The sequence below is a fragment of the Corapipo altera genome, unplaced genomic scaffold (genome assembly GCF_003945725.1).
Source record: "Corapipo altera isolate COAL_440 unplaced genomic scaffold, ASM394572v1 56, whole genome shotgun sequence".
Lineage (NCBI taxonomy): Eukaryota > Metazoa > Chordata > Aves > Passeriformes > Pipridae > Corapipo > Corapipo altera.
This window is the reverse complement of record NW_020884896.1, coordinates 8,872,744-8,990,883: the sequence shown is the minus strand read 5'-3', so window position 1 is coordinate 8,990,883 and position 118,140 is coordinate 8,872,744. Positions and strand designations below refer to the sequence as shown.

Genomic DNA, 118,140 nt, shown 5'->3' with positions numbered 1-118,140 from the left:
GGCGCGGGGGGGGGCGGCCGCGGGGCCGGGCCGGGCTGGGACCGGCGTGGGGGGAGCGGAGGGTCGCCCCGCAGCAGCCCCGGGATGTCCTGCAGCCCCGCAGCCCGGAGCGACCCACTGGAAAGGGGCGCCGGCGGAGGTGGCCCCGCGCCCCCGGGTATCACTGGCGGTGTCGGTGTAGCCGGGGAGGTGGGAGGGTCCGGCTGCGCCCGCACCCGGGACACAGAGGCACAGCCAGGCCTGTTGTCACCCCGTCTCACCTCCCGCCACTGCCTGAGGGTCTGTCCCTGCTGGGGAACCCAGGGTGACAGCCTATGCTGAACCCAGCCCTGGGGGCGATGGGGCCAGCACTGCAGGCACAGCCCCGAACTTCAAAGGGGCTCCTCAGCATGAAGCACAAGCGGTTTAATGTCAAACTACTCCTCCTCTATTGAGCAGTGCCCCCCAGAAAGCCCTGTCTGGGTTCAGACTCCAAAAGCAACTATTTTTTTTTTTTCCAAAGCAAATCAAAGGCAGAGAGCAGGCAACGAATGCACCAGCCTAGCCCTTACCCTCATGTCCATCCTTGCGGACCTGGAGTCAGGGCTGAGCACACTGTGTTTGGGGCATATCCTTGTTTTCCCCTTGTTTTGCAGTCAGGCAGGTGAGAAAGAACATGTGCATCCTGGGGAGAGAGCACATGACCTCACACAGGCCAAGGAGGAGGGCAAGGATTTGCTTTTCCACAAGTCATTTGCCATCTCAGGTCCATGAATTTTGAGGGAGTAGGAGTGGACCACACTGTCACCAGGCCGTCAGCAACCTCCGCCACCCTCCTGGCTCCCCTTCCATCACCCGAGCCACGGAGCTATGTTGGCAGCAGGAAATCCCGCTCCTGCCTGGCCGGTCGGGTTGGTCTGGATCCATTGAGGAGCCCTGTGGGAGCGGCCAGGGTGAAGCATCGCCCCAGAGATGTGCTGGGGTGTGGGGACATGCTCGAGCCTGGCTGTCATGGGGTTCCATGGGCCTCACCGGGCTCGCCGGCCTCCTAGAGATCAGCACTGGAGGGAAGGAGAGAAGAGAGGTCGTGGTGGCATCTAAAAATGCCGTATTGCTAAGTGTTAATTGGTACCTGGAGCCCGCAGTGTCACGGGGAACTGAATCATCTAAGAGGGAACGATGCCCCAGACTGCACCGCGTGCAATGAAGTCCCTCTGGCTCTCAATTGCTGGGGGCCAGCAGGCTATTTTTGGGAAGCATGGCTGCAGGATTTCATCAGTCACATACCCTTCCCACAGCACGTGCCGGGGCTGGGCCAACTCTCCGTGCAGCTCAACCCAGCCTCTCTCATGGCCATATGGCACCTCCATGCCGGCAGCACCGCATGGCTGCTGCCACATCAACAATGCCAAAGTCCCATCACTGCTTTTGGCAGCCTGAAATGGGCTGATGGGTCTGGGGAAGGGCAGGAAACATCAGCTGGATTTAGTTGTGGCCTGAAGAAGAGTGGAGAGAAGGCAGAGCCTGGTGTACTGGGAGTGGAGCGGGACAGCACTCTGCTGCTGGGCTGGGGTGTGCTCAGCACAGGAGACTGGCCATCCAGAAGAGGGATTTAACCTGGAAAAGCAAAGGCTGATCAGAGCAGGGGTGGAGGTGACAGCCAGGTTGAGCCATAAGCTACATCCAGGCAAGTGAAGGATTAAAATAGTACTTGGTTTTTATTAACTTCACTAACAAGCTGAGATAAGACACAATTCCTGCTTTACAAGCATGCACTCCTATTAAAACATCAGTCAGAAAGTCTTTGGCTTTCTGATTGTGCAGGGACCAAGAAAGGGGTGAGATTCTGCTCTAACCAGTCCTGGTTGCATCCACTGGAAACCTGGGCACAAGCAGTTGTCCAGCTCAGCATAGCACTGAGGGTACCTCTCTGCCTGCTCACCATCAGGGAAAAGGCTTTCCGTGACCTTCGTTTAAGAGTATGAGAGGTCATGACTAAAAGCACACCAAAGGCAGCAGAAGCAAACAGCATCAGATTGCCTAAAAATCAGATTATTTAAAAATCACAGCCTCTTTCCCAAATGAGGATGTGTATGTCCATCCAGAGTCCATACTGTAGATCCCATGCCTAATGGCAGCATCCTTTGTTACTTACTGCATTTCTTGGTCCTCCTCGTGCACCTGCACAACACTTCTGTAGGGATTTCTGGAATACTTTGTATGAATTGGTGGTGATTCAGCCATCAGTAGCAGGTACTGCTTTTCCCAGTGTGACATCCCAGGTTCGAAGCCAGAATAATTATAATTTTTATTCCCTTTGCTTCTAGCTTAGTTCCAGGATAATTTCTCTTTAAAGGTATTCCACAGATAAGAGCACTCTGAATTATAAGTCTCCCCAAACAGCTTGCCCTGAAAAGGTTTGAGCAGCCCTACCACGGCTGGCCAGGCTGCAGGATGTCCCAGATGCCCCAAGAACCTTGGTGGATCTGGTCCACCTTTGAGCCCCAGTTACCAGCCCTAGAGTCCCTGTCTGGGGGGACCTGTGCCCTGGACCCCTTGATGCTCTGTTTCTTTTAACCTTTTTTTTCTCTGGGTGTCCATCCGTGGCCACCACCTCCAGGGCACTGAACTGTCCTGGCTGTCCTCGTGCTTTGCAGCCCCAAATCGTATTTCCCATCTGAATCCTTGGAGTCCATACATAGTTGGGTCCTTGGGGAAGTGTTGGAGGCTGCACCTGGGTACCTCCAGGTATGTTCTTTGTCCAGCGTGGTTTGTACTCAGACATAGGTCGGGGCAAGGCACAGCTCAGCTCTCACCCATTGGTGATGCCAGGAGGTGCAAGAACACTTGCCTGTGCTGTCTGCTCCTGGGATTGCAGAGGGTTATGACATTTGTTAGGGAATGGGGTAGGGAGATACGAGCACTTCCAAGGGAATGGTCCAAGGGCAGAAATTCCAAGGGAAGTGGCTCAAGAGAAATGTTTTTTTTAGGGTATATGGACTGTGGAGTACAAAAAAAAAGGGGTGGGCAGGGGAAAGCACACAAATTGTAGAGGCAACACAGAAGGAATGATAAGGGAGGAGGTTTTGCAGCTCCACACGTGCAGCAGCCATGGTCCAGCACTCTCATTCACCACAGCCTTCTAAATACAAGCCAATTAAGGGCATGCTCTCTTTATTTGCCTTCTCTTTTACTTCGTTCAACCTTTGAGCTTACCCTGAAGTCTCACTGTCAGTTTTTTCTCTGGAAGATGATGGTGGCTCTGCTTCTTGGACAAAAGTGGAGGGACCAAGTGGAATTCCAGGGGTCCATGGAAATGGAGTGGGAGGAGGTGAGCTGCTGGCACAGCCCCACCACTCACACCTTCAGCATGGCCTCTGCTTCCCAGGCACATGGCCAAAGAATCACTCACCATGTGGCAGATCCCTGGAACTTTTATCAGCAGCCTGTGGCCATGTGCTGCCTTTGGTACAGCATGGCACAGTGAGGGTAGCGTGGCCCAGAGGAGCAGAGGTTGGGTGCCCACAGTGCTGTTGACAAATTCACACTCATGGAAGTGGGAAAAATATCCATGCTATCATTTGGGGATTGGGCCAGGTAAAATTGCTGGAGTGCTTTCATTTTGCAGTGCTCCATAACACAGCAAGGTGCAAAGCTGCCCAGTGGTTGCCATGAGAAACCATGGGTTAGAGAGTGAGCATCCCTTCTCCTCTGTGGTGGAAATCATGTTGTGTGTGTGTGGTGCCCTTGTTGGGAAACAGAACTACTACTCTGAGCACAAATTTTAAGTCCCCTTTGTTGGTTGTATTTTGACCTTGGTCTGGTGGTATCACACACAGCAGCTGTTTCCCCACATTGCAGGTGTTGTCTGTTCAGTTTGTTCCAGTGGCAGCACCAGTGTAAATCACCTCCTGGACAGACCTGGAAAGGTTCACAGAAGTCGAGGCCAGGACAACCCTGGGTTTTGGTCTGCAAAGGCTCGTGGAAGCACCTGCTCTCCCTCTGCTCTCCCTCCCATTTTAATCCTTTTATAAAATTTAATCTGCCTTTAAATGCTACTGCTGCCCTTTTGGAAGGATGAACCCATTTTCCAAGTGATAGTTGCACTGCCTGTCTGCCAAGGGCAGGCATTTCTCACTGCACAAGAGTGACATCAAGATATTAAAAAATTGTTTGGAGGGATATCACGTATCTTTTTTTTTTTTTTTTAAGGAAACAGTTGTTGTGGTAGTGATGGGCTAGAGCTGGTCTGGAGCAGCTGTACCCTGGAGGAGGAGCAGATCTATGATGGATCCTGGGTGACTCCTAAAGGCTTGATTTTGTTGTTGGACCCGGGAAGTTTATGAGCTCAAGCCCCAGCCAAGAAGCTGCTACTGCAACCAGGATGGTTCTAGTAGGCACTGTTAGCCCTTGCAGCCCTTTTGGGTGCCCAAGTGGGTTGCCCAGCAGTGCCCCAACAACTGCTGTGTGTAGATTTTCCTGTGCCACTGCATTCAGTAGGACACGCTGTAGGTTGCAGCAGAGAAGCAGAAAGCCTCCAGTCCTGCTAAGAAGCATTGCTACAAGGAAGAGCATTTTCTTCTTCAGTAATTGTTTTCCTGCTCTGATATCAGCCTTTTCACTTCCAAGTATCCAGGTGCTTGTTTTTTCATTGCAACATGGTTTGCAAAAAAAAATCAGTCCTTGGACTTGGAACTCCGCGGTGTCTCAGGCCGCAGGGGCTTGTTTAGCAGGTGAGCTCCATATCAGATGTGTTACTGGCATCACTCTTTGTGATCAGCCAAGTGGCCCAGCCCACTGGTGAGCACAGGTATTGCCCTGCTCCTCACCCAGGCACAATTTGATTGGGGTATAGAAATCTGCCCGCGCAGAGAGATGCACAGAGGTCAGTGAAATCTTGCATTTCATCTTTCACTAGTCAATAACTAGTACATGTAGCTCTCCCCAGCACTGGCTACAGCCTCTCCTGCCAGGCCATCAGCTGTCACTTGCTATTACTACCTCTTGTTCCTGGTCCTGAGGTGGGACATGGAACCATGATTTGCAGCAGAGCCACACGTCCTTCTGTAGGGCAGGTAGATGTTTGCAGCCAAGGGTTGTGTCTCCTTAGGAATGCTGTCAGATCCTGACTCTCACTTGGCCAGACCCAGAGTGGGGAGATGCATCCAGCCCTGTTACAAAGCCATCATTAGGAAGATCTTTCACTTCCCCAGTTAGTCCTCAAATTAAACGAGAGATCAGAGTAACTTAGAGAACAGCCCTTGTCAGTGTTTTGGGTGCCTGCTCCAGCTCTCAAACACATGGGGTGGATCCTCAGGCTCTTGAGCAGACCTGATGGCTCTTTGCTGGGGCTCGGGGAAGTGCTGTGATTTCACTGAGTGTCTCCAGCTGCCCACGGGTACATCACCTCTGAGATCTGTCATTTGATGCTCTTTTTTGGTGTGTGCTAGAAATAACTAAACTAGAAAGAGTGTTGATGTTCCTCTTGCCTGCTCCTGCCTTGCCCAGCCATACCCGCTTATCTCAGATCCATTTATGCTGCTGTTATTTACTGTTTCATCCTACCTCTAAAGCTTCTACTACATTTCCTTTGAAATCTCTCCTTGCAAGCTCCATCTGTGGTGCCCCCTGATCTCTTTCGCATTCATTAGGCAAAGCTGAGCTATGACCTCTGCATATACAATGACCATTTTTTATTTCCCCCTCCAACCTCCTAACTGCCCTCCCCACTTTCCATCTTCGCAATTGTAGGTTTTCTATGTTGGAGACTGGGAGCTTGCACAAGCTCTTCTCAGCTCCTACTAGTTCTTCACTGTTCATGCTTGGCCTTTTACAGTACTTACCATGCAGTACTGATATAAAAATAATAAAGATTTTTTCTTGCCCACTCTTAAGGGAAAGCAGACATATGGTCTGAAGTTGCCTTGTGCCAGCACAAAAAAGCACATCTCCGGGTGGGTGGATTCACTGCTGAATATTCCTGGTGGGTCTAGGTGGCTCTGTAAGGGGTGGATGGGACCTGATGAGGTGGGTGGGAAGATGTAAGTGGTGAAAGGCTCAAGAGCACATCCCTGGTGGAAAAGGCCAAGTGAAGGATCTAGTTCTCCATCTGTTCAGCTGAAAACTTTACACCACTCCTAGGAATACACTGATTGATCCTTGAGTCTGGGCTGGGCTGGCAGATCAAGAGAAGGTCATTTGACATTGCTCCAGGCAGAAGGATCTTGTAATATTCTCAGTGTGCAATTTTGCATGCTCTGGCTTTGGGTTTTTGTGTTAAACTCGGTGTCTGTGACATCCGACACATTGCTGGGATTTGTGCTTTCTGGGCCAGGGCCAAGGGGTCGTTAGGACAAGCCCAGCAGGATGCACTGGGGGAAGAGCAGGGAAAGAGAATTCCACACCTCCCAGTGGATGGTAGTTTGAGCCTCTTCTCACTTTTGAATACCTTGTGTCCCTCCATCCAGCTGGCCTTTTAACCAATTTCACAGCAAACAACCTCCCGATCCCCCTGTGTTTTGATACATTAGTTCAGGATGGCCTTCCTGAGGTGCTGATGGCTGAAATCAGGCATCTCTGGGGCCATGCACAAATTGGACCTGCTCAGGTGCCTCATTTTTCCCTTTCACCCCCCTGAGCCTGATGTCTTGGCAAGCCAGCTGCAGAAAATAAAGCCTAGAGGAAAAGAAAGGCAGCAGCTTTATGAGGACAAGTGTCCTGGGAGGATTCCAGTCACTCTCCTACAAGATGATGGAGCACACAGGAATGATGCCCAGGGGTTTGGAGGGGTGGGGGCTCAGTTTTGGCCTCCCCAGACTGTCCCTTCAGCAACACCTTATTTCTGCTTTGCCAAAGCTTTAGGAGCTAGAACTCATCACACAGTCTCTACAGAGGAGATCTGGGTGTTTGCAGAATCAATTTAGTTTCCTTGGATTTCATTGCTAACTTGGGCCAGCTGGGGCTGGTGTTAAGGTGGGGAAATCCATCAGGGTACAGCTGATACTTGACTCTAGCATGGCAGCAACAAAATAATAGTGAAGATCTACATTCTTCCCTTCAAAGGAGCTTGCTGGTTACTCTGAATAAAAGGCTGGATAAAGGTTTAATTGTGAAAATTTGTTAAATTTTGAAAAAAATATCATGTGCTCAAGGGATTATACCCAGACCTGGAGTTACTGCTCACCTGCAGTCAGTAGAAGGGGTCAGTGCCCAGGGAAAGACTGCAGGAGCCCGATGGGCACAGGCTGCTGGGGTGGATTTGGAGGCCAGTGGGGCACAAGGACTCTGGCCTTGGCCCTAATACCATGCCACAGTGGGCAGGGGAAAGCAGAAAGTGGCCCCCAGCTGTGGTGCCAGCAGTGATGGACGCCAGCTGGCCAAGGGAGTGCATAGCTTGACGGGGATAGTGCTTCCTGGGAGTAGCTCTGCTTCAGGAGGAACCTTGGGAGCAGCCAGTGCCACGAGCCACCAGCTCTGCTGGTTCAGTGTGGTTGCAATGCATTGAGAGGTAACTCACAAGTCTCACAGTGTAATTACAGTTGCCTAATGATTTCCTTCATTTCTCACAAGCATCTCCCTCTAACACCTCTGTGTCCTGCAGCATGGCTCACATCGCCTCTGTGGGCCACTGGCAGGCAGGTTTTGACTGCAGAAGCTGATGCAGGAGGGTTTCCTAGTACATCCCAAGAACAGAAAAAACACAGCAGTGTTTGGGTGCAGTTTTGCTCATCTTTACTTGTTTGACAGCCTAATATTCAAATATGAAGATCGGCGCCACTGCTACTCCAAGCACGTGGTGTCATAAGGGGAGGGCGAAACCAGAGGGGATCTGCTGGGTCATTTAGTCCAACTATTCTGAGCAGCCACGTCATATAATCCCCTCCACAAATTTCCCAGTCTCCCAGCAGCCCCCACCAGTTAATACCCATTTGTTCGTGTGCCAACATTATCTGTGGTTTAAAAGCTATTTTCTCTCCCCAGTATTTCCCTACAGTTTCCTCCTCATCTTCCTCTGTCTCCTCTATTCTAACTAAGGAGAAGGATCATGCACCCTCTCAGGCTGATCCTGCCCGGCATCCTCTGCCTTCATCCCAGCCATGGATGATTGTTGCACCAGCACCATGGGCAAGTCTCAGCATCCATCCTGCCCCTGGTTTGCTGCCCACAGCCACGCCAAGTGGATGGCTTTTCATTCCTTTCCAATCGACTGGGATCCTCATGTCTTATGCCAACCGTAGGCCAATGTATGTCACAGCAAAACCCACTGATGCTTGTCCTGACTCTCCTTTCGTGCAGATCTCAACTCTGCTGAGTGGGGGTTACACCCCCAAGCCTTTTGCTCCTCTTGGCCAGCACATTACTCAGTTTGCAGCTAATTTATCAATCCTCACCTGCTCTGGTTCCACTGATGATGACTCTCACAGTGTGGTCAGATACCTGTCTGAAAAAGACATTTGATCTGTTGCATTACCTGGCCTAGAAAAATCTCTGGTTGTAAAGAGAAATTTGCATTTTTAACCCTGTGTCCTTCCTCTCCAGGACTGTGACTGTTGTTTCCTTCAGGACTTCAGATGCTATAGGATACCCCAAATAACAAACAGCTTCCAGAATAAAGCCAAATAAAATGCCCCCAAACCAATGTGCAGAGCAGGAGAGAGTGACTGTGGGTTCCTGATAGGGCCAACCTGGCAGAACACTCTTGCTTAAATCAGCAGCTGATTGTGGGCAGTGGCTTTGGCAGTAACATGTTTGCTCCATGTTACTGATGTGCTGCCCTGCCACGGGTATTCGCTTTCCTGGGAACCCCTCGGGCACTCTTTGTTCAGGGTTCACAAAACCCTCTCTGGTCCTTTGAGTGTTGACTCTCAGAAAGCTGGTGCCAGAGAGGAGCACAAATTATCTGCTCTGCATTTCAGACGGCTGAACTCAGTGGCAGATGACTGTCCACACAGTCAATTTAAATCCTTGGCTGCGATGAGACTCCAATGCTGATTTTTGAATCGCCTGCTCCAGCTGCTTCGCTATGAGAGCATCACTTCAATGATGCTTAAAGATACTCTTTGCAAAGGTACCCCTCTAAATCTACCAAGAAATGCTTTCAGCACCTGCGGGAAGCTGATCCTAGAGACCCTTGTTCAAACCTACTCCCTTTTTTTGTATAACAGTGAGAAAACACTCTAGCCTGCAGCAAGATAGCCCCATCCCTTAGAGTGCTAACAGCATCTGGGGGAAAAAATGATTTATTGGGGTGCCCAGGACTAGCAACAGGATTCATGGTCTTCAAAACACTTGATATGATTCAGCATTGGAGGCTGAGGGCTGGAGATGTGAATGTGCTGTGGATCATGGCAGGTGAAGCAGGATGACAGCAAATCTCACCTGGGACAGTGCAGGAGGCTGCTGGTGGGGTGGCACTGACAAAAGCTCAGTGCCAGGAGCTCAGGCACAAAGGCACTGAAGAAGATGACGTAGAAAACTGGGGTTGATTTGATGGGCATCTGAGCTGAAGCACTAAGTCCTACAAGGGACATACAGGATGTGACCACCCAGCTCTGCTGCCAAAGAGAACATCTGGAAAGCAGCCAGAGAAAGGCTGTGCAGGGCAAGAGCAGAGTCCTGTGACTGCTGGTGAGCTGACCCGGCACCATACAGGATGGGCATCGCCAGCCACTTGGACTCAAATCAAACCAGTGAAAACTTACTGGATCGAGGCGTCAACCCTCCCTGGTCCCTGCCAAATCCTGCCCTGCACAGGTTTCACCCAGCCGGGCAGCCAGACACGGCAGAGGGTAGAGCAAAGACATAAATAAAAAGGTTAATGTTTTCCACCCGTCACTCCCAGCTGCCATGCAGATTGCAGCTGTTTCTCCCCAGTCACGCTGGCCACAATACTCGTTGGGTTGGTATTTAATTGCCTCTCCCTAACGACGCATTAGGCAGGGTGTAATTTGCCGGCGCTGGTCAAACAATACAGATAAACCCGGTTTGCACACAAAGGCAGCGGAGCAGGGAAACTCCGCTGTCTGATTCTGCTCCCCTTTGGAGCTGGTGGCTCCAGACATGGGCGGGATGTGAAGCAACAGACGTCTTGGCCTTCGGGAGGAGGAAGGAAAATGTCAAATAACAGGAGACACCCTCTTGCGCTGTGGTGAGCTGGGGTGAAGCTCTGAGTGCCCACAACGTCACCAGGGTTGGGCTGTCATGTGCCAGCGCAGGGGCTGCCAATGTGTTGTTGCAGCTCAGCACATCCCTTTTCCTGGGTTTCCTTTTCTTCTTCCTGAATTTCAGGTGTCAAGATATTTTAAGACTTCTCTCTGTGCTATTTTTTATCCTTAGTGGTGTGAGCACATATATGGGAGATGACAACTTCACTCCTGTGTGGGAATCACCCAGCTGGATATTAAAAACACAAGAGCTTTTTAACTTAGGAGGGAGAAGAGCTGCCGTAACACTTATGGTGGCTCTCAGTGTTTCTCTTTGGTTTCAGCAGAAGTAGGTAAAAAAGGAACAAAAAAGGGAAAGCTTTGCCCCTCACTGACATCTTACCCTGGCTCTGCAGTACCACGATGCTCAGAGCATCCTTGCCCTTCCCAGCCCCCCTTGCACCCCAGCAAAGAGAGATTTCACCTAGATGCTATGAATGAGAAGGAGAGAGTTAAAAATTAGCTTGTCCTTGCAATGCAAGTGCTGAAAAAGCAAAACACGCCCTTCCTTGTGCTGGCCCAGGGCACAGACCTGTTTATGAGCACATCTAATACAGTCATGTATTAGAAAATAGATAAATGAGTAACCCCCAATATTGATATAGAGAGAAGGGCAGTTATATAGATCATGGGTGGATATTAGTGTTCCTTAAATATTTACCCAAAATACACTGTTAGTCAGAGTTGCTGTTAGAGGACTGCAAATTGCTAGCAAGCAGTGAGCCTTAACATGCTCGGAAATGAAGTATCCCCATTAAAATTACTTGGGGAATCACTTTTTTTTGGGCACTCCAGTATTTTTAGGAGAGTGGGGATGTGATCCTGCCTGGGCAGCAGGTACTCCTGTGGATCACCCACTTCGTGCTTGGATTAGCAGGAGCCCAACTGCCCTGCCTCACCCTGCAGAGGGTAGTCTTGTTTGGGATGGCACCAGCCTCCCTCATCCCATCCCTGGACTGCTCAGCATCCACATGCCACACACGCAATAGAACCAGCTGCTTCGTCACCGAGTTGCACATTAACGCCCACACCTACAGTGTGGGATAATTTATGAGGAGCTGTCAGATAACCCTGTCCCAGTGCCCGACGTCCTGGCACCTGGTACCTGACATGTGCCGAGGCACAGGCGCCACCACCATCGCCTTCTTGGACACAAGCTGGGAGGAAGCAAACAAACAGCAGAAAAAGAGGCTGTTTGTTTGAAGGTCTCTGGAACAGGAGGAAATCGAGGGCGCGTCAAAATGGAAAAGCACAAAGACAGCAGGGAAATGGGGTTTATTTATAAACTTTGGGAAGACGGCTGTGAACAATGGGGTACCACCCACCCAGAGATGGAAGAGGAGTCTGGGTCTCTCAGCCACCGGCACAGCAGGATGGGCTTGCTGGAGAGACCTGGCTGAGCACTCAGCCTGTGGAATCGGGGGTTCTCCAGAATGTGGCTCTACCACCTGTGCAGAGCCCTGTCCTTTTCAGGCAGGCACGGAATGCTTCCTGGCTTCCTCCAAAGGTCCACTGCACCAAAATGTCTGTGTTGGCAATGGCAAAGGGCTGCACAACACCCATGGTGCATGTTTCCCTGTGGGGTAGTTGGGAGACCCCATCAGCGGGCAGGTTTGGGGGTAGGTCCTGTTCGTGTGCGGCAGCGGCTCTGAGCATGTTTTGGAGCAGGTGATGCAACAGCAAATCTCTCTCCTGCTTGTTGGCTGTCCAGTTTGTCCAGGCTGCCCAGGAGCAGTTTGTCACTTACTGCACAGCCTCATTTCTAATGATTTTTCTCTTGTCTACAGGGAGGGTCCAGGTGAGCCATGGCCAGTGGCAAGTCATACCTTGTTGTTGTTTTCCAAACACGGAGCTGGAGAGAGGAGTGGGCAGAGGTTTGGCAGGGCCACTGGAGCAGCTCTCATTCACTACACTCCCAGCCAAGAGGCCCTTCACCTCCCTGCACATCCTGTGTGATATTTTAAAACAATCCCAGGAGAGGCAGCCAGCCTGGGTTGCGGCATGCTCTCCTGTGCAGAGTTTAAGCTGTGGTGGGTGGTATATTGGAGATCACTCCATCAAACCCCAGCAGATGAATTTGATGATCATCTCAGACCTGACTTATCCTTTCCTTCCTGGTGAGACAGAGCATCGGTATCTTTTTCAATCAAAATATTTTTGGAGAGGCACTCTCCTGAACTGTTTAAGCTGGGATTGTCCCTCCCTATTCCCCTCACTGCTGCTTAGCCCTTGGCCCAGAGCCAAAGCAGGCACTGAAACTGAGCCCTGTGCCCTGGGCTCCTGGGGACACAGTCCTGGCAGTGCCAGGCCTGGATCTGGTCAAGAGTTCAAGAGCTCCACTGCCTTTGCTTTAGGGGCAGGAAGGTCACAGCAGGAACCCAGTAAATCCACTACACAGATATTTAAGGCCATGTGGGTAGTCGAGTGCATGGATAAGAGCCCTGCAGAATGAGGCCCAAACTAAGAAATTTGTCACTACAGTTCCTTGTTGTCCAGGGCACTTTCATACACATATAAAGTTAAATCTATGCAACAGAAAAATTATCCTATGGACTCTTCTTGCTTTTCAAATGTTTTTTGTTTTGTTTTTTTTAAAGTGATGATTGCACAAACCTTTTTTCCTCAGCAGAGGTGGCTGAGGAAGGCAGCAGTCCTGGAAAAGATTACATGAACATGGAAACAACAAAGATGTTTTCACTGAGAACTTCAGAAGTTTCAATGCATACACACAGGGATCTGCACATCTGTGTGTATACCCACCTGCCCCCATAACCACACGCTCCCATTTTCCCTTGCGATGTTAAATGCTCTCTCTGACAACTGCAGCTGGATGAAGTGGAGTGGTACACAGCACTAATGAGACTGGCAAGGTAACTCACAGAGACAGGAACCAGACACTGCACCAAAAGGAGAGTAATAGGATGAAGGGAACCATCAGTAACTTGACATTATCCCTGCTGCCCAGCAAGTGCAGCACTGAGCATCACTGGTTCTCCAACAGCCACCAGAGGAAGCTGAAGCAGGGGAATGGCCATCTTAGTCTCTAGCCACAGCACTTCAGTTAACACAGGAGCTAAGAGGTGTTGTCATTCCTTTAGGACTGGGGGAATTGTGTTGTATAATCCTAAAATCAATCTATAACTGCATATATCAAGTTAGAGGCAGCTGCCAAAAATGGCACACACACATAGGCACTCATGTTCCTCAAAAAGACTGTCTGGCTTTGTGCAGGAAAAGCTATTTAATCCATATGCTGGGCACAGGCTGACATGCCAGACCTTCTCTTATTATGGGAATATGCGCCTTTCAATCTGAATTTTCCAGACATTAAGACATTTGTGGGGTACAGAGACAGGGGCATTAAGGCAGACAGAGCTGCATTAGTGGTTCATCTGGCAGGGGAAAATCTCATTGCTGACCCACAGATCTGAAGAATTTGCCCTTTTATAGCCTGGCTAAAACCACGTTGGTTCTGGCTGCCTCCGCCTGCCTGTGCCTCAAAGCAGCTCAGAAGGGAGGGCAGTGTGCCCAATGCTCCTCCTGCAGCAGCTCAGCTTCAGCTCCAGAGTCCATGTCAGCCAAGAGGTGATAGTGATGGGAGCTGGGCCACAGCAGTTGCTGTTCTGATGTTTCTCCAGCCATCCTGCTGCAGCCAGGGGTGTCCAGGGCTGCACCACACATGCTGTCAGGCCAGTGGGTTTGGTGCCCAGGGTGGAATTGCAGTTGCCATCCCTGACAGCTCTATTGCAGATCTCAGACTTCTGTTCAAAGTTATTTATTTATGGTAGGAACCACTTCTCCTGTCTCAAAAACTGCCAGAGCTTGGATTATCCTGCAGAGGTAATTTGCAGCCTCTCCTTCAAGCATGGATAAGAGCAGGCACAGAGAGGCTCCAGGTGAGGAGCACCAGTTTCCTGCCCAGCCAAGCAGGAGAAGGGCTCAAACTCACCTCTCACAGCATCCCCTCGTGTCATTAGGAAGAAGTCAAAGCGCTAAAGATGCTCAAGATCACAAGTTCATGTTAAAACCCCATGGCATTTCATGACCTTGCTGCTGCAAAGAGCCACATAATGCATTGGCCCAGGGAGATGAGATTGGTGCCCTTGGCATTGCATACGGATCCTGCACTGCTTTAACACCATCTGCAGGTGTCCAGGGCTCTGGTGAGGCAGGTGCTGCACTGTGTGTGGTGCAGATGGCAGCTGTACAGATGCCGAGGGAGCGTGGCACTGTGTTCCCGATCACCCAGACACCACTTTGGTTCTTTCTCGTCATATCGATTTCTCAAAGTAAACGTTTTTTCCGACTGTCCAGTAATTCAGTGGTATTGACAGCCTTGATTAGATCTAAATGACAGCAGGACTAAATGGGGGGAGCAGCACTCCTCTGCTTTAGGGGCAGCACCTGGGGTGCACCAGGATTAAAGGTCGAATCCTGATCTCGAAGGGGGCAAATGAAAAGTGCGTTCACAAAACTCACCCTGAAATGGCACTGGCAGCACACGATGAGCCTTCATGAGCTGTGCCGTGCTGATGTTCAGGGTTCAGGGAGGCTGGAAGTGCTGTCTGGAAGCCCCATCCCTCCAGGAGAACCTTTGACCGGCTCACACAAACCTTCCACGGGTTGAAAATAACCTCTCAGATGAGATTATTTTCACATAGACAACAGTGCTGGTCCCCTGCGTAAAACATAGTGATCTCTCCAGCCAAATTGCTGCCTGTGTAGCACTGTCACTGTGTTCACACCAGCACTCATGTGGGTTACACTGAAGGCAGAGGCCTATAGCAAAAGCAAAGTGTACATTGCTTTCAAACTTAAAACACCCCGTGTAAGAAAATCATCAAGAATGGAAGAATATACTGAGTTGGAAGGGACCCACAAGGATTATTGGGCCCAACTCCCTTGTCACCCCTTGTTTGCACAAAGCTCATTTTCAATTAAGGGATAGGACCCTGTTATTCCTTGAAATATTTGTGAGAGGCTCAGTAGCCCCAGTGAGTGGCTGGTACCACAGGTATCCTGGTGCTGTCAGGATGGAACAGGTAACACTGACAAAGCACCTTCACCCACACCCTGAGAAGGCATTTGGGGCATCTCTAGTATCATAAAGCAACTGGAAAAGCAGAAATCAACCCAAATGGAGTAAGTCATCAGCCCCAAACATCTGGTCATAAGAAAATCACTCCAATACCCAAATATTCTCCAATTAAACAGACAGTGGTAGAGCAAATTCTGCCCAACGTTCCTCTTTCAGGTCACTTGTGAATTTGGCCCCATTAAATAAACCCAGGAAGAACCAGCTGCTCCAGCTGAAGGTGAATGATCACATGTAGGTGACATGCCAGCACTTAAATGGATGTGGTTACTTATTAGATGTAAACACTGTTGAATAAATCTAAATAAACTCTAATTATTTATACAGCATATTCCTAATGTTAGTTGAATGTTGCCAACTTTAAAATAAAACTGGGTAAATGTTTTAATGCCTCTGTAGATATAATTAGCATGTGTAATATGTATATACAAATATACATAATATATGTAATTATAGGTATTGGTGTTTGAGAGAGCTGTCTAGCCAGATGGAAAGAGTAAGTACTGAAAACACTGTGCCACTGTGTGCTAGAGAGGGGAGAATGCTTAAACTCACTGGAATATGAAAATGGTAGTTGGTATTTGAGGAAGGGAGTTATTGCCCTATGTTCCGTGTCTACTGAGTGAATTTGACAGCCAACTTCTCCTTCTTGTCCATCCATCTAAAAAAGAATTGGGGTTGGAAGTGTCTGACATCCAAGGGCAAAGAACTGTGTATAAACCACAGCTGCTACACTGTGTTCAGAGTTTTCTGTAGGTCCTTTTTGGCACCCAGCAAAGGTGCAACTCAGGAGATGAGGCAGGTTTGGTCCTCTGGTGCACCTCTGAGGCTCCAGCACAGCACCTGCCTGGGGACATGACTGCAACTCTTGGGTGGTAAATAGAGTCCTGTGTTTGTCTTCCCTGCTCAGCTGGGCTTGTCCCACATATCCTCTGCACAGGTCACTGGTACTGCAGACCCCAGAGACACCTTCAGATAAAGTGTGCTGAGAAACTCCCCTGCTGCTTCTGCCTTCCCTTCTCCACCCCAAACACCTGGCAGGTGGTAGACAAGAAGCAGCAAGGTAGACATCCTCCACTTCATGACCCATCTGGGCTTCAGACTATAATGTGGCCATGGCAAGAACTGGTCCTTGTGGCTGGTCTTGCTGACAGAAAGGTACCACACATTTGCTTGTGCAGCACTGGTTGCAATTTCTTTTCACTCAAGTTTGATATTTGGGCTTTGGAGTCCAAGGAGCAGGGTTCCATGCCAAAGGGGCCTTCAGGTAGACAGAGGGACATGGTGATGGCCTCCAACACACAGGCCATGGTGCAACAAGTCCATCCCACCACCCCAGCTTAGAGCTAGATTTCTTTACAACAAGTATTTCACAAGCAAGGTACCTTCTCAGGCAGACACACCTTGGACTGAGTGTACACAAGTTTAATGAAGTTTTGAAAGTTTGCAGACCCTCTGTTATTGCTATTAGAACAGAGGAAAAAGGAATGAGCCACCAGCTGCTTTACCACACCACGTGGCCATCAGTGCAGGGACTCGAAGTGTCCCCAAGCTTCAGTGCCATTGTGCCAAGTGCCAGCTTGCGAGGCATGCTGAGGCAGGTCCCTGCACTGCCATTAACACTCAGACACCCTTAACATACCATGTTTATTAAGGGTCAATTAGCTGCTTGGATACAGAAAATCAGCCATCTGCAGCAACCTTCCCTTTCCCGTTTTGGTGAGGGCATGGAGGAGAGGGGAAGAGCTGGGCTGCTGGGATGTTCATTGGGAAACTCAGCCCCTGCAAGGTACTCAAGCACAACAGCCACTCAACATGCTGCTGCTGGGGCCTGCTTTTCCCCCTGCAGCTCAGGGGTTATTTGTCTCTCAATGCATCAAGCTGAGAACTGAACAAGCAACTTGCTCTTCTCCAGCTCTCCCTGGCATCGCAAACGTGCTCAGTTCCTTGAGAAAAGCCAGGCCTTTAAGTTAAGCACCTCATTTTAGGCAATGTTTGAACTTTCTGTACCTTTGGGACGAGAGGGATGAGTGCTGCATCTGGTAAGGAGGTCAGAGAGCAGCCAGCAGCTGACATGCCAAAGGTCAAATCCAGCACCAACTGGCAATGTCTGCCAGGGCTGGGAGCTCTGAGAGCTGTGCCGGGGACCACGTCATCACCCCAGAGAATTTCAGTCATTCCTTACAGAGTTTAACTACACGCTGTCCTGATAACCCAGGGCACAAATTTTGTTTTTATGACATTTGCAAATTAAAAATTTGCAAAAGCTACAGTAGCGTCCAGGGACAGGTGGCTGTACGGAGGTACCACTGCAAATGCAAAAGGAAACACGCCTGGAAATTTAAGACACTGAAAACAATCTGAATCTGCTGCATGTGAGCTCAAGCCTTTGGTTTTCTCCCTCTGAGTTTGATTCAGTGCAAACACGGATCAGGGTTTGGAAGGAGAAACTAGAAAAGTCAGGCAAGACAGGCCAAAAAGCAAGTTCTGCTAAACACATGCTCTAGGTACTTCCAGACACCTTTATGGGCTTCATTAACAGGCAGATCCCCAGTAAGAAATACTGACAACACCTTTCACTCTTTTGAAAGTAAAACAACTGAAGACAATTCAGAGCATCTGTCCCTTTGATAACACATAGGAGAGATACAATAGTATATAATAATATGCTATATTTATACATATATATTATAAATAATATATACAATATATTATGTAAAATATAACATGCATCTATCTCCATCCTCCCCCTTTCTCTGATTTTCCATGCACAACAGTTAACAGCACCAACAGCTCAGACTTTCCCTTCTCTTTGACCAATACAGAAAAACAATAGTAACAACTCAGAAGAAGGGTCCAACTTGCCCAGTAGGCTGTTTCCCACAAATATGAAGGAAAGACAGTCAGACAGAGGTGTCAAACACAGTGATGCTTTCTGAGACCTTGCCTTCAGCCTCCAGCTATGTGCAGTTCAGGGACTGGGGCTGAGACCAAGATGCCAAGTGCGGTCTGGCAAAATTTATCTGCTGCAGAGCAAGAAGACACAAGCAGGCCAGCAGTAGCAAAGCACAAAATTCCCTTTTAAAGAGACACAAAAATTTACCACAAACTGCCAAAACTGGTGTGATTAAACTTGCGAAGAAGCAGTTTTTTCTAGTACTTCCTTCACTGCAGATCCTCCTAGAGACACAGCTGCTGTGACTTCTGGTTCTCTGCTCACATATCCACACTTCACCCTAGGGAGAAGGTCAGCAAGGCTCTGCCTCAGCCCCAAGACACCTGAAGCTCTGCTGCTTCTCAGTCATCCCTGTCCCCCCTGCACACTTCCACTGGGGTCTCCTGTCACTTCTGCCCCCACCATCCAGAAACGCTCAGAGCTATCTGGTCTGTGGGTAAGGTTCCTAGAGAGAAAATACTGAACATAAGGATATTCTCCTGCTCAGTGGAGTCAGTTTGTAAGTGCAAAAAACTTAACCAACATTCTTAGCCAGTTGCAAAAGTGCAACTAGGATGGAGGGGAGCAGAGGAGTCTTGCTTCCCAGACAAAGCCTGCTCCACTGCTGGATTTTGAAATGAATCAATATAGAAAATGAGTCCGACAGCTTTCATCTCTCTCATGTCTGCTTTCATCTCGCTATGCTGGAATAAAGCCCACAAAATCTCCAAAATACCTTCTTTGAAAGCGCTTTGTTAGTGGCTTTGCAACTGCGGGGAACAAAGGCAGCAAACGTGAAAGTCTGATGCCACCTAAAGGCCGCTTGAATTTTCACCTCTCAGAGGCTGTGTTGGTGACTCAACCACAATTTCAGAGTGCTCAACAACGTACAGTGACTCAACTGGCAAGGCAGGAAAATATGGCCTGTTACAGCCCCAACCATGACATCATTCTGTCTTCTTGTGAAATCTAAAGCCTGATTCCTCATTGTGCAAATTTTGCAAAATCTTTGCTATGTAACACATCTCCAGAACCGGTGAGAGTCTGTAAAAGATGATGGCAGGTGATCACCTGTATCACAACACAGATTTTAGTACGTCTGTACATAGACAAAAGTGGGGTAGAAAGATGCACAGCTTTACAAATCCATTTTCTTTTTAATGTTCTCAGGTAGTAGCTTGAATGTAATTCTTTATAGCAACCACTGCTTCTCTATATTACTCTCTCTTGGGTTAAGTAGCCTGATGAAAATAATTATTTCCTATCAGGTCAATGACCCATTTTGAAGCTCATCTTTCTAAGGGCTCCTGCTTCTCAAGATTTAAGCCTTAATCTGTTATGCCTGTTATGAACATCTACTTTATTTCCATGCTTTGGTTTGCAGAATCTCAGATCTTTGTCACACCATAAAAGAGTAAGATTTAAGTGAAAATGAAGGGTCCGATGTGGTTTGTAGACCCTTGGGAATAAAGAGAGTTCAAAGAAGAAAACTATAGACACACTTGTCCTTACAGTGTACGCTCCTCTGTGTTGACACAGTGTCTACTTTGACGTTAGTGCAGCACTGAGCAGACTGCAGATGCTCCTGGAGACAAACGATAGTCAGAAAATTACTTAAACCTTGGATAAGATTTATTTAAAATGCTAAACCAAAATTATCCTCCCACATGGGGACGGAGTTCATGAAACTGTCACCAGACACAGAGGGCTGAATTTTGACTTGCTTGTAAACAGAAACAAAAGGCTGATTTGTGGAAGGACAGGGAAAATAAACATTTGTGCAGTCCTTAAAGACATTTCACAGAGTTGATACAGCTACAAAAACATTACACTGCAACTTCTGCAGCCTCAGAGGCTCTGACAAATACCATATGCTGGCAGGGCATGACAGATATCTACAAATAACTTCGTATTAAAAGCCTTCCCTACAGGAAAATTTTGTTTTCATTAATGAAAAAAAAAAAAAGGTAATTTCTGCAAGCTATTTCCCTCTTTTGTACTTACACAGCACTTAAACCACCCCAGCCACACATCCTGGGCCATCACATCTAAGCCCATGATGCTGCAGAGCAGAAGATGCAGCCCAAGTCACCTGGGGCTCAAAACAACTGCCTGCCAGTGCCGTGTTTTTTACCACAGGCCTGTCCTTTTTCACCTTCAGGATCTGTGACAGAGAGAACAACCGTTTAACAACAAGATTAGGTTATTTGCTTGCATAGCTTACAGGATAAGCACAAGCAAGGAGTCATCTTCAGAATAAATTCTTGAGAACCAATGTGCATAATTGGAGCATCTTCTCTACAAGGGAGAAATATAAGAGGACTGTATAAACAAAAGGCTGCCATATGAGATCCATCTATTTAAAATACTGTTTATTTGTGATTTAACATTAATTAGCATTACATCTATGAGCAATTTCAGATAACATTTATATATTTTCCACAGGACACAAGAGTTGGCTGGCTCATTCTTTATGCCAAAGCAAGTAAATAGAGGCATTAGCAAAAGGTGCAAATAGTTCACGGTTGCATTTTAAAAAATATTTATGCACATTGCATTCATTTAGATATATTTTTAAAAAAGTTATGAAAAGCGTAGTTCACAGGTTACTGTTTCTACATATGTTGTAATACAACACAAATAATGTAGAACATAAAAAACAAAGTAAGCAACTGAAAGTTTCCACTATGATTAAAAACACTGATTCCAGTATTTAGTGATAGCTAGAAAATTGTTTCCAGGATCCATTCCAACATCGCATTATCACACTTACACGGTCAAAGCTAACCAGCCCCGAACATGCTATAATCAACATTTTTGCATGCCAAACCACTCTCCAGCCATATTTAACAATTATATATGGTATAATATTTCAACCGGCAATTTGGGAATCACATGGATGTTAAAAACGTACTTCCTATTGTGATGACTGATTTACAGACATTTGACACAGCGAAGAAACCCCTATGTTAATTTCTATGTTTAGTTTGTATTTACAATACAGTAAAAGTACTAAAATGACAATACAAGTAAAAATGAGTAAGTGGCAGTACCACCCTTACCCATGGCACTAGGCTCTGATTTGCTCTGGGTTCATCCAAAGGACAACACAGATTCACAAGACCCTTTTACAATTTGAATGAAACTGAATTAAAAACCCACAGTGTTGCACTCTGTATGAATCCATACAAATTATTTAAAACATCTAATATGGAAATGTCACTCTGCTGATTTAATAAAAATATCCCGCAATCCATATCATATATTTAAAAAAAATAATCACCGCACTTTTACTTTCTTTGTCTCCTCCTATTTTCCTACTATTTCACTTTCCCTTTTAACGGTTTTGTTTCCTTCATTTGGTTATGTTAAGAGATTATTTTTCTTCATTCATTAGCAATACCATGAGAGAAAAAAAGAACAACCCATGACTAATTTTTAAACATGAATCCAGTTCAATTTTATATGCTTTTATCCTTTGATTTCTAAGTCCCTGGATTCCTGAATTATATTTAAGTATATTCTAAACCAAGCATTCTTAAATACACTCTAACTATTAAATGCTTGGTTCACATGCTTATCATACCTTTATACTGAATGGTATACAAACATTTGAACATATAAAATCTTCTTTTTGTTTTGCCAGTTAAACTAAATTATCAATGTTAAGTGTATAAAATCCCCCTTCTTGAAAAATAAGGGTTTCCCCCGCCCCAACTGATAGAATAAAAAAGAAGTCTTCAAAAATTATATTTCACTAAAATGAAATATTTGGCAAAAAAGTTATTGAATAATGGAATTCTTTAGACATTTTGTATAATTCCAAATAAACTTTCTCTTACACAGTTTTTCCCCTAATATTATGTGCCAGTGTATAATATTTCTATGTGAGCTAATCTTAAAAAAGATTTAAAGGTGTGCTGTTAATATGTACCCACTCAAACTGGGGTACAGAAACATAATATATGGTCAAAAATCACAATACAAAAATGTATGATCTGGTTTCCAAATGAGACAGCAGTTTTAAAAAGTCATATGATCACTCAACAGTAACTTTAATAAAGACTTTAACTGTACTGAAAATTTTAAGGTCTGCAAAATACTCCAAGCAGAACTTGCTGCTGCATACTGTGATGGTATTTGACCTTGCTATGATGGAAATGGAGCACCTGCCAGTGTAGTTCTACATGAAACTAATCAATGTTTCCAGCCCTCATAGCAATTTTGGACACAGTTAAGTGAGAGATGAATTAACTTTCAATTAACATGTAAAGTTTTTTTTGTCTCTTTGTTTTTTGTTTTTTAAAGCAAAACCTCTTCCAGTTTCTTTTTGTTTAGGTTAAAAGTCCAGTTACTGCACACCCCTAACACTACGCTGTTAATGGAAAACTTAAACGTTTAAAATGTGCAATGTCTCCTCACAACAGAACTGCACTTATGCTTCTGTTTTCTCCTTCTTTTTACTCTTTTTCAGGAAGGATGGGGTGCGGAATTTCTTCTTCTTCTTTGATGGGGATTTGGAAGGTGACCCTTCAGGAGACAGGGCCTCTTCTATCTTTTCAGAGCTTTTGATGGTAATCTCTACGCTCTCCACAGTACTTGTGGTTAACTGACTGACCCTCTTGGTGAGATCCTCTTCCACATCATGTGCATCTTCCTTCCCATTCACCACCACAACTGGCATCTCCACAGATATTAGGTTTGCATTCTGGGTATAGGAATCCTCATGGTTTTCTGAAAGAGCAAATGATTTTGCAATCATTTATGTACACCACTTTGCAAAAAAAAACCCAGTATAGAAGTAAATTCTGTGAGTCTGGACTCTGATCCAAAGAATGAAACCCAGAGTGCTCAGATGTGGTTTTTTTCCCCTTTATCCACACTCTTTGTTGTTGCAAGCAGAAATGTGAAAATGTCATCAAAGGAAAATGGGCCAAAAAATCTAACTTTATCTCTGCCATGTGCACATGCAGATCAAACTGTATAGAGCATGTACAAATACAGTCTACACAGCATAGATGTACACAGTCTCAAGCACACTCAAAATTACACTTTACTGCAAGAGACTAATTCCATACAGAAGTCTTTGGAGAAGTTCCCTTTCAAAATGCCTACTTAGACTTTGTTGAGAAAGTCTTAGGAACAAAATTTAATCTTAACATATTCAATAAAATAAAAGTATAATATCTATTTCCTTCATCAGATTAATATCCAAGTTTCAGCATGCCCTGTGTTGTTTTCTGTTTGCGAGAATTATGTATTAGAAAAGACTGGGAAAAATAGTTTTCTGGACAAAGTCCCTCCCAGACTTTGTAGAAGTGGGCTCTTTCTGGCTCAGTTGACTTCATGCAAGTGTAAGAATGCAGCAGAAAAGTAGATGACTTGGGTTATTGGAGCCATTGGCATTGTACAGAAATTGCATGGAATACCTTCTAATTTTTCTGGGACATTTTGCGGGGATTGAGTTTGTGACTGAATTTGTGACACAGATGAACCGTCATCTGAGAATAATTCCTGTTCAGCATCTGCAGGACAAGATTGGAGTTAGTAGCCATGCAAAAGTGAAAGTCAAGCAAGAGTGTCAGTGCTAGTGCTACAAGATTTACAGCTCTGCTATAGCATTGCCTTGCTCAGGCTGACAACTTCACAAAGTTACAATACACAGTTGAAACGCTAAAGAACTGTGGATTTAGATGTTTTATCTGCTAAAAATCATTATATATTAGTTCTTTAAAAGAAAGCATTAAAAAGCTGGCAGGGTTGCATTTTAAGTGCCATGCCTTATGGTCTTCTCTAGCCATAAGTCACAGTCTGCTGTTACAGTAAGTTACTATAGTATGTCCTGAATGTGACATATAACAAAATTGGTTTATTACACAGTATTAGTGAAGAAGAAATCACAGTGTTATTGTTAAAAAAAACATATAAAAGATCAACATTGAATTAGTAATTCTCTATGAAACAGTAGTACTGGTAGTATTGGAAAAAGATGTAAAAAGTGAAAGTAGATGAGTTGTGCACACTGAGAGAACAGAAGAAAAATTAAAGGAGCCAAGACCAAATATCCCAGTAAACTTTAGCTCAGTTGGGCACATCTAACTTTAATATCAACTCTGAGGAGGAGCCTGGACTAAGATGACCTTCATGGACTCTCCCACCTGAAGTTATTCTGTGATTCTGACAAGAAAATTCATCATGTTGAAGTGTGTTTCTGTCAATCTCATTTCTGTGCAAACCTTTCACTGCTTCAATTTTACCACTAACTAAAGTAAAAGAACAAACAACATTTAAAAAAGAAATCTACCACCTCAAAGAATGATGAGTTCTAAAGTAGCTGTATGTGTTAATAATTAACACGTATACAATTTTACAGTAGGTATTTTCCCCACTCATTATTAAAATGTAAACCCCAACAATCTAAACCACATCACCGACCTTCCAGTCCTTGCTGCTTGCGCTCAATCGTTTTCTTGTACTCTTCCAGTTCCTTTTCAGTGAGATGGCTGAACGGGTTGGGCGGTGCTGGTGGTGCATGCTCGTCATCAAATTGCATTGGCTGGAAAAGAGAAAACCACAGAATTTAACAGTTAAAAAAAAGAAGCAACAAGCAAGACGTACAGAGATAATGTCTCTTTTTTTGCCCAGAGTTTGTGACACCAGATTCACAGGGAATACAGAACTAAAACAAGGATGCATCCAGGTAAAAGTTACCCCATCTAAGAGGCATTCTCATAATAATGAATACTGATTGCTGAGCTGTAAAAAAATTACCCTTTTGCAGCAGTTAAGTAATTAGTTGGGGGTTTTTTTTAAACAAGGGGGGACAGCTCCAGAGTAGAGACCTGCCTCAAGAGTTTACACTTCAGGGCCTCTTCACAGAAGTGAAAGTCATTTCACACAGTTGATCCTAACAGGGGATCAAAAATGAGGTTTCCCTATTTTCTACAGATGCCCAAGTTCTAGGGTTTTTTTTGCAGGAAAGTAACTGTGCTCATGTTCCTGTTTAGGAATCTGAGTGGAAGGTCTCCAAGATGAATCTTACAACGACAAATTTTAAAATTATTCTCATGTTGAAAGAAAACTCATTTGCAAAATATTCTTTTTGTCTGAAATAAATAAGGAAACCCAGTGTTATCTCAAAACAATAGTTGAAACCAAAATGAGAAAATAAGACTTACTAACTCATGGACAGTTGAAAACTCCTAGATTTATAGGTTTCCAATTACAATTCATCACAGTTTGTTGGATAGCCTTATTAGGGATATCTGTGTTGTTTGGAAGTAAGTATATTCTATTCAAGAAAAGATTACTGTGGACAGGCAAGAAACTGAAAAACCTCCCTTCCAGTAAGAAGCTTGTTTTTAATGAAAGCTGTGTCTTCTACATGGTCAAATCCCACCTTTTAAACTCAGATATTTCAGGGCCTCAATCACTACTGTGGACATCAGTTCCACAAACTAATGAAGATTATTTTTGGCCCCATGCACTGCAAAGTTCATCCTCTCTCACTTAGACAGTGTCCTACTTCATTAATATTAATAGTGGCAAACTTAACGTGCATATCGCGATTTGAAACTAACATTTTAAACCTTTAAAATGAAATATGAATAAAATGTATCACACCTCTGAAATCTGGCATGAAAATAATCAGTTCTAACCAATTGCTTAAAAAGACAATGGCCCCAACTGACATTTGAAAGACAGGCAGCCAGACAACCCAAAGAGCTGTAAATTAGTGAATTATGTTGTACTCACTGAACTTGGCTTTTTATCCACAACAATCCCTGCGAGCAGCTGAGACTGTGGTCCTGCTGTCTTTAGGTCATATCGGTTTTGCTCCCTTATCTATATAGAGAAAGTAAACCTGGTTAGAAACAGATATTTCTCTTTAACAAATCCTACGGCCGTGAGCTTTCCAAAGCCACTAACACAGTGAATGGCTGGAGGATCAAACTGTATGCTGCTGCACCTAAAAACTAAGAACTCTTCTTCCACCTCTGAATATACAGTATATATTATTTAGCTCTTCAGTACTCCCAAATATCCAGCATAGTCCCAGCTCCTGCACTTCATCATGTAAGCCAATATTTAGCAATAAGCTCCAAGGAATATTCTCTGAACCTGTCCTCCCCACCTCATAAATGACACATGTTCAGCTACTAGAGAGAACTCTGTGGTCATAAAGGCTGGTAAAGGTTTTCCTTCTGTGAATAGCTTATTATTTTCCCTAAACTAACAGCCCTAACTTCAAATTGTCAGTACTTAAGAGACTGACAGATCAGATATAAATGCCAATACAGATCTTATAAAAAAATTCTAAAGCAGAAAATTAGGAATAAACTATCTATGAGACAGTGACATGCATGAATTTAAAAATCATTGCCTGGGACACGTATTATTAATCCCTAGATGATTAGAGGGTGCCTTTCCAGTTCTGAGGAAGGGATTTGTTCCTTTTAACTCTAGTCCCCAAAGATACTGATGTAGTGCTTTCCAAAAAAGAAAAAAATATGTAATCAAATTAAAAATGTCCTGAATAACTGTTAATATAGTTATGCTGAGGGTGGAGTATTTGGTCAGTCCGATAGTCAGTGTCTTATGTGCTGGAAGGGAAAAATGGTGAGATATTTCTGTTTACAGAGAGGTCCAAAAATAATCTCTCATTTTCTTTTTTTTACTGCCATTAGAAAGAGGACTGGGTCACAAAAACTCCAGCCTAATAAGCACTAGGCAAATTAAAAGAGCAGAGCAAGATCAGAGTCTGAGATTGAATCATGCTGTAGATGATGCACAGCAACTCAGTTCATGTTGACACCTAATTATCCACTAAATATTACACTAAATAACAGGGACTACCCTTTCCAATCTATAATTTCCAGAGTTAATACTCATCCTTCAGACTACTGCACTCAAAATTTAACTATATACATACTACGTATGTATCTCCAGACTTCATGTATGTCACACATTTAAATACACACTTTTGAGTGCCAAAAATCACACATAGTGTAAGAAACTTCTTAATAAAATCAAAACATCTGAAAATGTTATTTTACTGCTCTGCTGAATCATTGCTTGAACATATAATTTTACTTGGAAATGTTACAATCTTCAGTTCATCACACTTCGTTTACCTTATTTCTCTTTTCCAACACTTCACTTGGGTTTGTGTTTAGAGGGACGAATTGGTTTGGATCTTCAATTTTGATTGGCGTTCCTCCACTAGTCTTGGAAGAGTCATCAGCTTTCATCCACTTAAAGGGGAAGAAAATAAAAAAGCTAAAACCTCCAGCATGATGGAGAGGAACAATTCTTAGTGTTGTCTTACCGCTAATGAAGAGATATAAAAGAAAGGACTTTCTACCTTTATTCTCAATTCCACATGACACTCACAAAATAATTCCATCTCCTTACAGGTTTATGTGTTTGCCCAAGAGGATTTAAGTTGCCTTGAACATGTACAATTAAGATTACTTTTTTGTAAACACTGAAATACATTCCAGAAAAATGCAGTATTACGGTGTACTTATAACTCTGTATTTAGGAAGGATCACAATTCCTAGTAACTGGGACATAGATTCAGAGCCCTTGTTCATGTAATTGACTTCCACCTCTGCACATTTTGACTGCAGGTTTTTTCTCTTCATAAGCAGGGTTTCCTTCTAAACTTAAATTTAGAAACCTGCCAGCCTGCCAGCAGGAGGAGCTGATGCTTTTGCAGTTGTACTGTGCAACTGGGAGTAGTCAATAGCAAATAACACACTTTGTAGTCCCATGAAAGCCACCTCTCTGCAGGCTGGAAACTTAAGTAGAAGCATCTTGGTGAGCTGCAGGAGGGGGGAAAAAATCTTGATCATCATTAAAAGCCGTAGCATGAACAGACTCTTTGAAAGTTGTTTTCGGCAGGCTCACAAACAGGAAAGGGGCAGCTAGAGATGGATTAGAGCTTGTGTCTCCCTTGTATAAAAAAAGAGAACCACCCCTGGGTGATTTAAAACCTTACTATGTTTGTTGGTTAACTAATAGCACAAAAAGATCCGGCAGAAAATCTGTTTTCTACTTCAGGAATCAGAATAGCTAGTAACAACAGGGAAATAATTGTTAAATTTTATCATAAACTGTTACTCTTACAAACTATTAACCCCCCCTCACCAAACAGAGGGAACCCTTAGTACTAATGTCATTAAGTCTCTGAAAAGCCTATTTTAATTTGCTTGATAAACTTACTTGCTAATCCTGTTAAAGATTTTCTCATAAGAGCTGTGCATAATTTACTTTCAAATAGGGCAAAAATGAAGTGGCTGCCCAAAATCTCTACCTACCGTGATCTTAGTCCTGGGACTGGTTTCCCCATTCCAGGACTCCTCAGGCACATTAACTTTCAAGTACGTGTTTGGAGAGTTCAGCCATCTTGTCTTTTCTCTCTGTTGCTTCTGTGCAAGGAATTTCAGGGGGGAAAGTGGGACTGTATCATCTTCAAAGGAAAAGGCAGTCACAGTGGCTGGGATCTCAACATCACTCTTATGTCTGGGCTTTTCCCTGACTAATGGTTGCCTATAGGCATAGCCAGTTCTGTATCCCTACAGAGAAGTAAAAAAGAAAAATAATTAAAAACATAAATAGAAGGAATTATTTATTAAAAATCAGAAAAAGGTATCCAAAGTAGCAATGGATTTTTTGTGCTGCCCTATATGCATTAAGCAGGTCCACTGAGTTGTCTTCAGAGACCTGGTTAGTGGTGTTGTCCATCATTAATTCATACTATTTACATTCAAGAGACCTACTTACAACACAGTACAGCAGCAGTTGAACAGGACTCCACTCTCACTTCACCTTCCTCCTGCCTTTGCAAATGTATGACCACCAAATGACCCCCTGCTCAGGTTATGGTCTAGGCAGCTTCCATGAGGACATTTATGTCTTGCACAACAGCACATCCCAGCTCATGACACTCCCCCACTTCTCACTCTATTGGTATGGAGGCTGTTACAGAATTCATAGAGCAGTGAAATGGACATTTTAAAATAATAAATTATCATCTGATTTCCTAATCATAGAATGGTTTGGGTTGGAAGGGATGACCTTAAAGATCATCTAGTTCCAAGTCCCCTGCCATAGGCAGGGATGCCATTCACTAGATCAGGTTGCTCAAGTCCCCATCCAGCCTGGCCTTGAACACTTCCAGGGATGAGGCAACCACAACATCCCTGGGCAACCTGTTCCAGTGCCTCACCACCTTCACAGTAAGGAATTTCTTTCTAAAATCTAATCTAAACCTGGCAGTTTAAAACCATTGCCCCTTGTCCTGTCACTATCTGCACATATTAAAAGTCCCCCTCCCTCCTTTTTGTAAGTCCCTCTAAGGTACTGAAAGGCCTCAGTGAGTTTTCCCTGGAGCCTTTTCTTCTCCTAATACTAGAGTTAATAACAAAATATATAGAGGGAATCTGCCATGTCTGTTTACTAGGTGGTAATTACAATATATTTTTACTATTAAGCTACTATAAGGAGCAAATCATGTTTGTAAGATGGTTGGACAAAATCGAAGTCCAAAGCACTATAAATTCTTATCACGACAAAATATCACTGTCAGAAACAGTGACATATGACAAACCAAACCAAGTAGAATAGATTTTACATACACAAAGTTACTCTGTCTTCGTTTCAAAAATCACAAAGAAACCAGAAAAAATTGTTTGCTTTCCAGAAGCTAATCCTGCACTCAAAAGCTTACAGGGACTATACGGACAACACCATCCATGTGCTCTCACCAGGTTGTCCAGCATCCGCATGAGCGCTTCAAATTCTTGCTCCCCAACTTTCCATTTATGTTGCGAAGCCATATTAACTCCACCTCCTCCCATTGCTGCCACGGCGTGCGTGGAAGGCTTGAACTTCTGCAGATCCAGTAGTAGGAGATTGTCTATCCCACCTGCTCCAGCTAATGCATGAACCTGGGGACACCAATGATTATTTCATTTGTGAAAAAGCTTTTGCAGCATAAGTGTTTGGAATTAAATACAGAGAATTCTCTCTCACCTGCGTTTCACAGGCCAGCTGCACATTGAAAATATAGTGGAATGCTTCTTCCAGTGTCTCTCCTAGTGCTACCACACCATGGTTTCTCAAGACTAACACCTAGTAAATGAAGACACTAATGTTAAATGGTAGAAACTGGCACAGGACATGAAAATCGTTTATAAAGAGCATGAAGGAGGTTGAATACCTTGCAACTGGGTCCAAGAACTTTTTGAAGCTGAATTCTCTCATCCTGTTCATCAAGAGATCCCTGGTAGTTGTAATAAGCAACATCTCCCAGAATCAGAGCCTCTTGTGATATGGGAAGGATGCCGCATTTCATAGAGGAAACCTGTTTCATGAAAATGAAGTGCTGATAATTAGGAAAAAATGAAACTTAAAACTCATATCTCAACCACCCAAGCCTTAGCAGGATGTACTTTTGTATCTTGGCTACAAGAGAGACAAACTCTCCACAGTAAAAGCTTAGAATCAATCCCCCTCCACCAGACTAGTTTCCAATAGGATGACAGAGGTGCTGCTACCCAGCCTAGGAACAGATTCATTAGAGAAAAATACAAATTAACCCAACTGAGTTATTTTTTGTGAATTTTTATCCACGTTTAATTCTCAGCATAAGCTTAATTTTTTTCCTTCTTTCGCACATTTATAATTTCAAAAAGCTAGTATAAAAGAAATTATTGATCCCTTTTTTTTGTCTGTGGTCAAGGAATACATATATATTTATAGATAAATAAATTAATATTATTTTATTTCAAACCAGTTTTTTCAAGCCTCATTACATTTTTATCACTATTATGCAGACCATTTTAAATTTATGTTAACTATGACATTTTAATAGTGACGTAAATCCAAACTGAACATAACTACTAATTAAACCACCTAAAAAATGGAACTGCATAATGCAAATGGTGATCTATATAGCATAATATATTGTCTAGGATGCTATAAATGAAACTTGTGTAAACCCTATGCTTTAGAACCTCCACAACCTGACCATAACAATATCTAAGCATCACTTTATTTCTATCCCATTTCACTGCGGTGGCCCAGCCCTCTTTCTCCGGTTATTTGATAACCTCAGACTCTTCTTTGCCAGTGTAGAGCTGGGATTAAAAACAAAAATAAAATCACTGCCATGAGCAGTGATTCAGATTCAGAAACACACTTTTAAGTTCATAAGGTAAAGCTGTTTTCTTTTACTCTTTATCCGGAAGGAAGACTTACAGCCGCCGTTGCAGGGGTGTGTATGTGTATCACACATCTGACGTCGGGGCGGGTGGAGTAGATGGCCACATGTGGACTGAATCCTACACTGTCAATACTGAGAGCTGTACTTCCCTGGTCCACTACATCTCCTAGGATGTTTACTTTAACCTGAAAGAGCCAAACAAACAAATTATATTCAGAAAGTTTGTGACAATTTCAATTGTCTAGGAACTACCCTCCCTTTCTTATTTAGAACCAAATTCCCTCCTATGTATTTAGGGCTCAGAGCACAAAAAAAAGTAGGAGAGCAGACATGAATCTGTGTGTCAATAAACCATCCTGCTGTACAAGCCCCTGACAGTTGTTGGAAGTCCAGCCATGGAAGAAGTAAGGATAAGACTCTGATACAACATATATTCCACTTCAGTCTAGCTGACCTTTCCTGGTTTCTGACTTTCAAAAATTAATTTTGTTAACATTTCCTACATTTTAAATATGAAGAAAATTCAGCCTCTGAGAAATGTCCAGTAAGAACATTAAATGCATAAGGAATTTTCTGTTTTGTGGGATCATTAAAATTGTAATTCCTGTATCAACAAAAAACAACAGCAGGGTCATATCTCAAGGTGTTCTGTTTTGTTATGTAATGCTATCAATCTCTATCTGGTGCCCTTTTGACCTGGAGGTAAGTTTCCTTACAGATATCTACTGTCACAAAAAACATATGGAAGGTTCTGCACCAAAAGATGTGTGATTTAGCAGCTGCCATTGCCTAAATAACAGCCTGTAACTTCACCCAGCTCATTTATTGGGCCTAGAGAAGATATTCAACTTTATTTCCCCACTTAAAACAATAAGAGTTAATTCTACTAACACTTCTCCTATGGAGTAATTTCACACATATTATCACACTGTCAGGTTATAAAAGGTTACTGATACACTGAGGCTATTTGATGAGCTTCATCAGACAGGAAAACAAAACTTCGCTGCTCCACACTGAAGCTGAAGACAAAGCAACAGAAAGTAAAGCTAAGCCTAAGGAGAAATGCTGAGAAACAAAGGATGCTAGTATCTAAACAGTTAATCAGCTTTTCATCTGGTGGGTAAATATTAAAAAAAACAAATAACAGCATGATTATAGATTAGAAGTCCATTTTAGCAGCCACAAAAGTATTTTAGAAAACAGGTTGAGCCTCATCGGTTATTACAGCAGGTGAATCACGTACCAAATTAGAAGCTGAAGCTTCAGAAAAGGACAGACCTCTTGGAATGATTAGAATATGGTCATGTTCTTTGCTTACTCTTACCTGCAAAGGAAGAATAAAATAGATTACTGATCTAATTTACTTTATTCAGGGGAAAAATAATTTGAATGAATAAGTAGCATTCTAAATAAAAAAATTTATTCTCTAAAATACTTACTGTGATATAGGTATTTGGCAAATGTGCCCACCCAAACAAGTCAGCCAGTCTATATAAACTGGCTAACTTGCAACGAGTAAGTTTTTCTCCCTTAACAAACGAGGAGGTATCTATCCCAGGTAGGTCATTGATGGGTGTAATCATCCCATGGCCTGAGAAACAGACAAAGAAAGATGATAGCCACAATTAAATGACTTCAAGCATGATCTTCCAGATGCAGTGTATTTAAGTTGTTAGCCTAACAGTGCCAGCAATTACTAGACTGGAACTTCGCTACTGGGATTTCTAAGGTTGTTACTGAAACATCTGTTACTTTAAGACAGCAGGAACCATATCTGAATTTAAGTGTTCCTCTCTTTTCAAATCTAAGAGAGGTGAAATAAAGGTTTTCCTGAGCTCTCTCCTGAATCAATATCCTCTACAGGACTGGAAATGTGCTTTAAGACATTCGTCACTAATGAAGTATTTTTACATGTTACTTTGTTTTTTACAGGACAACACATTCCTTATGGACTTCTGACACCAATATAACTACTTTGAAGAGCTATCTCAGTACTTTAATTCAGTCCTAATGAGGAAATTAGGATTAGTGCAAGAGTTCTCAAAGGGATTAACAGAGAAATCACAAAGATCAATTCATCTCTTTGACTTGTGCCTACACAAACATACCCTTTTCCCCTTCGTGAATGCATGATATCTTTTGGACAGCTTACAACCTTTGTTTACAGGGAGAGTTACAACCTGAAGAAGTAAAAGCCATTTTGATTTTCAACAAAAAGAGTATACACTTTGAGATCAGTCACCACTGCCTCTGGGTAAATGCAGCAGAGACAACAGTCGGACACATCGTTTCAGCAACCAACCAGAGATGTGAAGATGAGACTGTTTGGGCTCTCTGCTCTTCTCTTCCACTTGTTTTGTTAAATGAACCCTGAAGCACCATTTTGGGACCAATTCTCAAAAAACTATGAATGCTGACAGCTGCCACTGTACTTCAGGGTTGTAAGCTCCTGTATGACGTCCACCCACAGAACCTAAATTGACTTGGGCGTTTCAATGCTTCATGACTTGGAAAGAAGAACTTGGGTGTTAACTGAAAGATCCCAGTGACATTTCTATAACTGGAGTGCAGACTACAAGCTGTTTTTAACTGTGGGAGCTGTTTGTATAATGACTCAATTTGCCAGGGTATTCTTCCCCCCCCCTTGGTTTTTTTTTTGGTTTGTTTTTTTTTTTTAGTAACAATTTGTATGCAAGAGTAGAAAAATAAACAATCTGAATGGCAATGTACTTCACATCTCAGTTTATGCTTATGTTAAAACTGCTAATAATAACAGGGCACAACATTTTTTTCCCTAACCCAGTTAAACTTTTATTTGCAAATTATAGAACTGAGTGTGAGGATCCCAACCATTTTGTACATCATTATACAAATCAAGGAATCTGGGAGAAAGAAGCCTAAAAAGGCAAGTTAAGGCCACCATCTGTACTACTTCACAGCTGAGGCAAGCTCTGGCAGAATTTGTATTCAAAGAAAGTGGAGATCCCAACATTGCCAGTGACAATTAAAAAAAAAAAAAGGAAAAGTGCAATTATATGTATGGTTCACTTACTGAGTGAAGCTGAAGAAAAACCTGTAAAAGTGCTCGCTGTAATGTATTCAGCAATCTGCTGTAACGCAAGCAGTCCAGTGGGGTTATTGCCCTTCTTCATCTGTTCTTGAATAAGGCATTCCAGATCTTCTCTAAAAGCCTGTAGAAACATTTGAGAATCATCAAGGAAACCTGGCTTTGATAACCATATTTCTATTATAGGTGGGGCTGGTAGTTTTGCCTCTTATTGTTACATGAAACTTCCCCTTAGACCTTGTTTTTAGCTGCTTATAACTTTGCCAGACTTTAACCATCTGACCTGAAGTCTGTATGCTGGGTATTTGCAATTTGGGGGGCAGAAAGGAGGAGTTTGGTCACAGAGGATTAACTATTTCCCAGTACAAGACAAGATAAAATGTATTTTTGTAAATGATAAAAAACATTTTTATGAATAAAGTGTTGTCCATATTTTGGAAGATGTACTTGAAATTTGACCAGGATGCACTGCTTTTAGTACTAGATATTTTTTAATAATGTAATCCCTCTGAAAATCCATCCAAATTTGATAAAGTTATAAACAACTGGAAAACTGGAGCTCATCCATGCTCAAGTAGTATCACAGACATGCAGAAACTAGAAGGAACGCCAGGATGCTATCTCCTCTCTCTTTCCTTCTCCCAAAGGGAAAACCCCTCCCTTCTTTTCCTGAATAAAATGTCTGCAAGCCCAAGAGATATAGTCTTGCAGAATATATCACGAAAAAAGTTTTCATAGTATCAAATTTAATATACTATGCATTGTGGACAAAGCCTGTTCCTTTGAGATGATAGGTAGATTATCCCCTATCCACAGCGAATGCCTGTCCTAGAACTACTGCAATCCTGACATTTCTAGACTAAGTAAATTCTGTTCCTTCAAACTTCCATTACAGGTTACATTTTCTACCCCTCTCATTATTTCTTGGCAGTATCTTCCAGCCTTTGTCCAAACTAGCAGTACCCAAAGCTGCACACAACATGAGCTGAGGTGTATTGCGAACACTCCTGCCAATTCATTCCAAAAAGACATTTGGTATCTTTACCAGCAGCTGGCTCCCATTATAACTCCAGGCTATTCCCTGCATGTAATTGCTCCTTGCAGTTTGCCTTGCTTAGTGGAGTACTTGCTCTCAATTAAAAAAAGAAAATAGTTCTGTATGACAAATGTGATTTCCTCACTGAATTTTAATTCAGGCCTTCAAAACACCCACTTTGTTGGGTAAAATTCACCAATCTCATGACAACCTGTTCATCAACAGGTTTTGACTCTGTAAGAGAGAGCGCTACTGGACTTCTAAAATCGTCCTCAAGGTTCTACTTGATATGGCCTCCTGGTTGGACAGTTGAGCCTCCACAACTGCACTTAAATGACCGAGTTTTCAGACACCCATGCTCTCCTTAGAATAATTTTTGTCAGGATTGTGTGTACCTGAGACTTGACAGATAAATAAAGCCTCTAAAGATTCCCACCGACTGACTATGCAGCGACCTGTTCCACGGATCTCTCAACACAGACCAGACCATGCTCGTGGCAGCCCTCAAATGGCTGAACAACCTCTTGGCAGCCTGAAGGTGCACAGGTAAAGTCAGATTTTTCTCTTCAGAGGCTCATGGAGGTAACATCTATGCAGCAGGAGAAAGCAGCAGATGAGAAAAAGGAAAGAAGAAACAGTGAATTGCGTGAGGAAAGGAACCTAACTGGGAGAAAAGTGGAAGTATGGGAGGTGCATCAGCAGTGAGAGCCTGTAAGGACCTGATGGGAGGCAGTTATGGGGAGGCAGCTGCCAGAAAAGCAAAGTACTTGTATAAAACAGCAAGTGGTTGGAGAAAACATCCTGACTTTCATCCTTCATCTATGAGCAGATGATGTGAAGCCCACCCCCTTCAATCTGATTCAGCTCTGAGGATGGCCATCATCCTCGTGGTCCAATGGCAATGCGGATGCCTGGACCGCTGGAAGTTAAGACAAGCAGGGGATGTGTCTTGGTCCCTGTTGCACCTAGGTAATAATCTTTAAGCACAGACACCTTGTCTTCGTGCCTCATTTGGCACACAGTGGTTCATTCTCACTAGAAAAGCAGGTCAGTATTTTTTTCTCTTCTCGTGGCTCAGCACGCAGCCCTGTGCCTTTTGTGGAGGCTGCACATACTCTGCTGAGGTAACAATTATTATTTATCTGACAAGATTTTCTGTGGGCAGATAATTACTGTAAATCCAAGTGCTTCACAAACATTAACTTACTAATTCCCAAAATATGCCTTTAAGATGCAGCAAGGCCCTCTTATTTCCACAGAATGCCAGTGAGGAGGTCAAGGTAAGGTGCTTCCACCAATTTGGGATGTTCATTCCGAGAGGCCCAGAGCCCCATCTGCAGAACACTGGGCAGTAAGTAGTTCTCACATACACAAAGCTCAACTCTCACTGAAAATTCAAGTGCAGCACTGAGTGTCTAGTGCAGTGCTGTTCCTCAGGGTATCAAGTGGGATACATGGAAAATCACAGTCTGAAAAATGGAAAACAGATGATTTGGCATCACTCATGCCTGAGATGGGTTAGTATCTGAATCTGAGCATCTCTCACCAAAGTGGTTTTGAATGAAAAACCACCAAAATGGTTTTGAATGAAAATCAGATGTGCATGATTTATACAATCCCCTGTAGAAGACAAGGGTTTTTCAAATAAATAGAAGATGCATTTTGGTGGTCAAACAGCTCAGAGGGCATAGAAAAAGGAGCCAAGGTTCAACATCCATATTTTATCAAAAGCAAAAAAAATGTTAAACAGAGGTACTTCCTTGGCTCTTGGCACATCACATCCCCCATGTTACAAAACACTTAAAACAGACGTTCGGGCACCAGCCATCCCAGTGCCAGCTCCCTCCCCTACTGATGGTTCACCATGAGATGATTGCTTTATGTGACTTCCTGCTTCTGTTCCCATGATCTATTAAGATTGCAGAGATGACCGGCCAATATATTCCATCAGGAAGCTAAACTTATTTTCAAATTCTGTCATTTCAAGATATTTAGTTACTTCTCAATTATTACTGAAAGAGGCCCCCTGCAAGAAACTACCATTTCATACTCTGCAAGGCTGAAATGTTCTTTCAGCCTTGTTTACAATATGTATATACAGAAACTGCACATTTGTAGTCTCCTGGGGGCCATGTGGAAGATGGAATTCATGATATTCATGGAAGCACTTGCCTGGGAGGAGATGGAGATAAACAGTTATCTGTATTACATTAAATCATTCCCACTTCAATTCAACGAGGACTATAAAAAAGATCTGCAAAAACATTCACAGTAAATTCTTACCAATTATATTTAGACTTTTTTTATAAGCTTTACGAGTAATATTACTTCTATAGCAGAAAGAAAGGTAGTATAATTGATAGTATTTTGGACAATTTTTGACAGAAAGACAGTTTATTTCTTATCATATTTTTAAGTCTTCTGCTTTTTGATCGTGTTGTTTTCAGTCCTCTGAGCTTAGTTTTGCTCTTTTATGCTAACAGTAGCATGTTACGCACTTGCTGAGACTACTACAAATGAGGATTTAGTGTTGTATCAACAATTTTGTTAAAGCAAACAAGTAGAATCCCTTAAAGTTAATTTTAGAAATAACAGAAGATAGGTAAGAGCCAGGAAAGTAGGAAATATGGAGGTTTGGGATGAGCTGTAAAACAGAGGTGAGAATACGGATGAAGTGCATAGAATCAAGTATGCAATTTATCCACACGCCACTGAGTAGTGATGTTTTCTAGCAGCCTTCAGCATGTCACACACGTGACTCATGCACACTCCTTCATGGACATTTAGGAATATTTCCGTACCTTTCATTCAATGCTACAGACCTTTAAAACCTAAAAAGGTCTGTATGTCCTTAAATGACTATCCCATGTGTGCTCACACAACCTTCCTCCATTTCTGATAATGGGTATGGAGCCTGGAGACCAAGTGGTTTGGTTTTGCTTTAATTCATAAGACTGTGATATGTACATATGTGACATTACACTGCAACTGCCCACAAGTGATCAAGTAAAAGTCATACTTGAGAGAGATGTTTTCAAAAAGATGACAAACACGCTGCTCTGGCACAAAGCAGATATTTTTCAAGCAGAAAGGTCACAGGTAATTTCAGATGTAGTATTTGACAAGAAAATGCTGACAAAGTAAAACTGTACTGTCAGATGAATGAAAAATTATGTTATTCAGCTGTGAGCTCAGCATTGCTCAATCAAGAGAAAGTTTCAGCTCTGGGATTTAAATAGCTCTTTGGGGTTTTTGTTTGTTTGTTTTAAACCACTAAAACCTCAGATATAAGTTACTACAGTAAGAGCAGTGACTTTTCATAGCAGGGTACCCAAAGTGAGAAGCACAGCACTTCATGGCTGTCCATGATCCCATCATCAACATAGCTGCACCACTTCTGGACTTGGACAACCTGTGTGCCCACAGCGCTGCCACAGCTGGATGACCCACCATGCCATAGCTGAGAATCGTTTCCTGTTTGCACAAGCATCCTTCTGCCTTCAGCAAGTTCATCTGCCCAGCCAAACACCTGTCCCCCCCCCTTGTTTGTGCTGAAACAGCTCCCCAAGCACCCCACTGAAAGTTTGCATAGGGAGTAGCCTGTGGTATGACAACTGGGCCCAGGACAGCTACTGGAAAAGAGGTAAAGCAACTTTTCAGACAAGATGCACAACTGGGAGGATGCTTTTATTCACCTGGTAGCAGCAGACACCCAAGCGAGCAGCCACAGGCTGCTGCTCTGCTCCCAACTCACCTTCTCAATGCCACTCCACCACCTTGATTTAAGACATGAATTTACTCACAACTCACCAGTAAAAATCAACAGGGCAGCTCAACCTGTTCCTAAAACTGTTTCTAGAACTCCACTCTTTCCAAAACTGCAGTCAGCTCTTTTAAACCAGCTTAGACAGCTTTACACAGTACTGCAGCTGGCAGAACAGACACAGCTTTTCTTGATGGAGTCATTAGTAGCATGATTAGGTCAAGGCCTTTCTAATACCATAAAATTACTTCTCCAGAAATATTTCCAATCATTTTCCAAATACACATCGTAAACTCAGGCAGTTTAGATGCAAGAATCTTACAGTTTAGATCTGCAACAGCTCTCTGAAACTTGAGAGTGAAGTTAGAAGCCATTTACTTCCACTTTCAGAAGAGTAGTCTAAGTGTGAACTGACAGTGTAAATTTGGGCTTTTAAGAATCAAAGCAACATTTGCATGTACCAGTTGACAACTGGTATTTTTCAGTCAATATATGCAGAAAAACTGGAATAACTAACTTGCTAGAATAACCTATTTTACATAGGTACGCACATATATACAGCACAGAATAATGACGCTGTTAAAAAATTTGGTATTAATCTCTTCATTTTGGTAGGCAGATCTTTGAGGATATTAAGTACACAGGCTCTTAAGTATTTTGACCATCTATGCTGTTTCTTGTTTGTTGACCACTGATTTCTCCATATATCCACTCAAAAGAAGTAGAAAAAAAATAATAAGAAAAAAAACAATGGTATATAGGTCACCTACAAATACTCCACACCATTGCAAACCTTTAAGGGGAGAAAGCATGTGCTCACATCAGGACTAATTACAGTAATGTCCAAACAGTCTCATGTCATTCCAAAGGAAAGTAGCTAAAAAAGATCTGTGAGGCCCCTATATTTCATAGAAGCGCTTAAAAGCTGCAGAACAATATGAGAAACCCCTTCACCCATTTTCACTTTTGCCCATTTTAATCAGAGTTTATATATCCAAAAGCCATTTTCAAAAAGTGTATAACTCCACTTATCTATGTTACATATAAACGTGCCCACACAGAGTCTCTAAGCTAAATCTCAACCACTGAAGAAAAGTTTCAAAACTTAACTGGTATTTTGTTCTCGAGAGTGAAGAGACGTTAATTTTAACTCCTGTGCTGCAAACACAGCTGCCCGTGGAGAGGAAGACCTTCACCCAAACAGCCGATACAGCTCATAACAGGCTGCTTGAAGACTGGAGTTTAGATACAAACAGCCGGTGCCCCAAGTGGAAAAGGGTGGAGTTGGCCACAAAAAAACCGCCACTGAGTTAAGGCTGGTGGGGAGAAGATAAGAGCCACAAAAAAGTGTTTGTTAATGCCATGGAAAAGAAAAAGGGGGAGGGGGCTTCTGTGTTAAGATAGAAAGAAATAGCCTCAGTAATAACTTAAGGGAATTAGCTAAAGTTATAATAATCTCTTCACTTGCAGTGAAGCGTGAGGGTACCTGGGCTGGATTTAGTGACTCAACTGACAGCAAGGCTGTCCCCAAACAGAGCCCAGACTGTGCCAGTTTTTCCAGCTCTTCCAACCCAGCACACACTGGCTTTCCTGCGAGCTGAAGCAGCATGTTTACTCCTGAGATAAGCAGCCTAGAGATAGCCTATGATTACAGCAAAACCCGAAGCACCGAACTCCTTTGCAAAGCCCATCTCCAGCACACCCAGCTGCCGACTTCCCAGTGCCAGCCATCCCCACACTCAGAGCTGCTGCTGTGAATGGGGGTCTGGGTCCCTCCCTCGTGTTTTCTCATGGAATAAAGCCACACTATGCGTCTTGCTGGATGGAATATAACCACTGAAATTTAAAATGCTAGAAGACATGAAATTTCAGCTCCTCAGGGGTCTCACATTTGTGAGCATAATTAAGTGATTTTCAGTAAGTGCAGGAGTAGGGATCACATGTGGTGTCAATGCACCAGGAAGGATGGTAAGCAGAGCTCTGGATGAATGTCCTCCTGCAGCCAGGGAGGAAACTCATCAGTCATAACCTTCCAGGATTTTCCAGGCACTGTTGAGAGCGTGTACTAAACCAAAGGATTATTTAACAGACAAAAATAATAATTAAAGAAAGGATTTAAAAATTAATTGAGCTAAGTAAATACTTTAATTGTTATTCTTTACTTGTACTGCAGTAGAAACCCCTCTTCCTGCTCTCATCAGACCAAGCTGATGCCTTAATTGGACAGAATCTACAAGACCAGCAAATGAAAGAAAAAGAGTGGATTTTGTTACAGTGCATTTTATATCTCCTTATTACTTACCTAGGAAAATAGATCAGATCACAGTGCTATTTGCAATTAATAACTTCAACTACACAGAGGATCATAGAAGAGTCAGCACACAAAGGAAGACAGATCTGATTGGTTGATGATTTCAATAATCTAAAGAACATGGCACCAGAAGTACAACAGAATCTGTGGACATCCCCCAAGACTACAAGAACCCAAATCTAAGCAGTTAACAACCAGCAGGAACATTAGAAACATGGATATGAGGGAAAAAAATATCGTTTTGGATACTGTTGGCATTTATATCTAATGGAAACCACAGTTCAAACTAAACGGAAAGCACCAATATGGAAATAAGAGAGGAGTAAAAGGTACCCCATTTTTAAGGTAAGGAAGCAGGGAAATAAAATAGTACTCGTGGTGCAGGACATGAGTGGGATTTGACCGTGAACCATCGCAGCTACAGAAATGGAAGTTAGCCAACGGAATTTCTTGGGTCCTCACAGACATCTAGTGGATGGCCTTGGTTTAAGACAACACCCTTAGCACAAATTCCCTCTCACTGAAATTGATGTCACGGCTCAGAGAGGATCTTTAAGGGACATTTTTTGGTATGTCTTAAATGCTGAGTTGAGCTCCTGTCTCCCAGTGACCAAAACACTGCACAGGTTGTACGACAAAAGCATGCAATTAAATAAGCTATTGCAACGAGAGGAGAGTCATGACTCCCCAGCAGGAAATTGGGAAAATGTCAGAGAAGACAAAAGACAGAAGAAGGAGCTGCAAGGCAAGAGGGCTGCCCAGTGAGGAGGCCCCCAGGTGATGTACAAGGTTGTGAGCCCTTTGTGGCCAAAGGCTTCTGAGGATCTGAAAGGCTTTTGAACTTGTGAGAAAAGAGCAGTAGAAGCCAAAACATATGAGGAACTGAAAGGACTTTGATATTTTTAAGAAAATAAACTACCTCAAAAGGGAGTGGTATTACAAAAATACTAGATGTTCACCCGATACAAATAAAGTAAGCTAAACAACTGCAAAAGCTGGGGAAAAAATAAATCAAACCATCCTTCATCTCTGAACTGATAGTTTGAAAATAACATAGCTAGAAAAAAAAAATTCAAGTGTGGGTGGGATTGCTTGTTTTTGAGGAGAAAAATCTGTCTGCATGCTGCATGCTAAGGCAGACCTCTGAAGAGATGAGTTGCTAAGCTGGATAGTTATCTCCCCACTTTCTTGGGCAAGATCGGTTAGTGTGGGAGGTAGGGGGGGGGGTGTGCATGTACAAGGCAGGAAGGAAGAGAGGCACAGGAGAGAAGGACATTTTTAACCTCAGCATAAAACCCCCCCTTATTTTGCAATCCCAGTGGATAGACCCGATCCAGGGCCTTCATGTAATGGCAGCATCAAGCCAAAATCATCCTGAACACTCTACAGAGCTGTGGTGGGTTGGTAGACACTCTCTGTATCCAACACAGAATTAAAGCAGAGCATGATGAGATCCTGCCAACGCAGTGCTCAACTTCAGAAAAAAAAACAAACCCAAGCTCCAAATAGCTGTGCAAAAATAGGAAGTGCACATTCAATGGGTCTCAACAAGCCACTCAACATTTTCATTTTGGAAAATTCAAAACATAAACTGGGCATTTAAATTCCAATCACCAGGCATTTTTATGTTTACATAAAACAGCTGTTCAACTCACAACTTCATATACAAATTTGACTACTCCAACTTCTTATGTCAGTAAAAATAATGAAGTATATCTCATATAACAGTTTATGTACAAGAATGCATCGGCTCTCATTTCCACCCTGACCTGTAGCTTTCCTTGAAATACAGTGATATAAAGGGAATGTATGGTACTCCTCAGTGCAGTTTAAGCCGTGATCCTAATTTCCTGTCAGGTTACACACACTGTCCTGTTAGCTAAAGCCTGTAGTTAGCTTTCCTGCTGGTGAGAGAGCTGTTTCACAGGGTCTCACTGCACTGGAAGCAGCGTGGCACTGCCGCCTGCCTGCAGAAACACACATCACCTTCCCTGGCTCTGGGAGGGCTGTGGGGATTTTCTCCCTTCTCTATGTTCATTCAGCTCCTCAACGCTGAACAGATTGTTCAGTCTTCACACACACCATGACTGCACAACCATTGCCTTTCCTTTTTTTTTTTTTTTGATAGTCTTTGTCTTTTAAGAGTTTCTGGTTGCTATGGTGAGGGCACCAGAGAAATGCTAGAAGGAAATGAAGGCCAGAAGGACTTGCATACCATAACTGAAATAAGGGGTCTGATGGTGCAGCAAATACATGTTTACTCTTTGAAAGACATAGTTAATCTCTATAACAAGCAACATATGACTGCTTAGCAGACAGACAAAACCGTTTTTAACTAAGTTAAGTTGGAAAATATTTTTAAAAAACCCTAAACAACCAACCCATCTTTTCAAATTTTGGATATATTATAGAGCAAGTACCTCAGACCCAAGAAGCAATAAAATCAGTCCACTGAAGAAATGAAGTACCTTTCCTTTAAAAATAACAACACACTACCTGAAGCTCCTCAAACTGAAGACATTACTAAAATAAACCTAAATGGCTTTGTCCCAAATATTGGCCAGCAGTATCTCTGGATGCTTTCAGGTTGCTCAGACCCAGTTGATATTAATTTCTTTCCACCTTTTTAACAGACACAGAACAGTAAACACGTGGGTGCTATCAGATTCTCCAGGCTGTCAGATGTTCATGGGCTACATGCAATATTAGGCAAACACATCTGAGAACTCACTGATAATGTCAGGACATTCTCTGTGGGCAACGGTCATAAAACTCCTATGATTTGTTTAAGGCTTATTATGAACAGTCTGTAAGACATTAGCAAACATCAGAGGTAATGGAAATAGCTTTTCAGTAGCTTTTAAATTATTTAATTTAGGAAAGGGAAATTGCACATCAGAGAGGAGTAGTCAGACTGCACACTAGTATGTGACCAAACAGCACATCAGAGAAATGCAGCAGTTTGATGTCTGAAGATGTCTGGTTAGGGCTGTAGCCCTCACAATAACATGCACTGAACAAAATATACTGTGGTTCCTGAAATATATTCTCTAATTTATTTTCTTGCTACAGGATTTAGATTTTCCTACTTGAAAGAAAGAAAAAAGCTTGTTAATAAAACTAGATTAAATCAATACCTAAACTTCCTGCTACATGACAGTGATTAACCCTTTAGGTTTGCACCTTTGCTCAGAGAAAGAGCATGTTCAAAGCTCACCTCAAGTCCATACATGCTTGTGTATTTTTAAAACAGTTACTATCTTTGCTGCATACACCTCATATTTACTAATACTTGCCAGAATATGAGTCAATGACTATTTCTCTGATCTGAATCCATATATCAAGACTTGGTGAAGATATGAACACATATATCTAAGACTGGGTGAAGATTTACCATCAAGCAAGCTCTTCTTTAAAATGTTTCTGATAATCTCTCTTCCTTTTCTTCTAAACACCTTCATCCTCCTTGCCAACTGGAATAATCCAGAAAAGCAACAAAGTTCTATGAAAATGTCTAATGCAATGTAATTCTGCAGCTACAGAACAAAACCAGTAAGCACAATACTCATCAATCAATCCTGAACCTGTGTTACACAGAATGATAACAAGAAAAATACTTTCTGGACATTTTGTGATGAATTTTAAATTCAGGAGATCAAGGTAATTATTTTCAGTCCTGAGTCTCAAGAACAGTATGGTCCATGGCAGCAAGAACCTTGGAAGAAATACTGCCCCTTCCATCCCCAAATCAGAAAATCAGTTGTGCAATTTGCTTGATGGACATTTGGTCACAGATACTGCAGAAAAATGCTTTTATTTCCTCACACAAGAAATCACAGCAGGGTTTGTCTAAATTTTCTATATCAAGGGAGAATAAAAGAAGATACTCGAGGGGAAATTGCAGCTCAGACAACTCCTCTTCGTGCCTGATCACACATTCAGCTCCCACGTTCCTGTTTTTCCCAGAGCCAAGCAGGCAGCAGGCCCCTGGCTTATTTGGACAACTGCTCCCTTACACAACAAAAACTTGCAACTTACTGGCAGCTCCAAACAGACACTTTCCAAAAAGTGCTGGGCTCAGCTTCTCTTGCAGCAGGACACTAACAGCAGCCCAGCAGCTCTTTGTCCCTCGACCTTCTATTAAAACAGTTACCTAAACTCAGGGGTTGCCCCTCTTCATACCCCTTCCTAAAATCTGCACCCTGACACTGTACATATTGAAAAAAACACCACAGAGGCTGCAGCAAAGGGACATTAATTACATCTGGCAGACTTGGCAAAAGGTGCCCACCAAAATGTTAATGAAATAGTTACGCTCATCAGATTCAATACTGCCATCAAAAGGACCAAAAACCAACATACATACAAATGCAAACAAGATCTCTCTAACTTATTTTTACCTCTTAGGCTAAAGATTTAGTCTTTTCTGTGAGTCCTGGCTATTCATTATGTGAATATTTTAATAGGAAGGGGGAGACTCTGATCACATTTTACAACTGAGTGTTTAACATAAAATTATTATGATTTAAGCATTATGCGATACCTCCTTAGAATATTTGCTTTATAAAGAGCCTGGCTGCAAACCCAAGCTTGCACAGATTGACTTGAAAAATAATAAATTCCTTAGTCAACAGGTTCACATTATACTCAAAGCAACACACAGATCCAAGAGACACTCCAGGACAACACTTTAGCAAACAATTCTGTTATTCATGGATGACTATAATAGAGTGATTACTAACAGCTGTTTGCAATCTTATTACATATGGAAAAGCTTCAAGAAAAGTTACAGAAGCAGCACCCCAACTTACAGAGGAACTGAAGAGAGAAGGATCTGTAAAGCTACTTAACCCCTTCTCGGTCCCCATTATTCTCATTACTCAACACCCCCAACAGGCTCACCCTCACATAGGCCTTGCTTGCTCCCTACGGCTTCAAAATACTTAAGGCAACAGTATTATTTTCCAGTGTATTCATCGAGTTAAGCCCAAAGAATACAGGCATTAAAATATAAATTAAAGCTACTATGAGTGTGGCTCAATAGATGTAATAGAATTATATGTAGCCTACACAAGTATTGAACTTACACAACCAGTAGATGAGTGCCAATATGGCCAAGTACAGGTATGATTACCCCCAAGGACATAAAAAGAACACACAGTCTACCTTTTAAATAGATTTAACCCAATCATAGATGTTAATTAAAGCATTCTTGATGCAAAGGTTAGGTTAATATTCAAACCCAGAATGCAGAACACCAAGTAATACCCTAATTTATTTCTGTTTGACCAATGACTCCTTCGCTCTCTTCCCTGTCCCTAAGTTCTAATTAAGTACCCTGCAGCCAGCCACATCTTTTTGTAATACTGCAATGGAGCATAAGAATATAAAAGCACCCGGAGAAAAACCAACACAATAAAGGCTGCTTGTTCACAGACAAAACACTGTGCAAACAAAATGCTGGATAATCTCTTTCGTGATTCTTCTTAGGAGATGGTCCAGAGATATTCTATCTAGCTGTGACACAGATTTCTTTTTCTAAGTCTCCAAAAATAACACCCTTTCCTTTTTATTCCCCCTTAATGGCACTCACAGGGCTCTGCAGTATCTGAGTGACTCTCTTCCTTTGCTCCATCATGTTGAAGTCCTGTCTCAGGTCAGGAGACATGTTTCTCTCCCGGAGATACTCTGGGTCGTTCTCATTGATGCGATCGAAGTACCGCTCTTTGTGAGGCATCGTGGCCGGGGGAGGAGTAGTGACCACCACCTGACTGGCATCAGTACTCATCCTTCAGCAGTGCAGAGGGCAGGCTTCACCTGAAACATGAAAAAGAGGGAAGAATGGTTAACAATTCAAAGCAGGAAATTGCATATAACTTCCAAGTCTGGACACAACTAATGCTCTTTTTCGTGTCCGCAGAACACCATCTGAAATGAAAGGAGAACAAGTGAACAACAGTCATAATCAGAAAACTACGGAAAAATCCTAGAAAAGTGTTTAAAACCCATTAATAAGTTTTCTGATAGCGCATAACCATCTCTATTCAAGTTAAAATGAAACCCCAACAGAACACAATTAAGAATGAAATTTGAAACGACCATTTTATGACAAACTTTCCTGTATCATTTTAGACTGCACTTATCACCCCCCAAGGTTTTTATACAGCTCTCCTTCCTGAGCTGTTCAAGCAAACACACCCAGAAAACAAGGCCTCTGTTTAATATCTGCTAAGAGCTCATCTCCCAACTTGAAGGAAGACATTCCTCAATTACAGCATTTCCAAAGCATCTCATAACTGCAGCTTCAAGACAAGGCATCAGGCCACACAAAGACCACCAGGAAATTTCTGCAGAGCTCCAGCCAGTGTCTATACTTTCAGGAGACACTCGGAGACAACTGCAGAGAAGGTTACATCTTGGGTTACACAAGATTGAGGTTACATCCACACCAAATAGCTGAGTTTTAGTTTTTCTCCTTTTATGAGCAATTGTATGCAAAGATTCTCACTGAAGCTCATCACCTTAAGAAAAAAAACACCCCAAAAACTTTCATGTCTTGGAAGAAGGCTCAAAATCTCATTAAAAAATCTGATAAGCATTTTTAAACACAAACAGAACTGAATCAAAAGCAAACAATCAAAACACACCTGTATTTTCATACAAAGGATAAGGCTCAGAAGCACATTCAGGAACACCATTCCTCAAAAGGCTGCTGAAGAGGGATGCTTTCTCAGGTTTGAGGAATAAAGAGAAGCAAGATTTGAAGGAAGAGATAGTACATTATGAAAATGCACATTTTAACATGCAAATATCTACATTCAATAATGTATGTAATACAAAAATATCTGCATGCAAATATATTTGGTATGTAGATAATTCACATCTTCAGAGGAAAAAAGCCAAAGTGTTAAGCACCATGGTTTAACATTATAGTATCAGTGGTTTACAGTGTCCTTGCTCTGTGGCACAGTTCACCCATCCCTCATTCAGGTCACTGCAAACACTGTTTGGGGTATTCTGTGAACAGTGGAGCATCTGAACTGCTTCAACCATAACCTCACATATTTTCCAGATGAAACACTAGGAAGCGCTGTCAAAACCAGCTCCAGCAGCCCAAGCCCTCCTCCTGCCTGCAGCAAGTCCTGTCGGTCCCTGTGCTGCACCCTCTGCTGCACAGCCACACCACGAACGAGGCTGGCAGGAGGATGCAAATTGGTTTTCAGCCAGTTTCCCACACTGATTCCAAAACGGCTTTGCTGACACAATGCAAGGGAGAGTGCAAGGATGAAATCCTGGGGCACTGCAGCCCTGCAACCAAGCACGAAACTCCAGACACAAAACAAGACAGATACCACCTATGGAGCTGGGAAAGCATTAGCAGCTAAGAGCCAAGACAACCACGTCTACAATTTTCTTGTAAATTTGGGATCGAGATGAAATACAACAGTTTCTACAGGTTGTAATTGGTTTTGTTCTTTCTGCCCTCTTTTTTTGTTTTGTGTTGTTTTTGAGAGAGACACACACACGTGATCTGGGATGCAATGTTATCCAGCTGCACACACATAGCTCCCAAGAGGTACCTGGCATGCTGGATGAACATACCATGTTCTGGGATGTATAATTCACATCCTGGAGACAAGCTCCATGAACTCTGATGGCTTCATTCCAGAGGCTGTGGAAACACATCGGTGAGTTTTTCATTTGCTGCTTGGGTGCAACACGAGTTCACTCAGCATTTGCTGACTGACCACCGGGAAGCCTGGTATGTGTGATCAGTTTGGGGATGCTGGGGAGAAAACAAGGGGCTTGCTTCAAGGAAGAGAGGGTTTGGGAAAAATCTAGCAGAAGTATAAAAGGAGCTTAAGTTTTTCTAAAGAATTAACTATTGTCTTTCCCAAGTGGGAGCAGTGAAGCAGAAGGACAAACCTCCTGGGTTAGTGCCTGGGACTATGATCACTGCTCAGCTTAAGAAAGATACCTTATAAATGTAACCATGTATTAGGTCTCCACTCCTTTAACCTGAGTGTACCTCTCTCTTTCTCCCCCACTCAAAGTGATGAGGTTGAAGATGAGAAAGAAAAGAAGCATCAGGAGAAAACACAAGACCTTGAGCTCTCTCACCAAATGCCACAAGGTATTTGAGAGAAGAGCTTGAGACCAAACCCATCAGTCTACACTGTTCTCCATTCTCCTTGGGCTATGAACCTTCATCTGAGCCAGAACAGACACTTTCCAGCACCTGCAGGTAACTGAAAGCAGTCTAGAAATGCAGATAGCAAAAATCTTGCTTGAATTGGTGACTAGCTGTGACTCCTGATCTTTTCTTCCTTCCCAGGAGTTGTCTTATCTGATTGTTTTTTTCCCTAAAATGCTCCTGGAGTCCCGTTACCCCCAAGTAGCAGACTTGTTCAGCTGCTGATCCACTCAGTTGACTGGATCAACTACACGCCTGTCTGAACCTCAAAACAAGTTTATTGTTATTATTATAGGTTTACAGGACATAATTAGTTCAAGTCCGTTACTTTACAATTCACTCTTACAGTGACAGAAAAGCCCATTCATCTGTAAAAATGACACAAATGTGGCTAGCAAAACCTAAAATCCACAAAAGAGATTTTTCTAATTGCTTTGGACTTTATTTTTTCCTCTTTCCTTTCAGCCTGGTTTGTTACCTCTAGCCATTAAGATTATAACATTAAAGTCCTTGTACTACAACCCCCCCTCCATTACTGAACATAATATGGGTATTGGGTCCAGTTGTTCTTATTAGGTCTGGTTCAATGCCTGCTCTGTTGGGCCCAGGCTGACTCTCATATAACCCCTACTGTATCCAGGAATTTTTTTAAACAAATCGGCCATTCTTTTTTTATTTATTTGCATCATCCTCTGATTTCTTTTTAAGAAAGAGGACATTTGTTAAAAATGCGATTGGCTTTTGGGGATCAAAAAATCAGTACCTCCCCTTCTCAGCACAGAACTGGCAATGACATAAAAGTAAGTATTTGCAGAAAACCCAGATCCCAAAATCTATGAATGGTGATAGAGGATCCTCTCCCCCTCCCCATTTCTTTTTATTTTTTTTCAAGATATTTTGCCTAGAAATAAAATCAGCTTTGCTGCAAGGTTACTTTTAGCTTTCACCCCTTCCAATGATGTATTTATGAACTGCAGAAAGTGAGGTCCCACCTTCCTAAGCAGTACTAGCTAACGCTTCTTCTGCATGCTCAAAAGTGGTTCCAGAGACTGGGGTACAAGTAGAAATGACAGACCCTATAGCAACATGACACTTTATCTAGACAGGTCAGAAAGGACAAACACAGAGAAATCAAACAAACTAGGATCTGATTCTATCCTGATGAGAGACGCCACTCTCGCTCAGCCGAGACACAATTTACCCCACATTTTGGCCTAACATGCACATGCTGACATGCTAAAAAGAGATTGAAAGCATATGGAAGAGCAAGTTCCCCACCCATGGTTCAAGTGTTCCAAAGGGGACAAGAGAAACTAAGAACAGCAAGTCAGCAGGGATAAATTTTTGTTACACAGAATCTTCAGGTCTGCTGAAAATACTTTTAGGGACCTGTGAAAGGAAGAGGTTCACAAGCTCTTGCTACAAAGTAACTTGTTAATCTAACTCTGCTTCCCCCTTCTAATTCTGCCCTCCTGGTTCATGCTGAACTCAATTCTGATACAAAAGAAAACAGGTCGTGTCCTCCTGTGCTTTGATGCCTTATATAGCTCATGGGTTTGGCCTCCGTATCCTGCTCTGTATTTTATACTCGTAACTGGGCTAGAGAGAAAGTAGAACATTCCCCCTCCCACCCCATCAGGAAACTGTGTATCTCTCTACTTAGGAGTAAGTTCTATTTAACAAAAGCTTCCAATTTATTCCAGGAACTTGGAACTGTTGATTTTAGGTTGCAACATTACATCCTGAGCATCCCTATCTGACACTTTGTATAGTCTAAGTAACATGCTGTGCTGCTTTTGTTGCAAATAACTATTTTGAATGTCAAATCACAAAACAAAAAAAAAAGATAATAATGAGGTCAGAGAAACAAGAAGTACTAAAGAAAAAAAGTGTAAGAGACCAAATGCAAGGAAAATTTATCTTGCCAAAGAACTCCCCGGAAAGAACTGACTTGATATATTTATATCTTTCATAATGTACTGAATGTATATAAAAATAAATACCACCACAAGACAGAGTAACAGAAAAGGGACCAAATCATTACATCACCTAGCAACGGAACATTAACCTACCTTTTATGCTGATTTTTTATGGCTGGTTTCAGACATCTCCATTTTCTCTATGCAGTACAATCCATCTTATTGAGAGTTTCCAGCCCTGCAAACCTGCAGTGTGTGCACTGCATCATTAACCGGAGCGACTGATCTCAGGTCTGAGCACTCGAGTGAGACTACACTGCATGTGAGCAGCTCCTTTTTAAGGAGCACATTGTGCTATTCTGCTCTCGCTATTTCTCGTCTGCTTGTTTTTAAGGAACACTCTGCTCTTTCTTCCCCCCACCCTCCAGTATCTTGTCTGCCAGGAGACTTGTTGGAAGCAAACTGGGTGTCTCTTGATCTCAGTTCCAGCCTCCCTATGAAACAGGCAGGTTCCAGTCTGAATCAAAGACTTGGCTTTAGAGAACACCTCCAGCTGTGTAAGTAAGCTGGCAGAAACACACACACTTAAAGAATATGAGAGAATGCTTAACAGGGACAGGGAAATATGCAGGAGAATATAGACTGAGAAGAGCATCACCACTGCTATTTTCTTGCATTAGAGAGTCAACTATTCATCCTTCCTCACGTAAATCTTAGTAATGATATAGAATAGAATCTCTTTCAGGGCAAAAAATGTAATTAATTTTTTTAGTCTCCTGATCAGGACATCAAATACTATAAATATCTGACAAGGAGCTGACGGATTTTTTTTTTTTAATTCTTTTTCTTTTATTTATGTCACAATGGGTTTGGGTTTCATTTATATGTCTTACTTTACACACTGTTCAGACATTAGCATTTTCTAAATGCAATTTGTGGAACTGAAAATAAATAGATAAGTAGCATTTGTTCAAAATTACATTAACTGATGTTACTACTACACGGTGATTCTGTATGCTGGCACTCAAGCCAAACTACACCCTTGAATCGACACAATATAATATTTGCATTAAAAAAATAAAGTAGTCGCACCTTCTCCCAACTTTCCCAGCCATTCCATCTTTTCTCCCTTTATCACATCTTCATATTCATGCCAGCAAAAGCTCCCAAGATCAGATGGTGGAATGGGTAGGAAAAACTACTCTATGGCTGAGTTGCAGAGGTTTTTTGCTTTTGTTGTTGTTTGTTTTTCTTGTTTGTTTGGTTTGGTCTGGGGGGTTTTTTTAATTTTTTTTAAGTGGCTTTATTTTTCAGCTGTATCAGTTCCCCTGCCAGCTAATTGCATATCTACACAAATGTTTGTTCTGAAACAAAGATAATGATGATACAGAGGTGTCTAATACCACTTCTTCCAGTAGCAATGCAGCCATAAACAATTTGTCATACAACAGCCCAAACTAGTTACTAATCAAATATTCTAATTCAGCACTGCATATTTAAGTCCTTCTGCTTTTGAACAGAGCAAGTTAATAATTTTATTCATCTCTTCAGACACCACATTAGAGAGACTATATGGCAGCAAGATATATTTTTCCTAAGAAGTAGGAACTTGTGTGTATTTGAACACAGTTTTTGTGTTGCTGTGTTAAATCTAAAGCATTATTTTTGCTCAATTCTATAGTGCCATGTTAAAGTCAACATGAATATTCAAGCTGTGCAACTCATGCTTTACTCAGTGTAAACTGGAACTGAGCCAGATACTCTCTAATGACAAGAAGTGAGAACTAAGAAATTGCTGAAAACCATCCAGAATATGAGAGCTACACCTCTACCTTTAACTGAAGATGTGACATTTCTTCCCCATTACAGAAGCCTCCTTATAATGCACCCAGACTGTAGCAGGTGCAATCTGCACCTCCACATTTGCAGGCAGGCCAGCCTGCCAACATTTTGCAGCACAAGTGGTGGGGGAAAAAATCCTCCCAAGCCTAGAATGATGGTTTGATGTATTCAATATGCTCTACCACATGGCCTCAAATGCTATTTGCATGCGTTGAGTCTCATAAGTGAACTTGCCCGCTTAACCCTGTAGCCCCAAACTACTTCACTCATTCACATTTTAGTATTCCTTCACCGCTGCGTGAGCTTTTCATGATGGAGAGAACCCTTGATGAGTGAATTATGCAGTTACCCTTTTTCTAAGAGTCTGTGTGATAAAAGACAAAACTGCTCTCAAAAGCACAGCCTCTAGAATCTAGTTCCAGGGTCCATCCTGCCTACTATGGAACCTCTTGTGCCGAGGGAAGGCTGTTTCCATCGCTGTGTGACACTTGAGCAGTCAGCAGCATAAGGGCTTCCTTGCCGCGCTCCACAAAATGTTTTCTTCTTGTTAAGGTTGTGCAGACAGTAAGAACATTTTGAGATTATGCTGTTCTGTACAGAGAACATTAAAATCAGAACAAACCCCATCACACAAGCAAACCGTTTACTGAGAAGTAGCAGAGGAGGAATCCAGAGTTAGTTGGTGAAATGATTCACACAGGTGGCTCCTGCATTGCAGCAGGAAGGGGTGGCTGAACCATAAGAAAGCACTGAAATGTCAGAGTGGTAAAAGGGGATTCGTGTCACATGCTGATAATTCACTATAAATCCTCTGTACTGCTGGACACAGTTTGCCATTCCAGTTCTCTATAACTGTATGATAGAAGCAAGTAAGAACTAATAATCTGTAACTAAAACCTCACTTTAAGAGAAGAATGTTAGTCACCCAGAAAATCACATTGGTTTGTTTTATCCCTTTCCCTAAACTTGTTCCTCGAAATTTTTTCTCTTTGATAGTTTTATTTCCTCCTTTTGTTTATTTTTTATTTTTAATAACTACCTGGTTCACTGAAATATACCAGAAACAGTTTAGAACCTGATTTATATTTTGCTCATCTGTAAATTTTATTTACTCATGTAAGTGTATGTCTTTATTTTGAAACAACATTAAGCTGCACTTTGGAGTGCTGATATTTATTTGTCACCTCTGCTTGGGAACACAGGGTGACTGGTCCTATGAAACAGTGTGGACAGAGACTATTTCTAAGGCAATTAAAAAAACCCCACATCTCCTTCAATTGAATAAAACCACCAGAACATCTAATACATTAAATTATTAAACTGTGAAATATTTTCTGTACTCACTAGACTTGAAAAGTATGTCAGTCCTACCTCACACCTACTTTTCCTCTGTTTTTCTCTCATCTTAGATATTATACTGAAGTTCATGAAAAAGCACAGCAAAAAATTAGTTCTATGATGAGAATGTAAATTTCTCCTGGCTTAAGCTATTTTCATAGAGGGGCATTAAATTAAAATTTCATGCAGAGGATATGAGATCACTCAAAATATCTGAACATTGAGCTTAAATAATCTGCTTCTATCCAAAGGCAAGACTGCTGTTTGGGAAGCGTGTCCTCACCGTAGCAGAAAGCTAAGGACATGTACTGGAGCTGCCAGGGAAAAGAAAACCTCTCCCTATAACATATGCAAAAAGCTGCTCTCACGCAAAGCACAGATGCACTAAATGACAACAATGAAAATGAAGTTACTTCCCCTCCTCTAACATTTTTCATCTCACTATGACTTTGCTCCAGGATAATAATTCATCTGCCATTCACAGAAAACCCCCTCCCCCCTCCACTGCTCCAGAGGATTTGGTAAGGACCAGAGCAGCATGAACTGCTGCAGATTTTCAAGTTGCAAGTGTTCAGAAGCTGTTCTGAATGCAGAAGACCTGTGGCAGAGGAGCCAGCCAGCACAGCGATGGCAGCAGTGCCATTGTTCTGGTCCTCCCTCAGCCAGTTCACAGGCAGCAGGAATGCTCCACCTGCAAGAACTCAACCAAGTCTCCCCTGAAAGTGGTTTCTTTCGGCGAATCCAACTGAAGATACAAGCAGTGGCCCTCTCCCAATGCCACCTCGAAGCTTAGGTACTATATGGAATAAACTATGCATCCAAATATAAACACCATGGGAAGGCCCAGGCCCTCCCAAGCTGCTCTCATCAGCACAGCCCATGTCAGAGCTGACCCATGGGGCAGAACTGGTGGGCTCTCCCAAACTGGCAGTGTATTTTGGCTCTCGCTGACCCTGCCTTGTTATCCTTCTTTTACAGAGAACACCATCTACCCGCTCACGTCAAACCCATTTGCTAATAACAAATATTATTAGCAAATATTGACATACTTCAAAGAATCCATCCGTCATCTCAGCGCTTATTGGGATTAATGTCCTGTATATACCCATTCCTGACATCAACTAGTGCAGAGCTAGTATCAGTAAGGGACACAGGCAAATTATACCTTACAAAGCAGATTATTTATTTGTGTTTGACCTTTCCTGAAGTCATGGAACCCCTCAAAATAAAGTCAGGGAGCTTTAACTCCTAATGTGTATTTCAATTTTAATAAAAAAACAGAAATGAAGACATGAGACACCTATATCAGTTTTCATGAGGAATGATTGCTTTTTCCTTTAGGTTTTAAGAATTCTGATGAAATGCAAATGCTCCAGCACCAAAGAAGCTTCAACTTTTGTTTCTCACGACCCTGTGCCTATTCATGCTCCAAGAGGACCCAGCAAATTACAAATGAGAGGGGAATAAGAAGGTAGGACAGTATTTTTGATTTCATCTAGATTCAGAGACACCTGGAACCTCAATAATGAAAAAGTATGGCAGTATTTTCCAAAATATTGCAACTTTAAGACAATAAAAAGCACTTTTTTATTTTTAAGGACTGATCTCCGCTTATCTACATAATCACTTGTGCTTAAGTCACCTAAAAATATTTCACGAGTCAGTAGACAACACAGAGCTAAATTAAAAGATTATGTTCTGATGGCACTTATCCGTATTAAGCCGTGAAAGTACGCAAACACATAACGCGCACACAGACAACGGCTGAAAAATCCCCCTGAACCTTTGGAAAAGATGAAACATGGGTTCCTCCATAGTATCAACTAAGAACTTCTCTGTAGAAAAAAACACATAACTGGAAAAGCCGATTGCAGTCAAAACCTTTCATATTTTGCAACACTTCATTTCTCTTACAAAGCCTCCAGCTTCCTCTGGTGACTCTTTTCTTGGGGTGTCCCTGAACTGCACAGATGCAGGGGAGACAATTACACTCTTTATGCAGATCTACACAGTCATGGGGTAGAAGAAGCAATTTCTTATGTAAATATTTTTTTTAAATCCCACTGACTCATACCAGCCTGGAAAGCACTACCTGGAGTAACAAGGGTTGCTCTTGGCAATCTTCAAGAGCCCTCCTCGGTCACTGGTACAACGTGTGACCTTAGAGAGCTGGGAAAACTTATCGATGCCAAGGCACATGAAAAGCCTTCGTGATTTATGGCAGTTTGATTATCCTGAGAAATGTCATGGCCAAAGCAGCTGCCTCCTGCGTTTTGCTGGAGGGTCAGAGGCTGCGATGGTGGGCAAACCAGATGATCGACACGGGGCAACTGCTGGATTGTACAAATATTTACACGAACAACCGATCTCGTGTATGGCAGCACGCAGCCAAACCTTTTTATAGCCCAAACCCCTGGAGTTCCTCTCTCTTCACATCAAATCCTGACCTTTACCATCAGCAACGGTTCTGTCTTAAACCCCATTTAAGACCACCACCGTGCACTGACCATACAGAATTGCAGCTCAACACCCTCTGTAACTCGTAAGTGAGGAATGGGAAGCCTGGCCAACAGCTAATCTCAGTAGGATATTTGTAACTGGAGGCTTGGGGAAAAGATGAAATTGTGCCAGGTCTTCGATCATAAAGTCTTCAGGACAAATTGTATCTTTATTTACATTATGCACCACACCCTGCACGATTCCCCCCAGTTCATCTTGGGACCTCTGAATCATGCTGACATAAATTTTAAATAAAGAGCAATAACACAAGTCACGTTAATACACCAATATCAGCTTGACCATGTCAAAATAAATTGGCTAGCGTCTCAGAAAGGGAATTTTAACATTTTACTGACTTATATGTCATTCTCACATTAAACAGAAAACAACAGCATTTAAAAAAAGCTGATTTATGATAGTTACAGTCAAAAACTCTGAATATTTAGATAAAACAACAATTGCATATGTTGATTTCAAATATGAACAAGAGGCTTAGTGGAAATGTAGCTGTCTTAAGGTTTTTAACTGGAATTTAAAAATAGTAATTTTAGGGATTGATACCAGCCAAGTCCAGGCCTGACTGTGCAGGAGGCACATTGCTACTGATTTGCCATGAGAAGCATGGAAAAAACCCTAGGCAACTCGAGAAAAAAGCTACACCTTTACTTTAGTAACTGCTCCAAAAAGCAAGCTCAAATTGAGGTGTAGAGGGAAAGTTCTGCTGATAGGATTTTAACAGCTTCTATCAGCCATGGGATGGCATAAGGGACAAAAAACTGTAAATCACCATACCCAAATTATTCTGAGAAGTGTCTTCTGTCACTCTATTCAAGACTTGTTTTTTTACCGCATTATCAAACTTAATTTTGCCTCAATACATGGAAAAATTTTTCCCCTCCTTGGTCCATTTACAAACATGAATGTTCACGAATGTTAAAACATAACACAAAAAAAGTTAACAAATACACAGAATTTGATTTAGGTTATGGGGGCATCCCTAATACCTACAAAATTATTATCTTCAGAGGACTTAAGTTAAACACACCTTATGCTACAGTTTTTCATGTTTTCCCAGCTGACTCAAGGCAATCCTGCCCCTAGTGTTTCAGCTCCCCACCTCTCAAAACACTATTCCCCCTCTAGCTGTGCTAGCACACCTCTCCAGGAAGCTTGAGTCTACACTGGTTACACAAAGGGATCAGGGTTAAAAATAATCTGGGCAAGAAGGGCAGGGGAAAGTGTGGAGCAGAGAAGGGCCACAAAGGCCTGGCTGCCCTCACCATAAGTTCAAAAGGCAGCTACTTTATCAGCTGTGTTCAAAGCATGTTGCTTTAATTATCCTTCCCAGGGAAATCCCTAGGATTTATGGTGGTGCAGAAACACTTTTTCTGTGTATAGTCATATGGCTAATATTGTCTTCAGCTTGCTGGAAAATAATTAAAAAAAAACCCCAACCAATTACCTAACTAGTAAATACAAAAAATTTCATTTGCTTTCAATGTTTAACCTACGTAATTACGTACATCAATCTCAACTGACTCGGCCTGAATTTGACCTGCTTCTTGTCTCTGCCACCTTTTGCTCATGGTACTCGAAAAGTAAATTGAATTTAGAGAGCCAAAGGTTTTCTACATCTTCAGGAATGGAAAGTTACTTCATTGAATCTCAAGCAAGCCTGTCTGAAGGCAGAGGGTTATTTTGGACTTAACCACAGAAGGAGACATGCCCAGAGCAGTAGCCAGCACATCCCCGAACGAGAGCGGAAGATTTACTAACAAAAGCTTTGGTAAGACGCACACTGCGGGGGTGAGTCAGCATCAGGCACAGTAGTAAGAGTAGTATTTTAAAAGTCAAAAGCAGAATATAGAAATATTTCATAATTAGGTTACTATTATTTTCCAGTGCAAGCAAGCAATTATCTACTGTTATCCCATAATTCATCTTCTCCGTCGTTACTCATAAGCACTGGAAACTTGCATAAAATAAAAGACACTCCACAGCAAACAACTCTGGTATCACCAGACCATGGATGAATCCTGGCATGCTATGCAAAATCCTGGGGACTTGCAAACATCTGTGTTGGTTGTTTCTAGAATGCAAAACCAGCTGACGCTGAACACTTGTCCTAGAGATTCACCCTCTCTTTTGTCCTAAGCAGTCCATGAAGCATATTTTTGTGTCTAAAAAGGAGAACAGAACTTCCTGGCAGCCAAGGCAGCACAAACACCATCCACCAGAGACTGCTTCAGAAGACACTTTATACTACTGCATTGGCACACAAATGAAGAAAAGCTTGTTCATGGTTTCTCCTCAAACCATGGACTTGAATGAGCTGCAGCACCAGTGGCTCAGAATCCCAGTTGCAAAGACCTCAGTTATAATTTTGAAGGCACATACAGCCTTTGATCAGTCACACATGCAGCAGGAAGGACTCTTCCTCAAGTCCTTTCCCAGTAATTCTTCCAGTTTTGTCTTCTACTGTTTTTTGTTTGTAATTCCAAGAATATTCTGAAGCCAACAGATATATTAGATGGATCCATCTCCTAGACAAAACTAAAAACATAAGAGTTGTTTTATTTGAATTTCCAAAGCTCATTTGTAAACTGGGCCTGAAAATGCTATTTGTTTGTTTGCATTCCAACTTGTTTATATTTATATTGAATGCAAGTATCAGACATGTTACCCATGGGATGGAGTTCAGAGCCTGAGTGCAGAGAGATGCAGGGGCAAATTTTTCTCTCAACTGTAACATTATGATTTAAAAGCAACAAATTTAAAAATCAATTAACAACTGTAAAAATTACATTGTTTTCTGAGCTATAGTGATGTTTATTTTTGAATATTTGAATAACTCAAGGAAACCATCCTGGGTAAGTGGAATTTCAGTTCATATCATAATTACTGATGATACAAAAAACGAGGCTAGACAGATCATATCTGTTTGAGGAGTGAAGGTAAGTAACATCTCTTCTAGGTCTTTCAGTTATTTTTTTTCACTTACGTATTGGGCATTTTGCGGATTTTTTTCTTAAACATCTGTAAAAACCTAACATTGTTCAAAGCATTAAAGATCTCCACATTAAGGCAAAAACATGCCAAAAAATACCACAAAACTTGATTAATAAAGTGCTGAATAATAGGTGATTAGATGCTTGCCAAAGGCTCACTCATGACAGCTCTCACAGACGTGCTGGAATGCTGTGGAGGACGACACCGACCCAGGGCAGCCGGAGCTCTGGATTAACCACAGTGGGGATGCGGAGGAACCACATCTTTTTTTGGAACTCACTTCTTAATCCAAAGAGGAAAAAAGGAATCTGCAGGACTAATCTGGTCTCAGGAGTCTGATCTCAAAGGTTTCTGGAAGTATTGGAGGGGTGCTGCTTTTAGAGTTGGGTAGAATTTAGATTTCTTTTTTCCCCTTCAAGATGCATTGCTCTAACTTGCTAATTTATTGCATTATTTTGGGCAGGGAGATAGCTGGATTTCAAATTTTTTCAATCTCAGTTATTGAGTGATGCTTCCAGTGTGTATCGAAACAAGCATGTCAGATGCCATTTGTGGGTTGCTAAGGGTTTTTCATTTTGTTCTTTTTAATTGCCTGGCAAATTGCTAAGGAATTTTGACTTCAGCCTGCCTCATCAGAATTGTGTTCTCTCTCTGTGATAAATTTTCAAAACTGATCAGAGTTTGTGCTGCAAAGCAGTCAGGATGAAGCGATGAAAAGCATACAAAGTTTTGTGCTATATGAACAGACTTGAGACTTCTGGCTTCAAATTCAGAAAACTGGAATTCATAATTAAAAACACTCCTACCTGGCACACAACCCCCATCCCTCACAGAGTGCAATTATACAATTATGCTATATGAAACTTGAAGAAAGGTTTTCATTACATCTATCCTGTGCTCATTTTCATGTCATATTCAATGTGTTGTTTGCAATTGTGTGATATTGGGCTGGAAGACTTGTGGTTTCTACAAGACTAACATGGACGGTTTACTTCTTTGAAGTTATTTTTATCTGTCACATTCCTGACGCACTGGATACAAGGCTTTTAATAATTACACATCTGATATCTAAGTAACAAAACATGAGATATAAGTAAACAAACAAATCCATTCCTTCCTGGCCCCTCCTGGCATGGTGCGGCAGGTCATGGGCATGCCTAGCTGTGCGCAAGTAAGTCAGCAGTATGCTGAGCTAACAGGACATTCCACCTTTTCATTCTGTATTAGAAACTATTGCCCACAACAGTAGGTGCTCCAAGTTGGCTGTTTCATCCTTGTGTGGGATATCCACAAAAAGTAATTACTAAGTGCTGCTTTGTATAACTGAGACAGCACTTTCACAAGATCAGAAACACAATTATTGCCAAGGTTACTTGCCTATATTAGATGGGAATATCTTACGCACCTAAGAGATTGTTGCACTTATTTCAGCAAAGCACGTTTTATTCTTTAAAACTGAGAATTCAAATTGTCTCGAATCTGCAAGCTTGATTACAAGTTCAATTGATTATGTACACTGAGCCTGGACTTGTTCTTTAGTCACTGCCCTATGATCAGATGGAGTGAGCAACTTGTACCTCTGTTGAACCTCAGCATCGAAATCCTACATCTTTGTCTTCTAACCAGACATCAACTTTTGTAATACACAAATGAATTACATTTTTACCTTTGTACCAAGTTTGGCTCAAAGTAACCAACAGGTTCAAAAGATAAGTGGCAGGAATGAATATATGCGTAGTGTGATCAGGTAAGATCTCATGTTCATAGAGCAGCAGGTGAACAACAAACAGGTACCTGGACCTCTCTCTGACCTGCAGCAGAAGCCCAGACATGAGATCAGCCATTTGAAATAACCTCTCATGATAATTAAGCTGAACTTGTGAACAAGTACAATTTTGCAAACTCAGATAATGCTATAAAAGAGTCAATACTTCTCTTTCTTCTTAATAAGTAGCATTTGTGCCCATGGTGGGAGTACTTCCTGAAACATGAACAAAGCAATAGGTATGCCTGGAAATTTAAATTTAAAACCAGCATGAACTCTCAAAGCATACTAAAGGCTTAAAAGTAGTGTGTTAAAACTAGTGTCTACAAATAGCACAGGTTCATATTTCTAAGACCTGAGTTAGTTCTACCTGAGCAATAAAAGCACTCAACAGAATTGAGAATTGTACTAGTAGAGGCAGAATGGGTTGATTTTTTTTTTGGTGCCCTGTTCTTCCACTGCCAATTGTACCATTATCACTAACAGAAAGATAAATCAATTCAAATAACGATATTCAAGTGATCCTATGTAAAAAAAACTAAAATAAAAAACACATTTTCATTGTTATTCTTGCAGCTCATCTGGCCTCCTCAGTACAACCACGACAAAAGCTTAGACAAGGGTGGAGTGGGAGAAAGGAGGGGGAAAAGAAGACTAAACCAAAAATCTGAACAAATTGTTTCATAGGCTCAAAGTATCAGTTAAGAAATATAGCTGCTCTGAAACACTTAAAGAGAACACAAAAGGGCCTCTACAATAGTATAACCTTTGGTTCTGTCTTCTAGCATCACAGTTTACATGGTTTCCATGGAAACCCTCCGCAAACATATGAATGTGCTTGTTGCATTAGATGTCGAACAGAAAATCCTTTGTGGCAACTCTGGAGGGCCATGGCCAGTGCCAACCTCCCAGAGGAATAATGCCCTTCACTATGCCTTGCCCAGCAGGCTCATGACACACTCACTCACATGGCACAGCTGCTGCCATCGCTTGTTTTCCCTCAACTGACGTGAAAAAAAAAAATTAAAAAAAAGGTGCACATCATAACTATTAAATATTTCTTCCCTCATGGATAGCCCATTTTATTTCTTCCCTCGTGGATAGTCCATTCTGCCCCCATCAGACTGATGGCAAAGTCTCTGGTTCTGGACTGTCAGATGCAACCCAGGAACTGCACAGTGAGGACTGACTGGGAGGCTTCCAGCAGGCTTCCAGTCAGGACATTGGGGAATATATTTGCATATTGAGTAGATAACTACCCAGGAAGGGGATGCTGCAATTCTTATTACGTGTTAGAGAAAAACACATTTAAAAAATGTACATACATTTACATACTCAGCATACGACAGGCACACCAGTCCAGAAGATAAAGGTAGTTTCATCACCTTGTTAATTCTCTAAGACCAACTGACTCTCAAATAACTCACTGGATGGGCTCCTCCTTCAGCACGGGAGGCAGGAACATTCTACCCAAGACAGATTGATGAGTCATCAGGAAGGCTGGTTTCTTTATTTGTTGTTAAGGGTATGTGTGCAAGTGAAAGCTGAGGGACTAAGAAAATGGTTTCTGCTTTACAAAACAGGAGCTACTGGCAAACATCTGAATGTTGTGTCCCTTCTGAATTTCCTCAAAATGCGTGTCCACTCTGCAGCTCTATATATTTTACCAGCATTGAAATATGAGTGCTTCTAATTAAAACGCACCTTTAAGACTAATGGCCCATAGCTGGAACATACCTTGTTCATTGATTAAAACATTCCCCTACACCCTTATTCCTCTGAAAAAACAAATTCTTAGTACATTATGTTAGATATTAGAAAAAGGTTCTTCACTCAGATGGTGGTTGGGCACTGGAACAGCTTCCCCAGGGAAGTGGTCACAGGACCAAACCTGACTGAGTTCAAGAAGTGCTTGGATAACACGACATGGTGAGATTCCTAGGGTGTCCTTCACAGGGCTAAGAGTCGGACTCAGTGATCCTTGGGGGTTGCCTCCAACTCAGAATATTCTGTGATTCTGTGACTCTGATTTCTGAGATATCAGTGGCATAATTTATCTAACTACTTGCAGATGCATACAGTGTCAGGAAGGATGACATCTCCAGAGGCTACATTCAAGACTAAATCAGGTCTCTGGACTGTGCATGGATGTGATAGCCTGCTTGTGCCATTCTGTGTAGGACTGGGGAGGCCACCACCTTTCTGCTTGTGACCAGACACTTCACCTGCGATTCAGCCATTTCCAGCCCCTTGGAGTCACAGTGACAAAAATCAGCAATGTAACAGTATTGTCATAAAAGCTGAAGAATGAAGGAAAACAGATTTCGTACCAGAAAGAAAAATCAAAGGCTTTCAGCTCTGCCAGCTCTCTGTTTCTATGTTTACTGCTCTCCTTTCCCATGGGCAGTTCTGAGGGGAAGCCCTCTGTGCTCTCTCATGGTCACCCTCACCTCACACCCACCATCAGCCCAGGCCTCCACACACTGGCTGCCAAATTAACTCTGAGGGCAGCCAATCTCTCCTCTTTTAGCCTCGCCTGCCCAACACAGTAACACGGGGGTCACTCAAAGCCTGTGTTGTTCCAATGCTCTAATAACCTATTGTTCTGCCCTTGCCTCGGCAAGATAAAACGAGAGGCAGTGTTTTCTGAGGATAAGAGAATTCCCACTGTCGGCCAAGGGCTCGGCCTCACATCAGGGCCAGCCTGTCCTGCGACTTGGTGGGAAGATGGTGGGTTTGTTTTTGTTAGCAGGAGGTGTTTGCAGGAACATCTGCTCAGGGAAGCAGTGGTGTGGCTCTTGCTATCATCGCCCGCAGGCCCTTCCCGTGGATCTGTGCAAACCCACGTTTGCTCCCTCCGCACGTGGCTCTTACTATAGAGGTGCTACACTGACATTCTCATGCCTAAAATCTGGCTCCTACCTGATGGATGTTTATTATCTGCTCCCTGCCTTAAATTGCAGAAGGATTGAAAACCTAATGGTTGCTACTGAGCTGCAGTAAATTTCCAAGGAGAGGGGAACCACAGCACAGGTTCAGAGCAGAGAGACTATAACAGTGGGGCTGAAGTACCTCTAGCATCGACCACATTACAGGTAGCAATGTTTAAGTGCTGGGATGAGAGAAAGGGCACAACAGGTAGAAGTTAATTCAATAATTTAGGAAGTTATAAGATTGAGAAGTCACTTATTTTATATTTTCACCACATCCTCTTGTCCAATAACGAAGTTCACTGAACATCATTAACATCCCGCTAATGAGACATCCAACTGCCCAGAACACAGCAATAACGAACGTGAGCTCTGTTTCCACCAAATCTACCAGAAAGATTTGTAAGGCTCTGCTTTCCCACTGACATGAACACATGACTCCCATTAGCCTTAATAAAGGAAGAGAGCATTCAGTGGGAGAGAAATTTCCCAAGGTTGCATAACTGAACTGTGGCATGCTGAAGACAGTATAGACTGCTAAGAGAAGTCAGCAGTCCCAAAACTACAGTGACAGGACAAATTCTTTCATTACTTTCCCATTAAGCTGTTCAACTTTTGCCATAGTTAGGAATTCCTTGATTTACGCCAGCGAAAGTACTCAAAACTTCTTTATGCCAAAAAAATGGAAAACCAAATTTTTTTTATGGAACAGCACATCAGGTAGTGGGAAGTTTAGATCCTATTTTTAGGATGAAAAAAACAACTTCAGATATGCACTTTCTTTATCTTAATACATTGTCCCTACATACTATTCTTGACTCCACGGTATATAAATTCTTACTTCTGTAACAATGCAAATTTTTTGACAGGATGACAGGTTAAAGTTTATCTTTCAGGCTGCTTCCCTTGCCCCAGTCACAAAATTCTAGTTATGTCAATTTATGTCCCTTTCAGTGCTCAGTGAGGCGAGGAAATGATGTGGAGTGCCAGAATGTGGAAACAATGCAAAAAAACTAATGCCAGAACTGAGTATCTGCCTCCTAGGCTAAGCTCTGTACACCCTCACAAAGCTTTGGGATTAATATTACATATCTCAAAACTGTGTTTAAGAGAAACCTTAATTCCAGATGTTGAAAGTATGATTAATCTACTGAAAGTCAGAAGCTTTTTCTTCATCTTTTCTCCCCAGTTCAAGTTTATAAGTTTATGTATTTTAAAAGTACTTGAGTGCTTTGCCTTGTTGTTTGGTTTTTTTTGTTTGTTTGTTTGTTTTTTTGGTTTGGGTTGGGTTTTTTTTTGTTTGGTTGGTTTGGTTTTTCGTTTTTGGTTTTTTTGAGAGGTGGTGGAGGGGAAGGTGGGAGTGGGGTAGTTTTGGACATTAGAAAATTAAATTTTATGGACAATTTAAAAATTGTTGGTCATGTTTATCATAAGAATCTCTTTGACATAATCCAAGACATTCAATGCTATTACAGTATACATTAATGAAGGCTGCCTTATGCACTCTGCTAAAGCTTTAAATGAGAACAGACTTATCCATTATCTATCACACTGCAAGGACTTATACAGGAGAATATCTAGTCTGCTGCTAATCACCCATACTCACAGAAGTTGAACTACTTTGACACAATAAGCAGAGGTGAAAAACTACAGTGCAACAACTGGTGTAACTGTGTGACCAGTATGTGCTGTGTTCTAGAACCATGTGTTAAAACGTATCTTACAAACTAAATCAAGATACCTATTTGTACTCAGCTTTAAAAAAAAAAACCAAACAAAACCACCAACAACAAAACAAACCCCAAAGCCAAACTCAACCACAAAACAAAACCAAACATATTTGATTTATTTTATTTCACAGACTTAAAATTAAAACCTCAAAGGTCACTACAGCAAACCACGGTACTGCACCACAGTAGAATCAGCCCTGTGCCCCATGTGGTTGTGCACAATTTAGCTGCCAACATATACTCAAAACTCTGAGCCCAGTCCTAATGAGGTTGGTGTTCTGGACTTCAGAAGAAGCAAAATCCGATAACATTCCCTTAAAAACAAAACAAAAAACCCAAAACCAAACAAAACAAACAAACAAAAACCCAAAACCAAAAACAAACAAACAAAAAACACACACACACAAAAAAACCCCACACAACCCAAACCACCCCATAATATGCAGAACAACCAATGTTAAAGGAGTAACTGATTCATGGATATATAGACACTAAGTACAGTGGAAAATTTCATTCAAACACAGAAATTGTAACTCACCAGCCATGTCATGACCCTGAAGACAGAAATCATGCAGGTCTCAAAATACACTCAAAATACAAGACAATTTTCTGCAGCATCCATCCCCAACCCTTCTGTCAAATACACAACTGCAATAGCACAAAGCATCTTTATGACAGGAATAAAAGGCTCTTTAAATGCTCCTTTTATTTTTTATTGAATGAACCCACTCTTACACAAAGTTCGCTCAACGATGTCTCGAGCTTTAGTACTGCCAGATCCTGTATTTCATTAGTCAACTACGACTTGTAAGTCACATACAGAACAATCTGAAATATTTATTAATTGCATTCAGTTTCTTCATGTAGCAGTCAGGTGGTTGATTAGGACACTGAACTTATTACTATATTGCTATATGTAGTTGTCAAGAAGATTAAAATCTTTTTGGTGTTTCACCATAACTGACCAAACACTTCTCTGCTCCAAGTCACTGGCAAAACCCAAAGGGAGTTTAGAACCAAAGCCACAGACTCCTCCCAGCTGCAATGTTAGTTTCAGCATTTTGTGTGGTTGACTCTTCTCACAGAATCAGTAATCTTTACTAACAGATTAGTAATCTTTCCTCCCTCCAAGGAAGCACATTGCACCACACCTCCCAATTGTTTTAGAAGTACACATATACAAAGACCACAGTTGAAAAAGATATCATCAGATGTGGTGAGTCCAGAGAAATCTTGTCCTAAATATTTTTCAAGTTTATTCATGAGAAAAGGGTGGAGGAAGAAACCACAGCTGAAAGATTCACAAACATGAACTCATTTACAGGTTTGCAAAGCAAATCATGCCACCAACCTCTCACGTAACCCAGAAGAAAGCACAGTGCAGACTCTGGATCAAGATATTCACTGCTGGATGAAATTAAATTGCCCTGCTACTATACGAGTTTCTTAAAACTGGCTGGGTTTTTTGTCTCTCTTAATCTCTCAGTCAGACAGGCACTGGATTAAAGGGAAGGCAGAGCAGAGAACAACCAGTTTCCAAATTTTAACAACTTCTTGCAATGCAGGGCAGCTAAGAGCACTGTTCTCATACACTGTTTAGTGCTTTGAAATGAACACGGTTACTGGCCATAAAAGCAACTGCAACTTTATAATTTCTTAAATATTTACTAATAAGATACACCAGAGTACAAACCCCAGAACTGTATTCCTGATACTCAGATCTTTCTGTCAAAACACAAATAGACAAAAAGACCTTCTGGCAAAACCACTCCAGAATGCTTTTACGTTTTGGTTTTGAAGTACATATCTGCCTTTTTTCCCCTCCCTATAACACCACCCACTCTTCCAAACAAATAAGTATTCCAGCATTGCACAGGAATTTTAATTGTTTCCATAACTTCTGTTTGTTACCTGCCAAAAAAGTACTTTATATGACAGATATGGGACAGGGTGCCTATGATACATGCATATTTATCAATACATATAATACATATATGTTTTATCAAAACATATAAATACAGACATATATGCATACATATAACATACGACTTATGTAACAGTTAACTTTTATATAGCTATAAAAACTAGAAGCCTTTCAAAGGGGAAGTCTTCATTCTTTGAAGTAACAGCCACGATTCAGATACACTGACTCTCTGGCTCAGATTTACAATTGAATTACTACAGCTGAACTTCCTGCATACCACGTGAGCCAGACTTGGTTGGTGTCCCCTGGTGTGCTATTAGCTGTGACAGACGCATGGTTGCAGCAGATATCCCTTGCATGGAAGGCTGAAAAACTAGGATACACTACTTTGTACTGGCTGCAAGTACAGTCCCACAGATCCCTGCAGCAGCCTCTGCAAGAGTTTGGCTGATGTGGGTGCTGGGACTGAAAGTCTGGCTCCTTTCAAGAGTTGTGTAATTTTTATTTATTTATTAAGATTTTGGTCTGTCAACCCTTCCTCACCCTGCACAGTATTTACCACAAATAATGGCCCTGGTTTCAGTGGGACCTTTGAAATACTCGTCTTGTGGTAACAAGGCACTGCACAACACAAGCTGGTGGGGACATTTTCAGCGTATTTGTACAACTTCATTTATTTAGTTACTAGGACCAGGCCTTAAAACAACAAAGCCTTTTTCTAGCATTTGTTTAAAGAATCCATTCTGTGTATAAGACTATTTATAAATACACATCGTGCAAATACTGTGTACTAGTGAAATACCTAAGAGAGTTGTAATTATTTTGGCAAAAGAGCTTATAGATCTTCCCCTGAGTAAACTGCATGGCAGCATAAGCCTGCTGGAAGGGGAGGCTTAACAATTCTGTAAAACAAAAGCACATTAAAACAGTTCAATAAACAAGGCAAAAAATATCTGTGAGACTTACAGGGTGGAAGCTCACAAAATATTATCTTCAACAATAGGTACCACACATTTTTCCACTGATTTTACAACTAAATCCAACAAGCTGCAGCTTCTGACAGCATTAGTGCTCAGAACCTACTTTTGACAGCATTTTTTGATTTGTGATGGGCTGTTTGTTTTTGCATTATTATGGGCTGGGTGAAGCCTCGAGGCAGACAGGCAGCCCTGTTGATAACATATGTATTTTCCAACCCTGTGATAAATTTCCCATAACTGCTGGCCTGGAACATGACTTTCAGCAACTTGACTGTTCCACATTTGGCTAAAGCAGCCTCAGTCCATTTTGTATAATAGCTCCAAGACTGTAGATGGAAGACAACCATTTTCTTAACAGCTTGCTTTCAACACTCAACTTCAGACTCCTGTTTTCAGAAAACAATGACTATTGCGTTCAGAAACACAAACCTCCCCAAACAGAATTTTTTTTCAAGCTAGAAATCCAAAGTCAGAAATGGAAGGTGCACTTAGAATTTGAATATCAAGGTCAACACTGATGGTTGTTACAGTTTAGGAGGGCTTTTATTTTGTATGCAAATCCTAATCTGCATATATATTTCAGTGCTGTTACATCACTACCACTGAGAAGGTCTGTGCTGTTTTCAAAGCCTAAAAAACTTGCCTTTCACAGCTGCAAAGGAAATTACAAGAGAAGAAAAACACAGCCAGTGTATATCAGCAATTAATTCCATCCACAACTGCCCAGCTGTTTGCTCATGGAGGAACCAGCCTTCTTCCCCTCTGAGCTCTTGCCACTGAAAGCTGATCCGGCACTTTCAGAGCCGTGGGCTGTTGGTAACGCGTCAGGAATGTGCGAGAGATCACACGGAGCTGAGGCAGAAGAAATGAAATCCAGACCGGAGCGCTGAGTATCTGTGATATGAGGATGAAGTTATCTGGGGTAGAGGGCGGCAGAGGGGGAGGATGAGGAGCTGCCAGCAAAGCCAGGTTCAGCTTACAGGACTGACACGACTGTCACACTTGTAGAGACAGGGTGGGATGGCCTCAGAACCCCCATATCTACATCGGCTCTGCCAAGGTGGTTTTACATTGGCTGATGTCAGGTAGATTTGGGGGCACTTTAAAAAAGCTGTCACTTTTATTTGGGATCGTGCTTTCCCAACAAAGTTGCTATAGAGACATGGCTTCATCTATGCTGGAATAAGACTTTTTGGTAAGTAATTACTACTTACTGGTAATTATTGCATCCCTGAAGCTCCAGAACTTAAGGCAGATTTCAGCCCTTTCTTTTTTATGAATGAAATCACTTCATGCCACCCTTGGGATTTCAGGAAAGGCATAGAGTATATAAAAGGAGGATGCTATCAGTAACATCAACAAACTCCACCCTGCTGAGCACCTGGAAATTTCATCCCACTTAAATAAACTCACCAGGTTACACAAACAGGTTGTTTTTTCCTATAATATATTTAAAACAACAAAAATAACATGTTTTTTTTTCCTCCCTTTACCCAAGCCAACCCCATTTAAAAATCCCATACTATCCATATGGATTCCTTTTTGCTGGGTAAAGCCACACACAGAAAGACTCTTCTAATATATATTACTGGTGCTTTTTTCTTCAGTCCCAAGACCACCAGTTAAAAAGAGCTCCTTTGACTTCTTTGATCTTTAGTAGCAGCAGGTCACCTTTTCATTGGCTGGACCACTCAATCATCGCAAACTGCACAGGTATCAGGAAGAATGACACTATTAGAAAACATCTTCACTCGGCCACTTTCAGTCCCAGTCCCTGAGGTAAGAAGTAACTATCAGAGCTAATCCCTTTACAAAGAGGCAGACTGAAGTACCAGCTTGTGTGTTTTGCTGAATAAACTGAGTCTGCTCAAACTACAAGTTTGCATCCCAGTGTGTAGAAAGAAAAATATTCTACAGAACAAGACTATGATATTGTGTCCATACAGTAATGAAAAAAATGTGAGAGCAACATCCTTCTGTCAAACAAGATCGATGAAGTATTTAAACGTTACCTTTTTTAAAAAGAACCTCTACAGTGTAGAGCTATGCTTCTGGAAGATTGGTATCATCTCCACAATAGCTATACAAGCAGGCAGTGTTATCACTCAGAAAATACAAAAGCAGAGGACTTTCCGTAATTTACAGTTTCCCAAGGAAAGTAAATCCAAATCCTATGGTTGAATGGAAAGTATGAATTTGTACAAATGGCTTAAAATACCATGTCTTTTTTTCTCCCTTGGAACCAGTGACTCAATAACGGGTAAACAGAAGCAGCACAATTTTGTTAAATCAGAAGCATAGCACAATTTTGACTGCAAGCAATCTCACTATATTGCTGCATGAACAGTTCCACTGCTTCTTGAAAGCAAGAACAGCACTCATCATTCTTCCCACAATTTTACTTTTATCTGCTTAATACTGACCAAATCCATTGGGGGATGATTTCTTATATTGCTTATTGTCTGCCACAGTAAAATCTGACTTTCTCATATACTAGAAACATGCATAGAAAGTTTCTGCAGTTGACTGACCCATCACATCACATCACACTGAGCAACACCAAGACCTTCAAGGAACATAGGCCACTTCTCCAAGACTGTTAATTCTTTTCACATGAAATGCTGCAATACAAAATATTATATTACTTATCCTAAATACTGGACAACACAAGGCAAAATTATTCTTAAACAGCAGAACATAGAGAGGTTTTTAAACTAAAAGAAGGATTAAAGGCTTTATTAGACCTACTTCAAAATGGAAGATATTTCAGTAAAGTAGGGAATGGTGACAGTGCTGTTGACGTCTTAAAAAAACTACGTAGTTCAGAAATTACTCTCACCCCACCCATACTTAGTAGAATAGGTATTAGCTACTAATTTCAAAATTTTTTCTCAAGCTGTTTTCAGCAATATTTTGATAGAAGACTGTGAAAATATTGATATCGATAGATGTTAAAAGTGGTAACAGAGTAAATTTCACTGCATCAGTAAAACTCAGCTGAGCAGTACAAACAGAAATCACACAAGTGTACACATGCCAACTGTTAACTAAAGTCAACTCTTTGCTGACTAGTCTCTTCTCTGTTTGCTGTTTCTCCAGAGTAAAACTCTTTCTTGTGCAGCAAATCTATCCAGGATCTATGTATTGCTTAAAAGCATGGAAGAAGTGTCCCAGAAATAAATACCATGATTATTCTGCTCTTAAGGATTTACCATTTAAATTTAGGCATGACACTTCAAGCTAAGAGATAAATTTCAGTGACTAAGGCTGAAATTCAGATGCAGAGAGAGCTCCAAGCCTGTATACCACTTATATTCCAAAATAACACCTCACTACTACTTCCATGTGAGTCCAAGTGGCACACACTTCTCAGATTTGCTACACAGCAAAGAATTTCACACTACAAGAATGCAAAAGGGGTTTAGAAAGTCCCTAGTTTTCACATCCAGCCGCAACAAAAGGAAGTTGCTTAACTTATGCTGAACATGAACACATATCACATATGTTAGAATAATCCCTGAAATGCCTAGAAATGCTTATATTACATAATGGTTAAGGATAAACAGTGCCATCTGAACTTGCAAGAGGAGTTCATACTTTATGGTTAAATAATTTGTGAGTCACTTGGGATGACTTATGCTTTTCTCTCTCCAAAATCTGAATCAGGAACAAAGTTGCTCAATGTCTGAAAGTTCCCAGTCTGAAAGGAAAATTCCTAAGTCCTAAAGTAACAGTTTTCATTTATCATCCATATTATGTACGAACTACTGAAACTTAACACCTTCCTGTTCAACATTTGTATTTGTGAATTCATTAGGTCCTGAAGTGCGTTTTTTTCGCCTAACTTTAGATAATTACATAACATTTGAATTCACTGTCTAATTAAGCTCTCTCTTTAGGATGAGGTGCATAACATTCTAGGCTTCATTGCCTGCACCACAGGGTTACAGTGATTCCAATGGAGGCACATAATCCACAAGCAGACATCCATATTGCAGACACCTCAAGTTATGCAAGACACGTGCTGCTCTGAAACAATAACAGGCTACATGCAAGACGGAGGAAATGTGTTCGAAGAGATCACTTAACTACACTAATAACCAAGGGGAAAAAAATGAAAAATGGTAGATTTAAAAACATGAGCCTACTCTTTAAATTCTTAAAATTCACATGTAGTACACTTTTCTATGCATCCCGCTAAACAGAGGCAAAGGAGTATTTTACATTGCCCAAGTCAGCAACACATATTACAGACTAATTTGTGGCAATGGGATACAACACAGTATAAAATGAGAACCTCATGGTGCCAAGTAAATACCAAGATCTGGCAACAGTGAGTGTAGACTAAAATATGCTATGAGAAACTGTCACCAGGCACAAATAAGCTTTTGGAATACCAAGTGCAGGAGTTGCTAACATAATCATTAAGAAAAAATATGTGACCAATTCCTTAAAAAAAATAAAGAAATAAAATGTCAACATCTAGGGGATAACAAAGGAGAAAAAGTGAAGGAACGAGGAAGGGGGGAAATGTAGCAGACAAATTTTATTGGGTTTGTGATCAAAATACAAATGTACTTGTTTAGGAAAATGTTCATCCATGGGGTTAACAAAACAAACAAGCTTAACAGAAAATAGTGTTTAACAAGTTCCATAAAAGATTTTTAATTCAATAATAATGCTTGAAGCTAATGTACATCTCAAAGACTGTCTTCTGTATTTTATTATTGCTGTCAAGAAAGAAAAATGAGCCAAAAAGTTAGAAAATGCATTACACAACTCACATTTCTGTACATCAACATGGTACTAGAGTCTTTTCATTTCATGTTAGCATGACATGTAAATAAAGTACTCCTTTATACTAGAAATCATGGTGAAAGTTGGGTCAAAGCAACAATAAACCCCTTGCATTCACTAGCCCACTCTAAGCACCTTGCTACACTCATGGCAATAAAAAGTTTATTGCAGTGAAATGTATTGGATGTACTGCACTAAAATGTGTTTGGTAAAAGCTAATTTAAGCTCCTGTCCTTATATGACAGCTAGATGATCTGGGGCTTAATTAGCATGATTCATGACAAACATGCAACACTAAGTTACAGTGCTGATGAAAGGATTTTTGAATACTTTTCTAAATCATACAAGTTTATCAGTACCCACCTACAAACATATGCTTTCTTCCATATGACACAACATGTGCAAACTAACAATGGTGCAAACTTGGTGTTTTATGCTTTAAAGAGAACAGTGTAAGTTTATCTGTATATTCCCAAAGCCTGAAGAACAGATTTGGTCAAAGAAAATATTTCCATGGAAGTAACCTGACCTTCCTAGTAATCTCCACTCATTTTGTAATTCTTTGGTACAAAACTGATACAGAGCTGATGTACCAGCTGATGTACAGTTGCAAGTGAAGGCCTTTTGGCTGGTCTAGTAAATCTGCTTCACTTTAAAGCTATTTCATCATCATAAGGTATTAAACATTTCACACAAATCAGTATTAAGGTGAGGTCTTTCCCCCACAGTTACTTAGCTTTTCAAATATCCACAGGTCATCAGCAACTTTCTACACAGTTGGTGAAATGCAAGTTCTTTCTGCTTAGGATGATAAGTAGGAGAAAAAAAACCTACATGCAAAGTTAGACACCTTACAGAGGCTGTACTCATAGAACAGCTTGAAACCACTATTAGTCCAAAGAATCTTTTTTTCCTGAAGCCCAGGATCTGATGGCAAGATGACACCTTACCTTATTTATTTTGTATCTTCTTACCAAGAAGTGTGTGTTATCAGCAACGTAAAAAAAAAGTTACGCACATCCAGTCTCAGACTAAAATTCAGACTTGGTGGATTTCATAGTAATCTAGTTAATGTCCATGTCCCATTCACCACAAACTAACTTTCATTTAAATCTTGTGGACAGAACTTGACCAAAATTGAATAAACATTCACATCTAAACTAACGTATGTCAGCAGTCATAGATTTTGACTACATACAGGTCATTTAGTGTGCTTGATGCCAGACAGTTAATTTCAGTCCATCGTTTCCTACTAAATATTTATTATTTGTATTTATTATTACTATTAATATTTATTTATTATCCAGTTATTTATTGACATACATCTAATTTAACACAAAGTTACACTGCGGTATAGTATACTGTTTCTGGCTGTTAAGTGAGTATCTTTTTCACAAAGTTATATGATTATAGAACAAATTAGTGGGGTTTTTTGCATTTGACACCAACAGCAAGTTCAATTCCACAAGCTGAAGATGAGGAGAAAGAAGAGAGCTAAATAACTGCATGTCCCACCCTAAGGCTAAAGGTCATCTATTTGAAGCACACAAATATTTTCCTCAAATAATGAGATAAAGTGTATATGCCAACATGTTTACCAATTCTGTGGTCTTTGTTCCTAATGAAACACCCCAACTTGCCTGTACAAACCTGCTGGTCTGTGGTACCCTGACTATTTCTGGAATGCTTTTAATATATTGAAATTGCATTCACCTATTTTCCTGCCTCTGATCTCGCAGCCGCCTTAAGTAACAGATCACAGTTGCCAGATCAGTGTTGTCACAGGCAGTTACTATAAGATCTCTTGGACAAATGTTATCTACTCCTGGCAATTTGCTACATTTTTTTAATGTTCTAAAAGTCTTTTATACCAACATTTCAATTTGAGACCAATTCTCAAAATATCACCTACAAAGTGAAGTTCCTGCACTAAAATCTCTCAGGAAAGTCAATTTGGGTAAAAAATATTTAGCTTTTTTTCTGTGGCTTATCTTCATCATGTATTTCTTTTACACTTCAGGAATCTATCAGCTCTCCAGTCTGTCTGGCAGGATGTCCATTTCTGATGTACTTGAAATGATTCAATTTAAATGATTTATTGTAGGCTCTGGTATCTTTAGCAAATTGTTTCTCAGAATATCTTTTGGCCAGACTTATTATACTTTAAAATTTAATTTGTGAGAGGGTTTTTTTCCCCCTTTCTATTTTCTTCAGAGGAAACTTCAGCTTTAGAAAGATGGTTCCTTGTTGCTAAGAGATTCCTAAAATCTGCTTTGAAACCCTCCTTACCTCTTAAAAATAAAAAGTAGCAACAACAAAAAGTTTGAAGTCTTTGATAGATGGTATACATTTTATCCAACTTCTAATTCAGTCTTTAAAAAGACACTTTACTACTTCCAATCTTCAACTTCCTTATAACAAGCATTCTCATTTTTATGACTAGCAAAGGCAGGAGGCTGGCAGAATTGCAGGGTTCAGTGCACCAGTTCAGATGTGACCATTGAACTTTAATCATACAAATATATTATTGGGAGCCAGGTAAGAACAGCTTTGTTCTTCCAGATCCCAGTTGCCAATGCATCTAAAGCAACACTGATGCTTTCTGAAGTCACTGACTTCTACAAGCTTGAGAGTGGTATCAGTAGCCTTTGGAAACACTCACAGAATTACCTCCTTCCGTGCCTTCATGGGAGCAGGTTGTTGCTCCGAATATCAGGGTGACTTGTTCAATGTATTACAACCAGGACTGGGATTCTTGTGAGTTACAATGTTTCATAATACCATGTATTTTATAACTTTTTTTTTTTTTAAGGTACACACATTCAAAGACAAAATGGAATGCAAAGAGGCTTGTTCTGTTGCCATTAAATTGTAACATTTGGGGGCTTGACTGCTTTTAGTTTATTAGAAGAATTAACTCAATCTAAAGTTACAGTCTATGTCCAGTATAAATGGTCTATTGCCATGGAGAATAAACACATCTAATTCAGCAGTTCACTTACTGATTTGTGTAGCTGCACTACTGTTAATCCAAAAAATGTGAATAAATTGAATTTAAAATTAAGAGAATTACAGGTTACTCCAATTAGTTGTATAGACAAGCTTCCAACTGAACCACTTGACATGAAACCCCCCATATCTCTACATTAAGGGGTAGACATTGGGCAATAACAGCAACTGTTTACCACTGGTAAACAGTTCCTGAATGCAGAGCACAAAGAAATCATACTTCCATGCTTTGTTAGTGATTGTTTTACCCCATCCCCCTTCAACCAAGTCTCTCCTCAGCCTAAAGATGACACAACACAAATCACACTTCCTGGCACTCCATGCTGATAACCAGCAGAGACTGGAGTGTTGGCAAGTCTCAGTTAACAGTATAAGCCCTTCAGAAGAAGCAGAATTAAGAGGAGCATCAGCTGCAAAGAACTCGGCTGACACTGTTTTAACCTGACCCAGCAAGGTACACAACAAAGCTGAATATTAAAACTAGTTCCACATTTAACAGAGTCTTCTCTATGAAGAGTCACAGGTCATTAGCAGACAGAGAAAATCTTCATGGTACTACAACTGAACTGTTAAGTAAATCCAGCTTCAGCAGAGGAGTTTATTAAACTAACTTTCTAAATATCAATATTTGTTAAGGACCTTGTAATTTCTGAATATAGTTCAATGAGTGAAGGGGGTAAAATCCTAAAAACACAGGCTGTTGTTGCAAGTATTAAATCGTTATCGAGTGGGAGAGTTTTAAGTCTCATAACCACTTCAGAAAAAAATTCAATTTTTAAACATATATTCCTCATTCACTCTACTCAGCTTATGAATAAAGTCAAACCAGATGAAATCCAACAATCTCCATGGTAAAGACACAGTGATGAGCTAATACACATCTATCCACATTTTTTTTTATGCTCACAAAGATTCAACATTTTTAAGCCATCAGGGACAGACTTATTCCTAAGCTAAGGAGCAATTAAAAAAATTAAGTACAATGAGATAGAGATAGGGTGACACATTTAAACCCACTTCATTAATAGTTATAATGTTAGCAAAATAGAATGAGTTTACCTTTTGGAAAAAAATATCTAATTTTAAACTAGATCTGTTCTTTTGTAGTGAGAAGCTGAATCATTTAAAATATGCCAGTCTGCAATTTTGAATATTATTTTCAGCTTGAATTCCAGCATCACATAAGAAGATTTAAAAATCTGATTACCATGTCACAATCAACCGAATAATTACATCAACCCCTCTCTGTAGAGCTGTTCTTCATTAATTCATAATTAACTGGAGTTGGTAACACAATCTGTACTACTAACTTTTAACAGTCTGCTTGCATCAATGGAAAAAGGACAATTTTTTGTTTGGTGAATCCCAGAGCTCCAGTGCTTCTCTCCCATGCTCGGCAACACACACTCCCTTACAATTCCTCCTCCTGGAGGTGCCCACCAAGCTTCTCTGCCCCTGCTGCAATTAGAGACTTTACATGAATGCTGTCCTCCTCCTCTTCCTGGCTCTCATGAAACTCCTTTATCACACAGACTGAGGAATTTGACAGGGAATGAGATACAGAAACCTTGCTGCCAGCAAACTGTCTCCGTGAGAGAGGCATTGGAAAGAGAAAATGGCAAAGACCACTCCAACACTCTTCAACCCATTTCAGGCACTCATGGGAAATAAAACAAACAAACAAATAACCCCCCAAAACAGTGGGAAAAGATTAAAAAAAAGCAGCACCAACAATTTAGGATTTTAACATTATTAAAATAACACCTTCAAAAGCTATGCTGTCTGGGAAAGCCTGAATGTCTCTTTCCTCAATCCACACCAGAAGTCACAGCTACAGAAATTCTGTACAAACTCAAGGATTAGCAGCATGGCTGAGGAAGCAGGGTCTTCGCTTCAAGCACCCTATTCATGTTTTAAAAGGCTGCAGGAATTTGAATAAGCTTTCCTCACTGCTATGGATCATAGCAGGAGCAGGAATTCTGAAAGTATCCTAGGATGATGTTTTTCTGTTTTAATTATAAAACGTCCTCATCCTCAACTACTAAGCTGCTCCAGCTTTCTATCACAGTGAGACAAGCAGTGCAAGTGCTCAAGCTTAGTCTGATTATACCACAGAAACTTTGGGTTTGGCACTTTAATCATCAGCTTGATGCTGAGGTTACAGAGAACCAGGTTCTATTTTGTAACAGCAATCTATGCTGAAAAGTATGGTGTTTTTAAAATAATAATTAAAAACGCAATCAGCAGTCCCCTAGCTCTTTCACACATGCATCAAAGAATAGGAGCTACACACAAAGCAAGTGGTTTTTTTCCAGGAGAAAGGCAACAACTGTAGGAATGTTGAATAGGATCTCCTTTTGTCTTTTTTTTTATTTCCCTTTGATTACTTTAGATTGCACAATATATATCCCACAATGTATTTCATTTGTTTATGAGTATCTGGGCAGAGCTCCAGTGCTTTGATGCAAGTGGTCACAGTGAACAGCTCAGTTCAGCATGAGCACTACCACCAGCAGGGAAAGCTGGAGAAGTGGGAGAGATACAGCCTCCATACTGTCAGAAGATACAGCCATTATCCTTACTGGACAAGGCTGAGACCAGCCAAGCAAACAGGGACTGAGTTCCAGACATTTTCTTCACCTCAACAGGAAAGAAAAAGTCCAACAAATGCAGGACTCCAGAAAAATACAACCATCTTCATGATGAGCATGGTTATCTTTTTCCACTCCATAGGAGAAAAATGTAGAGTGCAGGTACAGTATGAACCAATATTACTGTTTGCTACTGCAAATATTTAGTGAGAAGATTAAGTCAAAGACTCAGACTTTTATGCATTGAAGCTTCCATGCTAGGAACAAAAAAGCTTCAAACTGATTCACTGTGGGGAATGAGGTATCAGATTACATGATTTCATGAAATGTGCATGAGCCCAACTCTGCATTTAATTTTGGTTTTGTTATCAGACTGCAAAACCAACTTCTTTTTATGAATATTTACTGGAAACAGGCATTTAAGGCATAAATACACTTGTATCATATGTTCTGCTTCATCGTTCATGCAGACAGGATTATCTACACTGACATTTGAAGAGCCTCACCTGGGGGACTTAATCAGCCCCAATTAAAAAATTGACCAAAATAAGAAGCTGACTCTAGCAATGGGGCTCAGAAAGGACAATGAAGCCACATTAAGCCAGAGGATTCCAGGCCTCTAGGATGCTGAAGTATGGTTCCGTAGGGCTAGTAGCTGACAGAAGACAGAGAAGACAATTCCTCTATGTTTGCATGAAACTCCTATATATCCAGAAGTAAACACTTATTAAACAGCTTCCCTTGCTCAAACCTAGGAAGTAGTGTGCCTAAAGGGATTTTGAGCCAATGTTCATCCCAATTCCTCCTTGCTGGACTGGGAGGGTGAGGGCTGGTAGGAACATGGAGATGGACGTGTTGAAAGACACACTGGGCAGGGGGGGGGAAAGCACTCAAGGGCTTGCTTGAAATAGTTCCACAAACAACATTTAGCCCCTCTCAAAAGTACAGCAGAATAATTAGGAACAGAGCTGCTACATCCAGTGTGCAAAACAGGTATGCCCTTACATCATACATGTGTGGGGGGGGAGGAATGGGACAGTACAGGCTGACACTTCTAGTAGGGCACAGACAAAAGTTTGGGTCAATTCTATATTGGTAACATGCATAAATACTTTGGTATAACCGTCCTGCTTTGCCCTACTTCGACCTCTTCCTCAGTATTATGAGTAAGGGGATTTTAAAAGTCTCAATTTCTAGCAAAATGAGTAATGCTACCTGGGGCTCAGAGATGTGCTTCATATCACAGAGAGGCATTAAAACTGTATTAGAAAAAAAAAATCAACTTTATAAACTTGCTAAATCTTAAGAGTTTTGCGAGATGGTTTCAGAAAACAGCCCCAATAAGTCCCTTGAATGTTTTAATAGTTCAAGGTCTGAACTTCCTCACGTAAACAATGTGGGACAGCAGAAGCTGAAGGAAGCACAGATGCCCAGGAGCCAAGAGAACACTGAATTTTATTTAGCCAGGTTAAATGGTATGCGGTAATGCAGCCACACTCTCTGTATTTCAAGGAGGGCTTGAGAGTTTTATTATTATTTTTAAAAGAAAAAAAATAATTCAGGTGATAGATTTTAAAACAGATTTAGATTAATCTTGAATCTTACTGTATTTCTGAACAATTTACTTTAGACTGTTCCTTATACAAAGCAGGACAGAAAAAGGCAATTGCTTTACCATGTTCTCCCATCATTATAATGGCATGCACCAGATTGCTGTTATTGAATAGATCAATCCCCCAGGTTACACATTCTTCTTCATCTTCAGCCTTGCCTTTCAAGTGAGCTCTATCCTTATTAAAAGGACTAGAAGCTGTCCTCAGGCATACCCTGTCTTTGAAGAAGAAGCCCCAACCACATTTTATGGAAAAGACCTCTCGGTTTGTACCTTTGCCAAACCGTGTAGCAGGTTTAAACAATTATGCAAGACAGTAGATTTCAATTCCAGGCTCCTCTTACTCAGTCTCAAGTTTTAGAAATAATATTTTTCTTTCTACTAGGGCGCTTCCAAACAATGATGATCCAAGGGCATTAAAGAAAAAAAGTTACAGCTTAAACAGTGTGACACAGATTATGAAAAAAGAAACCCTTCCCATATGGAAAAGCTTTAAAAATTTGACATTTCTTTTCAATATGTGTTAATCAGAAAGACAGTAGTGAATTCTGACTGCTTCAGACAGAAAAGAATCAAAACTCTTGGGATACGTTACACAAAAGAGCAATTGCAAAGAAGGAAGAACAATCCTATAGTTTCTTTTAAAACCGGACTCCTAACAGTGTTTTCTTAAATGGCTGGGAAAGTCAGCAGTTTGGAGCCAGCCACATGTTACTTATCAATGCTTCAAATGCAGGGTTAGTAAGAAAGGCTATGTCTGGTTCCTTTTGCTATTGGGAAAAATCTCTTTTGAACTCCTTCTGAGGGACTGACGGGGGAGAAAGTGTCAGGAAAAGGATCTGACAGGTTCTGCACAGTGAGGGGCAAGGAACGTCTAGAGTAAAATCTCTTGTCTAAAACGAGCAAAGAGACAGAAACCTCTCAGAAACCTCAGCACTGGAGACGCCAGATAAAATGTCTGACTCCCTTGTATCTTTTTTTCCAGCCACACATTAATTCCTTCTTATACTTTATGCCAGCTTCTCATCTTACCAGGAGCCTACAGGGGAGGCCAGTCCAGCACTGCAGGGAATGCAGCCACATTGGGACTCCATGTATAGCATTCTCCCAAGATCCCAGGAAAACATCTTATATTTTAGATACCCCAAGCATCACAGAAGACCTCAGTTTAAAGTTGGAACCAATCATCTGAGTGATCTTAAAGGAAAAGTCAAAGGACCAGGAAATTACTCTGTTTCTTGAAATGAAAGGCATTATGGATGAACACTGCCAATATCGCCAGTTTTGCTCAGGACAGGATTTCTCTCCTGTATTTTCAATTCTGTCCAAATTACAGACCTCAGTAGTTCTGTGTCACCTGCAATGTAAGCATAACTACCCACCAACAGGTCAAGAACTGAACATATTTCATATTTACCAGCACTGTAAGTTTCTCTGTCCTTTCTTTTCAGTTCCCACACTCTTCAAGACACCAAACAAAAACACCCGTTACTTTTTCCCTAAATCACAAAGACAAATGTTTGATATAACCAGTCTCTAAATCTGTACTAATAGTAGAAATTTGAGAAATTAATTCCATATAAACTGTACTCTCGTCTGTAGCAAACTGCTCTTGCAGGTGTGGCACATGCAACCTATACAGCTACAAATATGGAAACTTAGCGTTAACAGGACAGAAAGTGCTAGAGTTTACAGTAATAATTCGATGCACTCTTAGTGGAACAAGGCAGCTCAGCACCTCTCAATTTGTAATGCTCAGAAGTATAAAGTCAGCTTTTATTAATCAAAGCCATTGTCTTCACATTTTAATGAAATGGTAATATTTTTACTCCTTCCTTGCTTCTGCCTCACAGCATTCCATTTGCAAGGTACATGTAGCATTTCACAGGTAATATTTCACAGCAAATAAAGGAAAGAAAGTTTCTCCAACTAAAAAAAAATCCAAGTGCTAACAACAGGATTATTTTAATATAGTCTTTTTAGTTACATAACAGGCATGAAAATGCAAGTTATAACACTGTCTTATTTTAATCTAGGCCTGAGGAGCTACAGACAAAAGTGGTAGACAAAAAATACTTCAGATAAGAGATTAGGCATCCAAAACCCTAAAAGTCTGCACTGTAAGAATGCTTGCTGCCTATCATTATAAAAAATGAAGAACACAACACAATATATGCTATCTATACTACAGGAACACTTGTAAGACATAATAGCAGTGTCTGAAAAAGGTATTAAAAAATCCTCAGTTCCTCACTTGTAAGATGCAGGCTGCTGCTCAGGTTCTGCCACTTTCATACTCCTCCTTTTGCATCTTTAGGAACTGTACACATAAAAGCTAACTGGTGTACAAAGTCTGCTAACTACTGTGAAGAATGTCAAAGTTGCGAGCTTTGATGATACTTATCAACTGATCCATGCATCCCACTGTACAAATAGGGAATATCCACTTCACTGTAGCTGGAACCAGCAGGACACATCGTTATCCTTATGCATATGCAGTTCCATTACATATTTAGAGCAAATATTATGCAGTACTGTTCAGACTCTTGCACACACCCCAAAGCTGAGGTACACTTTCATCCCACTAAAGTATTCTGTGCAACATTAATGAGATTATTGTGAAAGGTTTTTTTGTCTGTACTTTCTAATAAAACCACTTTCAAAGTGCCAATTTCCGATTCAGTTCCCTCTCCCCCCTTAAAATCATTACACTAAATGATCAGCAGGAACACAGCCAAGAATTCAGACAGTAAAATGTTTTAGGTACCTTGATTTTTTCCACAGCTCTCCTTCTTTCTAGTAATGTAGTTGACCTGTAAAACAGAAGAAAGAGATGACTGACTTCTGGTAGGCTTTTGAATATTACAGGAATATACTGTACACTTAAAGTATTGACACAACATTCCGTTTCTTGAACTCTTTTCAGATTTTTTCATTGAATTACATTTTGTTATCGTACAGTGCATTTTTCACATACATAAACCTCATTTAAGAGCACCTCATTGGGAATCTTGCCATTTACCAGGTTACAAATCAGAAAGTAAAATCCAGACTACCAGCCTCATTTTTAAAATAGAGCGTAACAGCCACAATCCACAATTCCTCTTCTAGCTCAGCAGAAGAACTGAACTTCAGAGCAGTCACTATGCTGCGGGGCAGGTGGGGAACCGGGACAGAGACACAATACCACCCTTTGAGGGCTGGTGTGCAAATTCATATGGAAACAACTGCCTTGCTCCAACCCTTTCCCACCACTGAGCAGCGATGGGTCTTCCTCTTGCCTTTGTCTTCTAACATGAAAGTAAATTAATAAATAAAATAGCAATTGTTTATTTCTTTCATCTTTCGTCCTCTCAGTCTTTGAGTACAAGTTGTCTTCAGTCAAACCTGAGAAATCATTTCCATCACCTCCCCTTTTCCCTGAACTGCTCCGCCAAGGAAAAACAGTTGAATTTCCTGGGGTACAGGGGCCAGACTCCTTGATTTCATACATATATACAAAACATATGCTACATTTTCTTTTTTAAGATCTATATATGGCAAATTAGACATTTTATGCATTGTGAAAACACTGAGCTCAGCCAACCATCAGGCATGGCTGGTACTTTTCACCAACCTGTTAACCCATTTTTATTCATTAGGTTGTAACAGTCTCTTTCAACTGTCTCCAGCTTTTCCTTTTTACTCTTTCATGACTTCATTGTAGTATCCTCGAACATTACTGCTTAGGTCTTCTACTATCATACTACAAATACTTCACCAGTTTAAACATTCCTGTAGGTTGGTTATTCTGTTCCCCATCATCACTAATAGCTCAATTATTCAACATTCTCTATGAGTTTCAGGAGTAAAGAACTAACTTTTGAAAAAAACAGGGTACACAAAAATAATGCAAGTAGAATTATGCAAAATTACTGTAAGAGATTATTGCCACAAGATTGTCCAAAGCAAAAAACAAACTTCCAAGAGAAGTTAAAATGTTAGTGCACATGTGCTCAAATTGTCTATTTTCCCTGAATTACAGTTACAGAAAGTCAATTCCTTGCTCACTTGAAAAATAAATGTTGCCATAGTACGGCATTATTTTCAGCATGTTTGCATTTAGGAATGAACAATGTACTTACATAGAGTATTAATACAGGTAAACAGCCACAAAACAATTTCACCTACTTTTAGACTTGAGAGGAATATAGATTTAGGGGACAAAACTGTCTCTATCCGGGTGCTCTGCATGGGGCTTGGGCATATTTGCTTATTTTGCTGTCCCACCAATGCTCCCTGGCAGAGCACACAAAGTGATAGCAGTGACTGGGGAAAGAAGAGGAAGTGTGTTGGCATCAAAATGCCACATTAGAGCAGGAGTACTCCACAGCATCAGGAATTTAAACACTTTAACGTGACTGTTTATTCTTGGCATGAGTACAGTTTATTTTTCATCTACTTCACACTGCTAGAGATAAGGGAATGCTATTTTTATGCAAGCTCCTGATATGTTATTTTAAGCGTAGCTGTCACCAGCAAGAAGAGACCACGTCTTGCAGGCTAGCAGCTACTGTTTCCAGAGGGCTTCTGTAGACCACTCTCAGACATGAAAATTTGATAGTCTCTCCAATTTTGCCAGCTTCAGGTCTAATAGCACTGGTTGTTAGAGCACAGAGGTGCCCATATCTGATGGTGTTTGATATGCTTTAGCCTCCCTAGAGTTGCAGAGCACTGCTCACACTCCCATGGGGGCCAGTGGAGCATGTGCATCTTGCTCAGCTGCGTCCCCACCTCTGGGCACTGGGGGAGTTGGAGATCCTACAGCTCTCAATAAAAGGAGGCAGTCTGGGAAACTGCTGAATCCAGAAACTGTGACACTCCAAACATACGTGTTTTTGAGCAAATTTTTTTCTGCCCTTTGTCACAAGCTCTTTGCTACAATCCCTTTCTTCTTCTCCCTCTTTGTGACCCTTCTCCCTATTACCACTAAATGCACTTTCACAAGCTCTTCCTCCCATCCCAATTCAAAATTCTCATTATTAAAACAACAACAAAAACACTTGACAACTGTGGAACTACTATGCTGTTTGGTGCCATGACCTTATTCACTCCACTTAATCCACTGGGGTCTTTTCACCCCGCTCTACACATCCCTGGAGTATGGGAAAGAAACTCTTTGACGTAGGCACTGGCCAGGAGTTGTCTTCACTCTGCTTGTTTAGGCTGTATTCTCATCTTTTTTTCATCAAAATGCCTCTATGGCCAAAATAAAATTATACAATCAGTAACAAGGGATGCAGATCATATCAAGAACTGGAAAAAGAAAATCTGGAAAGGAGTAACAGTCACACACTAAAGAACAAACTCAAAGTCAGCTCTCAGATCAGGGAAAATAATAACTGAAATGCATTCTTGGATGAATAAATTAGGAAGAGAGATGGACATTAACTCAAGATATGACAGCAGCAAGACAAATACTGAACATGAGCGGCTTCAAAAAAATTTGCAATACATCTGAGTAACTGTGTATGCCAGAAATCAGACATATTACACAAATCTTAACAGGATATTGAAAATGCAAGTACAAATTAAATGTTACATGAGGGTTTCAGCCTGTAGGACAAAACGATTTGTGTGTCAGAGATACCATTTATCTTCCTGAGAATTAAAGTGCAAAAGCCACTTGGTTACTTGAGAGCTACCACTCCCTCTGTCAGAGAAGCAACATTTTAGAGTTGCATCCAGAAAGTATGAGTAATCATAATGACAGATAGTTCAGGAACTGATGGGATATCCCAAAGAAACATGTCCTGGAATGAAATTATAATCTTCCTCAGCTACTCACATTATAATGGCTGATCAGTGTGCAATAGGAAAATACGCTTCTGGTTTGAATCCAAATCTTGAGTATAAAAGCAAAGCTCTAGTAAATATTTAAGAGAATTTTGAGTTCCAAACTGAAGGGCCAGCAACTAAGTTCTTTTTAACAAACAAAACCATCAAAAGATTGTGCAACTCTAAGAGCCCTTAAGGAAACAATTGGGAATTTTTCATAACATGGTATTTCCTTATACCACTGGCCACAGGAATGCAAACAGTTCCACCAAACAGAGATTTGTTCATTGGAAACAACTGACAAGCTAACCATGTTTCCATCTTTTCCACTCTCAGCACTCAGCATACAAAACAGATGATATAATAGAATACAGAACTATCATACCAGGGCCACAAGACATCTTTAACTCAGCACCTGAGACTTAGCAAGAACATATTTCTCCTGAGGTTTAGAGAGAGAACTTATGTCTAATTATCTAGCATCTTTATCTAAACAAAATTTATTTTTCTACTGTAATTTCTACTTATTTGTCAGATTTCCCCTAAATAATGCTACATCCCTTTTAACCAGAAACAGATCCCTAGCCCCAACCACAAATCAGCACATCAGTAACAAGACTCACTCCCACAGCATTCCCTGACAGCAAGTAAGGCAGGTGAGGCTCGGGAGAAGCACTGGCACGAAAACGTGGGTTGGTGCTCAACTTGGTTAGTGAAAGCAAAAGCAATGCTACTGGTAGTACACCCTTTGAATCTTATACAGTATCCTCTGTGTAATTCCAACGAATAGATTTCCACACCACCTTCTCCATTTGGGATTATTATTTGAGCGATTCCAACTGACACTGTGAATCCCTCCAAAGGAAGCTGGAAATGTTTGCGTATATGTACAGGCAATGGTACCCTTAGTGCTCACAATCTACCAGTCTTCAGACCTTACATGAGGAGACAAAGTATCAGAGACACTTCAAGGGAAAGGCAAGACAAGACTGACAAAGGGACTTAATTTTCTTGACAGCTAATTAACAAGTCACTATCACAGAGAAAGCAATTTACACTCTGTGCTGAGCTTCATGCTGTGAAGAGGGAAAAAGAGAATAAATGAATATAAGCAACTGTAAAAACAGAGAGTATTGTCAGAATCCAGGAGGGCACCTGGAATGCCAGAAGGTGCTACATCAGCATCCTGACCAATATCTCTCATTGCAAATTTGCAACTCAATTAAGGCAAGATTTTAATCAGAGCTACAACTGGACTTAATTCTCTCCATTCAAGCTGAAGGAAGGAGAAGAAGTCATAAAAACAGAACAAAACTGAAATGTGCTACAAAGAGACCAAATTGTTTTCAAAAGAAAAAAACCAAAACAAACAAAGCCCATGAAAGACACAGCTTTATGGAATTAGTTTGCCAAACAAGTCAAAAATTTTGGATAGTAGAAAAGACAGACAAATGTCTTAACCTGAGATAGAGATGTAAAAAGACTTTGCTTGTGTGGAAGTGTTTACAATCCATGGCAGAGAGAATATTTCTCTTGTAGTCAAGGAAACCACTCCTAAAATTACAAGATTTCAAATTTTGAATTTCCCCTTTTAGGAGGGAACATGGGAAAATCCTCCATGCTCTTCAAAAAGGAAAATGAGATATGGCTCTGGTGTCCCATGTGTAGACAAAAAGGGCCAAAAGGATCTGACAACAAACTCGTCCCAATGGCACCACGGAGGAAGAAACATGCCCATACTTCAATCTTCTGAGATAATCAATGATAAAATACTCATTGCAAGTCTCCCATAATATTTTCACATACAAAACCATTTACCAGAAGTTACTAAAAAGGAAGCTAAAAATTTCAAGCCAGGCTTTATTTTAAGTGTTGCATCTCTTAATCTTTTCTTTCTATAGGAGATGCACACTGAACTCTTGAACACTGACCTTTCGTCACAGCACATTCATGATTCCGGAGAATTCGACTTTTTTGAAGTCACAAACACGTGAACTCTCCCTTCCTTTTTAGATGATTCTGAAGATCTAAACATAAGTCATGCAAAGAAGCAGCTTGGTTTAATTATAATAGTAGAGCAAAAATTATTTTTCCAGTTATCTTGACTAGATAACCAAAGCGTGTTACACAACCTTGACTAGTGCCAAAGTGTGCTGAGATTTAGAACACTACTCAAAAGCTATCTTTTATTTTTATTACTGTCAGCGTCCTAGAAAAAAAAAAACCATGTACCAAAAACTTTTCAATTTAATCTCACTGGTGATGATATAGAGAACTACCCAAACTCTGCAGACCGTAAGGTAAAGGCAGTAGAACACATCACAGATTTCCATAATTAGAACATAGTAATACCAAGCTATGCAAGAAATTATTTGCTGTTTTTCATTAAAATGCCCAGTCCATTTTTATTTTTTCCTACAGTCACTGCAGCAAGATGCATGTTCAGAACGACAAGAAACTACTGGGCAAAGTCTATGTAACACTCATACTCAGGCTGAATTAGTACTACCATCATTTGGAGAACTGATTTTATAAAGGTGATAAAAATCCAAGCTATTGAAGAATATCTGAAAAGCTTTCATTGTGTCTTCTGGCTGAAATAAATACATGTGAAAATGAAGGTGCTAATTCACACTCATCTTATGGGTTATAGTTTACGATAATACTTGTTATTTCATTTTACCTCTGTCATCTGATAAATCCCACTAATAAAAGCCCAGTGCTCAACAATTTGGTGTTGCACAGAATAGAGCTGCTGTCTGGTAGCTACCTTAACAATTTTCTCAGGAAGACTGTAAAATTAGTTTCAGGGGAGGTATTTTAAGTACTGCATTATTAAATTTCACATAAATACAGACCAAGCAATAGGAAATGGCACTGTCAGAAATCATCCAAATGGCCTTAAGATCCAGATGCCGGGTACAGTTCTGCAGCAGGCCTCCTAAGTGGCCTCAGAAAAATAATTTCTACATTATATATTTCTACTCCCCTTGTTCCCTTAAAATGAGGTGAAGTGCCTACTGAGATTGGCATGAGCAAAGGTGTGTGTTAATAAATTGCATCTCTTTCAGTAACATGTACTTCAAACCAGACAAAACACAAGTGCCAAGTGCAGCTTTGAAAAGGCCTGTCAAGGGGAGGTGGACAGTGCTCCTTCAGCCTTCATTATGAAAAACAAAAAAGCACAGATTAAAGCGACATGAAAGGTACAAGCATCAAAGCTTCAAGAAAGGAATAGGCACTTCAAGGAGCAAGACCTCTGCTGCCTTGGGATCCATCTCTCACAGAAGGAAACAAGACCGACTTCCCAACTCGCTCGGGTATGTGCACTTGAGACACCATTCTCTTAGACTTGCATGTAAAATATATACTTACACACCTGCAGTTACAGTAGTGGTCAGCCCAAGGATATAAAGCAAGGCAAGACTCATAGGGACTCTTTCCAAGTCTTCATATTAAATAACAATAAGACCTGGCAGATTCTTACGCTACACTTCATTTCACAGCAATTTTTTTTGCAAACTGCCTTTGCCACTTCAGCTCTAAAAAATGTCTGTTTGGGATGTTTTTACTAGGAAGTGATTTTTGCTAACTTGATGCTTCGACCACCTGAGAAGCCACTGATTCTTTTCTAATCTCACCTTTTCCTTTAATACTATTTTGGTTTTATTACTGAACCATTGAATCCACAGCACCTCTACACCTCCACTCACACACAGTTTTGTCTTTCAGCTCTGAACCTCTGATTCTACTACAGCAATATTACTTCTGAGCATTTCCAGCAGGGTTTACTGGCATTCTGCGGCTCATTCTGAGACTGTTGAAACTTGGCTCATACTGTGCCTGCAAACAAGAAGAGAATAGTGGAAATCAAAGTGAAGGCCTGCAGCTGAAGTTTCAAGGGGCTGGAGAGGATTTTCCCTGTGCTCCCAATAGTGATTGGGACACTTAGTCCAGTCACATCAAGGCATGACACAACCTCTCAAGAGGAATCTGTCTGACAACAGACAACCAGAAGATCTTTCACAACATAAACTTCAAAAGTATGGAATTATTTTCTTTCAGTATTAACTTACGGATAAAGCCGTAGCTGGATTCATGACACCACCATTGCTGCAAAACTAATAATGTTCAGTGTACATACAGATCTTAAAATATTTTTCTCAGCTACAAAGTACCAAACCCCTTATTTATTGGAACAAGCTGTATTTGGAAGTTAAGATTATGATTTGTTTACAAACTGACCAACTTCTGACCAACTGGTAAAACAAAAACACACTTTCATCAGTATTCTTCCTAATTAATTCTGACATTGTGAACAGAAATGCTGCCTCTTTATATTCTTCTATTTAATCATGCTCCTGAAATGGTCAATCCAGGCCCCAAAGCTTAGAAAGGATAGAAACCAACTACACTTTTTTTCCTTTTTTTAAACTCTTTATCTCACTTGTTCACTTTTGACTTCTACACAGCTTAATTCAGCCAACCTCCACCCTAACCCCTGGGAGCATCTTGTACTTTCCAGCCATCTGGACTGTATTTACATTACTAAGAAGTAAGTCAAACTTGTTCATGAACAAAGAAAAACCTCCTTACTATCTTTTTGTCTTGTCTGTGCAGTTATTTTCTAAGTTCTTATTTTCTCAAAAAAAAAATATTGTTCTCTATGAAGAGCTCACACCGTCTTCCTCGTGAGCTCTATTGATGTCATATAACTTCTTTGCTTACCATTTTCTAGTGCTGCCTTAATGAAAAAAAATTTTAAAAATAGAAATTACTATTTTTCCCCTCAGTTTTCACCTTCTCGTCACAAAAGTCCTTACGAACAGCATGAAAGTTCACGTATGATGGTTTAGGATAGAAGAAATTGTACAAAACTGTTTATTTAGAGAGTTTTGCAAATAAAGTGAATTATTGCCAAACTAAGATCAGAGGCAAACTTTAAAAGGAACAGAGACAAACATTTACTTTTGAACTTGTACCCATTTTGATGGTATCCCTCCCCCTGGCAGCAACTGCTGCATCTCAGCTCCTCCAGAAAAGAGGAACGTGTCATTTTTTTAAATGATATTTTCATCAAAATATCTGTGCTGTGACCCTTCTCCCAAAACAGTGGATCACATGTGCTGAGGAACACTTGCAGAGAAAAAGCATAAACTGCAGAAGACAAGCAACTGCCTCAAACTGGTTTTACTTCTAACCACATGTTCTTAAACCCCACCTACTTTTATCTGTTTTTATCTGAGCTGCCGTATAAGTCTGCCTTTAAGTGCATTTTATAACCCTATTTTTCAAGGTACACTATCTCTTTCGATCAAAGGTAGTCAACTACAGATTATCATTAAAAGCTATTTTGCAGACTACTCTGCTCCACTTGATACGCACCAGAAATCTGCATCAAGTTTAAATGAAAGCCAGATTGGTGATTTTGTTACAGGGAAAATTAATGAAAGCAATGAGCAATACTTGACATTCAGCTAACTTTTTAACCAGGAATTGAAGGTTCCTAATGCTTTGCAATGCTTGATCGAAACATCTGATTAATTTCAAATACTAATTCAGTCTAATGAGCTAATTTAATACCTGCATAAGGGAAAAATGCCACTGTAGAACTATAGTGTAACACAAATTAGAAAACACATACTAGGAAGAAAAATATCTCTCTAGAGGGGTGATTGCTTAGCTGCTGTTTATTTTGAAGTTGAACCTCTGAATTTTATTCAACAAAGTGAGCTTTCAGAAGCATAAAGACTTGTAATGATCATGTTAAGTATCTTCTAGTCCCTTGAGCAACTCTTCTGGAATACCAAGGAGTACAAGTTCAATTTCAGATGTGTAGGAGGCTGCATACCGCCAGCACAGTAAATTCATTAGAGCAGGAAATGCACAGTAGAGAGGTAACAATGAATTAAAAATGTAATGAATAGGTCCATGTGAAAAAATAACTACTGAAATAACTCAGCCAAACACTACCACATATAAAATAACACAAAAGCTCTGGACACAAATGCTTGAACCAGCATAATTAAGGGTACAAAGCTGGGGCAGAAACACTTCCCCTGCCAACATTTACCTCTTCCACATCTGTGAAAAGCGGACTTAATGCAATATTAACAGAACCAAACATTCTACTTCCTTGCATTCATAGATGCCAGCTTCTAGACTGATTCAACACTGTCCTTTCCCATTTTTTACCTCCTCATCTCCAAAATCTAAAAAAGACCATCAGTATGAATAAACACAGTTTGTCATTAAAAGTAGCTGAAGATGCAACATTATTTCTGCTTTAGGGAAGCACTGCCAAATTACTCACCAGAAAAAAACCCAAAAACAGGACATCTGTTATCAGCTGAGTGATACCTCTACTAAAAAGAACTTCCCCCCTCCATGTGATTTAAAGCTGTTCAAATTTTGCCCACACTTTGCAATACATTTTTCTTTTTGGAGTGAAGACATGGACAATAATCAATTAGGCCACTGAACTTCCTCTTCTTGAGACACAAGCTGAATGTTTCATGCAAGCTACTAAAAATAAGTTTTACTTCCAGCAATGACAACTCCTTGCAGCTTAATCAAAGGAATAGCAATCACAGCCTAATGGGGTCTATTCTCTAGAGCAGCCGAGTTGGAAAATGATCAGTAAGAGAAGATTCACTGCAGAGAAGAGAAGAAACTGCAAAGTGAGGACCAATATATTTGCACTTAGTCTGCATCGATTTGATTTTATATGTTTCTAACATAGAGAATGTGAAGCAACTTGATGCTCAGTCCACAGATACGTTATGAAATCAGTTTCTAAGGAAACAGAGCAGAATCTGAGGGAACAAAATTTCTGTGTTTGTGCTGCTTCTGTAGCAAACACAGCATCAGCTGCAGAAAGCACAAGAAGCAAAATTCCTCCAAACCGATTGAGGAACCTTGAGCATCCTAAACTAGCAATTTAACTGGCAGCCTCACTGGTGAGGCACATGCATCTATTTGAGGAGGGAGAGCACAGGGTGTAAGCAGGATGCACACCAGCTCACTGCCAGTACCAGCCTACTCCTCTCAACTGCAGTGCAGGAAGAGACACTAAAAATAATACTGCTGGCACTTAATATAGTCTGCTCGTTCATGCATGTAAAGGCTTCTCTGTGACTTCTAAAAAATCTGACTGCCCACGTCTCATGGTTCCTCTTTCAGAGAAAAAACAAATTTATAACTAGTGAGGCAGCAAACTTTTCTGTACAAGAACTCAAAGGGAGTCAGGTAAAAGGTGGGGATTTTCAACAGGGGTTTCCACACCATGAATGCCAAGCAGGTTTCCCTGCTGCCATAAGTACTGGACTTCAGAAAGCATCCCTCCAAGCCTGATGGCATGGGGCTGTTTCAGATGCTCTCCCCAGCTGGCAGTGTGACCCGGCATGCAGGGACTGCACTCAGGATGCAGACAGACCCAAAGGGCAGCTATACCAGGGGACTCCACATGATGAGATCCTCCAGGCCAAAATAATCAGAATTCTTTGGAGAATTTAAAACTTTAGAGGTACGTAGTGCACTTTCTAAACTTTGAAATGAAACATTCCTTCTACCAACCAGCCACATAACCCACTGCTTAGCAACAGAGCTTGCACACGTGTATGTGTCTGCAAGAGGCAGAGCAAGCTTTGTAATCCATCATTCTCACGACACAGCAAGACAGCTTCTCTCGGGGTACACACAGGGTTTTAAAAAATAAATTAAAAAAAATCTTAAATTCACATTTAAAAATAAATCCATGTCCCCTTTATGTTCAATAAAAACTAGATGGTGAATTGAAAATATAATCTTTCTAAAGCAGTTTCAATAAATGTGTTTGAGGGAGGTTAATTTCAACTCCAGACAGAACTCTCCTTGGTTTGCCTTCGTGCTCTGTTGTTTTGGACAGTGACAATTCTTTTTGCACAGCTATTTACTTCGCAATAGCAAAGCATTAATGCAACTTGAAATATCAGTGTTAAGAGTCTACTGCTAAAAGTGTCTGCATGAAGGCCAGCAGCCTGGAGATGACAGCCCAGGCCTGAAATCCCAAATACATTACCACAGGCTGGGATATTATTTCCACTGTGCTATCCCACTGCAGAATTGCACATCAATATTCATCTCTATCTATAAATCAATGGAACCTATTTTAGGCACAAAAGCTTCAAAATAAATTCTTCTGACCAACCTCTCATATTAATTACGCAAATGCTGTATGAAAGTGCACAGATAATTTTTAATTCAAATTTTTAAAACCCTGCACAGTCACTCTGAAAGGAAAATAAAGCAAATGCCTAATTATACATGTTGAATAATCCAGATAATGGTCTGTCACATGCGTCGTTCTGAATGCAAATCAGAACAATGGTTTTAGCTGTAAACACAACGTGGAAATGTCAAATAACTTTGATCTTGTGTCTAGCAAGAACACGCTTCTTTAAGATACCATTCTGCATTCAATGGGATATATGCATATATAGCATTTTTTCCTGTTGAGTCTCAAAGCCTTTCCTTACAAAATATACCTTATGCGATATTCCAGTAGAGATGAATAATCATATTTCCCCAAGTAGAAGGATGCTGCCGCTCACTGCCCTGCACTAGAAGCAACAACACTTTGTTTACTTCATTACCTCTGTTCAAGCAAAGTGTGATTGTTTCTGTATCCAAAATGCCCAGAAAGGAAGGCTGTGCTCAAAAGTTCCTGTGCTGAGGGACACTTACCACTTCAGAGAGAGGAAGCAAGGCATACCCACAGCAAGCAACTAAATTGTTAACACCTGTTGTGGAAATGAGTCCTAACATGCACTATAGGCACGTTTAGCAGGTAGGATTTTCTTCATTTCAGTCTATATCTTTCTTACTCAGCAAGAAAACCAAGCAGAAGTCAAGAGGCATATGAAAGGAAGGGTTAAAACTGAATAGATGAGAATGCCCAGGTTACACATGCCAAGGAGGCAGCAGGAACCACTGGTGTCCTCTTCACGCCTGGTACTAGGGAAGTTTCTTGTACCACTGCCTGACAAATTCAGCATGTGTTCAAATTCATTTCAAGACAGTATTATTAAGGGGAGATTGGGCTCTTAATGAGAAGTTCCACAACTCAAGAAATTTAGGTTAGCAATTGGAAAAGAACAAGAATTTCAGTGGTGACATGATGACAGTGGCTATTTCAGGTGTAAATGCAACAAGAATGTCTATCTTCTGTATGGTGAAGCAGCCTTTGCTTCCCACCAAGGCTTTGCTTCCTAACACCTTTTTCCATTTACAGGTAAAACAAAAGATACTAAATTTCATGTTGAGATTACACTAGTCTTAAGGTATGAAGAAATTCTATGAAAATAACAATACAGGAAAATAAATGCACAATTTCTTAAGTGACAGATAACTGGAATATATTTAGGGGTCAGCCCAATGAAAATGCTGCTGCTGCACAGCTGTACCTGGTTGGATCACCGTGCAGAGACAAAAGACAGATCCTGTCAGACACTGCTGCAATAGATACTATAACGAAGTTTACTGATGCAATCCTTGTTTGTCATTCGCCACATGGATTCCTGTTTTCCAAAGGAGAAAAGAAAAAAAAACCAGGGCCATTAAAACTATACACAAGTGTTACAGTTAGTTTACCAAAGATGTAGACAAGAACGATACCCAAATTTACTTAAATTCAGAGAAAAAAATATCTCCTTTGATGAATGCCTGGACTGTGCAAAGCTTCAGAATATTGCCCAATTAGTCTAACTTGTTTTGCCACCAGAAGCAAAAGGAAATTCTCATGCCTTTACTTTGAAAGAGACTTCACTCCACAATACACAGCTCAAGCTTTCTCGAAAATAGAAGCTACCAGGATATAAGAACAGGACCAGTTAACCTTTCTTTCCCCTTCAGAAATCAAGAGGACTTTTTTCTTTTTTCCTCAGTTGAGACAAAACATCATTTGCAACTTAGTCAAAGTGACTCACTTCCACATGCTCCTCCAACACACTTCTAGCAAAGCTCTTTTGGGAGGGAATAGATTTTCCTCCTTCAAAACCTTAAGTTGAAATGATACTCAAGTGTACAGTTAGAACAGTACAAATATAAATTACTGCTATGTAAAAAGGATGCTAAGTATTTTTATACGTTCCTCCCTCAAGAATGGAAGGATGAGAACTCATTTGTTTTCAATCAAACCATTCCATCCCCCTCCTCATCTCTCAGTAGCTGTATTTCTAATAAGATCCTCAGCTTAGGCTAAAGGCATTCATTGTACACACCTTGATCCCTTCAACAAAAATTAGTTAAAAGAAGGTTAAAGAACGTGCTGATCAAATAGAATGCTACATAAAGACTGCATGAGATATATGTTGAAAGGTCAGCAGAATTAATCCAAGTCCAGGTCTAAAATAAAACAGGACACTACAAAAGTATAAGAGTCCCTGAGTATGTGCACCTCACTCAGTTCACAAAAGTCCTTACCCATCTCTGCAACTCACTTGCTTTCATTGCTAAAACTGCTAAACTTGAGAAAAAACCCAGCCACTTTCATGTGCTGCTTCTACAACGCTGTCACATTGAGAACTTGTACATCAAATTCAGTTAGGAAAGGGAACAAAACTAGGACAGACATCTTCAACTTGAATTTGTGGAATGTTTTAATGATTCAAGTCTAATCTTGAGGTTTTAGCTAAGCTTTTCTTTTTACTCTTTGTTAGAAATATTTGCCCATTCAGATAAAGTTTGGAAATGTAAACAGAGACTTGTTACCTAGTTAAACAGAAATCCTATCCAGTGTAACATTTTATTAAGTCAAGACACTACTTAGACACCATCTGTATTCTCCCCTCACTGTCTTCCTGTCCAGCTCACTCCTCATTTGCTGTTCCATTTACCACCTCTTGTTACTTGTTCCATTTCTGTTCAGCAAAATCCATAAGTTTGTATATTTCTATGGAAACAACCATAACTGCTTGACAAACACCACAGGAATTGCAAGTTGCAATATCATAACATCTTATGAGCTTTCTCCTAAGTTTGCATCAGCCTACAGGTTTACTAGCAAAGTGCAGTCATGCAAGTTTCCTGTTTTAATATTCCCCCTCCTCTTCTTTTAAGTAAGTTTATTCTCATCCTTAGGAACAGGAAGTCATTAAGTCAAAAATGTTTATACTAAATGAAAACACACATATTGCCATGACTTCTATTTAGTGACTATTGGGTGGTCTCAATCTGACTCCACTTTCTCACCAGCAAGTGTTTCCCTTGGAGAAATTATCAAAGCACAGCCTTAGACACCAAGGATTGGAAAGGTATAAACAATCAGCTATTATAATTACAGTTCAGGATTTTTTTTTTAGAAGACTTTAATATATCCAAATAGAACTCCCAAACATCTGTTTTCAGTAAGTATTTAAATAATGTTTTCCCCAAACTGTATCAGAAATTGGCTAGTGCTGTGCGTTTCTTGGGATGAGGTCAGCAATGTGCACTAGTGCAGTGCCTTTGTTGCAGAAATTACCATGTTTATTTGTGACAGTGTGTGGTTGAAGGGGGAAATCCACAGCCCACTGGCATGATCCACTGGTAACCTTCAGAATACTGTCTGCAACTGCCTGTGATCAGTGTCTCCAACATGCCAACCTCTGGTCATACTGTTCTTGTCCATAAACTCCTCATGTTTCCTCTTAAATTTGAAAAATGTTAAAAAAACCTACTTCAGTTTAGTACTTTGATAATAATACATTAATAAGTGGCCCACAAAGACTCTCCATACACAGAATATCTGACTGTAACTCTCTCCACACTAAGAAAAATCTGTCACTTGTGATTTGAGTTTACTGCCAAACTAATCCCAATATACTACGGTTTGCCTTTTGTAGACATAAATTACATCCCGGGAAAAATCAAACTTCAGTCCATCAGCACAATTTTTCACTTGATTTTTCAACAGTACTTGTCCTTATTACAGGAAAATGTACTTCCTCCCAACCTCAATATTTTAATTATTAAATAATATTTGGAAGAAATTTAAAACTCTTCTCAGAAGGGATCTGCAAAGCAGTTCCTCAGTAATCATGAGCACTTTCGGGAAACTCAAATGCTCCTGAAGCACACCCACTTGCTTCCTGTGAACCACTAGTGTTCAGAATTATCTGGAGAGGTCTTCCAAAGTGCTGAGAACATGATTTCTGAGCATTTTGATGCTCTATGAATCACCAAGAACAGAACATGAAGCCAAGAAACAGTAAAACATGCACATGCAGATGTACAAACAACAAATAAGAGCTGCTAAGACTAAAAATACCAAACTATATCCTGAACAGAGCAGGAAAAGACCAACAGGAACTTACACACTATACCACTTCCACCTGAGACTCTTTACTTTTGTTTGGACCCACAGATCAATCTGAATGTCAGGAATTAATAAAGCTAAGCAGTACAGATCAGCTCTCCAGAGACCAGGCACATCTGCTCAGCAATGCCAAGCTGCCAGCTGGATAGAGTCCCAAAAGCCTTTAAAGGGTCATCACGCACAGCAAAAGCTTGTACTTGAGTAAAAACCTTTTAGCCTAGCAACTAAAAAGGTAATAGATATTCTGTTAATTACATTAAGTAATTAAGTCATGTTTAGCTCTGTTAATTAGGATGCCTAATTTTAAAAGGTCTAATAGCCACAATATTTTATTTTCTGGTTTGTTCTGGGAACACAATAAAAGTCTATTCTAAACCCCTGCCATTTTTTTCTTACTGACTCAAAAAAAGAAGTTATGCTGTTAACAGATAAGCTAATCAGTTGAAATGGAAAGAGTCAAATAAACCATTACTTGTTGAATACTGCATATTCTAAGCAACTTTAAAGTATAAATAATCAATTAAAAAATCCAAAATTAAAGACAACCTGGATCTCACCTGAGATCATCAACCACCCAAGGATACTTCATCTGGGTACAAATTGTCAAAATGTCCTTTCCTCGTTTAGGTTTGATCAGAGCCTGTTCACAGAAGAAATAAACCCTGCAGTAGATGGATGACACTTGCCTCCCTCCCCAGTATGCCCCCCACTGACACACAGGGTCTGGCAGGGTATAAAAGCTCCCATCAAATTTTTGATACATGAAGCTCTTTCTGAAATAACTGCTGGCCTACATGGAAATTGCTCCTCCCAAATATCTCAAATTAGGCGTGCAGTACTGTGCATGCTCGGTTAAACACAGCTTCATCTACAGCTTTTTCCACAGCTCCAAGTGGCTCAACTTTCATGTTGTAAAGACAAGGCTGACACCCTTCAACACCTCAGTGGGCATGTGCTAAAGAGATCTGTTGTTTAGGATCACACCAGCCAGACCCCCACTGCTTAGCTCCCCCTGCTCTGAGGGCATCACAGCTCAATACTCTTTACTACAGGATGTTACATCTCTGCTATTTGCAAGGTATTTCCAATTCTTCTCTTTTGGTTCATTCCCAAGGGGAATCCAAAAGGTGAGTCCAGGCTCCACTACTTCACAAGACCCACAGACTGCTTGGTTTGTAAGGAAAGGAGCCACTTTCAACAGCATAGTTCAGATCAATTATCTGAAATCTGTCTGAACTATTTACGTGAGCAACTGCTATACTGTCCACTTTATTAAATCACTGCTCCCAAATTTTACTCATGGCAGTGAACACTACCAGGGGGTCATTACCAGTCCTAAAAGGCACTGTGTCTGTGAAGGTTTGTCACTACACAGTATTCCTCTTCCTGACCCCATGCGAAGCTTCAGAAGTGCTACCAGCATCACAGGGCCACTACAGGATGTGGGACACTATCCATGAAGGTACCTAGAATTATTAGCCCCCATTCAATTAGCAAATTCAGCTACTAATTTTATATCCCCTTAAGCCAAGCTTATAAACCACACAACACAGTGCCCCAGAGCAGCCATCTGGAAATGCAGATGTCATCTGCTCACCTTTGTAATCTGCTGTAAGGTCTTTCAGATGACGACGTATTTCACTGTGGTGCTATATAAATAAACAAAGTATTATAAACAATCATTTTATCTGACTGGGGTTATGTCATACGGTTTGCTTTCTCTATGAAAGAAAACACGTACATAAAGTGCAACCAGATGTTGTTGGCAGAGAATCGATTTAATATGGACTCATTTCTAAAAACATGATTGCAGATGTGGCCTATATCCTGAACCTAATATTTAGAGAAAAATTCTCTATATGTATAAGAATTTCACTCATTTTCTACATTTTCTCTAAATCTCTTAATTCACAGAAAAAAAAATGTTTCCAAGAACTAAAAAAGTTACACACCCTCCCCTTTCACACATCCACCACAAAAAATAATTGAAGCACATTCTTATCAAAGGAAAGCTCAGCATGTTACTGCGGAAACCCTACTTTGCAGCAGCTTATTGCTACAGTAGCTATGAGAAGGCAACGATGGAGGATAGAACTAAGTCTAGACTGAGCTTCTTTGCATAAAACAGTACTTAGCTAGATCTGCGCCTGACTTATAATTTGATTTTCAAAGTACAAAAACAGTTACTATAATTCTGCTTGCAGGATTGGGGAAAGTTCAGATACATACCAAAGTTTTTGATCGCTAATATCATCTTTAAAATCTCTGACCAAATTCATAGAGCTCTCAGTAAATAAGTCAAACATATGATCAAGATTTAATTGGTGTGCTCTAGGATAAAAGGTAGTTGAATTTTGATATAATCACGAGCAATCAACAAAACAATGGAAATAACACATAAGTGTCATTGAAAATCAGTAAAGTCTGAACAAGAATTTGGTTCTTTCATGCTGGCTGATTTATAAAATCCTATCAACTTACCTCAAGAAAATTGGAATAAAACTCAAACTCATTTCGAAACAGGATAGAAACAACACAGAAAGACTGATTGCATCACTCCACATCTAAACCCAAAAGATTTTCACCATATTTGATATCCAGTTATTGAAATATTTAAGAAAGTCCTCTTAACAATCACTCTCCCGAACTAGATAACACAAATTCATCGTCATATGAATAGAGAATCCAATGGTTAAGAAAAATTCTCTCTATATAGAATCATTACTCTCACTCCACATTCATGCTCATACAGAACTAAACTAGTAAAACCCCAAATATTCAACGGTTACTGAGACCATTGCCTTTATGATGTATTTATTGAAGGAACTAAAGCACTTGAAGCTAGGTTAGTTAACTACCAGGAACATCACTTAAAATCAGCAGTTGAAAAGAAAACCCTTTCCCCCAAATTATCTTTCAATTGAACCTTTAGAAAACAAAGATAAGTAACTCTTTCAGAGGACACTGCCACTTATGAGCACCTACATTTATTGATAAAGCTCAGATATTTGATTAATCTAGATTACCTTTTCCAAGCAAGGTATTATAAAGGTCATATGAAATGATGAAAAAGAGAATAAAAATCAAAGCAGAGAAAAGTCCTACTTTAACCTAAGAAATTCCACATCAGATGATGTGAATGCAGCCGCAATTTTAAAATCCTCTTACAATCAGCCAATTTCTAATCAACAGGTACCTAGCTACTTGCTTCTGGAGGCAGGAAGATGAGAAAACTGGAATGTTACACAACTATTTAAAGTGTCCCAAGCAACCTTTAACAAGAGCTTTAAATATCTGTTTTGAACATCATTTACAACAGGATTAAATATATATATATATATACATATACATATACATATACGGTTGTATAAACACAATCTCTAGTGGAGGAATCAGATTGATTTAAAGTGCAGTTAGACCTAACAGCTTGTTCAGAGAGGAAACTTTGGCAAGGATGGATAAACAAGCACTCTGAGCCCAGAGGTGAGCAAAGCACTTGTGTCTGCTCCACGAGGAAAATGTTCTTTCAGTGAGAGAGGTTGCTGAAGTGTCTGAGCTCTGAGGCTCAGCTGTGTTCTCACCCAAGTGTTTCCAGCTACTTTGGTTTGTGGGGGTGATGCGGGTGAGCAGCTCTGCCCACATGCCATCTATCTACGTGGTACCTAAAAATTACTTCCAAACTTCAACCGCTACAGTCTCACTTAAAGAGAAGAGCCCCGCTGTGTAGGTGCACTCACCTACTATTTATAACAGAAGCCTTACCAGCAAAGCATTTTCCTTAAACATAAAAGAAACCCCAATTTGAGAAGCCTACCTATGGCTGGGAGAAACAAACCAGGATATGTGCATTTGTTTATTTTCTTAAGAAAGAAGACAAATAAACTAAGAAGGCAAAACATAAACATGGTTTCCTGGACACATTAATAAATCAATGGTAAAGCTTCCATTCATTTAGTAGTTACCAACTATTTCACACGAAGGGCTTCACTATCCCAAAAAAGGGATGAACAGTAGCTGTAGCATCACTGTGGGATAAAATATCTTAAAAGGAGAAAGATAACATACTGCAGCATTTACACAGTTTATGTTAAAAAGTAAAAAAAAAAAAAAAAATCTTACAGTCCAAGTCTGTTCAGAAATTAAGCCAATACGCAGACAAAATACTTGAATATATCTGAATAATGAGCTGAGAACTAAGCAGAGAATTGTTATCTGGGTGTTATCTGCACAGAGCTGAGAGGACCCACAGATCCAGGCCTCATCGTACAAAGAATTTGGATGCAGGCATAATAACCTAAGTGTGCTATTCACTACTCTGCTAGGGCACCTTAATTAGCCAGCCAAGCCCGAGTTGCGTTTGCCTTGTTTTAAGACTTCCGGCATCCTTAGAGAGTTCTCCAAAAAGCAATTCAAAGCAGGAATGTGATTAAGGGGAGAGCCTCAGCCGGCTGTGCTGAGTGGTGTGAATACCTCCTGCCTTTCTGCTCCCTCATGGGCAGAGCCAAAGAAAGAGGCTGTGGTTCAAGAGAAAGTCTCAGTAGCTGTGGATCCGAGTCCAGTGCAGACTCCTCCCCATAAGATGCTACAAGGAAATCACTGCATCTCACAACCAAGACTGTTCTATTTGCTGCCTTTATAACCACCACCCCTCAACGTTGATCTATCAAATACACTAAAGAGAGTACGCTAATTAGAAAGCTGCACAATTGCACACTTTTGGTCATTTGTGATAGTTCAAGCTATCACAAAGAACAAATTACTAGAAGATCAGATCCTCTTACACTAAATACTGTCAGTCAGACCTCTCAGGAATCTTAATTTCACACAACTGCAAGGTAAATAAATAATCTGAAGATGTCAGCTGCAACCTTTTACGGTTTTTACACCGAGTTACACAACCTTGTAACCCTCAAAATCCACAGGCTCCTGTAAATGACTAGGATTTTACAAAGCATCCATACTCATCTTGCCTCTGGTCAGAAGTTGACATTGCAATAAATTTCGGGACAGACAAATCCTACTTTTACAAATGCTTTAATAACTTAGGCACTTCAGGGCAAACCTTTTTTCTTTCTTATGTAATGCCCATTGCTGTAATTCGCGCAAATATTTCCAAAACTTTATCCTTGGGGCAATGTGTAGTTTTACCCCTTCTGTCTTCTTTCTTTTTTTCATCAAGCAGAATCCTGTTGTATGACAGGCATATTATGGTATTAAAAGAAAAAAGACTAAAAATGCTGTGTCCATTAAATTTGACCATAATGCACAGTGCTGATGCACTGCAAGTGTTCATCTCAAATCACATACAGCTTTTTGCTCCATGAGAAATCCAGTTTTCATCTTCCAAATTGCTACATGATTAGTCACTGTAAGGACTTTCATTTTTACCAGAGAGTGCCTTCTAAGCCACTAAGGGTAGGAAAGATGTAAGAACAGAAGGTAAAGTTATGCCATTGAACCTCAATAAGAGAAAGAGCATTAGGAAAGATTCTCCTAGATTTCTATGAATAAAGAAATGGATAAGTTATACTGAAGAGCAGGTGCAGAAATAGATGGAGAGAGGAAACAGTTTTGTGTACTGGGTATGATTCAATCATTGCACCTAATTTCATCAACGTGCAAAGACGGAGAAGTTATTGAGAATAAGAAGGGAGAGGAATACTCCAAAACATCCTAAAATAGTTAAAAGGGTTTTATATAATATATAAATATGACAGCGCAGAAAGAACTGTGTCTTGCAGAATATGCCACCTAAGGAGTCCTTCTGCTGTGCCTTTTGCAATTGGACGTGTTTATCTCGTATTGGCCTCATTAGCCACCAGCGTGCTTGTAACAAATGTGGATAGAGCCCTTCCCAAATCTTCGTTCGTGAAGCCCAGCCATGATGATGATGATGATAATATATAAAGGCTTTTAAATAATTAAAAGCCATTAAAAACAATGTCTACAGTTTTGACTTCAGGAGCTTTACCATGGTATCTACTAATTTGTAAATGTCAAAACTAATATTATGGTTTTTCCTCCTCTCTCCTTTAGAAGTACCTGCAGAAAACTGCAGTACTGCACACTCTCTACCCTGAAAAACCAATATTCTGGCATAGCAGAGGCAGTGAAAAACAGATTCAGCATCATTCCCCTTCTGGCACTCAACATGAGAGAGAGAAAGCTACTGGCATACCCTGTGTTCTTGCTTCACACTGTATTTCTGGCTGAGAGGCACAGTCATCTATTTATAGAATCTCTCAAGCAAATTTGCTTGCATGCTGAGGTGCATTTTGATTATTCTATCCCTATTTTAGCATATTACAGTTAATAACATTTTATAACTGTAGTAAAAGGCAAAATATACCATGAAAATTAAGAGAGTTGCAGTAAGTCACAGGCAACAGAAACGAAGGTCAGGTACTCACTCTGCCAGAAAACAGTACTGCTTCTCACAAAGCACGAGCTCAGTGCTTGAATCAATGTTTCAGAAACCCCAGGCACAGCCAGGTTTGTTACACTGGCTTTAGTGATAGTCCTTTTGGTGACTCTGGATGTCTCCTGTTGAATTTACTGCTCTGATGGCATTTGAATCAAGGCAACTTCCTGAGTAAGCCAGAATTCAGAATAAATGCATGAGGATAGGATACAGCAATTAAAAGTACTGCCCAAATTGTCCGCTATTGGTCTTTCAGTTCCTTCAGGCACTCAAACTGCCTGAGTTTTAAACTCTGCTTAAAGTAAAATGAATTAATGCCAATAAAAAAGTTTGATGGAAAATCCAACATCAGCCAAGTCTGGCATTGTTTCTTTCAGTTATATAGAATCATTGTGTCCGGTCCTCGGATCTTCTTTATTATACCCTCATTTCCCCTGACTGAAGAAACCTCTGTAAGAGAAAACCCTCAGGAGCCGTAATTTAACAAAGACAGCATCCAAACTTGATACAACTGTATGAATGAAGCCAGTAATCTGTGTATGGTTAGAGTTTACGAAAAAAATAATTTCCAATGGACAAAATGAAAAACTACATTTGATAATAAATCTTCTTTTTATGAGTAGGCCTAATACCCTTCCTCTTAGTACAAGAATGTAATACTGTCCTCCTTGCCAAGAAACAAAAAAAGCACAGAAAACCTACACAGAACAAGAACCGTAAAAAAACGGAATAAACATCAGATACACAAAGTATTTTCAAAAAAACTGTACCTTTCTTTTGCATATGACCTATATTTCATTAACCAGACTTTTTAAGAATGTCAATGCTTTAAATAAGTCTTCAGAAAGGTAAAAGAAGTCAGAGACAAACCAGGGCTGGGACGAGATGAGACAATTACATGGGAATTACTAGCAAGCTCCTCCTCATGCTTTACTGTTACAAGAAAGCAACAGCCTACATGTGGGCAAGCACGGCAGTCACAGACTGACAGACCTTGGGCTGGAACGTACACACACCACCTTTTTCCTAAAGGAAAACCACCACAACATCAAACAGCTGAGAACCCAAAACTACTGAGCTTAGGTGAGGGTAATGTTTGCACCCAAACCCAGACACCACTGTTTTGACAATGTGAACAAGACCAAAAATGCTGCTACTCCTGTTTGTGCATTTAAAAGATGCCCACTACAACAAGCTCTCTCTCAAGCCATTTGGCTACTCATATTTACAACTTGGGGGCTCTGTTTCAGTTTATCTTACACTGAAATGCTACTAACAGAAATCAAGTTCACACCGGGGGCGATATGTGCAACAGGCAAAGTGATTTTCAGAAGCTCTTTCTGTTGCAGTCAGTATCAGGTCGTCCAACACGCTGACACAGCCAGAGCTGTTATTTTTAAACACAGCCACAGTCTATTTAACTAAAGCATCTTTACTCTGACTGAGCCAGTATTATTTTGATAAGACTCCTTAAGTATTTACACTGAAGCCTGCATATCATATCACACATACAAAATACAAACTTTTGAAAACGACCCTTCATTGCAGCTAGGAAAAGAGAGAAAAGGAGAAAGAGAGGTCCAGGAAAAACCTAGGAGGACCCAGCACTGAAGACCAAAAAGTGCTATCTGCAGGACAGCTATTCACACTGTGAACTTGTATCACGCACCACCTGCACAGACACTCACTGGAACAATTTCAGTCAACTTAAACAGCAAACAGCTTTTTGCTGTTAGAAACTCAGCATTACACTTCTAAAGCAATTCTTCTGCCAATTTGTTGCTAGTAACACTAGGTTTTCTTACACATCATTTAACCTATAAAAACCTGGATGAAAAGAGAAGAGAGGCAATGCCATCATCAAAAGCACGAAGGAGACTGCTAGTTAGAGTTACACATTTTGGGAGGCAGGTTGAATTACACTAAGCAACTTACTTGTATTCATTTTCCTCAATGTAATTCTTAATCTTTATATATAAAGTTGTCTTGTAAACATACACATAAGTTCACTGCTAAAACCAAGCACAACCCCATCGTCCTCTCTTCTATGCACACAGCCCCTGTAGTCTACCCAATTAATTAAGTAATTAAGTTCTCCTATGGCAGTATTTAGCCTCCATTTCTGGTACCTAACTATGAAATAGAACCAAAAAGTAAGAGCAGCGATGGTACACACTGCTCAACAGTGATAACCTTGTAATTTTACAATAGAAAATGCAGTTGTGCATCTTGTGCTGTGCTTGTATACTGCAGGCTCTGAAGGCAAGGGAAGGCAGACACAGAAAGCAACCCCAAGCACCCAACACCACCACACTCCACAGGACTGTCACGCACTGGCAGCCTCACGGAGCTGGGATATGGGTGTGTGGTATGGCAGTCAAAGAGCCACTCAGCCTAGCATGTTGAGATTATTTTCATTAAAATAATTTTGAAGTCTATGTAGTTTTTCCCAAACATGGCATTTATCCCAGAATGTCCTTTTAAACCAGACTGTTTCCTCTCAGATTCTGACAGCTCTGGAAGGGTAAGGGGGAACCTCCTAACCTAGGGGTTGCCACATTGTGTCTCGAAGCGTAGAGAAATGGCTTTTTCATTCTTGCTGTCCTACCAAAGAGTCCCCTTGCAGAAGGCTCAGCTTACCAACACCTTCCACATATATTTTTGTGTTGCCTCTCAGTACTGCAGGCAGTGCCCACCCTGCAGAGCTGCAACCACTGAAGGATTAAGGGGCCAGAGTCAACCTGAAGCCCGGTGCTGTCAGTGCCCCATCTCCCTGTTCCCCCCTTTCCCCACAGGTTCTCACCGCTGCCTTCAACACCTTGTACCCACCCTAGTGTTCACTCAACCCTCTCTTGAGCTAATTCAACTTATTAGAGTTAATTCAGTCGGGGAGGGGGGGAGAGGAGCTTTCCTGCTGCAATTCAGAGTGAATTGCACAAGTTCAGCAAGAGGCAGGGCTTACACAAGAGAGGATGGGGTAGAACCACACGGCCAGAGGGAAAAGCAGGATATCCCCTCTAGCTTGATTGTAATGTACAATCAAAGTATTTAAATCAAATGGAAATCAGAGTCCTAGAGAGGAGTGACTGTATTAAAGAGGTGATTATATTTATTGGAATGGTGACATGCAGACTTCTTATTTGACAGGGTTCTTAAATAGGATTACAGGGCTTTAATTTGGTTCTTTAAATTGGTTTTGGAGAGAGAAAGAAAAACACAGAAAAAGTTTAGAGTGAGGGTGGAATAACCTTGGAAAGAGTACACTACATTATGCCATGTCAACTATAATAGCTTCCCTAGCACAAATATATGCTAGTACACATTCTTCAAGTTAACTAATAAACAGAAGAGCTATAAAAAAATACTTACACTATGCATTTGGACATTGCAAACAGTAATTCTGTAGCTTTAGTTTCATCTTCAAACTATCACTTATATTGACAAGCAACAGTGGCAGCACTGTATAACACAAAAGGGGTAAACAAATGACCTTTATCTAACTTTATTAAAGTAATAAAAGACACTTTTTTCTTTCTTTTTTTTTTACTTACTTCAAAGAGAGTTTTATAGCTAACTACCAGCAGGGTGTGGACTGAAGCTAAAAACTTTGAAATAGGTCCCTGTGAAACCTGAAACCAAAATACAGCAGAGGTCACCTCTCTGTGAAGAACCGCCTTGTCTGTATGTATACTATAAGCAAAGCTCTGTTAGCTCAGCCTCAGCAATAATGTAATTCGACTTAGCCCCTGGGAACAGCAACAACATCAGGTTTCTACTACAAAGATAAATTTACACAATACCTGTTACTATGTATTTGCAGCATGTTTGATAGTAGCCAGACACTAGTGTTACATGGTATACCTCAAGCTATTTTTTCCTTGTTAAAGGCTAACCCAGGCTATAAATATGACATTGTTATTCTTACTCCCACCATTAGCCAATTCTTTTCAGTCAACATTGCACATACATTAGTCTTATGCAACATACTAGCCAATAGTAACAGGAAAGGAAGTAATACATCGGGGGATATTTTTTTTTTTAATTTTTTACTGCTTTTACCCTATAGGGGAAGATTTCAACCCTTTTCAACAAAGAAACTGATAATTTTTCCAGTGGAGAGACAGAACCTCCCAACACAAGTATTGGGACAGTAACTTTGTTGTATCTCATGGGCTCCTGTGAAACAGTTCACAGACCCAAATTTAGAGATAAGTGCCATACAGTGCTCAAGGTTCTTGGAAAGGGTTGCCCATTCACACCACTCTGCTGATACATATGAGCCAGGCAGTCTATTCTTCCAGCTATAGGAAAAGACCAGGCAGACAAAGCTGCTGGCACTGGAACCGCTGGGTGAACCTGGGCTACTGCTTGCCTTGCCAACTGAGGACAGATGGGAATCTTCACATCTAAGCAAAGACTCCCCAAAGCACAGGAATGAAATGCTGACTACCCTTGCTGGACTACACTTCTCTAGTACAGAAGAAATCCTACCACGCTTAACAGTCTCCACTGGCCACTTGGGGTCCATTGTTGGAGAGAGGTGTCTTGATCCAGATAATTGGAGACTTTCATATTTAAGATATTTTGAAGGACACAGGATCCCACCTGGCAATACATTGTCACTTGATTTGATTAGAAACACTGACACACAATAAAACATTAGGAATGGCAAGAAAACAAGAACATTTTCTGCTGACCAGAGAGGAAAAATTTCCATTTCAAATGGTATGGTGCTTGAGAAGAACTAAGCAGTCTTTGAAATCTAGCCCTTAACCAGGAGCTGTCTTAGGGCATGTAAAATTAGGGGCACTGCTCTTTAAAAACATCTAAATTTAAGCAAACAAACACAAAGAGCATAATGTATACGTAAAAAACATTTAAAGAGGAAGCAGTATTTCAGTTTTTCCCCAAGTGCTTGGCCCACAGGAAAACATCTGATGCAACGAGAGAACCAGCCCACTCTGCCCCTCTGCCACCTAAGGGCAAATTATCCAGGCACCTATAAAAAAAAACCCTCCCAATTTTTTTTACAGCTTAAATGTTTTATATAGTTAAACTGAGTTGTCTTGAGTTCACGTGCTTAATGTTATTTGATATGTTTTAACTGGGAAGCTACCTGGATTCATTTCAAGATTTTCTTTTTTTTTTTTTTTTTTGAACTAACCTGCTTTTGAGCACAGACTCACTCATGCTAGCTCTACACAGATGTATTCAATCTCTTTGCATGCTGCAAAAGTATTTAAAATAAGTTTGAAACAGATTAAAAAAAGGAGGGAGGGACACCCTGACTGCCAGATCACTGGGTTTGGTTTCTGCTTTTGGGTTGGGTTTTTTTTACTTATTTCAAAACATTGCATTTCAAAGGATGTGCAAGTTCTGCTGCACATTTCTTACTTTTTTTCTGCCCGCTGATTTTGATCAGGTTGATAAGGAACAGGACAAACATCTAAAGAGGGCTTTGCTGGTTAAAGACATACTTGGCTTTACAAAACATGGTAGAAGCCATTACTAAAGCATGTATCACAAGTTCTTTCTTCTTCTTCAGCTGCTCAGGATTAAATCTCTGCAATAAAAATATTCATGAAAATTTGACTGAGAAATCTACTTTGGACACTTTGTTTTAGAAGATGGAGATTTTTGTTCCAAATCATGCACACGCAGACATATCTGCCAAGCTCCCCAACTGTGTCACTCCAGTCCTTAAGCCATTTAACACAGAACATGCACGTGTCCTTCGAATGCCAAGTCAGCTACGTGTAAAAGACAAACAGCTCTGCATAGCCAACCCATAACAATCAACACGTCACTAAGAAATCTAATTTGTATTCAGTATTATATCCATCAATGGGAATGGGGGGGGGGGGGGAAGAGGAAAAAAGAAAAAAACTGACACATGCCCACAAATTCTTTTACAACCTCAATAACTTTAGGAATAACAAGTTTATACAGCCATTGCCTGAAAATACAGTTTGCTCTAAGGGGGAACAGTACATGAGTATTAGTGAATTAAAGACTATGAACATCTTTGCTTTCTGCTCTGACCTCTGGGTCAAAAAAATTTGAGTACCAGAAGAGCCTTTGCATATATTTTTAGACATATTTAGGCATTTAAAGACAGCTGCAATTGAAAGCCAGAAATTATACAGATTAACTGTGAACTGTACAATTACCCCTTAACTGGGTATTTAATATAATGTTTCATACATGACCAAAACCTGAAACAGGATGATGGGCTTGTTGTGGGCACTATCACACTTTAACCATGATAAGAGAAATATCTATTAAACTAGTTAGTCATTTATTATGGTAGTAATGCTACATCAGAAGAGCTAATGTTGTATTCAGTTAACACAGGAATGCCTCCTGCACCTTAAATCTCAGCACCTCCACAGACATTGCAGATAATACAGCTGAAAATATTCACAATAGAATACTCGATCTGACCCTCCATGGGCTACTTATATCATGCAATCTCCAAATACAGTTTGTCTGTTCCAAGAACGAAGTTGTTAGGTTTGCTTTTGGTGGTTCAGGGTACACAGGAAATACGGTACATTGTCTGGTGTATAGCAATAATTGGTATATTAAAAGACAGCTTGCTTAAATTGTGTTTTACTCTTGTTTTAGCACTGACCAGGAGACTGGAGAAATTGTTATACAATTCATGAGCTCTCCTAAAAACAGCAGTGTTTCTGAATCAGGAAAACACAAAGACACTTGTGATGTCAGTACTTTCGAGTCATTGTATTCAGTTCTAGACAGAGCTGGATGCACTGCCTAACATTGTCTGCTGTTTCCGTCCCAAAATCCTATTTTCAATTTCACCTAATTTTTCATATGGTAGGTTGAAGGTTACCTCTGCTAAGTGTCTGCTAGATCTGAAGCATCTGAGCCAAAACACTTCTACTCTTCCTGACATCAGGGCTCTTAAGTGTACTTTCCAATGCTATAGTTTAATTTTCATTTTTAAACTAAGGATATTTTCTTTGGAAAGCACTACCCAGCTTTCAAACACTTGACTTTGTGGCCTTACTGATGCTCTTTATAAATACGGAGGTTTTTTGTATATCCATCCATAAAGGCTAATATGTTGTAGGCGTTGCTAAGGAAGTGCTGGGATACTGGATTTTATGAAATTACTTACACTGATATCAGCAATCTCTCTGAACCCAGTCAATTTATAACTTCAACTGCTCTAGAAATTATTTATTTGAATCACACAGACAACTTCAGTACCAAATTGCTCCCACAACATTCTGTGAAGACTTCTAGAGCTGTCAAAAAAAAGTCTGTCTACATTTGGAGGGGGGAATAAAACATATTTCAAATTATATTTTTCTTTCCTTGTTTTGAATGTATTGGAACAATTAAGCAAGCTTTATCTATTAAGTAAGCTTTTCTATTTTGCACTCTATTTACCATCAAAGGACATGCACAGTTTGAGTGGTAAACCACCCTGCTTCCAGGACCGACATTTACTGTACATCTGCAAACACAAGATGAAGATCCACATGGCCTCCAAACTACGTTGTATTTAGTGTAATAACTATGGATGATATGCAGAGGAATGTTTGTTTTCTACAAGAAAAAAAAAGTATCATATAATACTTAAATATACGTATCAATAAAAAAGCTTGAGACCAGTTATTACAGGTATAGATGAAGAAAACAAGCAGAGATTTTCAAAGCAGCTCCAAGAATCCTCTTAGTTTGGCCAACACAGAGGACAGTCCAGGTCCTGGCTGAAGTGCCAGCTGCCAGTAACTCCAGCACTGTGTGAGGTGCTCGTTCAGGGCAGTGCAGCAACAATAGCAACAGCAGCTAACTGCTGTCAAATCTATGGTATTCAGAGCTGCCACGTACTTTAGCTGGAGAAGTAACTTCAGGAGGTTGCTACTGCATAAGGGAAAAGGGATTTACCAGCTGTTAGCTGCTGTGGGTGAAGAAAACACAATGTGAAATGCTACAAAGTAAGCTGGAGCTCTCACACCAGTCTGTGATTTATTGATCTTCACCTCAACCTGCTGACTCACATGAAAACTGCCTCCTGCTTTGATGTAATCTGGATTTTAACACATTAAACAATACAACACAAGCAACGAGTTTATTTCTATCCGAGACCAGAACACTGTAAGAGACTGGGACAATGAATGAGGCTATTATAATATTTTCCTAATTAGCACTTTAACAGCTGACTGCATCCTTGTCAAGCAGAATTGACATTACTACCATAAGACACAAACTAAATTTAGTATGCTCCCAGAGTCCTAAATGACTACATACCTACACTACATTCACCAAATTGTAATGATCCAGGGGGAAATAAAATGACCAGGAGCCGTCACCCTCACGCTGAGGTCTGAACCTCTCAAGCCTTCTTTCATTATCCAACTGTTCAATGAATCTGCAGAAAATCTCAAACTTTTAGTAATCAACATTTTTTAATTTACTCTACAATTTTGAAGTGAAGCCCCCCCTTCCCTCAGCCCAGGTTAAGAGCGTGCCGTAACTACAGACACTTTCTTACCTAATCAATCAAAATTTGCTTGTCCTAACTAACAGTCTGGACCACAAATTATCCACAAAACCGCCACGTACTTGCTAGGATATCTTTAAAAGAAATCCCTCAAAATCTCATTTGTGATGATGTACAATGACTTGTGTTATCTTGAATAAAGAAAGAAACAACAGTGTTTCCCCATATACCAAATGACTCAAAGTTAATATGGAAGCCGAGTAGACTCTGTGGGCAAACAGAGCTAATATTAACACACAATGAGTAAGTTACTGCTTGTTCCCTAAGGGTCAAGTAGTTTTATTCATCCTCATCTGCCAAAAAATGCTACACCAAAGACAACTACCCCCCAAGAACCCTGCCAGAAGCCACACCACCATCTACCACCATCTCTCATACAGCAACAGGCATTTCAAAACACAGTTTGAAGAAAAGCCTGTGATGTAATGGGAAGCAATGCTATTAAAAAATATAGATTGCATTCTTTTAAGTCAATACCAAAACAATGACCGACTCAGTTTTTGAAACAGCAGCACTATGAAAATGCAGAATTGATTTACAAGGGAAATAATAGCCAGAGGTTACTATGACTGCTAAAGTTACAGGACGTTTTTTTAAGAAACTAAAATTTGAATTGAGTTTAAAAAAAGCTAGCAAAGGCAATTTTATGCACCATCTCAAAGTCATAAAAGTTATTCTCCTAAATTAAATAGTTTTTTTAAAAGCATTATCATTCCAACGCCATCCACAGTGAGGCAAGGACATTTGCTGCAGTTTTAACCAGCAACAATGATTTTAACAAGGGAAAATCTTGTAGCCTTTTGCCTTCTTTCATTTCAGTTTTTAATCTGTAAAACATTCCCCTTACAAATGGAAACAAACTAAGGTTGACCTGTCTTAAAATAGTTTTCATTTTTCATCTCTTACACGTTAATTTCTCACGATTTTCACGGCAAATAGAGTCTTATGCCAGGTCATTTGGCCCATAACAAGTGGAGCTGAACAAAAGCAGGCGGCCCCGCATGCAATGTCACCTCTAAAATCACATGCAACAGGGACCGTTCCAGCACAGTTTCACTGAGTCTGGCTCAGCTCAGCCAGCCCTGTCGAACAGCCTACGCTCATTTCATTGCCAGCAAAGGGTCGCCAGAAGAGCTGCAGTACCTCTAGCTGACCGTCACAGTAAGACAGCCCCATTCACCCACATCCCTCCAGTCCAACCACTCCACAAGCAGCGCAAAGCCTCTGGGGTGAGAGGCACCACCTGGACCTCCTCTTTAGGTTAGATGATCATGGTGTCAGACAGCCTGACTGCACCACCCTAAAAATCACCATTTCCTTAAATAAAAATGTCAGCTGCCTCAATCCTCAGGCAAGAGTCAAGGATAATGACTGATTTAACCAAGAGACCATTAAATCCCCAGATATCCTAAAGCATAGAAGCACTCCATCTATTGGTCAGGAATTAAGGACATGCTTAATCATCATCATCATCGTGCACTAACCTCTGTCATTAAACACTCAACCTCTAAACAGTCCACCCATTCCTGCTTAGGGCTTCAGGTTCTCCCAGAGAAAATTAAGCTTAAGTAATGTCTTCTGAAAAATAACGTGAGTATCACTAAAAGTGTTAACGTGACAGCATCTAAAGTTAAAACTGGTACGCTCTATTAATCGCACAATTATCATTTTGTTTTACTGAGAAGCACATGCACTCATTACTCAAAGTAGCATTGAGGAGCTTGTCCGATAATGGCCAAAGAGCTCACGCTGTTCCCAGAGCTGACACTTTCTTTCCCTGTAAGTACAGGATGCCACCAAGAAGGTTTGTACAATTTGTTCATACAGTTTCCCTCCAGTAAGGCCACTTCAGTGGCTGCATGTGCAGTCCTGAGAACTCCCTGATACAAGGCAAACCCTGGCAGGGAGGCAAAAGGGAGGCTTTCACAGCAGATCTGCTGTCAAAGCAGGCAGGTGGAGAACTGCCCCGTCTTGCACTGCTCCCCCCAAAGCCATCACCATCCCTTCCCAGCAGATCACACACAGACATACATCTGCCACACCTGCACTTTATTCCAATCACCAGCAACTGGACCAGAAGGCAGGTGAGACAATCTGAATCTGCCCCAGGCACAGCAAAGTGCTCTTTTAAAAGCTGAAGTCACATTTATCAGGCTTCATTCCTCTGGAACCAAAGCTCATTTAAGCAGCAACTTCTCCCACACAATTCAGCAATTCCATACATTCATGATTTTACAACCCTTGGCCAACTATTTTTTACCCAGATATTCATTGCCATTGATTTTATCTATTTGTTTTAAAACTTAACTCCTCCACACAGTGGCACCATGCACATCAGGCACGAGCCTACAGATTTTTCCTTTGCTTAGTATCACATCACTACCCTCCAGACATGAGTCCAGGACCTGTGAATGAAAACCAGCAGATTCAGGCTCAACCTGCCTGTAACTTAACCATGCTGAGAAGACAGAAACAGAGGCAACCCAACTCCATGACCAGCTTATTGCTTTTGAGACATGTTCTACCCTCCCTAGAGGGCCAGTCCAAGACTCCCCTGCTAAAACCACATCGTTTGGCCATGCACACCCTGCCTATCCTGAAGTCTGCGGTGAACACTGACTGATAACTCTGCTCCGAATTCCTAAATAAGCTTTGTAATGAGAGATGAAACTGATCAAAAATCGTGGAAGAAACTCCCACCAGGCCCATCGCAAATCATCATTTTTGGAGCCTAAAGTTCCAGGCAGCAATGCTGAATTTCCTCCTCGTTAATACAAACACAGAGTGGCAATAATTCCAAACTGCGAGCAGAACAGGGGGGCGTGTAGCCAGCAGCGAGCGCCGCGGGGCTGATGCTGCTCACGCCGATGGGTCCGCGCTGCCGTGACCGGAATGCGTGTGCCTGCACCGGGAAAGCGCATTCCCGGGCTCTCCGCACCGCGATCCACAGAAAAGGTGGAGCCGTGCGCGACTAAACGCACAAAAAGCCTAAATAACCCGGTTTTTCAGAAGTTTCCTGAGACGCATAGGGGAGTCCGGAGCCTTGCGGTGGAGCAAGGGCAGTGCGTAGTTACAGCAATCACTCGCCAGGTTTTATTTGATTAGCGGAGTTTCGGAGCAGAGGCGCATTATTTAAAGCCGCGTCCTCCTGCTCAGCCCAGCGCCGAGGCAGAGCGGCAGCGCTGCAGCATCTCCCCGGCCCGGAGCTCTGGCGTAGCCCCGCGGGCGAGTCGCCCCCGCGCCCCGCGGCCGCCGCGGTCCCGCCCCGCCGCCC

At 40.8% G+C, this 118,140-nt stretch overlaps 1 protein-coding gene across 5 annotated transcripts; it reads right to left on the bottom strand.

The window, feature by feature from the left end:
- Positions 1-20,566: 20,566 nt before the first annotated feature.
- Positions 20,567-84,571, bottom strand: ADD3 (adducin 3). 5 transcript variants are annotated; one of them, XM_027647970.1, is made up of 15 exons: positions 84,526-84,571; positions 47,213-47,436; positions 34,495-34,633; positions 32,878-33,033; positions 32,686-32,762; positions 31,478-31,627; positions 30,438-30,581; positions 30,251-30,349; positions 29,983-30,165; positions 28,534-28,791; positions 27,346-27,465; positions 25,967-26,056; positions 24,647-24,767; positions 23,641-23,736; positions 20,567-22,945 (listed from the first exon to the last, which is right to left on the bottom strand). In XM_027647970.1, the coding sequence occupies exons 2-15, from the start codon at positions 47,405-47,407 to the stop codon at positions 22,647-22,649; spliced, it is 2,127 nt and encodes a 708-aa protein (XP_027503771.1). In that variant the 5' UTR covers positions 47,408-47,436; positions 84,526-84,571; the 3' UTR covers positions 20,567-22,646. The 5 variants fall into 5 exon arrangements, with proteins under 5 accessions (XP_027503771.1, XP_027503768.1, XP_027503772.1 ...); XM_027647967.1 differs by having other exon boundaries at positions 32,686-32,766; positions 32,882-33,033; XM_027647969.1 differs by lacking the exon at positions 84,526-84,571 and adding an exon at positions 67,384-67,471 and having other exon boundaries at positions 22,503-22,945; positions 32,686-32,766; positions 32,882-33,033.
- Between the last annotated feature and the right edge of the window lie 33,569 nt (positions 84,572-118,140).

Coding starts and splice junctions, on each gene's coding strand:
- ADD3 (XM_027647970.1), bottom strand. CDS start 47,407: ATGAGTACTGATGCCAGTCAGGTGGTGGTCACTACTCCTCCCCCGGCC. Junction 27,466..28,533: donor GTCCCAGGACTAAGATCACG/GTAGGTAGAGAT, acceptor TTCCCCTTTAAG/TGGATGAAAGCTGATGACTC. Junction 22,946..23,640: donor TGTCCCAGAAAAATTAGAAG/GTATTCCATGCA, acceptor TTGCTCTTTCAG/AAAACCATGAGGATTCCTAT.